At 45.7% G+C, this 138,779-nt stretch overlaps 5 protein-coding genes across 5 annotated transcripts; 3 read left to right on the plus strand and 2 right to left on the minus strand.

The window, feature by feature from the left end:
* Positions 1–32,040: 32,040 nt before the first annotated feature.
* NUDT3 (nudix hydrolase 3) lies at positions 32,041–71,970 on the minus strand. The gene is made up of 5 exons (XM_083173118.1): positions 71,476–71,970; positions 55,182–55,292; positions 42,927–42,971; positions 36,296–36,380; positions 32,041–36,199 (listed from the first exon to the last, which is right to left on the minus strand). The coding sequence occupies exons 1-5, from the start codon at positions 71,572–71,574 to the stop codon at positions 36,039–36,041; spliced, it is 501 nt and encodes a 166-aa protein (XP_083029244.1). The 5' UTR covers positions 71,575–71,970; the 3' UTR covers positions 32,041–36,038.
* LOC146058451 (uncharacterized) lies at positions 71,271–83,102 on the plus strand. The gene is made up of 5 exons (XM_083170733.1): positions 71,271–71,747; positions 81,690–81,731; positions 82,016–82,120; positions 82,516–82,602; positions 82,996–83,102. The coding sequence occupies exons 2-5, from the start codon at positions 81,701–81,703 to the stop codon at positions 83,100–83,102; spliced, it is 330 nt and encodes a 109-aa protein (XP_083026859.1). The 5' UTR covers positions 71,271–71,747; positions 81,690–81,700.
* A 1,827-nt stretch (positions 83,103–84,929) lies between these two features.
* LOC146058903 (uncharacterized) lies at positions 84,930–89,578 on the plus strand. Its single transcript, XM_083171109.1, has 9 exons — positions 84,930–85,011; positions 85,407–85,505; positions 85,596–85,655; positions 86,599–86,679; positions 87,061–87,138; positions 87,728–87,808; positions 88,185–88,262; positions 88,737–88,847; positions 89,435–89,578. Exons 5-9 carry the CDS (start codon positions 87,075–87,077, stop codon positions 89,521–89,523), a joined length of 423 nt encoding a protein of 140 aa, XP_083027235.1. The 5' UTR covers positions 84,930–85,011; positions 85,407–85,505; positions 85,596–85,655; positions 86,599–86,679; positions 87,061–87,074; the 3' UTR covers positions 89,524–89,578.
* Positions 89,579–96,878: 7,300 nt separating this feature from the next.
* On the plus strand, positions 96,879–100,477 carry LOC146060168 (uncharacterized). Its single transcript, XM_083173116.1, has 2 exons — positions 96,879–98,340; positions 99,193–100,477. The coding sequence occupies exons 1-2, from the start codon at positions 97,927–97,929 to the stop codon at positions 99,526–99,528; spliced, it is 750 nt and encodes a 249-aa protein (XP_083029242.1). The 5' UTR covers positions 96,879–97,926; the 3' UTR covers positions 99,529–100,477.
* Positions 100,478–111,170: 10,693 nt separating this feature from the next.
* On the minus strand, positions 111,171–118,995 carry RPS10 (ribosomal protein S10). Its single transcript, XM_083173117.1, has 6 exons — positions 118,865–118,995; positions 116,598–116,747; positions 116,133–116,304; positions 112,273–112,350; positions 112,116–112,171; positions 111,171–111,257 (listed from the first exon to the last, which is right to left on the minus strand). The coding sequence occupies exons 2-6, from the start codon at positions 116,745–116,747 to the stop codon at positions 111,213–111,215; spliced, it is 501 nt and encodes a 166-aa protein (XP_083029243.1). The 5' UTR covers positions 118,865–118,995; the 3' UTR covers positions 111,171–111,212.
* Positions 118,996–138,779: the final 19,784 nt, after the last annotated feature.

Genomic DNA, 138,779 nt, shown 5'->3' on the forward strand with positions numbered 1-138,779 from the left:
CCGTTCTTTCTATGGCAGCTATTTCCACGGCTATATGGGATACATACCACTCAGTGGCGTAACAATAAATGATGCGCCCCTCGCCGGGAACAGTTCGGCGCCACCCCCCCCCCCCCACACACCCCTGGGGTAATTTCGGTCCACCCCAGTAAAGACAGGCCCCCCGCCCCCCCTCCACACCTCTCCAAGGTGGCCTGCCGCTATATCTGGCAGGGAGTTGGGACCCGCAGATTCTAGCCTGGTCCCGGTGAAAATGTCCTTCACAAAATGGCCGCCCCCTAACAGCAGACCGTTTTTAAGGATGCCTTCTCTAGCATCCTCAAAACTATCTGATTAAATGGGGCAGCCATTTTGTAAGGGATATTTTTAATAAAGAACCAGCCAGGAGGAGCACTGGACCAGGCTAGTAAGTCTGCGGGTCCACTCCCGGGGCAGCAGATGCGGCGGCAGCATAGCAATAGAGTCCGCAGACCCCCGGCACTGGGTGCCCACACATGGCCAACACCTCCCTGCCATTGCGGGGTGTGCAGCGCTATTGTTATGCCACTCATACAATATGGAATTCTTGTATAGCATAGTGGAAAATAAGGCACTTTCCTGTACTGAAACATGAACCCCCTGTATAGCATATCATAAAGGCCCCACCCCTGACATTTGGCTTTTTTTTTTTTTTTTTTTTTTTTTTTCAAAACAATTTATTGAATTTTTTCAGAACATAAATTTCACATTGATTACGCAATAAGTTGTCTCTTGGTATACAGAAATCAGAATACACAAACCAGTGCTCACAGGCATTAGAAAACTTTCACATCGGGCCTATGTCAGATTTTTGTCTAATCTCAATCTTCCCTGCCTTTAACAAACTAAGAGTACTCAGCGCCGCATCCAGTGCGGACAGCCAAGATATCCTGTCCTAATTTTCCCGTACCCAGGGGACAAGTCTAAGAAACATTACAAAACTGAACATTATACACATAAGCATATAAACAAACAATCATTCATCTCATCACATGCATACGAAGAGGGTATCACATAAACACACAGAGGGGAGAGAAGGGGTGAGGGGAGGAGGGGGGGGGGGGTTACCCCAGATCTGTCACCATATATTGTGTACATATGACTATGAATGCATTTCTCCTTCGCATATTCGTCTCAGAGGACGTTGGCATACAAGTATTACACCATTTCCTAAACCATAACTAGAAATATATCACTCCTATACAGTTATACTATCAGATATTCTCCTATACAGATACCATGTTGTGTTATCAAACAGCTTCAGAATATGGTCTTTCGTACTTTCATCCAGTTGATCTATGTACAGGCCCCATTTTTTATAAAAACGAAGAACACCTTTCTCCACGTCTGGTAGTGTCGCTCTCCTTTCCATAAATATCATTTTAAGAATAACACTTTTGAGTTCCGTGATCGATGGGGCGGATTTTTTTATCCAGTGGTTCAATATCAATCTACTAGCAGTACATAGGATAACCGATAGGATTGGAGTGATCAATTTCTTTGAGCTTCCCAGATCCCATTCCTTGAAGTTTAACATTAGACAGGCTATTGGAGACTTTGACACTTTAATCTTAAAAACTAAATTCACAAAATTTACCACCTTATTCCAAAAATTCGCCACTCTACCACATTCCCATAGGTTATGAAACAGGGTTGCTTTTGTTCTGTTGCATTTTACGCATCTATCAGATGCGTCTGGTACTATGTGCGCCCTTTGTATCGGTGCCAAGTAAGCTCTAGAGATTATCTTAAAGAACACCTCTTGCAGTGAAGCTGAGAATAAATACTTAAACGTTGATAGGGGGTGGACCATGATGTCATCAACCTCTCTTATGTTGGGGATGTCTTTTTGCCAGTTGATGAGGGATTTCTCCCATAACTTATCTCTTGTCAAGTTAGTTAAGTGAGTATAGTATAGTTTAAGTCTATATGTGGAGGTGCGGGTGATTGTAAGAAGGGTGAGAATCGGGTCATTTACCATTTGTCCTTCTTTTGCCCTGGGTTGGGTCTGTATAAAGTGTCTCACTTGTAAGTACATATAGAAGTGGGTATGTAATAGCTGGTATTTTTCTTTCAGAGCCGAGAAAGAGAGCATCCCGCCACCAGGATCATACACATCCCTTATCGCCGAGATGCCCCTCTCCCGCCAGTTCAGATATGTGGCATTATCCAGCCCCGGGACAAACAATGGGTTGCCCCAGAACGTTGTGAATGTCGACACCTGAGGACACCTGGATAATTTTTTATTCGTGGTCACCCACGTTTTGTATGTGTCTTTAAATAAAACATTTTCCATAATATCTCTTGGAATCTTATTTTTGGGGGAATGTAGGAGAGCCCCTGGCGAGTAAGGATGCATAAGTGCGGTCTCTAAATCATAATTGGTAAACATGGAGCGCCCCCATAGCCAGTCTGTTATGTATCTAAAGCCCACAGCCTTACTAAACAACTCCCCATTAGGAATATTTAGGCCCCCTTCCTCTCTGGGTAATTGTAGTTTGGCACAAGAAATCCTGGCCTTTTTTCCTGCCCACAAGAAGGTGGAGAGAGTGGATTGAAGGGATCTGCTATCTGAATTTAACAGGGACAGTGGTAGCATCTGGAGAATGTATGCAATTTTAGGGAAAGCTATGCTTTTAATAACTGCAGCCCTGCCCATTAGTGACAGGGGAAGATTCATCCATCCTTTAAGCTGCTTTGAAATTTTCGCCAGGGTGGGTTTGAAGTTTAAATCATAAATTTGATCAATACGTTTTGGGATATGTATTCAGAGGTATTTGAATGAGGACGCCGCCAGCGGGAACTGGCTTATGTCTGGGTGGTTCCTGAACAGCTCCGGGTCGCCAGACAGCACCAACAGTTCAGATTTGGTATAATTTACTTTGTACCCTGCAAATGAGCTAAAATCATTTATTAGTTGGACTATAGCTGGAATGGATATTAAGGGATTTGAAGCAAACAGCAGCATATCATCTGCGAACATCGCAAGTTTGGTCTCCATAGAGCCCACCCTGATCCCCTCGTATTGGGTCGATGCTCTCAGGGCTATGGCCAGAGGTTCCAGTGCCAAGTCAAACAACAGTGGAGACAGCGGGCATCCCTGTCTTGTGCCTCTTTGAATATAAAAAGGTGGGGACATGTACCCATTGCCCAACACTTGGGTAGAGGGGGAGTGATAAAGGTTTTGTATACATTTGATGAACTGTTCTGGCAACCCAAATCTATCCAAAGATCCAAACAAATGGTCCCAACTCACCATGTCGAAAGCTTTTTCAGCATCTAGCGTGAGGATTACATTAGAACCATTTGTGGGATGACTTTTTATCCATTCCATTACTGCAAGCACTTTTCGAATATTCACCACCGACTGACGTCCCCACACAAACCCCGTCTGGTCCGGGTGTATCACAGAGGGCAAGACTTTTTTTAGTCTTTCTGCTAGGATCTTGGTTAGCATCTTATAGTCAGAGTTAAGTAGGGAAATTGGTCTATAGGATCCCGGTTGTTCTAGGTCCCTTCCTGGTTTTGGAAGAACTCTAAGGGTAGCCGAATTGAAATATAATGGTACTTGTGATCCTGACAGGATGGAGTTAAATACTTTGACTAAGGGGGAACTAATTTTTGGGGCTAAGATCTTGTAAAATTCATTAGTGAGCCCGTCAGGGCCTGGGGATTTTCCTGATTTAAGAGATTTTATGGACTCCATTATTTCCTCTATTGTTATTGGTAGGGATAAGGCTTCTGCCTGGTCTTTTGAGATTTTGGGGGTGTTCAATTTGGCCCAGAAGGACTCTTGTTTTTCCCTATTCACCTCCGGAGCGCGGTATAATTGCGAGTAGAAGTCGCTAAAGACTTGAGTTATTCCTGCCGCTTGTCTTATTAGTTTCTCATCAGGAGACCTAATTGACTGAATTACGGGAGTTGGTTTCTGGCCTTTCAATAAATTTGACAAAAGTCTACCCGGTTTATTTCCAAATCTGTGAATGGCTGCATCTCTGCGAAAGGAGTACTTAGCCTCCATGGTGGTCAGGATGTTGTCAAAAATCTGCTTGGCATTCAGGTATTCTACCTTATTTGTTTGGGATGGTACCTGTTTATAGGTCTGGAAGGCATTAGTCAGTGCTAGTTGGGCTTCTAAGTATTTCGAACTCAGGTTTTTTTCTCTTAGCTTACAGTAGGAGACAATGTGGCCCCTTACTACTGGTTTGAACGCCTGCCAAAATAGCATGGGGTTTTCCAGTTCCATTTCTGCATTGTTAGACACGTATTCAGACCACACTGTCTCCAACATGTTCCTGAAAGGAGGTAAGTTCGAGAGGTGGGAGGGAAACCTCCATTGCCTAATTGGGCCCTTATCTACCCTTGTGGCCAAAGTGACCCAGCATAGGGCGTGGTCCGAAATACATATAGGTTCTATGTTTGCGTCAATGACCCTTGAGAACAGACCCGTCGTGGTCAGCACGTAGTCTATCCTAGATAGGGTACCGTGCGCCGCTGATAGGCACGAGTATTCACGTTCTGTCGGGTAACAAGCCCTCCAAGCATCAACCAGGTGTAATTGCTGCAGTAGTTGGGTAAAGACCGGGTTGACCACTGGACTCCTATCACCCGGTGTTACATTCCTGTCTAACAATGTTGAGGCAGCGATATTTAGATCCCCTCCCAGAATCAAATCTGCTGTGGAAAACTCCTGAATCTTATTTGATAAGATATCAAAAAATTCTCTAGATTTTGAGTTAGGCCCATATGCATTACACAGTGCTAGATTCTGCCCCTGAATCATTACCTCTAACAGCACATAACGCCCCTGCGGGTCTGCTTCCACCCTTTTGACCTCAACTTCTAATCCCTTTCTGGCTAATACCACAACACCTCTGGCTTTAGAATTGAAATGGGCAGACGCTAAAACCTTCCATTGTGTCCCGTTTAACTTCAAAATCTCAGGGGGGAGGAGGTGGGTTTCCTGTAAAAACATTAAATCCATTTTCAACCGATTCAGGTATATCAAAAAATTTTTCCTTTTAGCTGGCGTATTGATCCCACCCACATTTAGAGTGCCAACTTTTAAACTAGACATTTTTCAAACATTTGAGAAGTAGAAATTAGGAATTCAGATCTGGAATGGGGGGCGTGGGAGGAAACACAAGGATATACATGGACATACATGGGGACATACATACTGGACAAAGAAATGTCATAACCAAATCGTATGACGTTTTGAGTTAGAAACATAATAGAACTTCCGGGCCTACTATAGGAGGCCACCATACCAACCATAGAATTATCAGGTATTCTCAGGGTCGCGCCTAGCCGACACCTTTGCACCTGTACCTAAATGTACATATATAAACCTTGAAACATTTAGAACACGAGAGATAGTTATCACAGACTTTAAACAATGACGTCTTGAAACAATCATAGCAACTAATGGATCCAAACTGGATTGGACTCGGAGGGGGAGGGTGGCTGCGATCCATATCGAGAGCTGTGCCATGAAACCCACACCTCCTGACCCCCACCCCTATGGGCATCTCTTTCCGCTTTTGCTGCTGTAACCTCTTTTATGGAGAGGCGACGCTGGAACATGTCTATGCAGGGATAAGGGATTTAACATACTAAGTGCTCCCCGTCTCCCCCATCGACCATTGCGGATACTGTCTCTCTAGTTACAAAAGCCGAGCCCATTTTGATCAAATAAGCAGCAGTCCTGCATGAGTTCCTGGTATTAACTTGGGGGCTATAAACCAACAATGTCAATACTCAAGTAAGGGTACTCCCTGCGGGTCAGGGCTTGCGTTTTTCTCCGCCAAGTAACCTGCTGCGTCTGCAGCCGTCATAAAGTCCCTGAAGGAGTCTCCCTCATGGATCCTTAGCCTGGCCGGGTAGAGTAGAGCGAACTTTATATTTGCTGCGAATAGTTTTGCGCAAACCGGAGTGAACTCCCTACGGGCCCTTGTAACCTCCGCAGAGTAGTCCTGAAAAATAATGAACTTCGACCCTTTCCAATTAAGATCTTTTTGCCTCCTGGAGGCCGACCAAATCGCCTCCTTGTGCAAGAAATTCAGGCAGCGAAAAATCACTACCCTAGGTCTGCTGTCAGGAACCTTTCTGGGGGGGCCCAGGCGGTGGGCTCTCTCTATTACCATGCCCGTGCAATCAGATTTAATTTGGAGCATATCTGGTAGCGAGTCTGTCAGGAAGCTGAAAAGTTCAGGCCCCTTAAGAGATTCATCCAATCCCACTATTCGCAGATTGTTTCTTCTGGACCTGTTTTCCAACATGTCCAGTTTATTCTGAAGCTGATAAACATTCTGTTGCAGATCACTGTTAGTCACCTTCATGTCTGAAACGTCCTTAAACATTTCACCCACCCTACTGTCTGTTTCCCTCTGCCCTCTGGTTATATCCTTCAGCTGCTGTTTGATGTCCTGTATGGCTGCTGTAAACTTCTCAGCCTGAGCCTCCATCAGAGGAGCCATAGTAGCCTGAATGGCTTTGACCACAGTGGCATATAATTCTGGGGAATCATTGTCCTCTGCAGCGCTTTGCTGCTGGGGCAGCAGGGGTGTTAGTGAGGATTTTACCTGTGAGCCCTGCGTAGCCTCGAGTGCGGCGGCCATCTTGGATTCGGCTGCTTTCTTTTCAGCCTTTTGTTTGGCGGTTTTAGACGCCATCAGAGAGGGTCGCGAAGCGTGTCCACCTCCTGGAGTGCCTGGCAGGGCGTCTGGGTGGGTGATCTGTCCTGTCTCCCGTTTCTGGCTCCGTGTTGTTAGGTGCGGCAACGGAGCTCCCCTGGAGTGCGTCCGCTCACATCGGGGGGCGGAGCCGGAAGTCGACATTTGGCTTTTTAAATGGTTTCCTATTTACGAGATCTAAAATGTAGCTGTTGTTCTCTGCTCTGGGAAAAGTGGATTGTAATTTGGATCTAGCATTTGGGGTATTATTCACCACCGAGGCAGAATATATTCTGCTAGTTCGCTGATTTACATCCTAGCGGAAAGCATCCTGGCAGAGGATCAAAACAGGCATTCCGCCTTACAGCACCCTGCCCACCGACATGGGCAGGACCCGGCTCGTTGTGAATATTAATGAGTGGGTCCCAGCTCAAGCAGTGCTGGGGATAGCGGGGTTGACAGCTGCATAAGTAATAAGCGGGAGACCCACTCATTAATATTCACTGCGAGCCAGTCCCCGCTCCAGCGCTGCTGAGTATAGTGGCGCTGACAACCGCTAATTACTTATGAGGTTGTCAGCATCGCTATCTGCAGCAGCGCTGGAGCAGAGACCAGGGATGCATAGAGAGGGGGGGCGATGTGACGAGGGACAGTGTCCAGGGTGACTGCATCGAGGGACTGTGTGTCTCTCACAGTCTGGACTCTAGCAACACTACAAGGAGTTCAAGCCCTATAGGGGTGATATGCATTGCAGATATACTGTAGAACAGGCACTTCCAACGTTGGCCCACCAGATGTTTTGAAACTACATATCCCAGCATGCTTTGCAATAGTTTTAGCATTCTCTAATAGCAGAACTGTGGCAAAGCATGCTGGGATGTGTAGTTTCACAACATCTGGAGGGCCAACGTTGGACATGCCTGCTGTAGAACATACTGAGAAATACAAGAAGGACAACCGCACAAGGACTGATTTATTGGGTGACATTTAATGGGATGATATGTTTAGTCACTTTCCTAAATTGCCCATTATTGCACTTTTTAAATAGAGGCTGCTAGTGTTGTTGGCTCTATTTCCTCCAATCAGGGCTGAGCTATGCGTCTCCATGGAGACACATCGACAAACCAAGCTAGCAGCCTCTATAGCGCTGGAACAGCGCTATAGAAGCTGTGATCAGCGCCGGAGGAAGCTGGCTCACCCTGCTGCTGGAGGAGGGAGGGCAGTGCTGGACCCTGGTCCGGTAAGTATATTGGTGTAAAAGTGAGGTGTATGTGTGTGTGTGTGTGTGTGTGTGTGTAATAAAGTTTTACTTTTCTATGTGTGTGTGTTTTATTTTAACATTCTTTTTACAGATAGACTACAAGTCCCAGCGGGCCCATTAATGCCCCGCATGCTGGGACGTGTGGTTCGCCAAGTCCCAGCATGCAAAGGAAGGCCTGCTGGCACTTGTAGTTCACCTGTATAAAGCAATGTTATGTATAAATGATTTTACACTATCAGGCTGGCGTCCTATGGCCGTCCCAGGTCCCCCTTATTTTTGGAACCAGGTCCGGCTCAATGAGCCTGGGGCTGGTTATGCTCAGATGGGGGGACCCCCCGCCATTTTTAAAATAACATTTTACTTTTACACATTTTTTAAGACAGGACCATGCATAGAACTCAATGATCTGTGCATGGTTCTGGCAAAGTCGTCTGTCAGAACCTGGTCTGCATGTGTGGCGATTTTTAATAACATTTTCCCATCTCATTAAATATGCGAAAACCTCTGTATGCGAGTTCCGGCGTTACTAAAAATTGCACCTTTAGAATGTTATTTTGCTGCATTTTTTGCCGATTTTCAAATCTCATTAAATATGCAATTTCGGAAAAACGTGCAATATCAGACGTTTTTGCCGGAAAAACACACAAATCTAATTTTTGCATCTCATTAAATGTCACCCATTGTATTGTTCACGATTGGCCACTATTAATAGATTATTTCGGAATTATTTTTAAGGGGGTGCAACCTCAAACGGATAAACTGGAAGTAAGAAAAGGAAAAGAGGAAGAGTCTGTCTGTGGCACACTTTAGATAGAGGAAGCCACTCAGCCCTGACTGGCTAAAAGTGTCGCCATGGAGCCAACCAGGCCTGAGTGGATCCCTGCTGTCTTTAGAGCGGAGGAACCAGGCTCACCCCACAGTCAGTGCAGAATCAGAGAGACAAGGCCAGAGACTGGATTGGTATTTGTACGGATGTAAAATTAGTGTATGTATATTAAAGTTATACTTTTCTGTGTGTGTGTTTTTATTTGAACATTCTATTTACAGGTGAACCAAAAGTCCAAGGGGGCACATGTAGTACGACTGTAAAAAGCTTTTTTTTTTAAGAAATGTATCAGCCCGGCGTACACCGCCTAGGGACAGCAACAGGCTTCAGCCCTGGATGGGTGAAGCCTAGGGGGGGAGACACCCCTTTATTGAGGGGGCCCCCATTCCCCCAGGTACCTCGTCCAGGGCTGACCAGCCACGGTAATCATGGTATGGCCGGGGGACCTTACATAAAAAGTGTCCCCGGCTGGTTCCAAAATACATGGTGGGGATCCCAGTTTTTTTTGTCCCCCATATTTTTGGAACCAAGACCGGTCCAGGAGTCAAGGGCTGGTTTTAGAAATACGGGGTACCCCTACACTTTTTGTCTCCTGTATTTTTGGAACCAGGTCTGACTCATACTCAGCCATTTTTTTTTTTTTTTAACTTTTAAACATTTTTTAAGACAGAACCATGCACAGATCTCAATGGTCTGTGCATGGTTCTGTCAAATTCGCCAGTCAGAACCTGGTCTTTTTTTGGGGGTAATTTTTGGTACCACTTAAATTTGCAAGCTGTATACTTTATAATGGGAAAACATCTGGAAGCGAATTGAAGTGTGACCAAAAATCGCCAGGTCAAAATGTGCAAATTTCGCATCAAAAAGTGTGATTTTTACCGCAATTCACCCGATTCAATGTGTGATTTTCGGAAATCATGCAAATTCGGCTGTTTTTGACCAAAAATCGCACATGTCTAGAAAAAAAAATCGCACCTTATTACATCTCGCCCCTGGTGTGGTATATCAGATCTCGTATACAAACAGCCAGTGGCGTAACTATAGCTCCGCAGCCCCGCGGTGACGGGGAGGCGCAGAGCAAGTTTGGGCGCCGGGGGTCTGCGGGGCTATAGTTACCCGCTGCTGTCTGCCGTACCTGCCTGCCGTGACTGCCGTCACAGTCCCGTCTCTCCTAGCGCTGGCTCCTGCTTCTATAATGAAAACGGAAACTTAGAAAATGGCTGCCCCCATACTGCAGACAGTTTTCTGTCTGCAGTATGGGGGCAGCCATTTTCTAAGAGTCACGTTTCATTATTAGCAAGAGCCAGCGCTACGGGACCGTGACGGCACGGCAGGCACCGCAGACAGCAGCGGGTGGGCAGTTATGGGCATGGGGGGGCTGCCGAGGGGAGGGGAGCAAATTTTTTTTAGCGGCGGGGGGGGGGGGGGGGGGGCGCATTATAAGTAGCTACGCTACTGCAAACAGCAGATGCATATGAGCCAGGGAGGTGGGAGCCTGGACTGCACACCCTAGCTAATAATAATGGGGGTTGGGATCATTTGGCCTATTGCATTATGGTAGAAAGTCATTAGGTCGAATCCATTAGGTCGACATGCTAAAAGGTCGACATGACTCTAGGTCGACATGGGAAAAGGTCGACATGATTTTAGGTCGAAAGGTCATTAGTTCGACAAGGTCATTAGTTCGACAAGGTCATTAGTTCGACATTGTCTATGTCGACATTCACAAGGTCGACATGGGGTTTTTCACTGTTTTTTTACCTGAATGTCAACACAGTCGACATGGACACAGTTTAAAGTGCACTGCATCCCCTCGCATCGCTCGCTGCGCTCGCTATGCGTCGGGCACGGTGCCTCGCTACGCTCGGCACACTATTTTATTCTCCCACCACGCCCTAGTGGATGGTAGGGCATGAAATACCGCCTGTCGGCACATGTTGGCTCAAAAAACAGTGAAAAACTCCATGTCGACCTTGTGAATGTCGACATAGACAATGTCGAACTAATGACCTTGTCAAACTAATGACCTGTCGAACTAATGACCTTTCGAACTAGAATCATGTCGACCTTTTCCCATGTCGACCTAGAGTCATGTCGACCTTTTAGCATGTCGACCTAATGGATTCGACCTAATGACTGTCGACCATAATGCAGTAGACCAAATGACCGTATCCCAATCATGGGATGGTGCTACCTAGTTGAGACCTAGTATTACAACATAGGAACAGAGTGCACCACCATTTATTTGTAATATAGGAGGTTCTTGGCATAGTATTTGCCAATAGTATGAGCCTGCCCATACAGTCGTCAGATGACCTCGTCGGACAGGTCCCTAACATTATAGGGGTTCACCACTGAGGTGAAGGGCACCCCAAACCCCAGGGGTGTTTCCTTTCAACTTCCATGCCATCAGCGATAATGCTGCTGGATCTGGATATACCACATGCCCTTGAATCTGTAAGTCTGGAACTAGAGGGAGAGTCCAGGGCCCTTGTACTGCTACGGTGGCAAACCAAGCCCATTTGGGTAAAAATGGAAGGACTAAGATCACATCCACCTGATATTCTATCACCTTCTTTAGGACTCGTTAGAACAGAGGGAATGGAGGGACCACATAACCTAATCGGCAGTTCCAATGGATGGAAAAGGTCTCCACTGCTGAAGTCTGGGGAAGATAATACCTAGAGAAGAATTTCCCGACCTTTTTGTTGATGTGCATCACCATCAAATCTATATCTGGCTCTCCAAACTGCCTCACTATCTCTTTGAAGATCTTGCCATTCAGCTCCCACTCTCCAGGGTAAATTCTGTTCCAACTGAGAAAATTGGCCAAAGCATTTTCCTTCCCTCCAACGAAAACAGCTGTCAATGATATTACATTTTCTTCTGCCCAAGAGAGGACTTTGGAGATTACCAACATTTGTGATTTGCTCCCTTCTTCCCACGACACTCAGATTGACTAGCACTCTCCTGCCAACATCCTTCTTTATGTAAGGTAGAACGGCCCATTGAAATGTTCTCATCCTCCATTGGGCCCATGGAATGACACCTATAGTGGAGGACCTTGGCATTCTTGATTCTATATAAAGGTTGCTTTGTGGTATTTGTGTAGCCTTCGTGCACAATATTCTGTACCCATCTGTCCTGGACTGAGAGATCCCATTTGGTTGAAAACTGCATAAGACAAGCCCCTACAGATGGGAGACAGTGATGGTTATTTAATTGAACCTCTTCTGAAGTTCTGATAAAAGGACTGTCTGGAAGTGGTAAAGAATCCCCTTTGCTTATATGGCCTTCCTTCTCTATACTTCTGCCCAGGGCCGGATTAAGCCTTTGGGGGGCCTGGGTCACTTTAGACAGGTGGGCCCTCTCCCTCTGGTCATTACTGGCCATAAACTGCATGGAAGAATATTGTGACTAATATTAATGGTGCTCAGCACCATTAATTAATGTCACATCGGCAGTTAGGTGAAGCTGCAGCACTACCCTACGCTCATGCACAAAACCTTTAGCTAAAAAAAAGAATAATTTTTTTTTTTTTTTAACATTAGATTTTTATTGAGAAAATATTTCTTGTTTTAGTTGCACAAAATATCAACATATGATATAAGACAATTACAGTAATTGAGAAAATAGAAAGGGGGGTTGGGGGTACAGAAAAAAGAAACAGGGCGAGATTGGGAGGGGGAGTATGGGGAAGGGGGAAGTACATCAGGTACACAATGTCTCAACAACAACAAGTTGTAAATATCCTACTTAGCAATCAACGGGTCAATCACAAGTCAGGGCAGGGGCCCTTGGGCTTAAAGTAGGGGATCTGAGGGAAGACAAACCAATCGGGACGTTTTGCGTGGAGGGGCAGCCCGTTCTCTCCCTATATTTGGACCACTTAAGCCACTTTGTGCGTATAGATGGGGACACTGTGGAAAAACTGTGATCAACTGTCTCGAATATAAAATGTTTGTGTATCTTATTTATAATCACTGATATGTTAGGGATTTCGGGTGATTTCCACAGGTAGGCCAAGGAAGCTTTTGTGGCTATCAGGATATGTCCCAGGAGGTATTTGTCTTCTCCAATCGTGTCTTTGGGGAGATAGTGGAATAGCGCACTAGAGGATCCTTTGGGACAGTCACCCCCAGTACCTCTGAGATAAGTAGGAAAACCTCGCTCCAGAGTGTGTGAATTGCAGGGCAGCGCCAAAAGATGTGCAAGAGGTCTCCCGTCATTCCACAATTCCTCCAGCAGCTAGCTGAGACACCTGGCCAAATTGTATGTAACCGCACCGGGGTGAAGTACATTCTATGAATCAGTTTGTAAAACATTTCTGAGTGGTTTACACACCCAGAAATCTTAAAGCTCGATTTAAAAATAGCTTCCCAAATTTCTTCGTTAAAAGTGTTAGGGAGATCTCTCTCCCACTTAACTTGTGCTGGGAACTTCACTTTTTGCTGTACGCTGAGTAAATATTGATACCACCTAGAGATATTCCCTTTCGTAGACTGGGAAGTGAGGAGAAATGTTAAGATTTTAGGGAGACCACTCTGTACTGGGGATTTTGGCATGTGTTTCTGCACCCAATTCCGTACCTGCAGATATTTGTAAAAATCCTGCTTCGGGATGTTGTATTTAGATTGAAGGAAGGAGAAGGGGGCTACATTCCCATCAAGAAGGACATCCTGTATGGACTGAAGGCCTAAATCTCGCCAGGTATTTAGCTGTAGGTCCTGAATTGTGAGGGCTATGGAATGGAGGGATAACTGTGGGGTGGGCAGGGCCTTATCCTGAATGCTATGGATTAGACCGTGCCAAGCGGACAAGGTCGCCAGAATTGCTCTACAGTTCCTGGATTCTCGGGTAGCCAAGGCCCCCGGCATCCAGGGAAGATCTGATAGGGAGAAAGGTAAAACTGCATTCTGGCCCTTATTCTGTTCTGTGCGGCCAGATCAGAATATGCGGCCAGGGCCGTGCAGGCGAATCCCCGCCTTCCATACGGATCGCCACCTCCGTCCGTACGCGGATATGTGGCGGTCCGCATGAAAGTGGACGGGGATACGCCTCCTCCATCTTGGGAGCAGCCCCTGCATTCGATGGTCGCCGACCATCGAATGCAGGGCCGCACGCTCCACCAGCTCCCGCCACCCTAGACCACACGGACACTTGTCCGTATGAAATCATGTATGGGGGCGGGCAGCTGACATCCGGCGATGTCAGATGCCCGCCCCCTACACATGCGTCACGGCTTTATTACCATGCATACGCCCAGCGTTTGCATGGGAACGCCCATGAAACGCGGGGCGTATGCATAGGGTAATGAGGCTAAGTAGCCCCTCACGCCCCTCTCCGCCCCCTGTGCGGCGTCTAAAAAAAACGTACGGCGAAACCGCTTGCACATGCGCAGAGTGACCTCTGCACATGCGCAGACGAAAAACATCGGCGGTACGACCGCAAGCGGCAAACACCGCACCAACCAGAATAAGGGCCTCTGTTCTATGGATACCCACGGTTTGGGAGCATCTCTAGAGAACCAGTCCCTAATCTGGCCAAGCATACACGCCGAGTGGTATTTTTCCAAATCTGGGTATGCCACCCCCCCTACACTTTTGGCCAGAGTCAGAGTTGATCTAGCTATTCTCGGCCTTGCCCCGCCCCAGATGTATTTGGATAATAGGCGGTTAAATTTATTGCACAGAGCTTTAGGGAAGGGTCTAGGGATTGTACGAAAAAGGTACATTAGCTTGGGGAGTAAAACCATTTTTGCCGCTGCCACACGGCCGACCCAAGAAACTTCCTGCATCATCCACTCTTTTGTGATCTTTTCAAATGCCCTATATAGTGGGTGAGATTCTATGCTTTGCGCTAAATGCGCATGTTTAATTCGCACACCACATCGCCGCAAATCGCCTATTTTGAAATCGCATTTTTCAGCCTAAATGCGCATATTTAATGTGATGCGCATTGGAGGCTGAAAAGTGCGAATAGGGGCGATTTGCAGCGAAGTGGTGCGCTGTTTTTAGTCCTGAAAATGTGCGATTTTCATGTCTGAAAATCGCACATTTGCAGGACAGCGCAAGGTTGTAAAAAAAAGAACCGAGCGCGGGGTCCCCCGCCCGAGTGTAACCAGCCCCGGGCTCACTGAGCCGGTGCTGGTGACATAAAATCAGGGTCCCCGACAAATAGGGGTCCCCTTGATTTTATGAAACCAGCACCGGGCTCAAGGTCCGGCGCTGGTTCCCAAAATACGGGGGACAAAGTGACTAGGGGTCCCCCGTATTTTAAGAACCAGCACCGGACACAACCAGCCAGCAGGGTAATGCCACAGCCGGGGGGAGACTTTTTATACAAGTCCCCCCGGCCAAAGCATTAACCCCCTGGCTGGTCAGCATGGGCAGGGGTCCTGGGGAAGTGGGGACCCCCCAATGAAGGGGTCCCCCCCCTCCAGGACTTACCAGCCCATGCTGATAGTCCGGGGCTGTCCTCCATGCCCCTGGGCTGTGGGCATGGAGCTGATGCTTTGTGTAAAAAAAAAGAATGATAACTATTGTTTTACACTGGGGAACTATGAGTCCCAGCAAGCCTACCCCGCATGCTGGGACTTGGGGAACCACAAGTCCCAGCATGCGGGGCATTAAAGGGCCCGCTGGCACTTGTAGTTCTGCAGTGTAAAAAATAGTGCACAAAATCACACTGACACCCTGTAAAATAAAACTTTAATACACACAAAACACACACACACTGATACTTACCTACCTTGAGCCCGTAGGTCGGTCCCTGGATCCTGGATTCTTCCTACGGGGCTCCAGGGCAGAAGAGTCCGGTTCCGGGGCCTTGGTCCTGGTTCCGGGGCTGGTCCTGGGGTTCCGGGGCTCCTGGGGTGAAGAATCCGGGGTCCGGGATCCGTGGTAGTCCAGAGGGGTACCTAAGGAGGAAAATCCAACTCACCTGCTCCCCGGCGGCGACCTCCGGTGACAGCGCTGCTCCAGACTGGTACCCGGCTTGCAGGAGGTTGTCCGGCGCTGAGATGTTTCCTCCTCGCCGTCTCTGAACAGAATGATTTCTCGGCCAATCAGGAGCCGAGAAAGTCGGCTCCTGATTGGCCAGAAATCATTCTGAATATAGACGCCGAGGGAGTAACATCTCAGCTCATCCAGAGCTCCTGATTGGCCCAGAAATCATTCTGTTCAGAGACGGCGAGGAGGAAACATCTCAGCGCCGGACAACCTCCTGCAAGCCGGGTACCAGTCTGGAGCAGCGCTGTCACCGGAGGTCGCCGCCGGGGAGCAGGTGAGTTGGATATTCCTCCTTAGGTACCCCTCTGGACTACCACGGATCCCGGACCCCGGATTCTTCACGCCAGGAGCCCCGGAACCCCAGGACCAGCCCCGGAACCAGGACCAAGGCCCCGGAACCGGACTCTTCTGCCCTGGAGCCCCGGAGGAAGAATCCAGGATCCAGGGACCGACCTACGGGCTCAAGGTAGGTAAGTATCAGTGTGTGTGTGTTTTGTGTGTATTAAAGTTTTATTTTACAGGGTGTCAGTGTGATTTTGTGCACTATTTTTTACACTGCAGAACTACAAGTGCCAGCGGGCCCTTTAATGCCCCGCATGCTGGGACTTGTGGTTCCCCAAGTCCCAGCATGCGGGGTAGGCTTGCTGGGACTCATAGTTCCCCAGTGTAAAACAATAGTTATCATTCTTTTTTTTACACAAAGCATCAGCTCCATGCCCACAGCCCAGGGGCATGGAGGACAGCCCCGGACTATCAGCATGGGCTGGTAAGTCCTGGAGGGGGGGAATCCCCTTCATTGGGGGGGTCCCCACTTCCCCAGGACCCCTGCCCATGCTGACCAGCCAGGGGGTTAATGCTTTGGCCGGGGGGACTTGTATAAAAAGTCTCCCCCCGGCTGTGGCATTACCCTGCTGGCTGGTTGTGTCCGGTGCTGGTTCTTAAAATACGGGGGATCCCTAGTCACTTTGTCCCCCGTATTTTGGGAACCAGCGCCGAACCTTGAGCCCGGTGCTGGTTTCATAAAATCAAGGGGACCCCTATTTGTCGGGGACCCTGATTTTATGTCACCAGCACCGGCTCAGTGAGCCCGGGGCTGGTTACACTCGGGCGGGGGACCCCGCGCTCGTTTTTTTTTTAATTTAACCATTTGTTTTATTTTTTACAGCAGAACCCTGCACGGAACATTGCGATCTGTGCAGGGTTCTGGCTAATTCGCCTAACAGACCCAGGTCTGAAATTAGTGCGAAAATTAGTCACTTAAAAAATGCGATGTGCAAATGCGCATAGCATTAAATAAGTGACTTGTATACTTTTCTGTGCGCAAACATCTGGATGCGATAAAAATGCGAATTAATCTCGCATTTTTATTCACCAGACCTTAAATATGCGATTTCAGCCCCTATGCGCATCCCATTAAATCAACGATTTAATAGGAAAATGTGATATCGCCATTTTGTGGTCTAATTACCGCAAAATAACGAAAATCGCATAGCATAGAATGTCACCCAGTGGGTCAAAGTTACAGTTCATTAGATCCCCTTCTCTAGAAAGATTAACCCCCAGATATTTAATCGATTTTGATTGCCATGAGTATTTGTATTTTTCTTTTAGTCTACGTAGGACCTCCTCCGGCACATTTATAGGAAGGGCTTCTGTTTTTGTCGTATTTAATTTGTAGAAGGAGATGTCTGTATAGGAGTCTAGGATACTGTGTAGGTGTGAGAGAGAAGCCTCAGGTTGGAGTAGGCATAGTAAAATGTCATCAGCAAAGAGGCTGATTTTATGAGAAAGCCCGCCAATCTCAGGTCCAACGACAGATTGCCTAGATCTAATACATTGCGCTAGGGGTTCAATGGACAGGGCAAACATCAGGGGTGATAAGGGGCATCCTTGACGTGTCCCATTGGAAATATTGAATGGGGTGGAAGAACAGCCATTAGTGAATACCGAGGCCGATGGGGCGGAGTATAACGCTAACATGGATTGTAATATTCCTCCCTTGAACCCAAACCTAGTGAGAGTGGCCTTCATGTAGTCCCAGTTGAGCCTATCAAAGGCTTTTTCCGCGTCCAGGGAGAGAATTAGCATTGGGAGGCCCTGGAGTTGACAATACTCCATTAGGTTAATGACCCTCCGGGTGTTGTCGGACGCTTGCCTACCCAGCACAAAGCCCACCTGGTCCTGGTGAATGAGTTTGGGGAGTAATGGCGATATTCTGTTGGCTATCATCTTCGCAAATATTTTGATATCCGTGTTTAATAAAGCTATGGGGCGATAGTTTTGTACCGCAGTGGGCGGCTTGCCTGGCTTCGGTATAGTAACTATTCGGGCCCCCAACATCTCCTTAGGAAAGGAGGAGGAATGAGAGGCTTCGTTAAAGATCGACAGGAGCACAGGTGCAAGTGTAGTCTTAAATGCTTTGAAGAAATTAGAAGGGTAGCCGTCTGGGCCTGGGGCTTTATCTGAGGGGAATGAATCGATGGCCGCCTCTACTTCACTCAGCGTCCACGGGGAGCCAAGTGCTTTGCAAGCCACTGAGTCAAGAGAGGGGAGGTCTAGCCTATCAAGGAACTTATTTATTTTAGCTAAAGTTGGTTGGGGCGTGTTGGGATCATCTTTTAGATTATACAGTTGCGAGTAGTACTCCGCGAAGGTGTCGGCTATGGTAAAAGGGTCAACTACTTTGGTACCCCTGGGGGTGTAAATTGCATGTATGCGTTCTTTGGCTCTACGGCCTCTCAATTTGCAGGCCAATAGGCGGCCTGCCTTATTGCCCAGCGTATATCATCTTTGGTTAAGCCTTTGGATATTACGGTGGACTTCTATGAGGGAAAATGTGTTGACTGTATCCCGGGCGATTAGGAGTTGTCTAAAAAGGGCTTTATTATGAGGGTCTGCTTTATGGGCTCTTTCTAGTGTGGCTGATTTCCTTTCTGCCGAGGCTAGGCGTTGTTTGTACTGTCGCTTCATTCTAGATGCCACTTGTATTGCTGAGCCTCGGATCACCGCCTTCAGCGCACACCAATGCGTGAAGACAGACGTATCCGAGGGGGAGTTGGTTTTGATATATGAGTCCAGCGAATCTGACAGAGTCTGGCGAGCGTCTGGTTGTGCTATGAGATGTGTACCCAGTCTCCAGGAGCCCGGGGCGATTGTGCATCTACTAACCTCCCAGCTAAGCAAAAGTGGGGAATGATCTGACCAAGATATTGGGAGTATACTAATCTTGCTAATGGATGCTAGTGTCTCTCTATCAACCAGTGCCATGTCAATCCTAGAGTACGACCTGTGCACATGGGAGTAAAAGGTGTAGTCTCGCACTGAGGGGTGTTTGGATCTCCAGGCATCGAATAAGGCATATTCGGCGAGCAGTTGACGAAATTTAGAGGAGGGGTCAGTAGGTGGCCTCTGCTGCCGGCTTTGAGTTGGGTGTGAACGATCAATACCAGGGTCGAGGACCATATTGAAATCTCCTAGTATCATCAAGGCCCCTTTCAGGTGCTGTTGGAGAGTTCTACAAAAGTTTCTGCAAAATGCTATTTGTTTGGCATTTGGAGCATAGCACGAAACCAAAGTGGTTTCAACATTATTTAAATGGCCTACAAGAATCAGGAATCTCCCTTCCGGATCCTCATATTTAGATGACAGCTGAAATGTACAGTGTTGAGCTATAAGAATTGCTACACCAGCCTTTTTTGTGGACCATTGGCCGTAAAACAGTGAGGGTATCTGGAATCAGTGAAGAGGGGTGGGTTATTTTTTTGAAAATTAGTCTCTTGGAACGCTACTACCTGTGCTTTTAGTTTGTGAAAATAATTTAAAGCTACCTTTCTTTTAGAAGGGGAGTTTAAGCCCTTTGCATTGATAGATACTATGTTAACCATGACGGGCATAAAGGACAGCTGGTGTGGCGTTGAGGGAATCGAGAGTATAAGTTACTATACCTGATGTATAAGTAGGGGGTGTACAAGGCGACATAAAGGGGAGACATAGGGGAACTAAAAAAGAAAATAAATAAAAAGACTAAGTTGATCTCTCTTGAGATCCTAGCCAGTCGCCATAACGAGGCGGCTGTGTACATAGAGTAGGGGGGGTAGTGGCATACCCCCCACCTTCTACCATATCTCAGTAAATTAGCATAGCTCTAACGAGAGGGGGAGGCCTCAGCCTCACAAGACATATAACTATAAATACTTAATCCGAACATAACTGGAGTGCGAAGTAACATGCATAGGTAAATAGCAGGACCTTAAATTCTTGACTGAGGAAACTAAGAGATGACCCATAACGTGGTAAGTGCTTCAATATTAAGCAAGACATACAATCACACTATAAGTACTTAAACCAGTCCTAGCTGGAATACAAAATAACATATATAGGTAGGTAATAGGACCCTAAGTTCTTGGCTGAGAAAACTGAGAAAAGTCCCATAACGTGGTAACTGCTTCAATATTGAGCAAGACATACAATCAGACATTAATGCACATTTAGATAATGGGGAAAATAAGTGTATACCAAACAGGTAACAGTCAGAACAAGATAACTAGGAGAGCTTACTCCCTACTCAACCACAGACCAGTCCTGCTGAAGCCTGCGGTTGGGGGAGCCAGTGGAGATGGGGTCGGTAATGTTCCACGACTGTAGTAGCCTCAGGCCTTCTTCTACAGAGTTGATAGAGACAATGGACCTTCACGCGTCACTAACAATTTTGTGGGGAAACCCCATCTGTAGGGGGTACCAGCTTTCTGTAGAGCAACTGTAATAGGCTTCAGTGACCTGCGTTTCAGAAGCGTTGCGGCGGATAAGTCCCCGAAGAGCTGGATATCCCCAAGGGATGTAGCCGTGTCAGAGGTTGGTCTGGCAGCTTTAAGCAGAGCTTCCTTCGTTTGGAAGTAGTGCATCCGTAAAAGGACATCACGAGGGGCATTATCCGGAGCCGCCCTGGCCTTAGGCAAGCGATGTATTCGGTCGATAAGAAGGGTTGCAGTAGAAGACTGCGGTAAGAGCCCCTTAAAGAGGTTGATAGCATAGTCATGCAGGCTACTATTCAACACCGATTCAGGGATGCCACGCAGCTTTATGTTATTACGCCGCGATCTATCTTCCAAATCCGTTACTTTGACGCGTAGCGCTCGGACCTCCGCCTCAAGTTCATTATGAGAATCTAGTAGGCTGTTGTGTGACCCCACCACCTCCTCCATCTTAGTCTCCAGGTGGTTAGTGCGCCCGCCTAAGTCGTCAATCGAATGTTGGCAGGCTTGTAGAGTGGCGCGGAATTCCGCGGTGACGTCATCTTTAAATTGGGTTAGAAGACACTTCATCGTGCCCACCGTCAGGGCGTCTCCATCTCCCATGGGAACCACCGTGGAGCAAGGAGCTGGCGAGGCGACCGGAGTTGTCATGGGAGACGGGAGATGAGAGGTCGTGGGAGTAGCGGGAGGGATCACGTCTTTAGGTCTAGGTTGTTGAGAGGGCGGTTTGAAGAAGGAGATTTGGGAGTTTGGTTTTGGGGTCTTGGAGCGTTTGGCTGGCATGACAATTGTGCTGTTCAGCTATGGAAGGTATCCGTTCATGGAGAGTTACATAACAATGGGTTCCGTTTTCATAGGTGAGACTGAGGAATCCCCCTACTTTTGGCAGAAGGCGGGAGGAGTCATACGTGCTAAATTAGCATAGATAGGAGTTTTAGCACTTTGAGAAGTCCCATACTAGAGACCAAAATGTAGGGCCGTCTTTTCTTTTTCAAGCTGAACCTGCCATGGCTAGTGCCCCTAGTGGAGAATAAGGTGGACCCCGTAGCACCACCGCAGGGGTTCTGAGTGTCTAGGTATTGGTGTAACAGATCACACAGTGGTTAACCCCAGGAAGGTCAGTGGCGATGAAAAGCAGAGCTGTGCCTTTAAATATGTCCCAATATAAAGCGATATAGAGCAGTCACAGCATTGGGGACAGGAATGGCTGTATTCAGATAGTAAATGACCAGGGCCTGCCACAGGAGAGGAGGACCGGGCATGGAGCAGCCTGCAGCCCCCCAGGGTCAGGGAGTGAGATCCCTTTATCTCTCTGTATGGTCGCAGAGCCTAAGAAGCACTGACTGGGGAGAGTGAGGGGTGTCTGCCCCACTCAATATGGCCGCTCTCCCCTGCCTCCAGCGCCTGGTATGGGGTATGGAAGGGCGCTTCCCTCTGTGGGTGCCTGTGTAGGTAAGGGCTATGAGGTGCTGCCCTCCGTTGCCCGCTGTCTGGGGTGAGGTGTGTGGCTGGGGGAGCAACAGGAGGAGCGCAGCTGCAGCTGAGCTCAGCTCCCAAGATGGCCGCCGTGTCCCCAGTGAGAGGCCTGAGGCGGCCTCACAGGCTCTTCCTACCTTCTAGGTGGGGGGCTGAGCCCCTGGTGATGCCTGGCAGTATTGGGGGGCACCTCCGGACCTTCAATTTGCTGAAAACGGGCTGTCCCGTCGCGATCGCCGCTGCGGAGCTCCGGCGGCGGGTGCGGCTCAAAATCGAGGCCCCGGCTTGTAGGGGTACTAGGCCGCAATCCGCAGAGACCTCTATAAGGGGTCTCCCGATTCCGCAGCTGTTCCCACGCTGTCCCCCGCTGGTCTGGGGTGTTGCTGAGGTGGGTAGGGGTGCTGATGGTTCCCAATTAGTGGGTTTTAAAGAACTTTGCAGGAAGGGTAAGCAGGAGCTCTGGCTTCGTGCTTCCTCCTTCTTCCTCGTTCAGGCCACGCCCCCAAAAGAATAATTTTTTAAAATACATGCCAGCCAAAGGAGGGCCCTTGATAGAGGCAGTCCCAGGGGTACTGCCCCCCCCCCCACACCTTAATCCAGCCCTGCATCTGCATAGATGATACATAAAATCTTGCGGCAACCTAAGAGAATTTCCTCCTGTGAGCCTATAAATAAGTGCATCCAATTTAGGTCCAAAAAGGAATAAACCCTGAAAGGGCATGGATACTTATCTATTTTCAGAATGTGCATCAGCGGACAAGGACCTCAGTCATAGCGCCTTGCGAGTTAAAACCCCAGCCACCGACCTTGCTGCAAATGAAGTGACATCTAAAGATGCTTTACAAATGAATTCCACAGCTTCTGGATCCTCTCTAAATTATTTAGTATATAGTGTATTGTATCTTATTTTCTATGTCTGTATGTAACGTCATACTCCAGAGCCTTAAAGCCCAAGCCACAGAAGCAATCGAGACTCCTGCCTTTAAAGACACAGCAGCAGAAAAGTGTAATTTTCTAAGAGAGCTCTCCATTCTCCTGTCCATCGGGTCCTTGAATGAGGCTCCACCCTCTAGGGGTATTGAGGTACGAGAAGTTATCTCTGCGATGGCCACATCCCCCTTCAGCAAACTACATTAAGAAAGAGTTCATCTTTGACAGGGTACATATCATCAATCCGTAACAACTTCACTTGTTTCTTCTCTTAATTCGACAATTCTTTAGAAATGAAGTCTTTCATGACCTGATGTACAGGAAAGTATCAAATCTTTTTGGACCAATCCTCGAAAAGTATGTCCACACCTTCCACCAGTGTATCTGTCTCCTTATAGTTCATGGTCCTATATATATTTTTCAAAATACTTTCCATGGCTTCCTCTTTTAGTTCACCAGACTACTCAGAAGAAACATCCTCCACTTGAAGCACCTCATCAGAGGAAACAGCCTCCTCCTAACTAAATCTAGCCTGATCACTAGACCTTTTAAGGCCTTGTAACTACAGGAATTTTTCCTTTGAAACATTCAACTGCTTCATCCAGTTCATCAGATCAAGCAAAATTTTAGACTGATTTGATACAGCTGCCAGCTGTCACACTGTCTTTTCTTGTGATCCTGCTAAAACTCGGTCACAGGCCATGTGATTGAAATTAATATGCTTTTCTTTGCTGACTTAACAGGCACACTAAAAACAAGAAGAAAAAAGCCTATCACTAACTCTGAAAACAAAATCCTTATAGCTTACTTCACAGGAACACTATAAATCATGTGGTGGGGAAGACCGATCCATTTCACAGCAGAACAGGACACCTGCATAAGCAGAATTTCTTTAAGAAAAACATGCACTGGCCACAGTACAGTATAGAAGCTATGGGTTCCTACCGTTACCAGATCAAAACACCATCCACACTGCCAGAACCTTGAAACTTCAGCCTGTGTAGCCCCTTAATATATGAGCTGGCCGCCGAGTCCCCGCATTTCCTGCTTCCACCCGGCACCCAGCAATGATTTCACTCAGGGGACTGGCTGCAGCCAGAGCATGGAGTCCGGCAGCACAATTGCGGAACTGTGCACAGCCTTTTGGGATCCGTAGTCTCTCACTACGCAATCCCGGAAGTACGCACCCAGCCTGCAGTGCAATCCTGGAAGTGCGCACACGGCATTCTGGGACCCGTAGTCCTCCGATGGCAGCATGAACGCGGAAGTGCAGCACACACTTCTGCCATGGTCCTGGCTCAGCGCCATGACCTTTTGCAGAGCGATATTATAATGGAGACTTACAGAAACACAGGCTCGATCCCCAGCAGTATGCTTGAAGCAGCCCTGGGGAACATGGACAAACACCCTCAAAAGGGTCATGCGCCCATGCAACTTCCTCTCCAGAGGGAACCCTGCAAATGAGGTGAGCTCCTAAAACAAAAGTAACAGTACTTGTCCCATCTAACTAAACAGGAGAAAAAAAAAGACAACCAGGAAAGGGAGGAGCAGGGGAGGTCCCTGGGGGAAAAAAAGTAACCTAACTACTGTGAATGGGAAGAAATCCCTAGGTCGTGGTTGCCATGGGGATCGTAGAAGAAAACTTTTTTTTTTTTTTTTTTTTAATATACGTTCAAATTTAGCTATTGAGCTGAACACAACATATATGTATTAAAATTGTTCTATGTGGTCTTTTCCTCCTTATTTTAGATGTCTATTAAAAGTTCATTTTAAAATTAATTCAATATACATTAACAATTGTTAACCCCTTCCCGACATTTGACGTATATATACGTCATGGCCGGGAAGTACTTCCCGACACATGACGTATATATACGTCATGACTTCAAACTGTCACTGCGTCTAGAGACGCAGTGACAGAGGGACGATGTCTGCTGTCCCTGACAGCAGACATGTCCCTGCATGCCCAGGGGGGGCTGCGATGCCGCCCCCCCATCGGCGATCGCTGTGATTGGCTGTTCAGTGTGAACAGCCATTCACAGCGTTTTCTGTGTCACCGGCGAATAACGTTCGCCGGTGACACGGGATTGGAGGTGATTGGTGCTGTAAAGTACAGCACCAATCACCGCGGGGTGTAAGGGTGACACTGGTGTCACCCCACCTCACCCCGCCCGCCCCCAAAGGCCGTGATTGGTTCGTCGGACCGACGGACCAATCACAGCCATGGAGGGGGGTTTAAACTAACGGTGACTGCACTGCAGACGCCATTCCGGTCTGGAATAGCGTGCAGTGCGGTCACCGTGCCCAGCTGCCGCCATATACTGACCAGAACCTTGCTAAATACTTACCTGATCACTGCCTGGATCTTGCTTCTTATTGTGACATCCTGTGCTGTGTTGTGCTGCTGCGAGTTATTAGATAGAGAGATAGAGAGAGATAGAGAGAGATAGAGAGAGATAGAGAGAGAGATAGAGAGGCCTAGTGACAGAGAGTGCTATATTTTGTGCTGCTGCAGTGTAATAGAGTTATAGATAGAGAGATAGAGAGAGATAGAGAGAGATAGAGAGATAGTGACAGATTGTGCTATATATTTTTTATATAACTGACTGCTGCCCCCCCTTTTGTGCTGATCAGTATAAATTAACTGATCAGCAACTTTTTGGGGGCGCAGGTTTTTTTTTATATATATATATACCTGTCAGTGCTGCTGCTGCAGTGTCATAGAGTGATAGATAGTGAGAGATAGAGAGATAGAGAGAGATAGTGACAGAGAGTGATAGAGACTGCTATATTTTGTGTCTGCTGCCCCCATTTTGTGCACCCCCAGCAACTTTTTGGGGGTGCAGGGGTTATTTTTCATATATATAACTGTCAGTGCTGCTGCTGCAGTGTCATAGAGTGATAGATAGTGAGAGATAGAGAGAGATAGTGACAGAGAGTGCTAAATTTTGTGTCTGCTGCCCCCGCCTTTTGTGCTGATCACTATATCTGAGGTGATCAGCAACTTTTTGGGGGTGCAGAGGTTTTTTTTTTTTATATATACCTGCCAGTTGCACCAAAGGTTGTGCACCTGCTGCCCCTCACTGGTAATCAGTGTCGCATCACTGATCACCTTTTTTTTTTTTGTGGGTGCTGTGGGGTCTTTTTTAAATTTTTTTTTTACACACACTGTGATTTTGTGGGTGTCCTGTGGCCACTGTGCGCTGATCAGTGACGTACATCACTGATCATCTTTTTCGGCACAGGGTTGATCTATTTTTTTTTTTTTTGATCAAATTCCTGTTGCCTTTGAGCGCTGTTCAGTGACGGACGTTACTGACCAACATCTGTGCTCAATTTTTGGCGCAGGACCTTTTTTTTTTTTTTTTTTTAAACCCCTTCAATTTTTTTTTTAACCCCTTCAATTTTTTTTTTTTTTAACCCCTTCAATTTTTTTTTTTTGTATAAAGTATTTTTTTTTTCTGCACTACATACACACTACACACTACATACCCCCCGGGTTGAAATAAAGTTTGTACCCCCCCCTACACTATACACGTGTTGAAACATTTCACTACCAGTAACACAAAAATAAAAATGGCATCCCAAATGTCATCCCAGTCATCCAGAAGAATGTATTCAGCGGAGGAGGCATATGCCATGCTTGCCTCTGACTCTGACACAGCCAGTGATGCAAGCGGGGAATTTGAAGGATTCGTCTTAAGCTCCTCTTCCTCCTCTGGTGATGAGGGACCCCCTCAAAGACGCCCCCGTAGAGCAGCTGAGACCCACCCCCCAATAATTGATCTCGTATGGACCCCACCACCAGACAATTTTGAGCCCCAGGTTCCTGAGTTTTTGGCCATGCCAGGAATCCAATTTGATTCCACAGGTCTCAGAGAAATTGACTTTTTCAAATTATTTTTCTCTGATGATTTTATAAATTTAATGGTGGACCAAACTAATTTATATGCCCAGCAGTTTATTGCTCAAAACCCCACGTCATCATTTGCTAGGTGGACCCCTGTAGATGCAGTAGAGATGATGACGTTTTGGGGTCTGGTGTTTCATATGGGCATAGTAAAAAAGCCAGAAATTAGGCAATATTGGAGTACAGATGTTCTGTACAGCACCCCATTTTACCGTATGGCCATGCCCCGGGCTCGATTTGAGACGATCCTTAAATTTTTGCATTACAACGATAATGCACAGTGCCCACCCAGAGATGATCCCACCTTTGACCGGCTATTCAAAGTCAGGCCGGTCATTGATCATTTCAGTGCCAAATTTGAAGAGATGTACATCCCAGATAAATTCATTTGCATAGACGAGTCCCTTATACATTTTAAAGGAAGGGTTAAATTCCGCCAGTACCTTCCCAGTAAGAGGGCAAGGTATGGCATAAAAATGTATAAGCTGTGTGAAAGCACCTCAGGGTACACTCACAGGTTTAGGGTATATGAAGGGAAGGATTCAAGAATTGAACCGCCAGAATGCCCCCCCTCCCTCGTAGGTGTTAGTGGAAAAATTGTCTGGGATTTAGTGCACCCCTTCCTGGATAAAGGTTATCACCTCTATGTGGATAACTTTTACACTAGCATCCCCCTGTTTAAGGCCCTTGGTTCAAGAGGTACAGCAGCTTGCGGTACTGTGCGCAAGAACCAAAGAGGCCTCCCAAAAACGCACATTGCCCAAGTAATGAGAAGGGGTGAAAGCAGGGGAATATGCACCGAAAATATGTTGTTGGTCAAATATAAGGACAAGAGGGATGTCCTTATACTGACAACAATTCATGGAGACAGTACCACCTCCGTCCCTGTACGAGGTACCAGTACCCACACCTCAAAACCTAATTGTATCCTGGATTACAATAGGTACATGGGCGGAGTGGATCTTTCAGATCAGGTACTGAAGCCGTACAGTGCCCTGCGGAAAACAAAAATCTGGTACAAGAAGCTGGCCGTGTATATCATTCAGATGGCACTGTATAACGCTAACGTGCTATTCCGTTCTACCGGCCAGAGGGGGACATTTATGCACTTTCAAGAGGAAGTCATAAAGGGCCTAGTATTTGGGAACCAGCAGGCAGAGGGCCCCAGTACTTCTAGTACTGGCCCCCGTATTGTACCAGGGCAGCATTTTCCGAACGAAATCCCCTCCACTGCAAGAAAGGGCAGGACACAAAAAAGGTGCAAAGTTTGCTATAAAAAGGGAATAAGAAAGGAAACTATTTTCCACTGTGAAACTTGCCCCGACAAACCCGGCCTATGTATAAAGGAGTGTTTTAAAATATACCACACATCTATGGATTATTAGGTTCATCATTTCACCGTGCTTCGGGGGTCTTGCTAATGCCACATAGCACCCACCAACATTCCACCAGAATCTGAGCTGCAAAATCCAAAAATCACTCCTTCCTTTCTGAGTCCTGCCATGCACCCAACTGGTATTTTTTGGTCACATGTGAGGCATTGCCGTACTCGGGAGAAATTGGGGCACAGATTTTGGGGTGCTTTGTCTCCTTCATTCCTTGTGAAAATGAAAATTTTTGAGCCAGAACTGCATTTTTGTGTAAAAAATGTAATTTTGCATTTGCACAGCCCAGTTGTATCAAAATTGGTGAAACCCCTGGGGGTTTGAAATGTACACTATACCCCTAGATGAATTCCCTGAGGGGTGTAGTTTGCAAAATGGGGTCACTTGTGGGGGGGGTTCCACTGTATTGGTGCTTGGGGGGTCTTGCTAATGCGACATAGCACCCACCAACATTCCACCAGAATTTGTGCTGCAAAATCCAAATATCACTCCTTCCCTTCTGAGTCTTGCCACTTTTTGGTCACACATGAGGCATTGCCGTACTCGGGAGAAATTGGGGCACAGATTTTGGGGTGCTTTTTCTCCTTCATACCTTCTGAAAATGAAAAATTTTGAGCCAGAACTGCATTTTTGTGTAAAAAAATGTAATTTTTCATTTTCACTGCCCAGTTGTATCAAAATTGGTGAAACCCCTGGGGGTTTGAAATGTACACTATACCCCTAGATGAATTCCCTGAGGGGTGTAGTTTGCAAAATGGGGTCACTTGTGGGGGGGTTCCACTGTATTGGTGCTTTGGGGGTCTTGCTAATGCGACATAGCACCCACCAACATTCCACCACCAAAAATCACTCCTTCCCTTCTGAGTCCTGCCATGCACCCAACTGGTATTTTTTGGTCACATATGAGGCATTGCCATACTCGGGAGAAATTGGGGCACAGATTTTGGGGTGCTTTTTCTCCTTCATACCTTATGAAAATGAAAAATTTTGAGCCAGAACTGCATTTTTGTGTAAAAAAAATGTAATTTTTCATTTGCACAGCCCAGTTGTATCAAAATTGGTGAAACCCCTGGGGGTTTGAAATGTACACTATACCCCTAGATGAATTCCCTGAGGGGTGTAGTTTGCAAAATGGGGTCACTTGTGGGGGGGTTCCACTGTATTGGTGCTTGGGGGGTCTTGCTAATGCAACATAGCACCCACCAACATTCCACCAGAATCTGAGCTGCAAAATCCAAAAATCACTCCTTCCTTTCTGAGTCCTGCCATGCACCCAACTGGTATTTTTTGGTCACATGTGAGGCATTGCCGTACTCGGGAGAAATTGGGGCACAGATTTTGGGGTGCTTTGTCTCCTTCATTCCTTGTGAAAATGAAAAATTTTGAGCCAGAACTGCATTTTTGTGTAAAAAATGTAATTTTGCATTTGCACAGCCCAGTTGTATCAAAATTGGTGAAACCCCTGGGGGTTTGAAATGTACACTATACCCCTAGATGAATTCTCTGAGGGGTGTAGTTTGCAAAATGGGGTCACTTGTGGGGGGGTTCCACTGTATTGGTGCTTGGGGGGTCTTGCTAATGCGACATAGCACCCACCAAAATTCCACCAGAATCTGAGCTGCAAAATCCAAAAATCACTCCTTCCCTTCTGAGTCCTGCCATGCACCCAAATGGTATTTTTTGGTCACATGTGAGGCATTGCCGTACTCGGGAGAAATTGGGGCACAGATTTTGGGGTGCTTTTTCTCCTTCATACCTTCTGAAAATGAAAAATTTTGAGCCAGAACTGCATTTTTGTGTAAAAAAAATGTAATTTTTCATTTTCACTGCCCAGTTGTATCAAAATTGGTGAAACCCCTGGGGGTTTGAAATGTACACTATACCCCTAGATGAATTCCCTGAGGGGTTTAGTTTGCAAAATGGGGTCACTTGTGGGGGGGTTCCACTGTATTGGTGCTTTGGGGGTCTTGCTAATGCGACATAGCACCCACCAACATTCCACCACCAAAAATCACTCCTTCCCTTCTGAGTCCTGCCATGCACCCAACTGGTATTTTTTGGTCACATATGAGGCATTGCCATACTCGGGAGAAATTGGGGCACAGATTTTGGGGTGCTTTTTCTCCTTCATACCTTATGAAAAATTTTGAGCCAGAACTGCATTTTTGTGTAAAAAAATGTAATTTTTCATTTTCACTGCCCAGTTGTATCAAAATTGGTGAAACCCCTGGGGGTTTGAAATGTACACTATACCCCTAGATGAATTCCCTGAGGGGTGTAGTTTGCAAAATGGGGTCACTTGTGGGGGGGTTCCACTGTATTGGTGCTTGGGGGGTCTTGCTAATGCAACATAGCACCCACCAACATTCCACCAGAATCTGAGCTGCAAAATCCAAAAATCACTCCTTCCTTTCTGAGTCCTGCCATGCACCCAAATGGTACTTTTTGGTCACATGTGAGGCATTGCCGTACTCGGGAGAAATTGGGGCACAGATTTTGGGGTGCTTTTTCTACTTCATACCTTCTGAAAATGAAAAATTTTGAGCCAGAACTGCATTTTTGTGTAAAAAATTTAATTTTTAATTTTCACTGCCCAGTTGTACCACAATTGGTGAAACCCCTGGGGGTTTGAAATGTACACTATACCCCTAGATGAATTCCCTGAGGGGTGTAGTTTGCAAAATGGGGTCACTTGTGGGGGGGGGGGGGTTCCTAACTTTTAGCATCTTATGGTGCCTAGAAACCTACATGGTGCCTAAAAAATAATCTCATAAAAAGGAGGCTCCAAAATCAAGTAGGTGCTCCTTCTATTATGAAGCCTGTGGTTTGGTCAACGTGCACACTAGGGCCACATATAGGATATTTATGAAAACAAAAGAATTGGGGGAATCAATTTTTAGTCACATTTCTCTAGTAAAATGTACTGTGTTCCTTAGAAAAATGTATTAAAATTGCAAATCTGCAAAAAAAATGAAATTTTGAAATTTCACCTACACATTGTTTTAATTCCTGTGAAACACCTAAAGGGTTAACAAACTTCCAAAATGCTGTTTTGAATACTATGAGGGGTGCAGTTTTTGAAATGGTATCATTTATGGGGGTGTCTCACATACAAGTCCCTCAAAGTCACATCAGAACTGAACTGGTCCCTAAAAAAATCAGTGTTTGAAATTTTCTTGAAAATTTGAGAATTTGCTATTCATATTGTAAGCCTCCTAGTGTCCAAAAAAATTAAAAGGAAGTTGAAATAATGATGGAAACATAAAGTAGACATATGGTCTATGTTAGTTATTAACTATTTTGAGTGGTATGATTATTTGTCTCACAAGCAGAAAATTTAACATTTTGCAAATTGCTAAATTTTCCATTTTTTTACGACATTTTGGTATTTTTCACAAAAAAACACAGACTGTATCGACCCAAATTTACCATCAATTTGAAGTACAATGTGTCACGAAAAAACAATCTCAAAATCACTGGGATAAGTAAAAGCAAAAAAAAGTTATCCCCACTTAAGTGATACATGTCAGATTTGAAAAAAAGGGCTCTGTCAGGAACGCAAAAACTGGCTCTGTCAGGAAGGGGTTAAACAAAGAGTGCGCCCAAAAAGCACATTTGTCCCCATATACCAAATAATTAGTTTGTAAACCAAGCACCAAATATGAATCCCTACCTAGACAAGGAGTTGGTTTTGACTAAATGAGAAAAAAAAAACATAATGTAAATGTCCAATAGTACAGTAATGTAGCTGTTCTAATATTCAATTTTTACTGAAAAAGTGAAACAGAACATATACATGTGAGATTTAAGGCGTATTCGTTTAATTCAATTAGTATTCCATCACAAAAGTAGAACAAAACGTCCAGCCCTCAATTCTCACACTTTACCACAAAACATTAAAGGAATCTATACATTAAAATAGGAGGTTTGTTATGATATTCCTCCACCGTAAACTACAAAGATTTGTAACTCTACAGTACTCACAAGGCAGTAAGTAGCACACTTTTTCTTTTAAATCAATGCACATATTTACCCAATACTTCCTTTAATAAAGGGGGTTGTACACTTTTGGATAATGTTTAAAAAAAAAAAAAAAAACATTAGTCATGGTGCATTTCACTAAAAATACCTGGGTTATCTCTCCCACCCCTATTTGTAATAGTTTTTTTTTTTTTTAGAGACGTAATCCAAAAGTGCACAGCCTGTTTAAGACATGCAACACTAAATATCTTAACAGTGCCTTCGTTCCAAGAGGTAGTGGGTTATTTTGTTTGTTCTTTGTAACCAGTATGAATTAATAACCTCATGAGCAAATCAAGAGCATTCAGTAGATATCACATAACTTGAAACCATCACAGGTTCCAAAACAGTGTTTAAACATTGCATGATCACAGTTGTATGTTCCTGTCATTAGTTATATGACAATGAAGGAGACAGGCTAATTAAAGTCACAGTGTGTTATTGTTATAATTTGTGCACTGCAAAACAGCTTTGATAAGTGTATAAGAAATAAAGGTACTTGTTTCCTAGCACGGCCACAATCGCGGGCATCGCGGGTCATTTCTAATGGTATGCGATGCGACCGACGCGATGCCCGCGATTTGCCATTGAAATGCATTAAAAAGGTCAGAATTGCGTCGGTCGCATCGCATGCGGCCAAAAAAAGCATGCGATGCTACCGACGCGATGATTCAGAAGGAACCTTCCTTCTGAAGAAACCGCCGTTATCGTCTGCGGAGAAACGCGTCAAGGACTGTCACTTTGTGACCCATACCTATCCAGAGCCCTCACTCATCACATCTTGATTTCCCTGTGAACGACTGCATCCTCTATAACGCACAGCTGCCACCTACTCAAAGTGTCTGCAAGCCGTTTAACACTGGAGAAGAAGGTCCTGTCACAAACATCAACAGGTCAGTGAGGCTTGCTCCCCGCTCTACCCACAACAGAGGCTCGCCACATACAGCTAGAGCCTAAGCGGGTCGTAGCGAGCTCACCTATTGAAAACCTTTCTTCTGCGGCAAATAAGTATATTTCACATTCACATACAGAGGAACATTGCAGCCAATATATTGTACAGTCTGTACCTCATGGTGATTAGACACCTATCCAACTCTCAGGGTGTCCTGTTATTTTCACCAATCAAAGTTTTAAAGTTCTTTTGGCACTGACAAAAATTGCCATACACGTACCTTCTAAAAAGAAATTTGGAGGACTATTTTTTTCAATTAATACACACACCCTGGTGCGCACAGGGTTGTGTGTCTAAGAAAATTTGAAATCTCATTATATATTCCTAAATTGAGTGATTTAGAGCCGGATACTATTAATTATATCTTGGTCATTTATTGTGACTTTTTTATACAGTATGAGTTATTTCTAATTGTGTATTTTTATATTTATTTTTATATGTATTTTTTATAATAAACTGTAATCAATTTTTCAAAAATTGTGTGGCGCTCTCTAAACATCTTCTATTAATTTAAATCATTGTTATATTTACTAATTTAGATCATTTATTCTACCATTTAACATTGTTCCCTATGTTTAATTGGGTCAATTGAGGCATTTTACATTGTTCCCTATGTAAAATCGCGGGCATCGCGTCGGTCGCATCGCATGCGATTTTTTGCCCACATGCGATGCGACCGACGCGATTTTTTTACATGCGATGCCCGAGATCCAAATCGTTGTGGCCGTGCTAGGAAACAAGTACCGAAATAAATATCACACAAGTGAAAAGGTTTAAAAATGGATAAGTTGCACTTTGCAGAGTATTCTCCGAAGTAGCAAAACAAAAAAAGTGTGTGCATACAGTAAATGGCAACAATGCTATTAAAATTTGATACATTATGTATTTTTATATAGGTGTGTCTGCCATGGAGCACAAGACACCTGGGGCGAAATGTAATATGGTGCGATTTTTAGATATGTGTAATTTTTGGTCAAAAATGGGTGAATTCACACATTTTTCAAAAATCGCACATTTAATACTGTAGGTTGCGAATTGTGGTAAAAAAAAAAAATTGGCTCATTGAGCCGGACCTGGTTCCAAAAATACGAGGGACAAAAAGCGTAGGGGTCCCCCGTATTTCTGAAACCAGCCCAGACTCTTGGACCGGTCCTGGTTCCAAAAATATGGGGAACAAAAAAACTGGGGTCCCCCCATGTTTTTTGGAACCAGCTGGGGGACACTTTTTATGTAAGGTCCCCCGGCTGTACAATGCTCATTGTTGCTGGTCAGCCCTGGACGGGGTACCTGGGGGAGTGGCGACCACCTCAGGCTTCACCCACCATGGGCTGATACGTGTAAAATAAAATAAAAACATTGCTTTTTACAGTTGAACTACAAGTCCCAGCAGGCCTCCTCCGCATGCTTGGACTTGGCGAAAAACAAATCCCAGCATGTGGGGCATTAATGGGCCCCCTTGGACTTGGTTTGCCTGTAAAAAGAATGCTGCCGGGGACAGCTGGATGGGTGAAGCCTGGATATGACTAAAAATTGCGCCCTATTACATTTCGCCCCTGATGTGACTTACGTGCATCCCCTGCAAGTAGCGATTTTTATGCTTGAGTTTCCAAGTATTCAGGATTAGAATATTTTTTTGCATTGATATAAAGTACAGTAAGTAGGACAATGTGTGGTGACAGTAAGTCATAAGAACTCTTTCTCTTGCCTTTGTACCCAGCTTGCAAAGTTTTATGGGGAATTTTGCTTCTTAATTCACTAACAGTGTGCTAAGACTAAAGAATTAGTCGTTTTGTTGCAAAAGAATTGGTAAAAAATAGCAGATTGCGATGCATATTTTAAGAACATAGTTGCCTGGCACAGTTAGGTCACACATCCTGTGATTAGGGGGATCAGTGTATTTTACACAACTGTAAAAGATTGAGGAGGAATGGGTACAACCAAAAACACATATGGAATTGTTGTCTGAAATCAGAAGGAAAACAGGTAATATTAGCTGCTACTTTCATAAATGATCACCAAGTCCTTTTAAACAGTGAGGACAACATAACAGGTGTACATTATTAAATGTCATTTTCTCGATTTCAGAGTACTTTAAATTATTGAAAAACCCCTAAACAACTGTATGTATAGATTAGACCTAAATGTAAAACAAAACAAAAAAAGTTTAAATATCTTCTTTAAAATGTATGTAAATGTAAAATAAAATATGGATCTATTTGTTGATAAAGTCAGTGACTAATGTCTAATAAACCAAATCCTAACCATCAACGGCTAGTGTGATATATGCTTGCCTACTTATAAATGGATAATTTCTTATTATCATGGTGGTTTTTCGACAAAGTTCAAATAACTATTTAAACACAAATTTGTTTTATATTTTTTGTTATGCACTTTGGAGAATAACCCTATATTTGTGCAGGAATATTGGCTGCATCTTCATAGAAGTACCTGTTTATTAGTAAGATGAACATTCAGTACCTGTGAAAGATGGAACCGAAAACAGTATGGCTATGTGCAAATGCATTAGGGAGGAAAAACATTTCAGTGGCACCACATGGATAGTGGAATTGAAGCAAAGAATTTCCACTCTATGACTAAATTTAAGGGAAGATTCATGGCACAAATGAAGGTAACAGCAAACTAACTGAATGTTTCCAGGTCCTATGGGAAATTAAAGATCACAACATGCACAATCCATCTCTGCTGTACACAATGACAGATGCCCAATGGAGTGCAGCACTTTGAGTGAGGCTCTGTCTGGAATTTGCCTCTCTATACAGAAGAAAAGAGAGAAACGGCAATATTGAGTCCGTAGGGTAAGTAGGTCATCTGACATCAGGTAGAGCACTTTGGCTGGGCATGGGGATGGCTCCATTGTTAGGGTGGCAGGTCTGCTCCAGGCTTTGGAAGTAGGATGCCTGCACTGGTTTGTAACCCTGCAATGCACAGACCGCTTCCTCAATGCTGAACCAGCGCCGCTTCCGTCCTATGAGGGAATGACTGGAATTAGGTCACATTATGGCCGCAGTATTTCTATCATGCACATTCAGTATTAGGAGTTCTACACCAATGATCCACATACCAATACTGACTGAATCCTCCCAATCTTCCAGGATCTCTGTTACAGTCAAAACATAAACAAAGGTTCTGTGCTTGCGCTCAGAATTCTGCAGAAAAGAGAGTGTGAAAAAGCAATTCATGAATAAACCCAACACATTATACACATTCATCTATATCTTTACAAATTCACCAATAAAACAGAAACTTTGACATGTGTTAAAGTGTTATACATAACTTGTACTATTTTTCGTTGTAGAGAGGGTCTATTGCTCCCTTTCTCCCCTTTAAAGGAAGCAGGCTCCAGCATGAAAAACATTGCTATGTTGGAGATGATTGATGAACAGAAAAGCATTGATGTATAGAAGACATGTTCTTGCTGCCAATAGCCTACACTGGCCTGTCTGATAAAATATAGACTCATTGGATGAAATGTAATAGAGCAGCAATCATTTACAATGCAATAATCAAACTGGTTTTACAGTGTAAATGATTGCCGCTTTAAAAAAACCCTGGAGATTTCTTACCAAATCTTTCACTTTCTGAATCTCTCATCCTATTAAATTTCACCCATGGTGTTAACTACACTGTGGTTTTAATTTAGAAGCTGCTGAAAACCTCCATTAATTGGGGTAGTTTCTACTATATGTCTAATTAATAGCATTTACAAAGTAGCAGTTTTGCCATGTTCTATGTTGCAGTAGTTTTTAAACCAGGCTTTCCCAACCACGGTCCTCAGGGCACACCAACAGTGCAGGTTTTAGTGATATCCAGGCTTCAGCACAGATGGTTTAATCAGAATCACTCAGGTACTAATTAAGTCACCTGTGCTCAAGCCTGGATATCACTAAAACCTGCACTGTTGGTGTGCCTTGAGGACCGTGGTTAGGAATGCCTGAAAACCATGGAATATTAGAAGCTATTCTATTGATAATAATTGAATGGTGCAGTTACAAATAACATTGACATAACATTATAACATAACAATGAATTTACTAAAGCTATTCTATTCATAAACTTGTGTTACTCTGTTATAGAAAGCACCATTCAATTGATATAATAGAAACAGACCACAGCATACTGCCAACCCTCCCTTAATGTCAGGGAGACGCTCTGACTCTGAAGCATTGGTGTAACTCACCTCACAGTTACTGTGCGGACAGGGCTGACTGGTTTGGAGTCCACCCTGTTCGCAATGGTTCTGTATAGAAGGGAAGTCAGCCAATCAGCTGCCGCCTCTCTCCCCAGGACAAAACCAACCTGATCAGGGTGGATAACAGTTGGCATTAGTGGTCCAAGGTGGTAGCCATGAGTTTTGCATACAACTTATCTCTGTTTAATAGGAAAATCGGCCTGTAGCTGGATGGTAACGTCGAGTCTTTGCCATCTTTCAGGATAATGGTAATATGGGCTCCAAGGGACTGGCAAGAGAAAAGGTTCTCTGAGTAAACAGTGTTATAAGTGCAAAGCAAGAGAGGAAGAAGTTTGTCCGGAAAGATGTTAGAATATATTATGGAGAGCCATCAGGTCCTGGGCTCTTTCCTGTTGGTGATGCCTTAAGGGCATTCAGGAGTTCACCCTCTGTAAAGGGTTCCTCTAATGCTTGGGTCACCGGTTTAGGGAGAACAGAGAACGCAATCTCCTATAGCAGTGGTTCCCAAACTGTGTGCCGTGGCTCCCTGGGGTGCCTCGGGACACATGCAGGGGTGCCCTGGGTTGGTAGTCCAGGACCAACTCAAATTATTAATGGTTAATTATTTATGAGCAAAAGCAATGCTGATGGCTGCCATTAATAAAATGTGTACAAACAGAAAATCCTGTCCTTTACCACATACCTGACCCAAAGAATCACATATAAACCCAATCTAATAAATGTATTTTTGGCCTAGGGGTGCCGTGAAAATATTTTGATACTCTAGGGTGCCGTGATTCAAAAAAGATTGGGAACCCCTGTCCTATAGGAAGGTCCTTTACTGCACCCTCATGCACCTTCTGCTCAAAAAAGGGAACGCTGCAAAGTCAAATTATAGAGCTCCAAGTAGTAGAAGTGAAGTAGTAGGAGTAGTATGAGAGAAAAGTCTTGGCCATCACTTAATCAGAAGCATGAGTGGCACCAGTAGAGGCTTTTAGCAAATATCTATAGGTAAACAATATTTATGCTCCTAGGGCTTGTTCAAGGCTCCATTTTTAAGTAAGGTTTCTTAACTTTCTTCACTTACACTTTCAATTCACAATTCGCAATTTACACTTTCACTTTCAATTCGCAATTCACAACACACAAGCAAGCACTGAAAAGCATCAGTGTCTTTTCAAAACAAATAGAACTTAACTGCTTTGGGGCTCGTTTACATTTGGATATAAATTATTTTGACGCGCTGTTTCTCCAGGGGCATATTAAGAGAGGAAAGTACCCGTGTGCAGACTCCTCTCTGTGGGCCTCATCCTGTCAACGTGGTAGACTGGGCTTGCCAAGGTCTCCGGAAACATGGCACCCACCGTGCTCCCACAGACTACTCTTTAGTACGCATGCACTGGTCTCCAAAAATATTGCCATGTTCCTAGAGCCAAAACTGTATAACAAATTCCAGGGAAAATGGCCACCGTGCCATTTTCAAAGTGGAAAAGTTACTAGAAGTGGCACCAAATCAAGTGTAGGCTGAACCAACACCAAGATAGGTGGAATTAATACATCACTACAATGATTTGGAAGCCGTTGGTTTCAAAATGCTTGTCAGTCTAGTGGCCCCAGAAATTTAAAGTTGCTGTAACAAACCAGAAAACTCCACATTTAAAATAATACCTCCCCCCCGCGACCCCCAACACAGACCCCAAAACCTCCATCCCGAAGACAAACAATTTATTACCATAATCCCCCAAATATTCCCCGAAGTGCATCCCACAAACACACCCGAAATCTTTAGACCCCCAGATAGCACCTCAGTAGTAATGCGAAACGCGTTGGTGCTTGCCTTCTGGACCCAATTTGTTCCAAAGAAACATCCTTTCTACACCTAAGGACTTGTCCCACCTGCTTACTCATCTGATCGGATCTCCTCTACCCCTGGAAGTCTCTTGCCAGATATACTATGGACGCCTGATCACTCGCAGTAGTGAGGAATCCCGAGCCGGCTAATTCATTCGGTGCCATCGGTTGAGTCCACTCAAACATCTACAGGACACCATAAAGTGGCTAATAAGGACTCCATCACAATCACCCACCAGGATCAGAGCAGGCCAAATTACCTTTAAATTGGTGACTATAAAATTGGGTCCATATCAACTTATTTTTATTAATTTCTTGTTTTTTAGTGTATTGTATTTTAATATGTTTAATTGTCATTAAATAATTACTGATTAATTGTTAAGTCAGCGCTGCTTTTTCTTGTCCATTTTTATTTATTTTTACCTGTTTGGGAGCGGACTACTCCCATAAGCAGCTGCTTTTGATAAAACAACTCTGGGTAAGCGCTCTACACTAACCACAGGTTAGTTTTTTCACCCCCAGATAGCACCCACTCCTGTCCCTTTAACAGATGTCACAATGGATGTAGATGGGTGCCTGACTTATGAGTATTTGCAGTGTCGGGTACTCTTATCTGTGAAAAGGCAAATGTTGCTTATGTGGGAGACATGGCTGTACTGTATCTTTAAAGGTCTGTAATTAATGCAATATATATATATATATATATATATATATATATATATATATATATATATATATATATATATATATAAAGAGCACTCACCAGTCTTCCAACTTAGATGCAGATAAAATTTATTGATACATCACCATAATCTCATTGAAAAATGTCGACGTTTCGAGCCACTGCGGGCCCTTTGTCAAGACCAGAAAGATGGATGGGTCACAGCCCCAGAATATATATATATATATATATATATATATATATATATATATATATATATATATATATATACATATATATACATATCTCACACAGACATTATAGGGAAGATTCCTCTGTTAAAACTAGCTGAGCTAGATTCCCCATGAAAGTTTTTCTTAAAACCTTGCCATTTGTTTTGTTGACCATTCTTAGGTGTCAATTTACTAAAGCTTCTAAAAATGAAAGAGGCCATGTTGTCCATATCAACAGTGCCAAATTTCCTATTAGGCACGTGAGGCACGTGCCTAGGGGCGGCACATGTTTGGGGGCGGCACCTGGATGCATGTGATAGTACGGTCAGCCTGAAATGTACCAGTAACTGCAAAATATCCACTGTACTGTACCATATTCCATCCTGAATAGAGTGTAAATGAATAGGACATGCATGTACTGCCCCTGTAAGTGGTCCTACTTAGTAAATATGTATACATAATAAAAAAAAGTTACAGTTGTTGGCTTTTTTTATTATTATATTAAATTTGCAATTAAATGAGGGCTTATAACTAATCAATAAAAATAATACAATTAGGCAGGGGGGGCGGCCATTATTGTTGTGCCTACGGGCGCCCTCACCCCTAAATCCGCCCATGCATATCAACCAATCAGATTCTTGATAAAATAGATGAATTATAGACCGAATCAGAATCTCTTTATTTTTAGAAGCTTTAGTAAATGTAGCCCTTATTGTTTAACAGTTTACACACACACACACATATACATACATCTCAGGGGTTATAATGCCAGGCCAAGTTACAGTTACTAAAACTTAGCTTTTATTAATTTTTTATAAAATAACTCTATACAGTACATTACACACACACACATACATACATACATACATACATACATACATACATACATAAGGACACACAAAACATATAATATTTACACTTCTTAAACACACACATCGGTTGAGAAAGCCCTCCGGTGTGAAACGAACGTCCAGACCAAACCGCCGTGCGCGGCGGTGTCCACAGCACATGATAGAACAGACACATACCCGCACCTAATATAAGGGATTTCTCCATCTTCCCGCCTCTTACCTTCTCTCCCTGTCTGTAACAGCGCATGCAGCATAAGAGGGCAGAATCTTGGTGCTCACTATACTCGATGGTTGCACTACCCTGACCTGGTGCCGCTCACCATCCACCAATGTGGATTACCCGCACATGGATGGCAGCAGTGCAACAGGACCAACAGTAACACCATCCTGTCTAGCTTTCTTTTTTACTCGCTGCAAACTCTCATCTTTGGAGCAGAGGTTGGAGCAATCCCTACTCTGTTAAGCAGCATCAGGGTGCCCTCCTCACCCAGGAGACAGTAGACACCAGCCTATATCCCCGAATTATATCTTTCATTGATAAATTGACTTATCCATTGATGTTTGAATACTGCAGACTTAGAAACACTAAATGGTTATTTAACTCGACATTTACAATTATTCGATTAGTACGCTCGCAGGCTACCTATACCAATTAACATAATTGCGTGCTTATTAATTGTTGACACCTTTATTTTTGATAAGATTTATTGGATACAGAATTTTCTCACACCGAGATAGATTGTTTAAAAGGTTGATTAATTGGTGAACTTACCTTTAGTCAGCTCACAACTACAATTAACAAGTGCTAATTAGTACGAATCAACCATTGTAAACAATCTAAGTGACATCAGAGCAATGACAGGTACCAGCTGATAAAAAAGGTGCTGGCAACCTATGTATCTCTAATAGATCATTTGAATACATAGTATCATTTACCAAATTTGCTACATGTTTCTTTTTCTTTATTACTCTTAGGGCTGTTTCACACAGTACGGTTCCTGCCGCACGGTGAAATCCCGTACGGTCAGGGAGCCGCGCCGCACTCAGAATTTTATAATGGCAGGGATGGCCACAGCCCGGCAGCCGTCCCTTCCAGTGGGGGGATCCGGCTGCAGCCGTGCGGCCGGGCCGTGGCCGTCCCGTGTGAATGGACACAATAGTGTCCATTCACAACTGCTGAGTGCGGCACGGCTCCCTGGCCGTACGGGATTTCACCGTGCGGCAGGAACCGTACTGTGTGAAACAGCCCTAAGTGTCACAAATATTTGCAGTAGATTTTTCTACTGAACTCTATTCTGACGAATGAGCTTATACAATTTATCCTACCCAAGCAAGGGCACATACCCTGAAAGGTATTCTTTTAAGAAGTGTAAATCTTATATGTTTTGTGTGTCCTTATGTATGTGTGTGTGTGTGTGTGTGTGTGTAATGTATAGAGTTATTTTATAAAGAATTAATAAAAGCTAAGTTTACTAAAAAATCCACAGGGGAATTCCCCCTACTACACCCCAATAAACACTATATTACCACTCAGATTCCTAGGACTTATACAACCCTCTAATTGACTGAACGCCATCATAAAAATCATATTGTCTAACTAAAGAGTGCCCCAACAAAAACAGAGTATTTTTCTTTCTTTCTTCCTCTGGTAGTTTGCTCTCTAGGGAGCACCTCCACTTTTATTAATTATCTGATATTTCTATCATTGTATAACTAGCATCAGTGGATTCATAATTGAATAATCACCTACTTCTAGATTTCCTACACCAGTGCACTTGTCCCCCTCATACCCCTTTTCCCTATAAACAACTAGTTACACTTACCTCTACTGATGGCTGCTGTCATCAAGTCAAAGCATGTAATGCATTAACACTTTAAATACTGCATTAATGAAATTTAATTTAACAGTAAATCTAGGATTACTTTACCTCAAACACACCCAGAAGACGACCTAGCGTGCCTTTAACTCCAGCCTAATGGGAGATAATATAGTTTTATATAAAACAACGGTCATTAACATTTATTTATAAAGTATAACATACATAGTAACATACAATAAAGATAAAAACAAACTAATTACAACAGCAAAATACATCTGAGAAGGAGTCAATTCTAAGTAGAAATGTGGAAAATAAAACAAGAAGAATGCAAAAAATACTGATCCTCTACATAAGTTTTGGTAAATGGTAAAACCCGATAAACCTAATACAAGTTGAGTATACCTTATCCGAAATGCATTTACCTTATGACACACACAAAAAAAAAAAACTACGGTTCTCGGAGTATTTCACATAAGGGATGTACGGATACGGGATACTCAAAACTGTAATGTTAAAAGTAGTTAAACCTTGGTCCCATGAGCACTTTGAATGCTAGTCCTTTTCCAGATTGAAAAGCTATAGGCTTCACAGTAATCATTCACGCCGCTGCTGACAGATTAAATAAGGAAAGGGGACTACCACGGGAATTATTAGAACTCAGAGTATGCTGGATGCAACACTTTACATGCTTAATAGCTCTACTTTGACAGTGGAGAAGAATTCTTCTTTGACTTCAGTCAGTTACCAAGGGAGCAATTAAGCACTAGAGCTTTTTAGATGGAAAACTTCCAAATCATTCATACCCTTAATTGTTAATCATTTTCTACAAAAGATAATTATTTTTTTTAAATTATAACATTATGCGTTTAAGACATTTTACATATAGATACATAAAGTATGCTGCTGCCTTGTGCATGTTCTGTCTATAAGGTTGTTGTTTTTTTCCAAAATAGTTTTTTTTTTTTTTAATTGAGTTTTTATTTGTACAAATAGACAAACATTTTTAAAACATACACTTGCATACATGACAATTACATAAAAAAAAAAGAGTTTGCACTGTACGACTTAAGGACACTACCTTTTAAGAGATATTAAGTAAGAACAAGATAGAGAGAACGACAGTCAGACAATTTTCTTATTCCTGGCGGGTTAAACTATGGTATTTGTACTAGACTGTCTTGTTTAAAATCTAAATCTCCAAAATAGTTTTTATTAAAAGGTTTTGTTCTGTTAAGCACAGAAGGGGAGGAGGGTACAGAATAAAGATGGGGGGGGGGGATGGGGAAAAGGGTACAATTCAAGATACATTGATACTGTATATATGAGAAAAACAACAATAATAATAACGCAGGGGTCAACAATGGATATAGTAACAATAATATGATACATTTTCTAATATGTATAAGTATACTATGATGGTTCTCCAGTAAATAGACCATATCAAATAATTGGTTTGCCCCTTCAGTTGAGGTTATATAATCCTACTAGCAAGCCCATGGCATCTTTGTAGAAGAGGGTTTATTGGAAGAGGGTAGGCCCATCATTTCCATTTGGAATGAATGGTGAATTTTCCTGACAATTTTACAGAGTGGTGGGGGGGGGGGGGGGAGATAGGGGAGTGTTTTTTTCCAATCCTGGGCTATTGCAGCCCGGGTAGCTATGAAGAGGTGGCCTAATACATAACATATTAGGTGAGGAATATCTGATGGATAAACATGGAGTAGCGCCGGCAGAGGAGACTCTTGGACCAAAACCCCAAGGATTTTTGAGGCAAGGTTGAAGACTTCCCTCCAGAGTAATCTTATTTTCGGGCAGGCCCAGAAAATGTGGAAGGTGTCTCCTATCTTGTTACATTCTCCCCAGCATAGGTTGGAGATTGAGGGACAGATTCTGAGCAATTTAGCAGGGGTAAAGTAAAGGTCATGCAAGAGTTTAAAATGCATTTCTATGTGGTTGCTTCATTTAGAAATCTTATGTGATGTAAGATAGATTTTTTCCCCACTGTTGTTGGGAGAGAGAGAGAGAGAGAGAGCACCAGGCTCTCTTCCCATTTTGTTTGTATAGAGGATCTAACCTCTGGGGTATCAACTTGCAGCCCGGAATACCAAAAAACTTATCGAACCTTTAGAGTTACCTATAGCTAATTTTGATAATATATTTGGGAAGGGGAGCAATATCAGACCTGATAATCTTATAGCTCTTCTAATCCAATGTACAATTCCATTATAAGAAAATAGTTCCCTATCTGGGATGTTAAATTGGGATTGAATAGAGCCAAATGGGGTTATGGAGACACCGTCTACCAATGCTGCAATATAGTCAATGCCGCAGGCCGTCCAGTTGGATAGGTTTATATTAGACATTCATTTTGATAGGGCCTGTAGGGAAAGAGTGCGGGAAGGGAGGGAGACATATTTTGGGGATATTACCAGTGTGCCCTATGCGGAGAGAGAATCAGAGATAGAGCGTACTTTAGCAAATGAGGGGGGTCTTAGTTGGGAGGGGGTCCAGAGTACATCCATCAGTGATATGCGGGAGAACAGCTGGCTCTCCAAGTCCACCCATTGTTTTTTGCCTTTAGGTAGAGACCAGTCATTTATTTGGGCCACTAAGCAGGCTTGTTGGTATTTCCTTAAATCCGGGACTTCCAGGCGCCCCTGTCTACGCAATCTAGTTAAGCTCTTGTATGCTAAACGGGGAGGTGTTTTCTTCCAAATATATTTCAAGATTATTGAGTGAATTTGATTAATGGTTTTCTGTGGGACTTGATAAGGAATCGCACGGAAGAGATACATTAGTCTTGGCAGTACTGACATCTTAAAAGCGGCAATCCTACCGAGCCATGATATCTCCAAGCTAAACCAAGCATTTAACAATGTATCTATTTGGGATATTGAAGGGGAGTAGTTGATTTCTGTGGCGGTAGCTAAAGAGTTGGGGATGTTAATCCCAAAGTATACAATGTAATCTTTCTTCCAGTTATATTTGTGATTCTGTTTAAATGTGGAAAGTTTATCAGCACTCAAATTGAAAGGTAAGGCCTCGGTCGTATTAAGTTTATAGTATGATGCTGCGCTAAAACTATCAATTATGTCATGGAGGGCAGGTAGTGAGGCGTCAGGCTTTGTTGCTAAAAGAAAAACGTTGTCAGCAGATAAACTTATCTTATGGAGGGAAGAGCCCACTTTCTATATCGGGGAAGTCTAGAGATTGACGAATCGTCATTGCGAGGGGTTCTATTGCTAACACATACATGATGGGGACAGGGGGCAACCTTGTCTTGTTCCATTGGAGATCTTAAAATGGGGCGATGTGAAACAGTTATTGTGCACTACCGCATTTGGCGAACTATATAGAGCTAGTATAGAGGATAGGATTGGTCCCCGAAGGCCAAACCTTGTCAAGGTTTCGGTGAGAAAGCCCCAGTGTAGCCTGTCAAAGGCCTTCTCGGCATCTTCCTTTATAAGAAATGTATTCTGCCAGGTCAAAAACCCTTCTAGTATTATCAGTAGCCTGGCGGCCTTTAACAAAACCTACTTGCTCCGGATGAATCAGATTGGGTACCAGGGGGGCCAGTCTGTTTGCGATTAATATAGAGAAAATTTTTTAATCAGTGTTAAGCAAGGCTATTGGTCTATAATTTTGACAAAGTGAGGGGTCTTTTCCCTGTTTATGAATTGTAATAATACAGTCTTTTAGCATTTCATCTGGGAGGGTACCAGTGTCTGTAGCATACTTAAACAAGGAGGAAAGAGATGGGGCAAGCTCATTAATTTATTTTTTATAAAATGTGTTGGAAAAGCCATCCAGGCCTGGGGCCTTCACACAGGGGGAGGGATTTAACTACCTTTATAATTTCTTCCTCTGACCATTTTGCGTTAAGGGTTACTAAGTCTTCTGGGGAGACTTTGGGAAAACTTAGGATTTCTAGGAAGGAGGTTATTAGATTTGGGGTAGGTTGGGGGGTATCAGGGTCTGAGTTGAGGTTGTATAAATTCTTATAAAATTTAGCGAATGCTGCCGCAATATCAGAGGGGTTTAGGAGTTTCCTCCCGTCTTGCGTCTTGAAAAATTTAATTCTGTTTCTAGTTTGGCGAAGTCCAAGTTTAGGAGCTAAGAATTTACCTGATTTGTTACCCAAGGAGTAGAATTTCTGTTGGAGTTTGGAGTATGAATACTTCATGCGAAATTAGAAACAGTTTTCGAAGTTGATTGCGGATAGACACTATTTCCCGTTTCAAGGCCCTTGACGGGAGGGATCTGTTAAGGGACTCAGCCTGAAGTAGTTTCATCTCTAACTCCTCTAACTGGTTTTCTAATCGTTGCTTCTTTAACCTGGCTCCCGTTTGAATGATAACCCCTCTAAGGGTGTCAGATGTGGAGTTGAGTTCTAGATATGAGGAGAGAGTTTTTGAGATAGTTACCAGGGCCTCGGGGGAGTCTAAAATATAATCCGGGAGTCTCCATGGTTTAGGAAAAATTTGGGAAGGGTTAGGGCTCCATGACCAGGATACTGCAGCATGGTCCGACCATGTAATCAGCACAATATGTCATTTTACAGTGTGTTGTAATGCCCATTTATCTGCTAGGATTAGATCAATACGTGAGTACGAGTTGTGAACATGCGAGAAAAAGGTGTAATCCTTAGTTGAGGGGGATTGTGTTCGCCATACATCATAAAGGTCGAACTCATTAAGAAGGTGACTTAAAGTAAGAGATGTATGGACACCTGGGAGTGGCCTGGACGAGTTTTGGGATTTATCAAGTTTTTCATCTAGCACCAGGTTAAAATCGCCCATAACAACTACTCGGCCCTTCTGGATTATCTCAAAAAGTTTTCGTAAGAAGGCAATTTGATTAGTATTTGGGGCATAGAGTGAGACCAGGGTAATCTCCACGTCATCCAATTTCCCCACTAGAATCAGATATCTCCCATCTTTATCTGAATATTGGGACCCTACTACAAACTGTACAGAGTTATGAAAAAGGAGTGCAACACCGTTTCTCTTAGCAGGGCCATATGAGAAATAACCCGTGGGATAGCGAGTGAAACTTGGGAGGGGCAGAGGCCAGAAAGTGAGTTTCCTGGAGATCAATCATTTTGGCCTGTTCAGCATGGAAGGTTTCTAGGGCTTGGCATCTTTTACTTGGGGAGTTTAGGTCGTTTACGTTTAAAGAAAGAAATGTAACCATTGGGAAGGAGAGACCAGCTTAGTCTTGACCGAATGGTAGGTGAAATGAAGTTGTACCCCATATGAAGGAGGTGGCATGGGGAGGGGGAAATAGAAGGGGGGGGGGGGGGCAAAGGAAAGACCAAGAAAGAACGAGAAGACAGAATAAGCCCTGGAACCAAGGCCACATTGTTTGTCACAAGGAAAAGGTGGTGACAAAACAAAATCCATTGGGGGGGGGGGGACCTCCAATGGGTCTCACACACAACTTAATACAGTAAAATGGCAGATCGGGATATATATCAACTGTGATAAACGAATGGGTGTAAATTGTGGAACTATGGGAGCCTCGTTTAATGGCAAAGCTCTAAAACACCATAGAAATATTATGTACAGACTTCTTTTAACTGTGAGAATACACTTGCATAAACAAACTTGGAAAAGAAATAACGGTTAGAAGGCCTGGTGGGCGACTCCCACCCCCAGGCGCAGAAAACTGCCCAGCCGGGGGAAGGCAGTCGGCACCAGTAAAGAACACAAAAATGATGTATAGGGCCAAGTACCACCATAACGTTTAACATGTGATCGGTGGGGGTGTCTTACGTTCAGGTCGGTGACACTTGAGCTGGAGCTGGAGCTTTGGTTTGCGGGATCTGGATGTCCCATTCTTCAAGAAGTTTCACTCCGGCCTCAAATGAAGTGATTACGAATGTTGAAGAGTCATAGCGAACAATCAATTTCACCTGAAATCCCCACCTATACTGGATATCATGGTCTCTTAGAGCGGTGGTAATTGGGCGATATGAGTGTCTCTTATCCAGGGTGTATTGAGAGAAGTCGGGATATATATTTGTATGCCTCCCAAGGTGTCGGAGGCATCCATATTTCTAGCTGCCTTGAGAAAATCTTCTTTCACGTGAAAAAAGTGGACTCTTAGGAGAACGTCTCGGGGAAAGGTGGTAGAGTAGCCACTCCGGGGTTTAGGTAAGGGGTGGACACGATCTATGATTAGATCCTGTGAGGATGCTGAGGGGAGGAGCTTCTGGAAGAGTCCCCTTAAGACTCCCCTTATCTTGAGGTAGTTCCTCCTTGAGCTATCTTCAATATCCGCTATCTTTTCACGTAGGGAGGCTACTTCACTTTGGGTCTCTGAGTGCGATGATAGGAGATCATTGTGGGAAGTTACCAACTCCTGCATTTTGTCCTCCAGGTGTTCAGTGCAACTTGTGATGCTCACTATATCTGCTCAGAGGGACTGGATAGAGGAGTCCAAGCCTGAAAGGATATCTGTACGGAAAGCTGAAAACATTTTAAGCATCATGTGGGTCGTCAGAGGAGCTTGTGGGTCAATATCTCTGCCCAGGTCCGCTGATGGGGCGGAGGTCGGGGATGTAGTCATAGTTGTAGGAGTGGTGGAATGTGCAGGACCACTCGAGGAGGAATTTCGACTCGGGGTCTGGTTTTTGGGGAATTGTATAAGTGCTGGTATTTTAGAGGCCGCTTCCCTCTTTTTGATGGCATTATAATAGAGATAAGTAGACAAAAAGGTAAATCGTAGGGGTGTAGATCCTAGAAGGGGAGGGTTCTGAGGTCTGCCGGTGAAATTGAAGTGTTATAGAGGATCCAGAGAGAATTCTAAGTTTAGCCGCCCATGGAGTATGTGGCGTTGGTTATGGTGCGAGACCCATTTAGGCAGGTGGATCAGAGAGCCATTAGAGAAAAAAAAGACTACTCATCAACTTTCACTCCTGCAGAGTAGCAGCCCGGCCTGCGGTGCTGCCCAACCAGAAATTGCGGCCAGGTACACTGGTGGAGAAGATGCCAGGTTGTACGTACTCTGTGGGGAGGCACCGGTGGCGTTATGTGGGTTTTGGGGTAAAATATATCTGTGGGCAGCAGGAGGGTTCTCTCAGCCTGTCTGTCCCTGCTATCTGCTAGAGCACTTCTCTCTCTAGCTCTGGCACCCCCTATATACTGTATATGCGGTATCAGTCAGCAGGTATCAGGGTGGGTCTGTGGTCTCCCACCTAATCCCGAGGCACCCGGTGCCCAGGGCTAAATGCCTCCTTATAATGCTGTGGGTTGAGGCTCCTGTGTGCTGCTGGCCGATTCCAAGATGGGCGCCGCTGCAGGTAGAAGAGAGAGCCACCCAGAGCTCCACGCTCCCTACGGGCCACCACGGACTCCAGGTCAGGGGGGGATCACTGGGACGGGGAGGGGGGGTCACCGCTCACCTCACAGTGCCCAGCGTCACTCTCCAAAGTTCCAAATTCCGCCGCGATCGGGTCCCAGAGCTCAACCGCCGGGTGCGGGAATAAATTGAGTAGGCCGCAAACTGCAGGGCAGGATTTTTCCCACCCCCGGCTCCGCAGCGCTCTATGCCTCAGATCGGGGGGTCCTCTTCAAGCAAGTGAGTGTGCCTCCAAGCAGGAGGGGGTCCAGGGCAGGTACTGTAGCAATTTTAGGGGAATTTAGGCCGGAGCTCTGTATAAATACGTCCTGGCTCACTCAGCACTAGGCCACGCCCCCCCTGTCTATAAGGTTTATACCAGAAGAACAGCTGCATCAATAATATTCACAACTGAAGGCTTTGTGTGTCACCTTTAGGCTGCTTCTTAATTATGTAAAATGTCAGAGATTCATGCACTAACCAGAACACAAATGCACATTACACTGTTTTACCGCAAATTAATATGAACACAACAGGAAGATTATCAAGCTCAGGCTAGACCCCCAACTGCCTTGGGAAGGCACCCAACCAGCCAGATAGTACTGATCCCACTCTGTGCAGCTGCATCATTCAGTATAACAGCACTGGTCTTACAGGGCATGTCAGTGGTGTATTTATAATGGGTGCAATGTGCGCAGTGCATCCACACCGCACACATGACCCACACCGCACCCATTTTAATACTTACTTGTCTGGAGTCCTGCGATGAAGGCAGCAGCACTGCCAGAATTGACAAAAAATGGCCGCCCCACCATTTCTTCGAAGGTGTGCGTATGCGCAGAAGAGCCTGAGCGCTCTAGTGCTCAATCTCTACTGTGCTGCTTTCCGGGGAGCTGTGGGCAAAAGAGAGGAGGAGACCCAAGTGGAGGAGGCTGCACATGGGACTCCTCTCTTAAAGTGCCTCTGGGTCATATATTTATCTGTCAGTTTTATGCTCCATTTGTTTATCCGGTTTTGAATTTTTGCTGTTTACAACACAAGTGAAACTTGTGCTACCTTATAAATAAAAGCAATTAATAGGGGCTGCCCTGTTTTCAGACATAGGGGGTTATTCTAGTTCACTCGGGAAGGCACAATCACGTTCTAATGGACAAAACCATGTGCACTGCAGGTGGGGCAGATGTAACATTGGGTACTTATTTCCTAGCACGGCCACAATCGCGGGCATCGTGTACCTTAAAGTTAAGGTACACGATGCCCGAGATGGACCCGATTTCCTTTGAAATCAGGTCCATTTTGCCGGCAAAGGCGAAATCGCGGGCATCGCGACGGTCGCGACCATTAACATTGCCCCCGACGATACCGACGCGATGCCCGCGATTTTTCCATAGGCTTCAATGTTAAAATAATTTTTAACATTGAAATCGGGAGCATCGCGTCGGTCTTGTGCCATTATAATGGCACAAGATGAGATGGACTTGATTAAGTCCATCTCACATAGGAAACAATGTGAAATGGGCCAATATGACCCATTTCACATTATATATGGCCCCGTCGTCACCCCACGATTGACGCGAACCTGAAGCGTGGCGAGCGTAGCGAGCCCGCGAGGGGCAGCGGTGCGCGTCCTCCGACCTTTTCATTCCCCTACTACCCACGTCGGCGTGGAGTTAAGAATATAAAGTGTGGCGAGCGCAGCGAGCCACCGAGCTGAAGTTATACGTGTCCCCTCGCGGGGCTCGCCGACGTGGATAGTAGGGGAATGAAAAGGTCGGAGGACGCGCACCGCCGCTGCTCGCCACGCTTCGGGTTCACGTCAATCGTGTCGTGCGGTTCAGGGTGTAAAATTGGGGGTCAAGGGAATATTTTACATTGAATCCAATGTAAAATCGGGTCCCAGAATTCACAGAATTCTTACCTTCTAATGCCTGAGCTGTGCCACCATAAATGCCCTTTTTTTAAGTAAAGACCCGGGAGCTATAGAAAATCCAAAGGGCAGCATCTGAAATTGATAATGCTGATGAAGGACAGCAAATCTAAAGTATTGTTGATGATTGTGAGTGATAGGCAAATGCAGGTAAGCATCTTGAATGTCCACTGGCATACTCAAATGCCAGGACAATAGAGTGGAGGGTTTCCATGCGAAACCTGGGTACATGGCTAACCCTATTGAGTGTCATTAGGCTAATGGACTTTGAAAAGGGTAGAGTAGAAAGCTGTCTAGATGAACTAGTATATTTACCCTGGATTGTAACAAATATTGAATATCTCCATGGAGAACCACGGCCTTGATTGGATCTGATGGAAGACCCATGCAAAAGAAACGTTGAGGAGAACACCTCAGATAGGTGAGAGGGGACCTGTGTGAGACCACTTCTCATACCTAGGCATCAATGATGGTCTGACGCCAAGACGCTGCATACTGAAGAAGCCACCCTGGGATACCCCAGAGTAGCACACCCCCTCCCCCCCCCCCCCACTTATGTGGCAGGTTCGTTATGAGGCTTTGCACCTGGATGTCTGGCAGCCTAGGCTTGTTTAAACACATGGTTTGGCAGATCTTGTCCAATGCTGTGGCAATCATGTCACCTGCAAAGGGGTGAGATTCTAGCACCTTTTTGGAATCCAAGTCCACCCTTCAGAAGGATAGCCACATGATCCTCTGGATCACCACATAGGTTACAGACACTTTGGAAGCAAGGACACCAGTATTCAAAGCTGAATCTACCATCTCTAATATGGCAGATCTGAGACAATTGTTCCTTGGTAGCATCTGAATGTTTGAGCGCATTTGCCCAGCCCTCAATAACCTTATAGAGGCCGAAGCCATATATGTTCCTGTAATAGCATCAGCATAAGAGTAAATAGTACACTCTGCAGCTAGAAGGTAAAAAGACATTTTGGAAGCTGGCACAGATTGCTAGATTTAATCCAGATCTCATGCATGAGTTCGGTAAACTGAGGGAATTCTGCTTTAACAACCTTTTGGCATTTAAACACCAGAGTCTTAAGGTGCCCATACACAGTGCGATGATCACACCCATTATGGGCTGGATCGCAACACAACGCATGCGATTTGCGTGCAGTGCGATCTGGGGGCAGAACAAAAAGTATGTGTTGAACATACTTTTTATACTGTGCAATGAGATGCCAGAAGGAGCGCACATCGCATCGCACGGTGTATGATCACCTTATGGCATAGGTTCCTTATCCTCCAATTGTAGGACTATCTTGACTGCCTGCACCAGTTTGGGAATGTCATTCCTTTTTCACCAAGGAATACTCAGGGAGATATCATCTGACGCCTCAGAATTGTCAGAGGCAGAGTGAAAGCGGACAATCAAACAAACATAACATAGTCATAAGATGCGATAAGGAAGACACCCAAGGTGGTTCCTGGTGCAAGCTGGTGTGGTGGTGTGCAACACTTAGCACACAGACCGTCCTGAAGAGGTTGTGAAAGGCATAGGGCGGTATTCAATGTCCTGAATCGCTGGTTACAGTGATTCAGATTTAACATTCGCCTGCCAATCGCCGGTTTTTAGCAGTGAATCGCCATGCATGGGGATTCGTGGGGAGTCGCCAAGTCACCCTATTCAACGTGGCTGAGAATCGCCGGCCCTAACGGCGATTCTCAGCCATACCGGCGTTTCCCTACACAGCCTCATTAATGTAGTCAGTTGTTTAAAAAATCGCAGATAAATGCTAGAAACAAGCAAATTACCCTGGACAAACGCTTCCCATACAGCAGACGGCAAACGCTGGGAAATCTGGTCAAAGGGCAAACGAAGGAGTGAGGTGGGGAGGAGAATCATGGGTAAGTGAGGTGCACCATGGGTAAGAACAGTGCTTTGTGGGAGAAAAAAAAAATACCTGAAAAAATTAAATATATATTTGTATAGCACTTCTACGACCATGACATCACACAAGGGCAGCAAATAATAATACATTAGACTTGCATAGTTAAATAGAGCACTTAAAACCAATTATTTGACATGTTCCTATAAAAGTTCACCATAAAAAGATGACGAGGGGCACTCGGAGAGGAACGGCGATATGAAAGAAGAAAAAGGAATCGCCAACTTCACATTGAATACACTTTTGGCGATTCCCCTCAACTACCGTCGATTCCCCATGAAAAATCCTATACACAAAAAACGGCGATTTGTACAGGAAAACATTTGGCGATTGCAGCTTCATTCACCGGTCGTCAACGGCGATTCTAGCTCATTGAATACGGTGATTCGCATTTGGAGCTCCAAAAATCACCGTCAGCCACGAAAAAACCCCGGAATCGCCATAAAACTTGGCGATTCCGGCTCATTGAATACCGCCCATAAGCTTTCTAAACAAGATCTGAATGTAATTGGTACAAGAGCTCCAGCGTCCTTAACGATTACTGTCTAATTTGTCAGGTTTAGCATTTTGAATTTTAGTGAAAGAGTCTGGAAAATATATTGTGTGTCATTTTTTATCTTGCAGTACACGGAACCTCAATTAGTGTACCGCATCCCCTCGCATGGCTTTCCTCACTCAGCAGAGATTATGGTTTCCAGTCATAGCCCACATGGATTGAAAAGTATGATTTTTTTTTTAAATGTATCAAAAAATTTGAAAAACTCAGGTCGATCATATGCTGTGTCACTAAGGCCCTTATTCTAGTTCACTCTTTCTGACAAAATCCTTCTTAGATGGACAAAACCATGTGCACTGCAGGGGGGCAAATGTAACTTGTGCAGAGAGAGAATTAGATTTGGGTGGGGTTTTACTTCAAAGTGAGATCTATATTGCAGTGTAAAAATAAAGCAGCCAGTATTTACCCTGCACAGAAACAAAATAACTTCCCCAAATCTAATTCTCTCTGCACATGTTACATCTGCCCCCCTGCAGTGCACATGGTTTTGTCCATCTAAGAAGGATTTTTTTCAGAAAGAGTGAACTAGAATAAGGCCCTAAGTCTCTGGATTCCCAATATTCCATCATCATTATTAAGTCTTTTGGAATAATTATAGAACTCCCTACCTCTTCACAAACTTCACGAACAGCTGCTGCACTGGGTTCCTCTTCCGGCTCCAGGCCACCACCTGGAACAATCCAACGGTCTGGATAACGACTGCTGCTTACTAACAGCACCTGTAGGGGGGAAAAAAGACAGTATTTGCAGACTATAACATGTACATTTATGTATAAGCATGTCAGGCTACTGTTTTAACATTCTAAGTCCCTGTACACACTGGGTGATTTTTCAGCTGAAAGCTGCTCAATTTACTTGTCTTGCCCAGTGTGTACGGGGCAGTGGTGAGCACGGATGCACACTCCCGCATCATGTCCAGCGGCCGCTCATCTTACCAGCAGATGAGCAGCAGAGTGGATGGCTTTCCATAGCATCCTGCTATGGAAAGTTGTCCACCCCAGGGAAAATAGTGGTAGAAGGGCAAAAAACGCTCAATGTGTATGCACTGACCGTTTTTCAGCCCAGCCATTTTCCCCATCATCGTTATCCATACACACTGGGCATAATCGCCCAGTGTGTATGGACCTTAAGTTAATCAGTTTTAGAGCACTTTTCCTTTTATACATTTCATGTTTGCCTCAAAAACTTTATATAAAATAAAAACAACTGCTTTAATATCTGCAGATAACCTCCAATAATGGGTGTTTTCATGGAATAGCCTGCAAACATGCCCCTAAATTTTTAATCTCCTGGAAGTCTGATGAGATGTTAACAAACCCCTCGTATGTGCTCTGAGATCAATGGACAGTTTGTATGGGCCACTTAAGTGATTACAAGTTGGAGTTGGCTACACAGTTCCAGAAGATACAATCATACAACTTTCTCTATGCTAAATGTTCCCTCTCCATATGTAATAAGAAGATTCCCTAAGCATGTATTACTTCACCCAATATATTATATCTAAATAGTTAAAAAATGACTTACACAGTTGACCACAATTTTCTTTGCAGGCCTTTCATTATTAAAAGTAAAATATAAAAGCGATCATCTATGCTAGATTGCTAGATTTAATCATTTAACTATTTTAAAAAAAAAGTTCTGGGGCACCTCCAACATGCATGCCGAGTGGGAGCAGGAACAAGAGACACCCTCAATTAGCTCCCACTGCTAGAGCAAAGGGACAGATCCAAACCCAGCTATGGAGAGAAGAGGACCCCCGTTGGGAACAGGTAAGTGTGCAGTTGAGGGATGGGAAGAGATGCAGAACAGAAGGGGGGTCAATCCTCTGCCAACCAAATGAAATTGTGTTCACCTTTTTGTTGCCATTCATTTAATGTACACCTTATCACCTGATCTTAACCTATCCCTAACTGCTCCAGTCTCCTGAAAGTGGTTCACCACAATGGATAAAAAGCACAGTGCTTTGATTAAATTTGAATAAAGGGGGTAGGCACCCCGACTTTCCTCATATTCAGGATCCTGTTCCTATGGTGGGACTGTGATGATAAATAATTGGGCAGTTTTTTATGATTTTGTACCACTCACGATTTTGAGTATCAAGTCCTGCAGATTTCTTTTGAAACCCTTTTGGAGTAGTGCTGACGGCTCTTTATCCTGGAACAGTTCCGGTGACGTAGCAACGTCGGCCACACTCCTGTAGCATCGACTCACACTGTTGTCGGCCATATTGGCCCTAGGTATAAATAGAGCCAAGGGGACATTATCTTTGTAAAAGCTGGGAACCCACCTAGCGAAATGCATCAGGCACTGACACCCCTATCCTCAAAGAATCCAAGTGAATTAACAACCAAGGATTCCTGAACCAGGGCTGATTTTTACATATAAGGAGCAGAACCTGCACAGCAGGATAAAGAGCCGTCGGCACCACTCCAAAAGGGTTTTCTTTCAAAATTGTAAGTGGTAGAAAACAATAAAAAAAACTGCCCACTTATTCATCAACAGTCCCACTATAGCAGTGGTAGCCAACCCTAGCCCTCGAGAGCTACCAACAGTTCACATTTTCCAGACAACCTAGCTGCTGCACAGCTGCACTCATTAATCACTGACACATTTTAAAAGATCCACAGATGGAGCTAATTAGCTCACTTGTGATTCTGTGAGGAGACCTGCAAAACATGCACTGTTGGTAGCTCTCGAGGACTAGGGTTGGCTACCCCAGCACTATAGGAACAGGATCCTGAATATGAGGAAAGAAGGGGTGCCTACCCCCTTTATTCAAATTTAATCAAAGCACAAACTGTGCATTTGATCCATTTTATGTTGTTTGTATGTGTTTTTTAAGATTATTATCAATTTGTATTAAATATATTAATTAGACACGCTTTGTGTTATTAATAATCCACTTAGCGCAGATACTCTTTGCTACTTTTTTCTCTTTAAGGGACTGACTATGCTTATATTTATCTGTGGATTTTTTGATAAATAGCCCTGAGTTAGCGCCCGTTAAAAACTGTCCTTGTTACAGTGACCACCATTGAAATTGGTTCACCCCCTGGGAAAATCAGGTATGGGCCATTGGGTCAACAGGGTTGAAAGGTCGACATGAGTTTTTCACAAATTTTTGCCCCTTGTTTTCTGCACTTGCCATGCTTCGGGCATGGGCCTTGCTGTGCTCGGCACACTATTTTATTCTCCCATTACGCTGTATTGGATAGTAGGGTATGAAATACTGCCTGTTGGCATGGCGCAAAAAAAGTGTGAAAAACTCATTTTGACCTTTGCAGTTTCTGACCTTCCAACTCTGTCAACCTTCGCCAAGTCAACATGTTTCAGTGGTCAACCCAATGCATGTTGACCTAAATAGGGTCGACATCCCGTGAAAATCTATGAACTGGGTCAAAATCGCTTAGTGTGTATGCACAAAGTGATTTTCCAGCCAGCAATTTTTACATGATCACCCAGCATACACATAGGGCAAAAACACCCAGTGTGTATGCATCTTTAGTGCCAGCTAATAAATCTCTTACCAGCAAATTTGAACCAGTATGGCCTAAGTCACTGCCACGGGTGTGGTATCGGATCCCGACAGTCATTAGACCGACATCGGGATCCCGACTGCCTGGACTGCCAGACAGCGCGCGGGGGGAGCTCAACAAAGCTCGGTGGCCGTCGGGATCCTGAGTGTCTGTGTTTTAACAGTCGAATTCAGAAGTCTGTGTAATGACTGTCGGAATCCCGACTGTCAGCCATCCGGCAACCACTGCCACATGTTTTTGGTCTAATGGCCAATAAAACACAGCATTATCCAAAATCAGAGTTAACCATAAGTAAGATGAAACTGCCATCTTTGCTTACTTGTCATATACCCAGATAATCTAAGCAGAGATTGAAGGCCCCCCATACACTGGGTCCGACTTATCCTTAGGACAAGTTGGACCAGATTGCCCGGCAGCTCCCCAGGAGGCTGCTTATGGTTTGGCATGCAATTTCTTGCATGTATATCCCTGGGGAGCTGGTGGTGGGCGGGCAGCAGGGTCCCTCTGCGGCACTGGTCAGCGGGAGTGAGTAGCACTATTCTTCTGCAATATCTTCCCTTCTAGTGATCGATCATGCTCAGTGAAAAAAATGGGTCCCGGGCACCCCTCACTTTAAAAAGTTGGGGTCCCACACCACTGTTTCATTACAGATTATGTTTTTTGATCTCCCCATATAGCAACAGACCACCTACACATGTACCATAGATTGATTGGAAAGGGGATATATATGTGTAAATATCAGTTAGGGCAGTACAGGGGCCAAGTAGAGGTCTAGGTGCAGGCAATGCTGGGGTTAGGGAAGGGATAAGGTTAGTTAGTATCTGAGGATGGGTAGCCAGGAGAGTGTTAGGTGCAAGCAGTGCTGGGAGTAGGGAGGGATGAGGGTAGAAGGCAGCTTTGGCAGTACTGGGTGGGCAAAGAGGGGATTAGGGACATTCAGTGCTGGGGGTAGGGAGTTCTGACTGAAGAATAATATTTTAAATGACAGTATCTGCACTGACTGTCTGCAGTGTCACTGTATGCTGTGTCATGCAGATATACATGTCATGGTGACATACTCTATTTTGGGGTCATGCAGATAGAGCATTTTGGTACAGAACTGCGAGTACATAGGGGCCCGTGCACAGGTTCTACAGAGGCACAGAGCATGCACAGGGTTTATAAGGGCAGGGCACAACTGGACATATAGTGCAGAGTATACACTGGGTACACATGTACAGATATACATAGGGCATAGCACTGGGCAGCACAGTGTGCACAAGATACATTGGGGCCGAGTACACCGACCATATAGTGCAGTGGTTCCCAACCTTTTTTCTCTCCCGTACCCCTTGATTACGCTTTTCATTGATAAGTACCCCCTCCTCACATTTTTAAATATGGACAGTACTTAGCGGTATGCGGATCCTTATATTAAGGAGGAGTAGTATACAGCAAGGAATCGTGCCCTTCTGTGTCTAGACACTGGTTGTGTATTATCTCCAGGATTTCCGCTAACACCAGTAGGATTAATGCCGCTGCTTCCTCCACCTTTGTCAGTGCTGGGCAGATGACTGCTGATGTCTGAGGGCAGCATGGGAAGCTCCCAGTGGATTGCTGGTCAGGCATATGACACAACATGGTTTGTCTCCATGGCAATGGGTCTTCGCCAGCCATCAAAAGACCTTTTCATTGTCCGCCATTACCAATATTATTTTCAATTACCCCCAACTGGTCTGCAGAGTACCTCCAGGGGTACTAGTACCCCAGGTTGGGAACCACTGATATAGTGGAACAGAAGTGTACACAGGAGCAGAGCACATGGTATAGGGGCACAGAATGTATAAGGGGTACATAGGGTCATTTTGAACATATGAGCTGTAGAGCCCTTTTTTACATATTTGGAGGGACTGCCTAAAACTCAAATAACTATGTATAATAGTTAATTAACTATGTAGAATATTAGCTAAAATGTCAAAAAATAAATAAATCTTATCATCTATCATCTGGAAATTTCTGATGGTCGGAAAAAGGCCAATTTCACAGATCAAAGGCAGCATTGAATAGGTGTGCGCCAATATTTCTGCTTGTCCGGAATAACGGCGCACACACAGAATAACCCCCTTAAGGTACATGCTCTCAGGAACATTTGTAAGATTTGGCATGTATGGCCTATTGACAACCTACAGTTGGCTGGTAATGTAATATATTATCACCTGCAGGAAGCCACTCACTATGAGCCCTAGCCAACTTTAATAGCCTACTGCCGATGCAGTCCATAGTAGCACATAGTAGAGTCTTGTGCACAGTCCCCACTGACAGTTTTTCTATTGAGCAGGTGCCTGGACCCAACTGGCAGCAGCTGTCAGTGCCCTTTCCGGGCACAACTAGTTGTAGCAGCAGCACCAATCATACAAGAAGATAGAAGCCACAGATGAGCCAGTCCTTTGTACCCATTTGAATATCCCCAGCATTTGCAGCTGTGCGCACAGTGTGAAATCCATCCGTAATCGCTCACCATCGAATGGATTTTCCGTTTGCAGCCGTCAAGGCTAGACTTGCCCATAGACATTACAATTATAGTATACAATATCATATCTTAGGTTTGCGATGAGATGAGATCTAGTACAAAAAGTATGTGCAACGTGTATGGGCACCTTAACTCCCCCACAAACGGCTGCACGCACTGTCTTTGTTCACAGGGGAACCCTGCGCATGCACAGTGGCTACAGTGTACATATGCAGCCGTTCGGTAATTGCTCAGGCTGCATGAATAAGGCCTTTATTTCCTTAAACATATTCTGAAAAAGGTGGTCACTTTCTTATTGTTTGACAAATGACATACTTTTATTTCAGTAATGTCAGTGACACATACTATTAGTCACAAGTCTCTGATCTTGTAACTTAAAAAATACATAAAAAAAAAAATATGAGTCTTATCATACAACTCTATTGCCTATAGTGCATCACTGCTTCAATGTTTATTCATTATACCAGTCTCCAAGACTTCTCCATCTCCTATAGAACTCAGTCCTTCATAAAGTCACTTCCCCCCAATCTACATATCTATATTGTGTGTGCGCGGATGTGCCTGTAATGGCATATGAAATGCTATGTTACAGTGTTTTCCTGGAAACACTGGCAGTCATAGGGCCTGATTCAGAGGCCAGCGCAGAACTGCGGAAATCACTAATTGTCGATTTCCACGCTTATGTGCAAGCCCTGAAATGCTTTCAAAATATGTCAATTCTTGGTCAAACTCCCACACATGGGGCCTGATTCAGACCTGTTAGTAGGGCTGCAATTTTTGCAGATAAACAAAACCATGCTGCACTGCAGGTGGGGCAAATGTAGTATGTGCAGAGAGAGTTGGATTTGGGTGGGGTGTGTTCAAACTGAACTGTAAATTACAGTGTGAGAATAAAGCAGCCAGTATTTATCCTGCACAGAAACAAAACAACTCCCCCAAATCTAAAGGGGCATACATATGGGGTGATTTGAACCCCATTCCTAAGCGATCTGACTAGATTGCTTAGAATTGAAGCACGGGATGTTCTGTGTGTATTGCTCCGGGGGACGGCGATGCACGGTCCCACATCTTGCCATCACCTGCAGAGATAGACTGTGCTTGCATGGTCTATCCTGCTACATGGCTAGGTTTTGCTTATAAACAATAGGCAAACCCCCCTCAGCACACATCAGGGGTGATTCAGATTGATGGGCTCCCATGTGAATTCGCATGGGAGCGCAATGTTTTTAATCTGCACAATGCGAGCGGCCACGGCGAGTGTTCGTCGGGCGCTCTCACAGAACAGTGCGGGCGGAGAAGCAAGCCTATGGGAATGGCCAGCATTTCATGGGCGTTCCCGTGAAAATGCTGCGCATTCTCATGCTAATGCCCCGATGACACGGGTGCTGGGGGCAGGCAGCTGACATCCAGTGATGCCAGCTGCCCACCCTGTCCTCTCACAGGACACACGCAAAACGAATACACCGGAGCGTGTCATAACCTCCGTACACACAATATATTGCTCAGTGTCCTGTTTTCATCAGCGACCAGAGATGGTCGCTGATGAAAGGAGACACTGCCTGGGGAAGCCACATGGGGAAAGAGCTGCTGCCGGGAGAAGCCAGACCAAAGGGCTGGTCATGGGACTGCGCTCTTGGCATCAGATGGGGATATGGTTGCTCAGCGACCATATCCCCGGCGATAATGGATAAAGTGCACCGTGTATGGGGTTTTGATTTTGCATGGACGACGACCATCAAATGATGTGGGTGTCACCCCATAGGCTGCAAATAAAGGTTTATGCAAAACATCCATTAAGGATGAGGGCAAAATCACCCTGCGAAGGGGGGCGGGAGGCAGAGCAAGCAGGCAGGTGGGCTAAATAAAGACACGCATCGCTGTGTGTCAACAAGAATAAGGTTCATCATGTGTGCCGCGATGTGTGCTGAGTGACCTGTGCTCAAGCCAGCTCAGCACAGCTCCCTGTCACCCGGTGTGTAAGCTCGTTCAGCACAGCTCCCTGTCACCCAGTGTGTAAGCTCGCTCAGCACAGCTCCCTGTCAACCGGTGTGTAAGCTCGCTCAGCATAGCTCCCCGTCACCCGGTGTGTAGTGTACAGGGCTTCTATGCACATGTTACATTATCCGCACCTGCAGTTCAGCATGGATTTGTGCTTCTGCTAAATTTGCAGCCTTGCTGAGAGGTTTAAAGCAGGCCCACCGTTACATTTACATCACTCCCATAACGCAAACTGGTAGAAAATTACCCCAAAAGACTTAAAGCTGTCCTTGCAACAAAAGCCAGGTACTCGTCTGCAGTCTATCAGTTTGCACTAAAAATATGGTATGCAATAATCTATGTAAAGCTGGGTACACATTCATCAACCATGAACGAGATCATTACCCATTTTTCTCTTGAACTCCCTGGACAAATGATACAGTACACACACACTGAATTATATTGTTCAGTAGCAACATCCAGGAGAATACGGTCAATGACAAGATAGTCAGAATAATATTTCCATTGCAAAAGATATGATTAACACCAATGCAAATAAGGAAACTTGAGCTCTAACACATATATTGTTCAGTAGAGCAGTAAATTATAGAGTAGATACACAGCCTGCCGCCGCTGCCCCACAGCCCACACCCACACTGCTAGGTGCGAACGGGACAGCGAACAAGCAGTGCGCCATGCCTGCTCGCACCAAGATGCTGCAAATGCACATAAATGCTTATGCCCATTCGCTTAACATCGATCCCACGTGCGAACGCGTGGGGAGCGAGCAAATCAGAATAACCTCCTAAATGTGCAAAAACATCTACATGTAGAGTTGTGTGCCCTATAGTTACACAAGGTTCGGTACTCATTATAATCAGTGTGCACTTGCACCAAAAGATATGCCTGTAAATGGGATACCGTCATTGGGTCACCAGCATGTTGGTCGACAGTCACTAGGTCGACTGTGACTGGTAGCCTAATGATCCATAGCCCTGTAAACTGCGTATAACACTTCTACTAACTGCACAGACTGCAGTTCTATCAACATTACCTCACTGCACATTGCACCCTTCAGATGCCATTACAATGCTTATGACTCTTCATTGTCCATACTTGCATATACTTTGTTTAAAAGTATACACAGCATAAAAAAAACCACACACGATGCACACTGCAAACCTCCATTTTTCCCTTAAGGCCCATACATACTTGCCGACTTTCAGCTGAAAATCGCCCAAAACAGCCGTTTTGAGCAATTTTCAGCTGAAAGTCACCCAGTGTGTATGCCACATAGACAGCCGACTAGCGATGATGTGTGGTACCGCATCATCGCCAGCAAAGTGCGCTGTCTGCTGGTTTTACAAGCACATCTAGCGATGATGGCTGGTTTTTCAGTTGTGTGGCCGCTGGGCTGAATGATGATAACCTTTTAGCCCAGCAGACCACTCCGCCCCAAATTACTCAACCCGGCTGTGCGTGTCACAGTCTCCAGCGCTGCACTCACTGATGACTGTCTTGCTCCCCCGCCTACCCGTATACCCCACCCTCGTCAGAAAGATCTGGCTGACTTCACGCCTAAACCCTGCTCCACTGTATGGAGCATACACTGGCCACCAATGTGATTTCTAATGCAGGAATATATACATTTCTGGCACATGCTAGCAATGTATATATTACTAGCACCACTGGCCACCAATGATATTTCTAATGCAGTAATATATACATTGCTGGCACATGCCAGCAATGTATACATTACTGCCACCACTGGCCACCAATGCATATTAATTATTTGATTATGGCGGTAACATATACATGGCTGGCAAAGGCCAGCCATGAATAGATTACCGCCACCACTGGCCACCAATGTATGTTTAATTAATGCTGCTTTCAGACCGCATAACTGGCTTTGACCCTGTATTTGAAAAGGTTTCCAAAAACGGGTCTGCCAGGTAAAACCCCTTTCACACCGCATCTCTTAAACGGTATATTACCGTTTAAATGCCGTTTTTTTTACCTGGCAGACCCGTTTTTGGAAACTTTCCAAATACAGGGTGAAAGCCAGTGTGGTCTTGGCAGCCCCGCCCCCCATACCTGGACAGCCAGCGGAGTATGGTCCTTGGTTTCTGTTCCCCCATTGTCTGGCTGTGTATTGTCCACTGTGTGCATGCGCTACTGCTGCTGTCTCCTCGCCATCCTCTGCTGCCAGCCAGGCTGTCACTATGCGCTCATAGAGTGCGGTCTGGGAAGGGAGGGGGGAGACTGTAGTATATCAGCACCGCAACAAGAGCAGCAGCAGGACAGCACTATGTGATTGCAATCCCTGCCTCTGAGCTGCAGCTCTGCGCTCGGAGGATGTGTGCGGGGTGGGTAGGGAGGAAGGGGAGAGAATGCCTCTCTCCCCCGTGCATTTCTAATGAGCAGGTCATTAAATATGCATGCAGCGGGACCACTATTGGCTGGGTCCTAAATACTGTTTCAGACCCGATTTTGGTGCCAAAATACTGGGTCTGAAACGGGTAGGACCCTCCATTTTAACAGTTTAGCAAAAACTGCTTTTTTTTAAAACGGTACATCGGTTCTGCACCTTTCAGACCGCACATATAACCGTTTTGAAACGGTTAATAAACTGCAAAATACCGGTTATAAAGTGCAGTCTGAAAGGGGCATTAGAGTTACCACCCTTCCGGGATTACTCTGGACACTCCGTTAATTATATCAGGAGTCTGGACGGTATTCTCGGACTTTAGAATGTCTAGGAACAGGCAGAGCCCAGCAGCGGCACCACACTCTCCACACCCGCTGAAGCAGAGATCTGCATTACAGTGTGTGGCATTATGTGTAATGGTCATTATGGTATGTGGCGTAATGGGCATCCCGATGTGTGGCATAATGGATTTCTCCCTACATGCACAGCTGCAAATAAAATCGTAGCCGTGCACATGGGCAGAATTTCCCCCGGGCGGTGCAGCGTTTACCTTATCGCTGGGCTCTGAATATACACAGCCCAGCAATCAGTTCTAAATCAGGCCCCCAGAACAGAAATGCCATGAATAAAATGTCCCCTGCTCCCACCATTGGAATTCAAAGCCAGCCCATTATGTAAATAGCATTTTATATGATTTTCAGCAGTCTTTTGCTCTTTGGGAAAAAAGCTCAGTGTGTGCGCACTACTTTGGTGACAGATATATCTATCAGAGATTTTGTCAGTCTTTTGAAATGAAAATCTCCTAGTGTGTATGGTCCTTAAGATGTTTGCTAAATCTGAATTAAAATACAGATGGGTCTTGTCCCATCTTTGCAGGGGATGGCGCTGGCGTCGCCAGCCGCCATCCCCCGCCAGCGCCATGGCGACGGTGAGAAGCGGACGCGCGCGCACGAGAGGCGCGCGCGTCCCCTTCCGACGGCGCTTCGATGCGTTCCCCCGGGTCCCCGCCGGCTTGCCGGCGGTAACCCGGGGTCCCCGCCGCCTGCCCGCACCCCCCACTAACCCCCCTAGCCCTGTCCGTCTCCCTGAGGCGGAGACGGACAGGGTTTCCGTCGCGCTAGCGACGGAGACTGAGACGCGCGTGCGCGTGAGACGCACGCGCGTCTCAGTCTCCTCGCTGGCGAGGCTGCTGGCGGGTCGCCAGCGCGTACGTTCTGGCGACCCGCCAGCAAGGATGGCAAAAGACCCATCTGTATGCTCCACACATGTAACGGTTTGTATAAAATAATTATAATATATTACCTATACTACAAATATATTTGGATATTAAACCGTAAAGTGTTTATATAGTCATAAATACAATTAAATTAATCACTTGATTTGCATAAACAATTTATTAAGCAACAAATCATCACCTAGTAATTATATACACACATGCCAGTTACTATTATCCTACTTGTGGAAGTGAAGAGCAGCAGTTCCTGAAACATGCTGGTTCTTATTTGACACAAGTATCAGCTGTTCATGCACATCACTCACAGCTACAGATGAATATTGCCAGTTAAAGTTCCCCTGACTGATATCAAAAATATTAAAATATTTTTTAAAGACCAATATTAGTTTTACACTTACAAATAGTTTTTTTTTATATGTATATTTTTGCTTTTAATGTTACTCTATAAACATCTTTATTTCCTCCAACTTTCATCAGTTCCTGATAATAAAAAAAAAAAACTTTTTTCCTTGAGGTGCTTACACATGGCGAGATAATGGCTATGAACAATTTTGACTATGCAATTTCCCCTTGAAAAGCATGGAGACAGTTTTGACAGTGTGCGATTTGGCCTATGGCCAAATACACTGCATGCGACATAGTATAAATTGCCTTCCCTGCACAGGCTATTTTTACCTGCATTACTGACCTCACAGGTCCACCCATCGGTATGCAGTACAAACACTGTGCAATTTTTCTTAAGATTTTGACTCTATAGTCAAAAATGTAGGACAATATCACACTGTGTGTATGCATCTTCAGGGGGTATCCAATTACATGCAAAGAAATATTGGAAGCAAAAAACTAGAGTTTCACGATAGATAGAGAATATATATATATATATATATATATATATATAATTTTTTTTTTTTCATTAGAGTCACACTCCTGAGGAAATCCTGCCTGATGGCAATTGGATGAAACGCGGGAGGGGACTCTGTACTTATTATCAGCAGAAATTGCATATCTGACCTAAATGTCCTGATGGTGCATATTTGGCATAGCGCGGTCGGTGCGGAGCGTTCACCCTCACTTCCTGACTTTTTTTTTCTTTATGTGAGGAAACGCCGCTGATAGGCTGACAGAATCGCCCATCAGAGGAATGGATTGAGCGGCCTGTCAGCGCGGCGGGGGGTGGGATGTGGGTGGAAGAGCTGATACGCCGCAGTGTGTACTGTAGGCTCTTCCAGCTACATCCCACACCCGCCGCGCTGACAGGCTGCCCGCCGCGCTGACAGGCTGTCCACCTCTGCTGACACGCGGGGAATCACTGCGCGCCACACGGGTGCTGGAGGCCCCGAACAGTGGTGCTTCTGGACAGAACACTGACCTCAACCAACGGATGGCAACGGTGAGTGTAACTTACAGCACAGTTTCTGCTGGGGCATTACAGTATGTGCGGTTTTGCTGGGGGCATTATGTGCACTTCTGCTGGGGGCATTATCTGTGTTATACTGCTGGGGGCATTATCTGTGTTATACTGCTGGGGGCATTATCTGTGTTATACTGCTGGGGGCATTATCTGTGTTATACTGCTGGGGGCATTATCTGTGTTATACTGCTGGGGGCATTATCTGTGTTATACTGCTGGGGGCATTATCTGTGTTATACTGCTGGGGGCATTATCTGTGTTATACTGCTGGGGGCATTATCTGTGTTATACTGCTGGGGGCATTATCTGTGTTATACTGCTGGGGGCATTATCTGTGTTATACTGCTGGGGGCATTATCTGTGTTATACTGCTGGGGGCATTATGTGTGTTATACTGCTGGGGGCATTATGTGTGTTATACTGCTGGGGGCATTATGTGTGTTATACTGCTGGGGGCATTATGTGTGTTATACTGCTGGGGGCATTATGTGTGTTATACTGCTGGGGGCATTATGTGTGTTATACTGCTGGGGGCATTATGTGTGTTATACTGCTGGGGGCATTATGTGGGGTATACTGCTGGGGGCATTATGTGGGGTATACTGCTGGGGGCATTATGTGGGGTATACTGCTGGGGGCATTATGTGTGTTATACTGCTGGGGGCATTATGTGTGTTATACTGCTGGGGGCATTATGTGGGGTATACTGCTGGGGGCATTATGTGGGGTATACTGCTGGGGGCATTATGTGGGGTATACTGCTGGGGGCATTATGTGGGGTATACTGCTGGGGGCATTATGTGGGGTATACTGCTGGGGGCATTATGTGGGGTATACTGCTGGGGGCATTATGTGGGGTATACTGCTGGGGGCATTATGTGGGGTATACTGCTGGGGGCATTATGTGGGGTATACTGCTGGGGGCATTATGTGGGGTATACTGCTGGGGGCATTATGTGGGGTATACTGCTGGGGGTCATTTACTACTTACTAATTGTATGCTGATTTAAATAAAAAACTATAAAATTTCACTTTATTTTGTATTTTTTATTTAGCATATTTTGACGCTTTTCATGCATATTTTAAGTATTTTTCATGCATATTTGCATGCATATTTCGAGCTTTTTATGTTGCATATAATCCTGTCTCTAGTGATGAATGACGGACTGCAGCTATTCACCAGATAAGCATATGTTTTTTTATACACTGTACGGGCAACTCTTGTCATTTTGAGCAGTATAATAAAATAGTTTTTAGCAATATTACACTAGTCTACTCTTATCTCTTCCCTGCATATATGGCTGTCTGAGGATAAGATCTTGGACAGAGGATCAAGGTTTCCTGATATCCAATGGCATTGTGTGAATGAGCTCATAATATAGTGGTTAAAAAACACCTAGAACGGTACATTGTAACTATTGGGGTGTTTCTTTTCACTGAAGGTGAAGGGATCTGTGATTTGAATATCAAAATACTGCACTAGGAGGCACCCATCTCATCCTTTTTTTCAGAGAAATGTTGTGTGTGTATAATATATATATATATATATATATATATATATATATATATATATATATATACATACATACATACATACACACATACACACACACACACACACACACACACATATACACACATATTTCAGTGATCTGCCAAGATCACTTTGAAATGAAGCATGGATTGCTCTGTGTGTATGCCCTCCAGTGATGCGCTGTCACAGGCATCGCCAGCAGGGAAAGACAGTACATGCACAGTCTTTCCTGCTAAGATCGTGGGGTTTTGCCTATAAGTTTAAATCACAATCAAAAACGATCTTGCTCTGTGTGTGTGTACAGCGCTTCATTTTGGAAGAAATACATTTGTAAAAGAGGCACAAAAAATTCCTAGTGTGCGCAAGCACACATGGCCAATCAAGTTGATTCTATTCTATGATGAATGTCTGAGATAGAGTCAGAAATTATGTGAGAAAAATATTTAGCTCATAATTTTTCACTTAATGAACAGACCCCTATATAATTTAAAAAGAGGACCATATGTAACTGGCCATACACCTAAGGATGTGTTGTCCAATCTGGCTGGTTGGAATAGAAATCTGGTAATTATGGGAGCAAATGTCAGAGTCATTCAGATATACCAGATTTTTTATTACAGCCAGCCAGATTGGACAGTGTATGGATGTTTTAGGGCAGGGATGGGGACCCTCGGCCCCCGTAGCCGGTCTGAGTGGCCCACCCACCCGGCTGCTTTGCCGGGAGTCAAGTACAGGGAAAAGCTCATGAGAATGTTGCGAGATTCCTCTTAATCAGCAGCAGCCAGAGACTTTGAAGATAGGGTTTTGTGTGGTTATACTCGAGTGCGCCCTTCCCAGCAGCCCAAATCCGGACTCCCCAGATGTGTGAATAAATTTTGTATTTTTTACCACCATAAGGGTAAAAACAATTATTCTTCCACCTAAGCGCCTTCTATAATAAAACTCCCAATACCTGTATTTTTCAGCAGCCGGAGACTGTTCGTCCTATTCAGTGGCAGCCACCGGAGCATGTGACGGCGGCAGCAAGACAATTTGTAAGAGACATTTTTACATATGGCCCCTGAAGGATTTTTTTCCCACACAAACGGCCCTTGGCACAAAAAAGGTTCCTCACCCCTGTTTTAGGGCAATACCCTGTCCACCTGATGGTCGTGTCTGGAAATCTGGCATATTAAGCATGTTAATAAAGCCTGACCCTGGTGGGGGATCTCAAAATGTTGACTTCAACGATGATTCATCGAATCATCGATCATGGCTGGTTAAATAGTGAATAGACCCCATGGGCACCTACAAGCCATTGTTGCAAAAAAAAAAAAAAGGTATTTCTTAAGGAGCCCATACACGCTCCGATCCCGCCGCTGCGATGTGTGCTTTGAGGTGCGCACTCCCACGGCACCTCATCACACAGTACAAAAAGTATGTGCTGCACATACTTTTTATACTTGCTTTTCATTACATCGCATGCACAAGGCATGCAATGCGATGTGATGGATGTTATTTCAGCCCAGAACGCACGCCGGGATCGGTGTATGGGCTCCTTTACACAATCACTTTACTTTCAGAAACAGATTTAACCCTTTGAGTGCCAAGCAAATGTCAACATTTTCCAAGGAAACATTTTTATTCATCGTAATGACCTGTTATCAAGGTTGGACTGGCACACAGCGTAAACCCCCAGTGGGCCCCGCTGCCTGAGGGCCCTGCTCTAGAGTTCAGTTTCCAGCCAGTGCAGTTGAATTATATATTATACATATAATCTCACAGTGCACATGACTAGGATATATTCTCTACAGTGTATTACCGTTATTCATCTGGTAAATTACACAGTACCCATATAAAGCTATCGACTGCTTCTGTAATCCTTAACAGGGTGAATAGAGCAGTTATCTTTGATGCTGAAAAAGGTGGCCCCGCTGACACCTGCTCACATTTGACACAAAGGTTTGCATAGTGCAATGTGCGGCATAGACCGGCCTCTATAGAAGACAATAGAGCTCGATGGGGAGGGCAAACAAATATCACAATTCATACGAATCACAGCAGACACATAGGACACAGGAGCCGGACACTTGGCCCACAGTCAAGTCAGCCGGTAGCACAGCGTCCACCGTGGTACCACAGACACATCCACGGAAATGCCGCACTCTTAACAATGCGCTAAGGGACTACACTAGCCTCTATAACCCGCAATAAAACGCATCTCTTCGCCCCCAATTGCACACGGCTCGTATACACCCGCTCCGCACACGCAGGGAAGAATGGAAAATACACACTTCATCCTCGGCTCCGCTCCGGAAGCACACACACGCAGCCCGCTTCTTGTACCCGTCCCGGTCATACGTCCGGGTCTGGCCACTCTTCAGCTTCATCATCCTAGTTCTTCTCCGTCACTTCCGCTCCCGGTACCGATAGCTGTGGCCGCTATCCCGGCGGCGGGGCTGGCTACGTAAGTGGCGCAGACTTTGTCTGTGAATACGGACGCGCGCGGATCATCCCTAACCCTACGCACGTTTATGTGTTACGCTGCTGCCTCCGCTGGAGTCGGGTACGGACTCACTTGAGTGATGGTGAGCGGCAGCGGCGGCTGCTAGGTAGTGTACGCGGGATATGTAATTGGACTGGACCCCGAATACCCCCTGCCTTTTAGGGCTGCCTAAAGGCACTATTCTGTGTCCCCGGCCGCTGCACCTACAAAAAAGCAGAACGTGTGTTATGCGGCTGCCATTGTGCCTAGGGGGTGAGCGGGAAGGCAATATGTATGGTTTTTGATGATTTGTGTGTAGAACAAGAAATAAGCCGGTATGTACTGTTACACCGCAGCCTGTGGCTGTCTCCCCCAATGATATAGGAGGGATCCATAGCCGCCCTGCTGCCTGCTTGCGCACACAGTCACACACACACTTACAAGACATGCGCCTTGTACGCTCTGCAAATCCCACAGCTCTGATCCTGCATGACAGGCGCCGGGTAGGGAAGTCTCAAGTCATCACAATACATAATAGCCGGCATCCTGTTATTCTGCTATATGCATTGCAAACCACCTGTGTGTGATGATTTCCTAATCTAAATAACGCTAAACTATCTTTGTATAAGTAGAATCAAAGCCAGAATCTGACAGACCCGGAATGCCGGACCGGATAGACTCCATGAATCTCTGTAATTCCAGAGTGTGAAAGCTATCACAGGCACCCCCCGGGATGGGACACTACAAGCGCCAGAATGCAGAGTTTGATGTCCGGTCCGGTGTATTGTCCAGTTCTAGTTTTTACTTATACCCCTTTTACACCAAGGAATAACCCAGGTTGGACCCAGGTCAGCATTGGTCTTAAAGGGGTCAACCCAGGTCCAGTAACACTGGTCTCCTACCCAGGTCCTGACCAGGGTTGAACACTGGTTGGACCTGGGTCGTGGGCGGTGTAAATGGTCCCAACCCAGGTTGGGACATCTGGGTAGTGCTGAAAGGATACCAGAAGTGCTGGACGCCTTTCCACAGTGCACTGCAGTGGCAAAAGACAGCAGTCAGGAAGGATACGGGCAGTGCACACAGAAATCATAATTGGATGCAGTATCATTTATATTATTTTATTTTATTTTTTTTGAGGGGGGGGCGGGAGCACATGGGAGATTCGGTCTGCGGCTGCAGGGGAAGGGGCTGGGGAGAGCACATGGGAGATGCTGCACTTTTATACCGCTATGTATGCTTGAGCAATGAATAAAACTTTTTGAAAAATATTTTGGTACTTGTGAGTTATCTGGACGCCCGATTTTTTGATTGTATGCCTTAAGTTAAGGCATACAATCAGATGCGATGCGATGCGATATCGCATCGCATCGCATGCGACCATCGGATGCGATGACCCGATTTTTCCATAGGAATCAATGTTAAAATGATTCCTATGGAAAAAGGGGTCCTTTTCATACCCCTACTATCCAAGTGGGCATGGAGTTGGATATAAACCTGTGGCGAGCGTAGCGAGCCACCGAGCCCGAAGCGTGGCGAGGGGACGGTATTCCGTGTCCCCTCGCGGGGCTCGCTACGCTCGCCACGCTTCGGGCTCGGTGGCTCGCTACGCTCGCCACAGGTTTATATCCAACTCCATGCCCACTTGGATAGTAGGGGTATGAAAAGGACCCCTTTTTCCCATTGAATTCCATGTTAAAATGGACTCAGTCCATTTTAACATTGATTCCTATGGAAAAATCGGGTCATCGCATCGCATCCGATGGTCGCATGCGATGCGATGCGATGTGCCCGATCCGACCCGATTTTGAAATCGGGCGTCCGGATAACTCACAAGTACCAATATTTTACTAAATAAACAAACCAACATTTTTCAAAGCTAACTTGTCATGTCTTTTAATTTTTATTTTAAATCATTGAGGGAAGATTTCTCAGGGTGTGCAGATTTATCTAGGGCAGTGAGAGTGACCTTATCCAATGAAGGGTTCTTACTGTCCTAGGCCCATGATACTGGTTGTGAACCCCTGCCATCACTCCTTCCAATAAGGTGATGGGTACTTATGTAATATCTGGGCTCCCGTTTTTTTTTATGAGACCGTGTCCGCTCGCCACACTATATAAAATCAACTCCATGCATAGTTGGATAGTAGGGGTATGAAAAAATGGGGTGCATTTAACATGGGAGTCCAGATAATACATAAGTACCAGGTGATGCTATCCTCTGCTCATTAGTTCTCTAATCAGCAGGGTTAAGGGTACATTTTCTAAGATGGAAGTTATATTGAAGATAGAATGTTGCCTATAGTGACAAATTAAATTCTTCTTGGACACAAAAAGATTTAGGATTGACCCAGCGCTTGAATGAATATTGATTGCAGGTGATCTAATGGACTGCACCCTTAAAGAGCCAGACACTTATTATTTCACCCACACGTACTCCTAGCAGTTTCTTTGGGCAGTATTCAATGACAAAGTTCTCCGTGCATGGAGAGCGTTTTATTTCGCTCTCCATGCACTCTCCGTGTTTTAGCGGAGATTCTCCCTGTTCCGGAGCCTCCTGCTCCCACTATTCAATGTATTTAAGACTCGCCGCGAGTCTTAACCCCTGCAGCGGACGAGCGTCCGCGGCAGGGAGCTTTCAGGGAGCCGGGGACGGAAGCAGCCAGAGAGATTAAAGTCTCCCTGGCTGCTCCAGAGGAATGTGGTGGGGAGGGGGGCTCCCCAGGACCCAGGCAGCACAGGCTGCCCCCCCCCTATAGCCAGCGGGGGACCCAGTATTCACTGCACCCGATCGTGCATATTAACGATCAGGTGCAGTGAATATATGAATATCTAATGAGCGGCTCGAGCGCTCCGGCCCCCTGCTGGCTGCACTGTGTAAAAAAAAAAATATATATATATTTTTTTTAAATTAAATATATATTCATGTGCTATAAGCACATGAATAAAAATAACATGCCCCTTAACAGAAAAAAAAAACCTGATTTTTTTACACCAAAATTAAAAAAAAAAAACCTTTTAGTTTAAAAGTTCACATTCCAGCTCCCCATCAAAAGATGGAGAATTGCTACACGGAGAGACACGGAGAAAATCACTTAGAAAGACGGAAAATATTTCACATTGAATAGGGTTGCTCGCTTTTGGAGAGCAAAATGCTCCGTCCAAGGCGAACAAAGCACAAATTCTCCATAAAACACGGAGAATTTTTCTCATTGAATACTGCCCTTTATATCAATATAATCAGGGCTATTTTTCAGCAGGCTCCAGCAGGAACTGAGGCCATTATTCTAGTTCACTCTTTCTGACAAAATATTTCTTAGATGGACAAAACCATGTGCACTGCAGGTGAGGCAGGTGTTACTTGCGCAGAGATAATTATATTTGGGTGGGGTTTTACACCTGCCTTACCTGCAGTGCACATGGTTTTGTCCATCTAAGAAATATTTTGTCAGAAAGAGTGAACTAGAATAAGGGCCTCAGTTCCTGCTGGAGCCTACTGAAAAATAGCCCTGCATATAATGTTAACTGGTCATCACATAAGAAAGAGACTTACTTAAGGATTCTGACCCGCGTTCATGTAAAGGTATCTTTTATTGTAGAATCACTCAATCGACATGATAAAACATGAGTCATAGAGACTTACTTTAGGTTTCTCACCCGCATGCACGTAATGGTTTCTTTAAAGCCCTGTACACACGGGAGAAAATATAGCTCAGTGTCCCGTTTGCATCAGCGACCAGAGATGATCGCTGATGAAAAAGAAACTGTCGGGGGAGCCCGGCATTTGAAATCAGCTGGTCGCAGCCAAAGCTTGAGAAAGGGGCTTGACCCCGAAACATTGCTGTATGTCTTATTAAACCACCAGTTAGTTTCACCTTTATACATGTCTCCGAATGCCACTTCCTGTGTCATATATATATATATATATATATATATATATATATATATATATTCAAATATGATATACTGTATACATGTTTCAAAAAGTTTCTGCATGCGGCAAAGTACTGTAGGCTCCACCTCTCTGCATTCAACATGATTGTAGAAGAAGAAAAAGATTTTATTCAGGCAACATCACATACACAACCAGTTATTTCTGATGATGTCTAAATAAAATGTTTGTGAGAAGAAACCACATACCAAGATTAAACCTACCTGGAATACGATAATATAACAAAGCCATAAAGCATGGGATCTAGATTTATCAGAAAAATGGTGTCAAAAATAATATAACTTATTTTCATAAATCATTGGAAAACACCAGAGTAATCAGTTAAATAACACAGACATGACCACACATGAATAAGAACAACAGCTTAAAGTCCAAACTAAAATCATACCAAGGTGTGGCCCCATATCGAAACGGTGAACATTGTTCTTTCTATAATTGCAGTCTAGTGTAAATCCCTCCTTATCATCTTTCTATTCTTATTACACATTTCTATAAATAATTGCAGATCAGGCACTTTAACCAGCAATGTAACTTTTCTAGTGTATATCCACAGTTTGCCCTGTATCTAGAACTAGTAGTAAACATCATCATAACAAATGATGACTTGAAACTTATGACTTGAAAGGAGAGGCCAAACAACAAAGACACTGGATACGGAGGTATTGGCATGAAAAGAAAAATTCACGATTTCACAAGCCTTTGTTCCTGATGATCAATGTCACCTCCCAATTGCTGTTGCCTACTATTAAGCATCTCCCCCTCTTTCTCTGCCTCACACACCCTTACCCCTATAATAAAAACGATAGTTCCCACACCATACTTGCCTACTGAGCCATGTGCTGCCTTCTGGAAGGTTAGCCATGTCTCCGACATCCTTGAAAGTGAGAGGTCCTGGGAAGCCGATAATGTTATGAAAACTTAGGAACTGGGGTATAGAAGAAGGGCAGCAGGTGCTCTGGAATGATGAGTGAATATTTGGCTGTAACCAAAGGAAGTTTGTTCGCAGAAGAGTTGGGGCCTTATTTTGGTTCATTCTTTCTGACAAAATCCTTCTTAGATGGACAAAACCATGTGCACTGCAGGGGGGGCAGATGTAACATGTGCAGAGAGAATTAGATTTGGGTGAGTAATTTTGTTTCTGTGCAGGGAAAATACTGAGTGCTTTATTTTTACACTGCAATATAGATCTCACTTTGAAGTAAAACCCTACCCAAATCTAATTCTCTCTGCACATGTTACATCTGCCCCACCTGCAGTGCACATGGTTTTGCCCATCTAAGAAGGATTTTGTCAGAAAGAATGAACCAAAATAAGGCCCTTGGAGAGGAGTCCAATAATGAATGTCTGCAGGCAGCAATGAAGTATGGTGGAGGGTTCTTGCAAGTTTTGGTGCTGCATTTCAGCAAATGGAGTTGGAGATTTGGACAAGATGAATGCTGTCCTCAATGCTGAGAAATACAGGCAGGTACTGTACTTATCCACGTGCAGTACCATCAAGGGGGCGTCTGATTGGTTCCAAATTTATTCTGCAGCAGGACAACAACCCCAAGCATATAGCCAATGTCATTACCAAGATCTTTAGCATAAAGAATAAGTAGGAGCCCAGCATTTCCTCCTACTTTATTTCTTAATCCTGTAAACCCCATGGACTGATGTGAGCCTGGTGTCATTTTAGTGGCCGGAAATGCTAAAGCTGGCCATACATCAGAAAGATCGATCTTAAGATCGATTGCACTCATGATTGTGTACAATTTCCCTTGAAATCCCCAGCAGTCCTTGGTGGTTTTTGGACACACAATCTACACACAATCCATCATACAATCAGTCATACAATCCATCTGCTGCATGATTTTGTACACAAGATGTGCACACAATCTGCATACAATCCATCATACAATCAGTCATACAATCCATCTTATGATTGATTGTATGATTGTGTACACAAGATGTGCACACAATCTGCATACAATCCATCTTACAATCAATTGAGATTGTATGATTGGGTACAATATCTTTCTGATGTATGGCCAGCTTTACAGTGGTGCGCCAAGAACGTGTGTATGGCCAGCTTTGCTTCCCTGTATTGAGACACTGAAGCATCCTGCTTCTGCCTGCTGGATGCTGCCTCATTATCTCTGGCAGCTATCTGCTACCTTGTACTAACTGCAATCCATTATGGGGAAGATTTTCACATTGCTGCTACAGCTAAGTTGTGACATTTTGCCTGCACTGCACCTCTAGCCTCAGTATGATGCCCTAGGTGAGATACTGGCCAGTGCCATTTGTGCACGCACACAAGAATATATTGTGGCCTCACCAAATTGGTGAGGACTAGTGACATTGAGCGACTGGCTCTCGATTATGCTGCATGCACAGATGTCTGAGGCTGTCGCTGATGATCCATGGGAGCGCATATCAACAGCAACATAGAGCATACACAATATGAACATTTTAATGTTCAGACCAGGCAGAATCATTCAAAATGCCGTCTAGTTAGTGTAAACCAGGCATTCCCAACCACGGTCCTAATGGCACACCAACAGTACAGGTTTTAGTGATATCCAGGCTTGAGCACAGGTGACTTAATTAGTACCTGAGTGATTCTGATTAATCCATCTGTGCTGAAGCCTGGATATCACTAAAACCTGCAATGTTGGTGTGCCTTGAGGACCGTGGTTGGGAATGCCTGGTGTATACTCAGCTTTCGTGTGCATTGAGGTCCAAGGTAGGGAATCCTTGGATGAGACCAGGGGTAGCCAACTCCTACCAACAGTTAACTTGTGATTCTGCAAGGAGACCTGGAAAATGTTAAGTAATAATCTCGACCTGTGGATCTTTTGTATTTTGCCAGTGAGTAAAGAGTGCACCTGCTAGGTGGTCTTGAAAACATTACAACTATTGGTAGCTCGAGGACCAGAGTTGGCTACCACTGGATTAGACACTATGGGTGAAAATTACTAAAATGGGAATAAGACAAACTTTATTCTTAATAGGGCGTGACCACGGAACGTAGGGAGTAGGACGTGCGCGTTGCTCTCTCCCGCTCTATGATGTAAAGCAGGCATCCTGAGTACTTCTCCCTACCCCTGATATTGGCGAATACATGCCTGGAAAGTGAAGGCGGCAGGAGTTAATTCCCCGAAAGATCGAGCCGGTTCATAGCGACGCCGCTTGGAGACTGCAGCAAAGCCCCACGAGACTAGAGAGCCCGGCGCAGCCTGGTGACGCACGTGTGGACGAGTCAGGCGGGCGCGGCGTGCAGGCAGCCACGCCAGCCGGCAGAAAGCATACTCCGGAGAAAGGGAGGCTGGGGCGCGAAATACCCTCCGGTGGGTAAGCCGGACTACATCAGTGCCGTAGAGGGAGACCCTGAGTGCCTGAATGGAGCTCCCGGCGCAGAGTGCAGACGCCTGAGCAGTCGAGCTGAGGAGACGAGGGGTGCAGGAAGCCTTTGTGACCTGAATTGCGGACCCGGCAGGCGGGACCTCGACCAGCAGAAGTTGGAGAAGAGAGCTAAGGGGGTCGTGAGAGGACCCAGAGACGGAGACCAAGTGCCCGGCGGGGAAAGGAGGTGACAGAGTCCAGTGGCGAGGCTCCGGAACATTGGAGGAGAGGCAGCTATCGGGTAATCAAGCGGGTGAGCCTGCAAACGAAGGTACAGATGGCGCGGGTCTTATTATTGCCGCCTATGGCGATGTTTCCGACACACGCCATGGCGCATACATGTAGCGAATCGCCGTGGCGCTTCACGACGAGTGCAATATCACAGACCAACCACCAGATGTCACTTTTAAAAACCTCATTTGCGCATGCGTAAGATTTGTGCTTCAGCGCGTGCATGATGCGCAGGAATTACATGAACTTTATTATACGATGAGCACCTCTCTAATGCCGCTGGCACGAGCGTGATCCAGTCTCTTCAGCCGAGAGTGCATCATGCTGATGCGGACAGAGAGTGTCGTACATGTACGTCATGGCCGGGAGGTACTTCCCGACACATGACGTACATGTACGTCATGGCTTCTAACTGTCACTGCGTCTATAGACGCAGTGACAGTTAGGAGATGTAGCCGCACAGACGCTAATGCGTAACATCAAACACCGTACTGTAGTTCTAAAGGTTGTACGACACGGACGCTATGCGTCTCAGCATACAGTACAGTATTGTTCTAAAGGCGGTCACAATATTGGAAACTTGGTCACAATATGGTTTTGCAGCATTACATTCACAGTATTGTGCGGTAAGTTACTGATGGGTAGATTTACAGTATGAAGCGGTGATAAGGGAGGAGAAGTGGAAAATGCCGTCCAATCAGCTCCTGACTGTTAAGCTACAGGCTGGGTGTAGAATCAGTCATGGTAGTATAGTAGTCATTACACTGTACAGTTCTTGGCTGTAGTGTAGTGGTTATCTGCATGGTGTTTCACGCCGGAGACCCGTGTTCGATTACGGCGTTAAACCTTTAATATTATAGTATCAAATTTTACAGTTTTAACTAAGATATAATTATTGACAATATACTGTGTGATTAAAATATAATTATTTATATTTACAGTATAGTATTACATTTTACAGTATATTGTATAAGTAATGTATTACAGTATATAAAAACTACTGATAAACTACTGATAAACTACTGTACCCACTACTCAGCGGCGGGCGCACAGAATGGGACGCTGTTCCGCACAGGACGCACGGCGCATAGGACGCACGGCGCATAGGACGCACGGCGCACACGCTATTGCAGTATACTGTAGGCGCCATTATCAGTATCGCTAGTACTGTACCTGGACCTGTTCAGTATGTCGGACACTGGCAGAGTCAGGAGGGCAAGGCCCTTTGGCAGAGGGGAGCTCCTCACCCTGGTGGCTTGGCGGGACAGGCTCCTGGTCTCTAATCGGGAGATTGTGGAGGCCTACCAGGGGGCCCGTCAAGCCATCAGGGTGAGGTTCCATAGAGACAGGCCAGTTAGGAGCCTCCAGAGGAGATGGTCCGACCTGGTCCGTCGGGACCCTCAACTGCTGGACTCCCTCAGGCAAAGTAAGTACTGTACATACCTGTACAATGTTGAGTGCTATTGTATACAGTATTTTTTTACTTGTTGCCATGGGGGATTTTACAGTATACTGTACCTGTATTTTTTTTTAATGTGCTGATTGCTGTACAACTGTTCAGGTAGATTTTACAGAACTTGCTATTAGAATTAGAATTTAGAATTAGGGGGTGCGTCATTCTCCACCTGAAGGGTGTGTCTACAGTACTTCCATACAGTACACTACTGTACTGTACATGGAGATACTGTATTGTGTGTGGGGGGGGCGCTGACCTGGACAGAGAGGTTTTTTGGACCGGGTCTGAGAGCGCCAGAGTCAGCTGTTCAGCAGTGGTATTGATACAGATTTGGGGGGAGCAGTATTAGACAGGTCCTTCTGAGCATTGTTCCGCTCTCCAACTCCAGGGCCTGGACCCCACTTCTTACATTCCCATTCCTGCAGCCACCAGACCTGGTTTCCAGCCCATGGTTGGGGTGATGTCAACATGTTAACCCCCGGAATCCATGGCAGATCATGTACTGTACAGTAAATTCTTTGCAATGAGCATGTTAATCCCTTCCAGAGTGTGCAACACCTGGAAGACCAGGTTCATCCCATGGCAACGAGCATGTTAACCCCCTAATATGCAATGAGCATTATAGTGTGTGTAGTAATGGGTAATGGACATTATGGAATGTGGTAAAATACTGTACATACTGTACTGTAATACAGTAGGTACTGTACAGTATTTTGGTGTACAGTATGGCATAATGTGTAGGACTAATGAGAGAGAGATGGAGATTGCTGCTACAGTACTGTGCAGTATTTCAGGGAGTCTCCTGCTGAAGAGGGAAGGCAACTACTGTACAGTACATGCTTGTTGCCATGGGTGATTTCCTACAGCATTGGTTTTCATGACATACTGTACAGTACTGTACAGTAAATTGTGGGCCCTTACAAACTTTTGATATGGGGCCTACAAATACTGTATCTGCAGTAATTACAGTATGCCTTACGCACTGTATTTCTTATTTTTCCAGGTATCAGCAGGATGACGCTGCGGGAGAGACAGCACCGCCACTGTAAGTACAGTACAGTATACTGTATACAGTACAGAGCGGAACATTGCATATTGACTTTCAAACATGTGGGATACTGTACAGGACCACAGCATTTCATCCCTCCTGGAATGGGTCATTTTGGCAGGTACTGTACTGTACTGTACTGTTATGTACTGCACAGTACAGTATGTACTGTAGTGTTGATACAGTACCTTAACACATTGTACTTTATAGTACAGTATGTTCGTGTTAGAGAATATACAGTACTGTACAGCACAGTAGTTTTTTTGTGTGCTTTTCCGCAGTCCCAGTGGATGTCGCAGCTCCAGAAGGCCTCCCTGCCGCCACCCAGGAGGAGAGGGCCACCTCTGCCCCCACCCAGCTGGAGGAGGAGTCTCTGAGCGCGGTGGGTAAGTATTGTACAGTATAACACCAGGGCTCTCACCATCTGTACCGGAAAAGTATTTTTGAACAGGCTCCAGCATGTACTGAGGCCCTTGTTCTTCTTCACTCTCTGACAAAATCCTTCTTGGATGGACAAACCCATGTGCACTGCAGGTGAGGCAGGTGTTACTGGACTTGCGCAGAGAGAATTACAGTATGTACTGTACAGTAGATTTGGGTGTGTCATTTTGCACTGCCTCGCCTGCTGTGCACATGGGTTTGTCCATCTACTGTGGGGAGGATTTTGTCAGAGAGTGAAGCAGAGTAAGGGCATCAGTTCCTGCTGGAGCCTGTTCAAAAATACCCCTGCTTGCACGATACAGCCTCTTTATTTTGTCCTTTTTTTTTTTGACATTTGCAGCTCCAGAAAGCCTCCCTGCCGCCACCCAGGAGGAGAGGGCCACCTCTGCCCCCACCCAGCTGGAGGAGGAGTCTCTGAGCGCGGTTGGTAAGTATTGTACAGTATAACACCAGGGCTCTCACCATCTGTACCGGAAAAGTATTTTTGAACAGGCTCCAGCATGTACTGAGGCCCTTGTTCTTCTTCACTCTCTGACAAAATCCTTCTTGGATGGACAAACCCATGTGCACTGCAGGTGAGGCAGGTGTTACTAGACTTGCGCAGAGAGAATTACAGTATGTACTGTACAGTAGATTTGGGTGTGTCATTTTGCACTGCCTCGCCTGCTGTGCACATGGGTTTGTCCATCTACTGTGGGGAGGATTTTGTCAGAGAGTGAAGCAGAGTAAGGGCATCAGTTCCTGCTGGAGCCTGTTCAAAAATACCCCTGCTTGCACGATACAGCCTCTTTATTTTGTCCTTTTTTTTTTACATTTGCAGCTCCAGAAAGCCTCCCTGCCGCCACCCAGGAGGAGAGGGCCACCTCTGCCCCCACCCAGCTGGAGGAGGAGTCTCTGAGCGCGGTTGGTAAGTATTGTACAGTATAACACCAGGGCTCTCACCATCTGTACCGGAAAAGTATTTTTGAACAGGCTCCAGCATGTACTGAGGCCCTTGTTCTTCTTCACTCTCTGACAAAATCCTTCTTGGATGGACAAACCCATGTGCACTGCAGGTGAGGCAGGTGTTACTGGACTTGCGCAGAGAGAATTACAGTATGTACTGTACAGTAGATTTGGGTGTGTCATTTTGCACTGCCTCGCCTGCTGTGCACATGGGTTTGTCCATCTACTGTGGGGAGGATTTTGTCAGAGAGTGAAGCAGAGTAAGGGCATCAGTTCCTGCTGGAGCCTGTTCAAAAATACCCCTGCTTGCACGATACAGCCTCTTTATTTTGTCCTTTTTTTTTTTTACATTTGCAGCTCCAGAAAGCCTCCCTGCCGCCACCCAGGAGGAGAGGGCCACCTCTGCCCCCACCCAGCTGGAGGAGGAGTCTCTGAGCGCGGTTGGTAAGTATTGTACAGTATAACACCAGGGCTCTCACCATCTGTACCGGAAAAGTATTTTTGAACAGGCTCCAGCATGTACTGAGGCCCTTGTTCTTCTTCACTCTCTGACAAAATCCTTCTTGGATGGACAAACCCATGTGCACTGCAGGTGAGGCAGGTGTTACTGGACTTGCGCAGAGAGAATTACAGTATGTACTGTACAGTAGATTTGGGTGTGTCATTTTGCACTGCCTCGCCTGCTGTGCACATGGGTTTGTCCATCTACTGTGGGGAGGATTTTGTCAGAGAGTGAAGCAGAGTAAGGGCATCAGTTCCTGCTGGAGCCTGTTCAAAAATACCCCTGCTTGCACGATACAGCCTCTTTATTTTGTCCTTTTTTTTTTTTACATTTGCAGCTCCAGAAAGCCTCCCTGCCGCCACCCAGGAGGAGAGGGCCACCTCTGCCCCCACCCAGCTGGAGGAGGAGTCTCTGAGCGCGGTTGGTAAGTATTGTACAGTATAACACCAGGGCTCTCACCATCTGTACCGGAAAAGTATTTTTGAACAGGCTCCAGCATGTACTGAGGCCCTTGTTCTTCTTCACTCTCTGACAAAATCCTTCTTGGATGGACAAACCCATGTGCACTGCAGGTGAGGCAGGTGTTACTGGACTTGCGCAGAGAGAATTACAGTATGTACTGTACAGTCGATTTGGGTGTGTCATTTTGCACTGCCTCGCCTGCTGTGCACATGGGTTTGTCCATCTACTGTGGGGAGGATTTTGTCAGAGAGTGAAGCAGAGTAAGGGCATCAGTTCCTGCTGGAGCCTGTTCAAAAATACCCCTGCTTGCACGATACAGCCTCTTTATTTTGTCCTTTTTTTTTTTGACATTTGCAGCTCCAGAAAGCCTCCCTGCCGCCACCCAGGAGGAGAGGGCCACCTCTGCCCCCACCCAGCTGGAGGAGGAGTCTCTGAGCGCGGTTGGTAAGTATTGTACAGTATAACACCAGGGCTCTCACCATCTGTACCGGAAAAGTATTTTTGAACAGGCTCCAGCATGTACTGAGGCCCTTGTTCTTCTTCACTCTCTGACAAAATCCTTCTTGGATGGACAAACCCATGTGCACTGCAGGTGAGGCAGGTGTTACTGGACTTGCGCAGAGAGAATTACAGTATGTACTGTACAGTAGATTTGGGTGTGTCATTTTGCACTGCCTCGCCTGCTGTGCACATGGGTTTGTCCATCTACTGTGGGGAGGATTTTGTCAGAGAGTGAAGCAGAGTAAGGGCATCAGTTCCTGCTGGAGCCTGTTCAAAAATACCCCTGCTTGCACGATACAGCCTCTTTATTTTGTCCTTTTTTTTTTTTGACATTTGCAGCTCCAGAAAGCCTCCCTGCCGCCACCCAGGAGGAGAGGGCCACCTCTGCCCCCACCCAGCTGGAGGAGGAGTCTCTGAGCGCGGTTGGTAAGTATTGTACAGTATAACACCAGGGCTCTCACCATCTGTACCGGAAAAGTATTTTTGAACAGGCTCCAGCATGTACTGAGGCCCTTGTTCTTCTTCACTCTCTGACAAAATCCTTCTTGGATGGACAAACCCATGTGCACTGCAGGTGAGGCAGGTGTTACTGGACTTGCGCAGAGAGAATTACAGTATGTACTGTACAGTAGATTTGGGTGTGTCATTTTGCACTGCCTCGCCTGCTGTGCACATGGGTTTGTCCATCTACTGTGGGGAGGATTTTGTCAGAGAGTGAAGCAGAGTAAGGGCATCAGTTCCTGCTGGAGCCTGTTCAAAAATACCCCTGCTTGCACGATACAGCCTCTTTATTTTGTCCTTTTTTTTTTTGACATTTGCAGCTCCAGAAAGCCTCCCTGCCGCCACCCAGGAGGAGAGGGCCACCTCTGCCCCCACCCAGCTGGAGGAGTCGCAGCAGAGCCCAGACAGCTCTGATAGTGGTAATCATTGTTATGGTCACTATTTTCTACTATTATTTAACTGTATACTGTATGACGATACTTGATACGTACTCCATCTTTTACACACAGGACGCCTGGTGATTGATACCAGTGAGGAGGAGGAGGAGCAGGAGTTGCCCAGTGCAGATGGTAAGTACAGTATTGTACTGTACAACAGCACACCGCATGTACCGGATATTACAGTAATTGTGGGCCCAACATGTGTACTTAATCACATCTGTGGGCCCACCATGTGAACCCTCTAATACTGTACATACTGTACAGCAGGGGTGGCCAAACCTTTCCTCAAGATCTACAGTACCAACAGTTCATGTTTTTCAGGCAACCCGTGGATCTGTATAGTAGGAATGAATGCAGCAGGTTTGAAAATGTGACAGTTACTGTACTGTAGTAATGACTGCAGCTGTGCTCCAGCTTGGTGATATGGAAAACCTGGACCGTTGGTAGATCTTGAGGACCGGTTTGTCCGCCCCTGCTGTACAGCAAAGTACAGTACAGTACTTGTGGTGCCCACATGTGTGCCATATACTGCACAGTACTGTAACTGTGGGTCCACCTTGTGCAACGGAAAATACTGTATAGTACAGTACAGTATCTGTGGGACCGACATGTGTACTGTGTAACACCTGCTTCACTCTCTGGCAAAATCCTTCTTACTGTAGATGGACAAACCCATGTGCTCATCAGGGGCCAGATTCTATAAGCTTCAAAAGAGATAAGTTTCACAGTGATAAACAGCCAGCCAATCAGCTCCTGCCTGTTATTTTTCAAACACAGTCTGTGACATGGCAGGTAGGAGCTGATTGGCTGGCTGTTTATCACTGTGAAACTTATCACTTTTAAAGCTTATAGAATCTGGCCCCTGGTGAGGCAGTGTTACTATACAGTACTTGTGCAGTTAGATTTGGGTGTGTCATTTTGCACTGCCTCCCCTGCAGTGCACATGGGTTTGTCCATCTACTGTAGGAGGCAGAATAAGGGCATCAGTTCCTGCTGGAGCCTGTTGAAAAACACCCCTGCTTGAGATTATACTGTACAGTGTCTTTATTTCGTCTTTTTTGTACATTTGCAGCATCTGAAAGCTTCCCCCCCCACCTCGAGGAGAGGGCCACCCTCGCCGCCACCCTGCCGGAGCCTAGTCCAAGCGCGGTCGGTAAGTACAGTATTGTAGGTACTGTACAGTACTGGTGTAATGCTGTATCTGCACGCCCGATATTATTGTAGGATTGTACTGTATGCCTTAATTTAAGGCATACAGTACAATCCGATTCAATGTGATTATCGCATCGCATCACATGCGCCCAAATTGTATGCGATGCGATTTTCCATACGATTCAACATACAGTAGAATTGTATGGGAAAAAGGGTCCATGTCATTGTGTGTACCTTATACGGTACCTACTGTACTGTATCTGGGGTCCAACCATGTGGCACATCTGGATGCCTCAGCCAAAATAGATTTTGGTGACCATAACACTGTACAGTAAATTACAATATGTTGCAAACTAACCTCTTTTTCTGTTCTTTTCTGCAGTCCCACCCATCCACATGACCCTCCGCCCCCGCCCCCGCAGACCAACCGAACCATCCCACCCCAGGCCAGTGGCAGCTGGTAAGTACTGTACAGTACTGTACATTACTCTGATTTCATCTGGGACAGAGACAGCATGGAGTCACTGAAAAAGGGGCTACTGTACATGGATTATACTGTCCATACGACTTCCCCTCTCCTCCCAGCATGGCGACTAGGGTGGCCAATCCCGGGGCATTTTTTCAATCCCATGATTCGGGATTGAAAAATGCCAGATCCCGGGATTCCCGGGATTGGCTCCCCATTAAAAAAAAAAAAAAAACTCCCCGGCCGCCCCGCATATCTACTGTACTTACAGTACTTTTTCAAACACAGTCTGTGACATGGCAGGTAGGAGCTGATTGGCTGGCTGTTTATCACTGTGAAACTTATCACTTTTAAAGCTTATAGAATCTGGCCCCTGGTGAGGCAGTGTTACTATACAGTACTTGTGCAGTTAGATTTGGGTGTGTCATTTTGCACTGCCTCCCCTGCAGTGCACATGGGTTTGTCCATCTACTGTAGGAGGCAGAATAAGGGCATCAGTTCCTGCTGGAGCCTGTTGAAAAACACCCCTGCTTGAGATTATACTGTACAGTGTCTTTATTTCGTCTTTTTTGTACATTTGCAGCATCTGAAAGCTTCCCCCCCCACCTCGAGGAGAGGGCCACCCTCGCCGCCACCCTGCCGGAGCCTAGTCCAAGCGCGGTCGGTAAGTACAGTATTGTAGGTACTGTACAGTACTGGTGTAATGCTGCATCTGCACGCCCGATATTATTGTACGATTGTACTGTATGCCTTAATTTAAGGCATACAGTACAATCCGATTCAATGTGATTATCGCATCGCATGCGCCCAAATTGTATGCGATGCGATTTTCCATACGATTCAACATACAGTAGAATTGTATGGGAAAAAGGGTCCATGTCATTGTGTGTACCTTATACGGTACCTACTGTACTGTATCTGGGGTCCAACCATGTGGCACATCTGGATGCCTCAGCCAAAATAGATTTTGGTGACCATAACACTGTACAGTAAATTACAATATGTTGCAAACTAACCTCTTTTTCTGTTCTTTTCTGCAGTCCCACCCATACACATGACCCTCCGCCCCCGCCCCCGCAGACCAACCGAACCATCCCACCCCAGGCCAGTGGCAGCTGGTAAGTACTGTACAGTACTGTACATTACTCTGATTTCATCTGGGACAGAGACAGCATGGAGTTACTGAAAAAGGGGCTACTGTACATGGATTATACTGTCCATACGACTTCCCCTCTCCTCCCAGCATGGCGACTAGGGTGGCCAATCCCGGGGCATTTTTTCAATCCCATGATTCGGGATTGAAAAATGCCAGATCCCGGGATTCCCGGGATCCCGGGATTGGCTCCCCATTAAAAAAAAAAAAAAACTCCCCGGCCGCCCCGCATATCTACTGTACTTACTGTACTGTACATTGCGGTGCGGCCGGGGAGCCTGTCGGGGGGGGCGGGCGGGCTGTGGCGGTGAGCGGTGGGCGTCGGGAGGGATGTCCGGCGTCCTGCGGGGGGCGGGGGCGGCGTCCTTGGCTCTGCGCAGCGTGACCTCTGCAAACAAACCTACAGTTTTTCACTGTACTGTACTTTGCATTTTCACAGACAACCGTGAGAGGCTGCGGCTTCTCTGGCCACTTTTCCATAGGATGATTCGGTTTGTCTGCAGAGCTGTGGCAAACAGCCATCCTCTCCCCGAGGACCCAGTATCCAGAGGTAAATCATATTGCACTGTACTGTAGGTACAGTAGTAACTGGAATGCTGATTTTTGTGACCTCTAGATTTTAGTGACCTTAAATTTAGGCAGACACGATAATCTCGTCGATCACATCACATCCGACCAAATCGCATGTGATGCAACCAACGCGATCGTCCCTATTTTTACATAGGATGCAATGTTAAAATGGACTGAGTCCATTTTAACATACAGTACGTAGAATTTTATTGGAAAAAAGGGACCTGTTCATTTCCCTACTATCGAACTACGCACGGAGTTGGATATACTGTACTGTAAACCTGGCCAAGCCCGAAGCGTGGCGCCCCACGATAGAGCGTGGAATACTGTACTTTTTAACGAATCCGCGTGTGCTCGCCACGCTTCGGGTTTACAGTACAGTATATCCAACTCCATGTGTACTGTAATTGGATAGTAGGGAAATGAAAAGGTCCCTTTTTCCCCTATGTTTCTATACTGTACTGTAGTTACAGTACAGTACTGTACTGTATGTTTCTTAAAGTACAGTAGTTTTTTGCTTACTGTATCGTACAGTAATACTACAGTATCCTTTTTATTCCCCAACAGAAAACTTCCATCGCACCATGGCCAACGTAGAAGCCACCATGCACCAGCTCGTGGACCATGCTTTTACGGTGACCTTCCAACGGCTGTAATTTTTTATTTTTTATTTACAGTATGCTGTACATAAAAGGGTTTACTGTATGTTCACTACTGTAGTATTGTCTCTTTATTGACAGCACATGTGCGACAAGGGATATACAGATGGGTCACGGTCCATCTTTGCTGGGGATGGCGCTGGCGTCGCCAGCCGCCATCCCCCGCCAGCGCCATGGCGATCGTGAGAAGGGGGCGCGCGCGCACGAGAGGCGCGCGCGCCCCCTTCCGACGGCGCTTCCAAACGTTTCCCCGGGTCCCCGCCGGCTTGCCGGCGGTAACCCGGGGTCCCCGCCGCCTGCCCGCATCCCCCCTAACCCCCCCCTAACCCCGTCCGTCTCCCTGAGGCGGAGACGGACAGGGTTTCCGCCACGCTAGCGACGGAGACTGAGACGCGCGTGCGCGTGAGACGCACGCGCGTCTCAGTCTCCTCGCTGGCGAGGCTGCTGGCGGGTCGCCAGCGCGTACGTTCTGGCGACCCGCCAGCAAGGATGTACAATGACCCATCTGTACTGTACAGTACAGTAGTCCAATCAGTGGGGAAAAGGTTACAAGGTGAGGAAGACACAAATTTTTTTTTTTGGAATTTTTTATTTTTTTGGGTTGGAGGGATGGAGGGGGTTACCATTACTTTGGAACACTGACACACACAGAGGTACTGTACAGTAAGCCTGCTGAAGGAAAATATTGGATGCAGTGGGGAAAAAGGTAACCACGACACAGAACAAGAAAAACCATGTTAACAAAACACACAACTTTTTTTTTGCTTTTTGGAATTTTGTATTTTTTGGGTTTTTTTTCCCTTTTTTGGAGGGATGGAGGGGGTTACCATTACTTTGGAACACTGACACACACCGAGGTAAGCCTGCTGAAGGAAAATATTGGATGCAGTGGGGAAAAAGGTAACCACGACACAGAACAAGAAAAACCATGTTAACAAAACACACAACTTTTTTTTTGCTTTTTGGAATTTTGTATTTTTTTGGTTTTTTTTCCCTTTTTTGGAGGGATGGAGGGGGTTACCATTACTTTGGAACACTGGCACACACCGAGGTACTATACAGTAAGCCTGCTGAAGGAAAATATCGGACGCAGTGGGGAAAAAGGTAACCACGACACAGAACGATGAAAACCATGATAACAAAACACACAACTTTTTTTTTTGCTTTTTGGAATTTTGTATTTTTTTTGGGTTTTTTTTTCCTTTTTTTGGAGGGATGGAGGGGGTTACCATTACTTTGGAACACTGACACACACAGAGGTACTGTACAGTAAGCCTGCTGAAGGAAAATATTGGATGCAGTGGGGAAAAAGGTAACCACGACACAGAACAAGAAAAACCATGTTAACAAAACACACAACTTTTTTTTTGCTTTTTGGAATTTTGTATTTTTTGGGTTTTTTTTCCCTTTTTTGGAGGGATGGAGGGGATTACCATTACTTTGGAACACTGACACACACCGAGGTAAGCCTGCTGAAGGAAAATATTGGATGCAGTGGGGAAAAAGGTAACCACGACACAGAACAAGAAAAACCATGTTAACAAAACACACAACTTTTTTTTTGCTTTTTGGAATTTTGTATTTTTTTTTTTTTTTCCCTTTTTTGGAGGGATGGAGGGGGTTACCATTACTTTGGAACACTGACACACACAGAGGTACTATACAGTAAGCCTGCTGAAGGAAAATATCGGACGCAGTGGGGAAAAAGGTAACCACGACACAGAACGATGAAAACCATGATAACAAAACACACAACTATTTTTTTTGCTTTTTGGAATTTTGTATTTTTTTTGGTTTTTTTTTTTCCTTTTTTTGGAGGGATGGAGGGGGTTACCATTACTTTGGAACACTGACACACACAGAGGTACTGTACAGTAAGCCTGCTGAAGGAAAATATTGGATGCAGTGGGGAAAAAGGTAACCACGACACAGAACAAGAAAAACCATGTTAACAAAACACACAACTTTTTTTTTGCTTTTTGGAATTTTGTATTTTTTGGGTTTTTTTTCCCTTTTTTGGAGGGATGGAGGGGGTTACCATTACTTTGGAACACTGACACACACCGAGGTAAGCCTGCTGAAGGAAAATATTGGATGCAGTGGGGAAAAAGGTAACCACGACACAGAACAAGAAAAACCATGTTAACAAAACACACAACTTTTTTTTTGCTTTTTGGAATTTTGTATTTTTTGGTTTTTTTTTCCCTTTTTTGGAGGGATGGAGGGGGTTACCATTACTTTGGAACACTGACACACACCGAGGTAAGCCTGCTGAAGGAAAATATTGGATGCAGTGGGGAAAAAGGTAACCACGACACAGAACAAGAAAAACCATGTTAACAAAACACACAACTTTTTTTTTGCTTTTTGGAATTTTGTATTTTTTTGTTTTTTTTTCCCTTTTTTGGAGGGATGGAGGGGGTTACCATTACTTTGGAACACTGACACACACCGAGGTACTATACAGTAAGCCTGCTGAAGTAAATTTGGATGCAGTGGGGAAAAAGGTAACCACGACACAGAACAAGAAAAACCATGTTAACAAAACACACAACTTTTTTTTTGCTTTTTGGAATTTTGTACAGGTATTTTTTTTTATTTTTTTATTATTATTATTAATTTTTGTTTTGGGTAATTTTTTTTTTTAGATTTACTGTCTTTGGGGTGGGGTGTAGGAACAGCAGCACACACACTCGGAAAACCGACCGGTGAAGAGAAACACTTTGCAACTTTTTTATTATTATTATTATTATTATTATTTTTTTATTTATTTTTTAATGATATCATGTTTTGTTGTTATTCCTGTATACAGTAGTAATGTATATTTGTACTGTACAGTATGTTTTGTTTTACTGTAGGTTTACTTTTGAAGGAACTGAGACAAACTCACGGAAAATTCAGTATTCGGTTAAAAGTACAGTACAGTAACACCACTGCTTCATCACCGAGTTGTGCACAAGGGAGGGCAAACTGTTGGCAACGGTGGTAACGGTTGCCTTACATGATCGAGGCGTCTCCATGCTGTTCTCCTCTTCATTCGTAGTAGTCCGTTGATGGTATTGATGATGGAAGTTCTATGGTGCTTCTGAAGTACAATCCGTTTGCCACATCTTCTCATGATGTCTTTTCTTACATTTTTTGGCAGTGCAGATTTCCCATTCTTCCCATTGTAATTCACATGGTTTGCCCATGACAAATAAAGGTCATGTGGCACATGTTCTTGAAAAATAAATTGTGCATATCTGTTCAGTTGTTCATGTGCCTTTCCATAAAGCAGGTCGTCCGTTGCATCTGTGATGTCGCACAGTGGAATATTGGGCAGAACAGGTCCACAGTCTGTCTCGTTGTCTGGCTCTGCAGGGGTGCTGCACTGAGTGGGTGCTCGAGGAAGCTGCAGAGTCACTTCACCAAAGTCCAGCACTTGGTGTGCTGTAGAAGGCAGTTCTACGTGTCTATTCACGACTATTGTGGTGTCCACTTCACTGGGTGCATTCACTTCACCGCCAAAATCCACTTCACAGAGTGCACCCAGTTCGCTGAATGTAGACACTTCGCCCGGGCCATCCAATCCACCGAGTGCACCCAGTTCGCCAAATGAATTCACTTCACCCGGTTCATCCAATTCGCAGAGTGCATCTATTCTGCCAGGTCCATCTTCAATTCGACACATCTGCACAGCTACTTCATGGGTTTGTGGTGTTGCTTTTTTCACTGTGTTAACGATGATGTCTTCCATTGCGCAGATCCGGTCATTCACTGATGTTGTGATGGTGTGAGTCGCTGATTCGATGAGGGTATTGACTGATGTCATGATGGTATTACTTACCGATTTGATGAGGTCTTCTTTCACTGATTCAATGAGGACCTCCTTCATTGATTCAACGGTGTTCTTCAATGTATCTTTTAATACAGCATTTTCGATCTCCAGCCGATGTACCTTTTCTTGAAGCTCCTGTGCACCATGGTCGTCTTGCAGGTTGTCCATCAATTCTTTTGTTCCTGAAAGATTTCCAAAATCCAGCTTTCTTCTTGGTGAAGAATGTCCTTGTAGACCTGGGGTCGAAACAAAATCCAAAACAACAAACTCCTCATTTGGATCAATACTTACTGCCTGTACCAGTGTTTGATCAATGCTGACCACTGGTACAGGTACATCTTTAGCCAACACAGTCTCCTTGTATGAAGGACCAGCTTCAATATCTGTAATAGAGAAAGGGACTTTGTTATCGTTACCTACAATCTGCTCTAAAACACCATTCTTTGCCTTGGCATTTTTCCTTGGCTTTACTGTGACTGGAATGTTCTCTTTTTTGGCAGTAGTCTTCTTTGCCTTTTTGGGTGCACACTGTGGAACCAATGCAGCCAAGGCCAATTGTCTCTTGTTGGAACGTGCACTGCGTTTTCCATAGAATGTTGCACTTGATACATTCATTGTTGTTTGTCTACAAAAAAATAATTACACATGAAATTGTGTTCCACTGTCCAGTAAAGCAGTTTTACAGTAGCACAATAATGTCCAGTAGATTACAGTACAGTACATGACTGTACAGTACTGTATGTACTGTACTGTCATGGCCGTAACTACTGTACCATACAGTAGGTGCAAGGGGTGCAGCTGCTATGGGGCCCAGAGCTGCAGGGGGCCCATCTTTACTGTTTAAGTAATATGTTAATAGAGTTACACAAAATGGCCGCCAAATGTCTAGGGGCCTCGTGGAAGCGGGGGGGAGGGAACACTGGGAGAGGTTTGGGAAAAGTTGGAAGCACGGCTGCACGTAGAAAAGACGGGGAAAGCAGGACCGAGCAACGGGGAGCGGATACCGTCGTTGCTGCTCGAGTGTCTCATTAGCTCGAGCGTCTCATTAGCTCGAGCGTCCCATTAGCTCGAGCGTCCCAGGCTCCGGGGAGGAGGGGTCGGTGTGCTATACGGGCAAGCGTCGGTCGCTCGATATGCCGCCAAACGCCTAGGGGCCTCGTGGAAGCGGGGGGGAGGGAACACTGGGAGAGGTTTGGGAAAGGTTGGAAGCACAGAGAAAGGACGGGGAAACCAGGGCCGTGCGACGGGGAGCGGGCATACAGTAGCCCCGGGGAGGAGGGGCAGCGTCGCTCGAGAGCGCTCGAGGCAGTTTCGCTCGGAGGCAGGGTTACACAAAATGGCCGCCAAATGTCTACGGGCCTCGTGGAAGCGGGGGGGAGGGAACACTGGGAGAGGTTTGGGAAAGGTTGGAAGCACAGAGAAAGGACGGGGAAACCAGGGCCGTGCGACGGGGAGCGGGCATACAGTAGCCCCGGGGAGGAGGGGCAGCGTCGCTCGAGAGCGCTCGAGGCAGTTTCGCTCGGAGGCAGGGTTACACAAAATGGCCGCCAAATGTCTACGGACCTCGTGGAAGCGGGGGGGGAGGGAACACTGGGAGAGGTTGGAAGCATGACTGCACGGAGAAAAGACGGGGAAAGCAGGGCAGAGCGACGTGGAGCGGATACCGTCGTTGCTGCTCGAGCGTCTCATTAGCTCGAGCGTCTCATTAGCTCGAGCGTCCCATTAGCTCGAGCGTCCCATTAGCTCGAGCGTCCCAGGCTCCGGGGAGGAGGGGTCGGTGTGCTATACGGGCAAGCGTCGGTCGCTCGATATGCCGCCAAACGCCTAGGGGCCTCGTGGAAGCGGGGGGGAGGGAACACTGGGAGAGGTTTGGGAAAGGTTGGAAGCACAGAGAAAGGACGGGGAAACCAGGGCCGTGCGACGGGGAGCGGGCATACAGTAGCCCCGGGGAGGAGGGGCAGCGTCGCTCGAGAGCGCTCGAGGCAGTTTCGCTCGGAGGCAGGGTTACACAAAATGGCCGCCAAACGCCTAGGGGCCTCGTGGAAGCGGGGGGGGAGGGAACACTGGGAGAGGTTGGAAGCATGGCTGCACGGAGAAAAGACGGGGAAAGCAGTGCCGAGCGACGTGGAGCGGATACCGTCGTTGCTGCTCGAGCGTCTCATTAGCTCGAGCGTCCCATTAGCTCGAGCGTCCCAGGCTCCGGGGAGGAGGGGTCGGTGTGCTATACGGGCAAGCGTCGGTCGCTCGATATACCGCCAAACGCCTAGGGGCCTCGTGGAAGCGGGGGGGGGGAGGGAACACTGGGAGAGGTTTGGGAAAGGTTGGAAGCACAGAGAAAGGACGGGGAAACCAGGGCCGTGCGACGGGGAGCGGGCATACAGTAGCCCCGGGGAGGAGGGGCAGCGTCGCTCGAGAGCGCTCGAGGCAGTTTCGCTCGGAGGCAGGGTTACACAAAATGGCCGCCAAACGCCTAGGGGCCTCGTGGAAGCGGGGGGGAGGGAACACTGGGAGAGGTTTGGGAAAGGTTGGAAGCACAGAGAAAGGACGGGGAAACCAGGGCCGTGCGACGGGGAGCGGGCATACAGTAGCCCCGGGGAGGAGGGGCAGCGTCGCTCGAGAGCGCTCGAGGCAGTTTCGCTCGGAGGCAGGGTTACACAAAATGGCCGCCAAACGCCTAGGGGCCTCGTGGAAGCGGGGGGGGAGGGAACACTGGGAGAGGTTGGAAGCATGGCTGCACGGAGAAAAGACGGGGAAAGCAGGGCCGAGCGACGTGGAGCGGATACCGTCGTTGCTGCTCGAGCGTCTCATTAGCTCGAGCGTCCCATTAGCTCGAGCGTCCCAGGCTCCGGGGAGGAGGGGTCGGTGTGCTATACGGGCAAGCGTCGGTCGCTCGATATACCGCCAAACGCCTAGGGGCCTCGTGGAAGCGGGGGGGAGGGAACACTGGGAGAGGTTTGGGAAAGGTTGGAAGCACAGAGAAAGGACGGGGAAACCAGGGCCGTGCGACGGGGAGCGGGCATACAGTAGCCCCGGGGAGGAGGGGCAGCGTCGCTCGAGAGCGCTCGAGGCAGTTTCGCTCGGAGGCAGGGTTACACAAAATGGCCGCCAAACGCCTAGGGGCCTCGTGGAAGCGGGGGGGGAGGGAACACTGGGAGAGGTTGGAAGCATGGCTGCACGGAGAAAAGACGGGAAAAGCAGGGCCGAGCGACGTGGAGCGGATACCGTCGTTGCTGCTCGAGCGTCTCATTAGCTCGAGCGTCCCATTAGCTCGAGCGTCCCAGGCTCCGGGGAGGAGGGGTCGGTGTGCTATACGGGCAAGCGTCGGTCGCTCGATATACCGCCAAACGCCTAGGGGCCTCGTGGAAGCGGGGGGGGGGAGGGAACACTGGGAGAGGTTTGGGAAAGGTTGGAAGCACAGAGAAAGGACGGGGAAACCAGGGCCGTGCGACGGGGAGCGGGCATACAGTAGCCCCGGGGAGGAGGGGCAGCGTCGCTCGAGAGCGCTCGAGGCAGTTTCGCTCGGAGGCAGGGTTACACAAAATGGCCGCCAAATGTCTACGGGCCTCGTGGAAGCGGGGGGGAGGGAACACTGGGAGAGGTTGGAAGCATGGCTGCACGGAGAAAAGACGGGGAAAGCAGGGCAGAGCGACGTGGAGCGGATACCGTCGTTGCTGCTCGAGCGTCTCATTAGCGACTCCTGACGAAGTCCGACGAGTGACGAAACGCGTAGAGGCGTGGTTTACTTCACGGCATCATCGTGCACAGACCTTCCTGGTCTCTCCTGGTCCGAGATTAGAGACGCCGACGATGGGAAACTGAGTCCCGGTTTCTGCTGACTCCAGGCTATCTCTGAAGGATCATTATTCATTGGGCAAGCTGTTTGCTGTTTTTTACCATGTATATGATCTATTTATTATGCCAAGTAAAATCTTTTTTATACTGACGTTATTGCGCCATTTCCTCCTTCTTCACATATATATATATATATATATATATATATATATATAACCATTGCAGTATTCCATGCACTCCTCTCTGCTAGGCCCCATTCACCTGTGTGTGTGTGTGTGTGTGTTTGTTTGTGTATATATACATATAACCATTGTCCACCATTGCAGTATTCCATGCACTCCTCTCTGCTAGGCCCCATTCACCTGTGTGTGTGTGTGTGTGTGTGTTTGTGTATATATATAGATATATATATATACATAAACCATTGTCCACCATTGCAGTATTCCATGCACTCCTCTCTGCTAGGCCCCATTCACCTGTTTGTGTATATATAGATATATACATATAACCATTGTCCACCATTGCAGTATTCCATGCACTCCTCTCTGCTAGGCCCCATTCACCTGTGTGTGTGTGAATAGCAATCTGCACAATAAAATGTATAGTGGTTTTCATAAAAGTTTATTAACATTTTAAATACTTAAAACATAAGAACTTGGTAAACTGGTAACTATAACTATAAAAATTTAAATCAGAAACAAAACATGGATATAACTATAAAAATTTAAATATGAAACAAAACATGGATATAACTATAACAACTAAAATGGTTTTATCTTTTTACAGTCCAAATGTCCAACGCAAAGGAACAAGAGTTTTTAGAAGGGTTTATAGAAAAATATCGTTCACACGAATGCCTGTGGCGAACAAAATCCAAAGAATATTCAAACAAAATGAAAAGAAACCAAGCCTTGGAGGACTTGGCTCGCTACAGTCTCCCATTTCACCCAGAGGCCAATGTTGAATGGGTGAGGAAACGCATCCAGAATCTGCGCACGGTGTTCTTAAAGGAACACAAGAAGGTGGAGGCTGCAAAGAAGTCTGGTGCTGGAGTCGACGAGATGTATCAAACATCGCTCTGGTACTATGATAGGTTGACGTTCACCCTCAGCCAGGAGTCGATGAGGACAGGAGTAGTCCTGATGGTCGAACAGGAAAACCAAGAAGTCACGGCGCAGGAGGAGGAGAATTCGCAGTCTGCATCGGTGAGTCTATTTTTTTGGCTATCTAATTGATTCCTCCTGCCAATCCACAGCACCCTCCCCATTAAAGTAGGCCATGTACTCTTCCCTCACCTGTTTGGCTCATGCACTCCCTGTGTAGTGTTGTGTTGGGGTTTGCAAGGAGGATATCTGCACTACCTCCTCTGGCAGTTCTTGGTCTTCTTGGAGTGCTGTGCCTGTAGCCCTTTGCTGTGTGGCTTTTCTGCGGAGCAAATTGTGCAGGACACAGCACGCCGTGACAACCCAGTCAATTTTGTCCACCCTCAGGTTAATGGCAGTGTGGAAAATGCGAAACCGGCTAGCCAGGATGCCAAAAGCATTTTCCACAACACGCCGTGCCCTGGATAGCCTGTAGTTGAAGATCCTTTTGTCATGGTTCAGGCCCCTTTGCGCATATGGCTTCATGACATGCTCGTGCAGGCCAAAAGCCTCGTCTGCCACAAAAACAAAGTTAAGCCCCTGTTTAGTTTCCTGGACAGACGGCAAGTAAAGGGTGTTCGCTATGAGTCTTTCGTAGAACTTTGTGTCCTTGAAAGTGCCACCATCCGATGCACGGCCATTCCTTCCTACATCCAGGAAGATAAACTCATAGTTCGCATTCACCACAGCCATTAGTACAATGCTAAAATACCCCTTGTAATTAAAGTAGTAGGAACCACTATTGATAGGCTGGGCTATGCGGACATGTTTGCCATCAATGGCTCCACCGCAATTTGGAAAGTTCCATCGCTGTTCAAACTCCTCTGCGATGACTTTCCATTCATTCACGCTGGTAGGGAACTGAAATTAGAAGTAAATAGAATTGATTAGTAAACATGTTCAATTTTTTTACAGCTTGGTGACTACCCACCTGCAACCCCAGACCTATCTGTCCTATCTGATAATGCATGCACATCGAGCGAAGCTCCTACTCCGGCACGCACTCCGCCACCCACCCTGGAACCCACTCCACCACTCCCCCGTGCCCAAAAAATGCGTGGCAAAGGAAAAAAAGGAGAAGCAGCAGCACATGAAGAATTTATGATGCGGGCACAGCGAGTCCTGCAAAGAAACCCGGACAAACATGACAACTACTTCACTTATGTGGCAGAGTGTGTTCGCAACATGGCTCCGGACCAGCAACTTACTTTTGAAAAGTTATGCATGAGTTGGTGTATAATGGCAGTTTAGGGTATCTCAACAGTGGCACTAAAATAGTTGGCATGGGTAGTGCACCAGACACACCACTGTCATTAGAATCACCAGTGCCTACTCCGCCTGCCACCGTAGCAGGCCAGTCGAGCACAATTCCAACACATACCCAGTCAACACCTACACAGCCTTCTCAACCCCCCCAGTACCGTCAATTCTACAGTTCTTTACTGATAGAAGATCCAGTCTCCTGTTTTTGAGGATCTGTCTTAAAAAATAGGCTATTTTATCATTTACCATCGACATGGTTTCAGCTGCAGGTATGTGATGGCCACTGCTCACATGGCGTATGGCGCACATCAATGGGGCCGGGACCATTGCATCTGCGCCATGCGCCATGTGGGCCGCAGCCTTTACATATCTGCAGCAGACATCCTCTGCCACACAGTACCTTATCCCTACTGTTGTAAGGGCCTGTTTCAGAAGTTACCAGAGTGTTTTTTTCTTGGTTTTCTACGTATATGCTGCTACCTGTACCTGCATTACCAGAGGGAGAACAGGATTCTCCTCAATCTGGAGAGCAAACTCCATTTATTGCCCTTTTGTCTTTGCCAATAGTATGGGGTACTGTGCGGTAGACATGGTCTCAGCTGCAGGTATGTGATGGTCACTGCTCACATGGCGTATGGCGCACATCAATGGGGCCGGGGCCATTGCATCTGCGCCATGTGGGCCGCAGCCTTTACATATCTGCAGCAGACATCCTCTGCCACACAGTACCTTATCCCTACTGTTGTAAGGGCCTGTTCCAAAAGTTACCAGAGTGTGTTTTTTTTATTTTTATATGCTGCTACTTGTACCTGCATTACCAGAGGGAGAACAGGATTCTCCTCAATCTGGATAGCAAACTCCATTTATTGCCCTTTTGTCTTTACCAATAGTATGGGGTACTGTGCGGCAGACATAGGGGTTTATTCTAGTTCATTCTTTCTGACAAAATCCTTCTTAGATGGACAAAACCATGTGCACTGCAGGGGGGGCAGATGTAACATGTGCAGAGAGAATTAGATTTGGGTGAGTTATTTTGTTTCTGTGCAGGGAAAATACTGACTGCATGATTTTACACTTCAATATAGATCTCACTTTGAAGAAAAACCCCACCCAAATCTAATTCTCTCTGCACAAGTTACATCTGCCCCACCCGCAGTGCACATGGTTTTGTCCATCTAAGAAGGATTTTGTCAGAAAGAATGGACTAGAATAACCCCCATGGTCTCAGCTGCAGGTATGTGATGGCCACTGCTCACATGTCGTATGGCGCACATCAATGGGGCCGGGGCCATTGCATCTGCGCCATGTGGGCCGCAGCCTTTACATATCTGCAGCAGACATCCTCTGCCACACAGTACCTTATCACTACTGTTGTAAGGGCCTGTTCCAGAAGTTACCAGAGTGTGTTTTTTTTATTTTTATATGCTGCTACTTGTACCTGCATTACCAGAGGGAGAACAGGATTCTCCTCAATCTGGATAGCAAACTCCATTTATTGCCCTTTTGTCTTTACCAATAGTATGGGGTACTGTGCTGCAGACATGGTCTCAGCTGCAGGTATGTGATGGCCACTGCTCACATGTCGTATGGCGCACATCAATGGGGCCGGGGCCATTGCATCTGCGCCATGCGGGCCGCAGCCTTTACATATCTGCAGCAGACATCCTCTGCCACACAGTACCTTATCCTTACTGTTGTAAGGGCCTGTTCCAGAAGTTACCAGAGTGTGTTTTTTTTATTTTTATATGCTGCTACCTGTACCTGCATTACCAGAGGGAGAACAGGATTCTCCTCAATCTGGATAGCAAACTCCATTTATTGCCCTTTTGTCTTTACCAATAGTATGGGGTACTGTGCGGCAGACATGGGGGTTTATTCTAGTTCATTCTTTCTGACAAAATCCTTCTTAGATGGACAAAACCATGTGCACTGCAGGGGGGGCAGATGTAACATGTGCAGAGAGAATTAGATTTGGGTGAGTTATTTTGTTTCTGTGCAGGGAAAATACTGACTGCATGATTTTACACTTCAATATAGATCTCACTTTGAAGAAAAACCCCACCCAAATCTAATTCTCTCTGCACAAGTTACATCTGCCCCACCCGCAGTGCACATGGTTTTGTCCATCTAAGAAGGATTTTGTCCGAAAGAATGGACTAGAATAACCCCCATGGTCTCAGCTGCAGGTATGTGATGGCCACTGCTCACATGTCGTATGGCGCACATCAATGGGGCCGGGGCCATTGCATCTGCGCCATGTGGGCCGCAGCCTTTACATATCTGCAGCAGACATCCTCTGCCACACAGTACCTTATCCCTACTGTTGTAAGGGCCTGTTCCAGAAGTTACCAGAGTGTGTTTTTTTTTATTTTTATATGCTGCTACTTGTACCTGCATTACCAGAGGGAGAACAGGATTCTCCTCAATCTGGATAGCAAACTCCATTTATTGCCCTTTTGTCTTTACCAATAGTATGGGGTACTGTGCGGCAGACATGGTCTCAGCTGCAGGTATGTGATGGCCACTGCTCACATGTCGTATGGCGCACATCAATGGGGCCGGGGCCATTGCATCTGCGCCATGCGGGCCGCAGCCTTTACATATCTGCAGCAGACATCCTCTGCCACACAGTACCTTATCCTTACTGTTGTAAGGGCCTGTTCCAGAAGTTACCAGAGTGTGTTTTTTTATTTTTATATGCTGCTACCTGTACCTGCATTACCAGAGGGAGAACAGGATTCTCCTCAATCTGGATAGCAAACTCCATTTATTGCCCTTTTGTCTTTACCAATAGTATGGGGTACTGTGCGGCAGACATGGTCTCAGCTGCAGGTATGTGATGGCCACTGCTCACATGTCGTATGGCGCACATCAATGGGGCCGGGGCCATTGCATCTGCGCCATGTGGGCCGCAGCCTTTACATATCTGCAGCAGACATCCTCTGCCACACAGTACCTTATCCCTACTGTTGTAAGGGCCTGTTCCAGAAGTTACCAGAGTGTGTTTTTTTTATATGCTGCTACTTGTACCTGCATTACCAGAGGGAGAACAGGATTCTCCTCAATCTGGATAGCAAACTCCATTTATTGCCCTTTTGTCTTTACCAATAGTATGGGGTACTGTGCGGCAGACATGGTCTCAGCTGCAGGTATGTGATGGCCACTGCTCACATGTCGTATGGCGCACATCAATGGGGCCGGGGCCATTGCATCTGCGCCATGTGGGCCGCAGCCTTTACATATCTGCAGCAGACATCCTCTGCCACACAGTACCTTATCCCTACTGTTGTAAGGGCCTGTTCCAGAAGTTACCAGAGTGTGTTTTTTTTATATGCTGCTACTTGTACCTGCATTACCAGAGGGAGAACAGGATTCTCCTCAATCTGGATAGCAAACTCCATTTATTGCCCTTTTGTCTTTACCAATAGTATGGGGTACTGTGCGGCAGACATGGTCTCAGCTGCAGGTATGTGATGGCCACTGCTCACATGTCGTATGGCGCACATCAATGGGGCCGGGGCCATTGCATCTGCGCCATGCGGGCCGCAGCCTTTACATATCTGCAGCAGACATCCTCTGCCACACAGTACCTTATCCCTACTGTTGTAAGGGCCTGTTCCAGAAGTTACCAGAGTGTGTTTTTTTTATTTTTATATGCTGCTACCTGTACCTGCATTACCAGAGGGAGAACAGGATTCTCCTCAATCTGGATAGCAAACTCCATTTATTGCCCTTTTGTCTTTACCAATAGTATGGGGTACTGTGCGTCAGACATGGTCTCAGCTGCAGGTATGTGATGGCCACTGCTCACATGTCGTATGGCGCACATCAATGGGGCCGGGGCCATTGCATCTGCGCCATGCGCCATGTGGGCCGCAGCCTTTACTTGTCTGCGGCAGACATCCTCTGCCACACAGTAGCCCGTACTTATTGGGAAAGTTTAAACTGGGTCATACATACTTAAATCTTTATATATAGTGTGTGTTTTTGTACAATATCTTTTATATATGGTATTATAATATATTTGTGTTGACACAATCTATTTACTATTTTACATGTTTTACCTATAAAAGGCCTAAAAAACCTGTTTCTGTCCTAGGCCTAAATTATAAATAAAAATATTTTGGGTACTTGTTTCCTAGCACGGCCACAATCGTGTGGATCGTGTACCTTTAAGTTAAGGTACACGATCCACACGATGGACCCGATTTCCTTTGAAATCAGGTCCATTTTGCCGGCAAAGGTACAAAATCGGGGGCATCGCGTCGGTCGGGACCATTAACATTGGTCCCGACGCGACCGACGCGATGCCCCCGATTTTGCCATAGGCTTCAATGTTAAAATATTTTTTAACATTGAAATCGTGAGGATCGCGTCGGTCTTGTGCCATTATAATGGCACAAGATGAGATGGACTTGATTAAGTCCATCTCACCTTTAAAAAAATGTGAAAAATGTGAAATGGGCCAATATGACCCATTTCACATTATAGATGTCCCCGTCGTCACCCCACGATAGACGCCAACCCGAAGCGTGGCGAGCGCAGCGGTGCGCGTCCTCCGACCTTTTCATTCCCCTACTATCCACGTCGGCGTGGAGTTGAGAATAGAATAGTGTGGCGAGCGCAGCGAGCCCCCGAGCCCGAAGCGTGGCGAGCGCAGCGAGCCCCGCAAGGGGATGCGTATAACTTCACAGGTATACGCTTCCCCACACGGGGCTCGCCACACTACTCTATTCTCAACTCCACGCCGACGTGGATAGTAGGGGACTGAAAAGGTCGGAGGACGCGCACCGCCGCCGCTCGCCACGCTTCGGGTTGGCGTCTATCGTGGGGTGGGGTTTACGTCGTTAAATTTGGGGGTCTAGGGAATATTTTACATTGAATCCAATGTAAAATCGGTTCCCAGGGACCCGATTTACATTTCATTCAATCAAAAAAATCGGGTCGGTCGCGTCGATTTTTCCGACACGACCACCCCGATGTAAATCGGTGTGGCCGTGCTAGGAAACAAGTACCATATTTTGTTTGCACAATAAAGTGTACGGTGTATATTTCATCCTTACCTTGCAATACTGGTACTGCAGCACCTTCACAATGGCTTTGCAGGTCTCCGGGATGATGAGACCCAAAGCTTGCGGGGAGATGAGGGATCCAAACTTTAGGTCAGCAAGAGACTGTCCTGTCGCCAGAAACCTCAGGGTCACCACCAGCCGTTCCTCAGCAGGGATAGCCATGCGATACTTGGTATCCTGCTTCTCGATGTGGGGAGTCACCAGACGCAGCAATTCCTGGAATGTGGCATCATCCATCCTCAAGAAGTTACGAAAATCGTCTGGGTTATTTTCCCTGATGTCCCTGAGCAGTGGCATGTGCGAACGAGTCTGACGCTGAAGTAGCCACTGCTTTGTCCAGCATGATCTTTCTCTCCTGCGCTGGGCTCTCTGACGCCTGAGCTTCAACACTGCATAATAGAGCAGGTACTGTTGCTGGTGACTACCCATCACTGCATTCTCCATAGTGCAGGGTTAAAAGACACTTTGTAATGGCAGGCAAAACAAAGTAATGTGTAAATAGCTATGTCCAGCGTTCAGCAGGTATAACCAAGCCTCACTAGTAACAAAGCAGAAATACACTGGTTTAAAATGGCTGCTGCTAGTCCTATCCCCCTCATTCAAATTTCAAAGGCCAATCTGACGACGGTCGCATGTGTGCTTGCAAAAAAACAAAAACCAGCGATCCGACCGTCTTAACGACCATCGCGGGCACATCGGGATCGGATCTAGATCGTTCCGCAAAAAAAAACACACTTTTTGCTAATCGTTTGCTGTGGACTGCCTGGGAGCTCCCGGGAAGTCCAAGGGAAATCGTTCCATGGTCGTCTATCGGTCGTATACGACGGTGGTCGTCCTGGTGTGTACCCTACATTACTTGTGCAGATATAATTAGATTTGGGTGGGGTTTTACTTCTAAGTGAGATCTATATTGCAGTGTAAAAATAAAGCAGCCAGTATTTACCCTGCACAGAAACAAAATAACTCACCCAAATCTAATTCTCTCTGCACATTTTACATCTGCCCCCCTGCAGTGCACATGGTTTTGTCCATCTAAGAAGGATTTTGTCAGAAAGAGTGAACTAGAATAAGGCCCATAGTATCATGTTTTCCACATGTCCTCAACCTGGGACTATCGGTTCTTATAAAAAAAAAAAAAATCCTGTAGAGAGCAAGCCTGAGATTTTCTTTGATTGGCTCTGCACGCCTAACAGGTCTCTGGGTACTTGTGTAGTTTCACGGCGTCGATATATCGGCCAATATATCAGTGTTATTTTTCACTTGTTCATAACCGAGCGAGGGGAAGCAGATTACTGCGCTCGCCAAACTATATAAAAAAATCAAGGTACTAGTTTCCTAGCACGGCCACAATCTTGTCCATCATGTACCTTAAAGTTAAGGTACACGATGGACGCGATTTCCTTTGAAATCAGGTCCATTTTGCAGGCAAAGGCAAAATCGGGGGCATCGCGTCGGTCGCGTGCATTAACATGGCCCCCCGACGCGATTTTGCCATAGGCTTCAATGTTAAAATATTTTTAACATTGAAAATCGGGAGCATCGCGCCGGTCTTGTGCCATTATAATGGCACAAGATGAGATGGACTTGATTAAGTCCATTTTACATAGGAAACAATGTGAAATGGGCCAATATGACCCATTTCACATTGTATATGGCCCCGTCACGGTAAAAAAGTTACGCAAGGCCATTGTGAGCGTCACCCCACGATTGACGCCAACCCGAAGCATGGCGAGCACAGCGAGCCTGCGAGGGGCGGCAGTGCGCATCCTCTGACCCTTTCATACCCCTACTATCCACGTGGGCGTGGAGTTGAGAATATAAAGTGTGGCGAGCGCAATGAGCCACCGAGCCCCGCGAATACCTGTGAAGTTATACGCGTCCCCTCGCTGCGCTCCCCACACTTTATATTCTCCACTCCACGCTGATGTGGATAGTAGGGGTATGAAAAGGTCGTAGGACGCGCACCGCTGCGCTAGCCACGCTTCGGGTTGGCGTCAATCGTGGGGTGCTGTTAAGGGGGTAAAATTGGGGGTCTGGGGAATAATTTACATTGAATACAATGTAAAATAGGGTCCCAGGGAGACTATTCACATTTGATTCAATGTAAAAATCGGGTCGATCGATGCGACCGCCGCGATTTTTTCGACACAATCACCCCGATACAAATCGGTGTGGCCGTGCTAGGAAACAAGTACCAAAATCAACTCCATGCGTAGTGGATAGTGGGGTTATGAACAGGTATATGAAAAAAAAAAACCCGCTTTGGATCGCAAGTATCGTCTTCTGAGTTTGTTGCAATGTCTCCCGACACTCCTGTACTATGCCTGAGGATTTCAATATTTTGAATCAGTTGATACATGTGTGAATCCCATGGTGCAGGGAGGGAGGTGGTAGATTTGCAAATTTTGTTTCTCCTAGGTGTACATGTAAAAAGCATGGCAAGCAATCAGCTGCTATGTATAATTTTATTGTATGCAAATTATCAATGTTAATGCAATGCTGATTGGTTGCCATGGTCAACTAATCCATTAGCACACTTCTCCACTCATATCACTGGTTCATTCATTTACCCCTTAAACTTATCACTCTTTTTCCAGAATTAAGCTAGCCAAAATTCCTAAAGTACATGCTGATGAATACAAACCACATAGTATTACAGACCCTCCACACTTATACTAGATCTAGACGGATTCGGTATGAAATCCCGACGGTCAAAATCCCGACGGTCATAATACCGACAGCAATTGACAGAAAGTCAAAATCCCGACATGGTCAAAATCCCGACATTTAAAATCCCGACATGGTCAAAATACCGACAAGGTCAAAATACCGACATTTAAAATCCCGACAAGTTCAAAATACCGACATATAGAATGTAGACAGGTGAAAAAGTCAACATGACTTTCGGGCGACAGCTCGCGAGGTCGATATGGGCTTTTCACAGTTTTTTTACCTGAATGTCGACACAGTCGACATGGACACAGTTGGAAGTCAACCGCAGCCCCTCGCATAGCTCGCTGCGCTCGCAATGCTTCGGGCACGGTGCCTCGCTACGCTCCGCACACTATTTTATTCTCCCACCACGCCCTAGTGGATGGTAGGGCATGAAATACCGCCTGTCGGCACATGTCGGGTCAAGAAACAGTGAAAAACCCATGTCGACCTCGCGACCTGTCGCCCGAAAGTCATGTTGACTTTTTCACCTGTCTACATTCTATATGTCGGTATTTTGAACTTGTCGGGATTTTAAATGTCGGTATTTTGACCTTGTCGGTATTTTGACCATGTCGGGATTTTAAATGTCGGGATTTTGACCATGTCGGGATTTTGACTGTCTGTCAATTGCTGTCGGTATTTTGACCGTCGGGATTTTGACCGTCGGGATTTTGACTGCATCCCGATCTAGACCAGTGGTTCCCAACCTCGGTCTTCAAGAACCCATAACAGTTCAAGTTTTGCAGGTCTCCACACAGAAAATGGCTGGGCAGGGGGAAAACCGCTCAGTGTGTGTATGCACTGGGCGTTTTTAAGCTCAAGTATTTGTAGGTGGGTTGTACCTGCGCACTGAATCTCGGGGCTAGCTGCCGCACTTACGGATGAATGGTCCGGAGGTTTTAATAATAGATACATTTTTGTTTAGTGCTGCGCTCTGCCCTTTTTATGGTTGTAGATTGTTTTAAGAAATAAAGTGATGAATAAATTGTGGGTATAAAATAATGCTGTATTTGCAAATTTTAATTATACTTCAAATGACTCATACTTTGTAAAAATTGTTAACAATGAAATAAAGAAAACAACATGAGAAAATCAAAGAAAAGTCTTCCTAATTCCACTCTCCGTGGTATGCAAAATATAGGATAACACTGTGTGCTCTCAGCACCAACAAAAACCAAAAAATGCAAACGAAGTGTTAAACACTTAATTGGAGCGTGCATGCATGTTAAACGTTGGTGTTAAGGTGAGCTAAGCCAATCCTGGCTTGGCTCTATATCCATAAAGTAATGTCAATGTGCTTTTGTCACAGAACGGCGTCCCGTTAAGTGACAGATGGGTTTTAAGTCCTGCAACAGATCAGATCTTCAGGTACCTCTTTGCATTGGTGGCCAGTGGCAGGTTGTTTTCGGGGGAAAGTACTTGCCTGCTGGTGTGGGTCGCCCAGACTCTGGAGACTCGCAGTAGGTCCGCTCACACTCGGGGCTGTGTTGTACACACCGCTCCCTGTGCTGCGGTGTGCCGTCTGCTACCGTCTTCTTGTCTATGAGGGTTTGCAGCGCACCGCTGCGGGTACCGGGTCGGTCCGCAGCTGTGCCTGCTTCACCTCTTTACGGGAGCCCGTAGTGCGAGAAGCCCGTAGAGAAGTCAAGCAGGCACAGCTGCGGACCGACCCGGTACCCGCAGCGGTGCGTACAACACAGCCCCGAGTGCGAGCGGACCTACTGCGAGTCTCCAGAGTCCGGGCGACCCGCACCAGCAGGCAAGTACTTTCCCCCGAAAACAACCTGCCACTGGCCACCAATGCAAAGAGGTACCTGAAGATCTGATCTGTTGCAGGACTTAAAACCCATCTGTCACTTAACGGGACGCCGTTCTGTGACAAAAGCACATTGACATTACTTTATGGACATAGAGCCAAGCCAGGATTGGCTTAGCTCACCTTTAACACCAACGTTTAACATGCATGCATGCTTCAATTAAGTGTTTAACACTTCGTTTGCATTTTTTCGTTTTGTTTTTTGTTTGTGCTGAGAGCACACAGCGTTATCCTATATTTTGCATACCACGGAGAATGGAATTAGGAAGACTTTTCTTTGATTTTCTCATTTTATTTTCTTTATTTCATTGTTAACAATTTTTACAAAGTATGAGTCATTTGAAGTATAATTAAAATTTGCAAATACAGCATTATTTTATATCCACAATCTATTCATCACTTTATTTCTTAAAACAATCTACAACCATAAAAAGGGCAGAGCGCAGCACTAAACAAAAACGTTTTTAAGCTCAGTTATTTTACCCATCATCGTGCACCATACCACCCAGTGTGTATGGACCTTAAGTTATCAAGATGTAGCCCAAGATCTTTTAATATAGTACTAAGAGGAGCTGTACCAGTTACTTATCCAATCTATGCCTCTCAATGTAACACAAAATAAACTAAGGCAGTGGGTGCAATGAAGTTAAACAAAACACATTCCCCCAAACTCTATCGGTTACCCACATTTGCAAATATAAGCCACAGGAGCATATTTATAGTTAGGACAACTCTTTGCAGTTGCCCCTTCATGGAGCTTTTTCTGACGGGTTATTCCTTATTGAGAGAAATATTGTATGTTAAAGACTAATTCCATATTATAATCTATACTCCTATCAAGAGTGGTACATATGGGCATCATATCATGTCGACACTGATTAAAAGCATTGGCCCTGATAGTCAAGTGCCATTACATAAGAGTCAATTTCTTCCCAGTCCAGTGGCGTGAGCAGGAGTAGCGAACTCCAGTCCAGTGGCGTGAGCAGGAGTAGCGAACTCCAGTCCTGGAGAGCTACCAACAGTTAATGTTTTCCATGTCTCCTCACAGAATCACAAGAGGAGGACTGGAGTTGGCTACCCCTGCACTAGCGTATCATTTGTTTTCATGTACAGGTTGTGCTCCTAATTGTCTACATATTTTAAGATGTCAGCTACCAGTACTGGTTTTGCATATCCTATCCCTTTGAAAACCGGTATTTTGTACTTACTGTAAATCCTTTTCTCAGAGTTCACGGGTGTCACTGAAGTTACAGCGGGGAATAGATAGTTGGCTACAGGGAGCATGGGCTCTTTAAAATTTAAAGTGTGGATAACTCCTCCCCTTCTACTTCCACTCCCAGGCAGTCATAAGAATTGTACCCAGAGAGAGCTGGAAGATCAAAACACTTCTGAGGAGGATAGATACACACACACACACACACGGGAAGTGAAGAAACCGTGAGAAACACTGATTAACATACAAACACATCAGAACGCAAGAAAGTTCCAACAGATAACCAAAACTAATGCCCGGAAAGAAGCAGATAGTGAGCGGATCGTACCACCTGCTCACTATCTACATGTGGACAATGGTAACAGCGCTGATGTGGGCGCCCAGTGACAGTATTTACGGCAAGTACAAAATACAGGCAGGCAGTGGCAGAACTACTTGCCTATCCTCATTACTGTAACTTACCACTTTTCCTAACTAATTGCCCTAAGGAGCAAGCCCAAGTGTGACCAGCTCCCACAGGGCACAAGCCCCGGACCACTAACCTGAGGCACCCCTGCAAGAGTGTCATATATGCCTGGGCTATACAAGCTCATGAATATCGGTTCTGGATAATTCTACTTTGTGTAGATGACCAAACAGGACAGACGGGATGCAGCTAGAACCAAAAGTGTTTTTAGATTATACACATAACAGAGTGTGCGTGTGTGGTGTTGGGAATTAAAAAAATAAATAAACACCCTGGCTTTTGAGGCATTATAGAACCCTTCTAGTGCCATATAGATAATTTAATAAAAATACCAAAAAGATACAGTGGTTCACCAAAAAGAGTTTATTCACAAAGGAAAGATAACCCGAATCACTGGGGAGGTTGCTGTCCACGACCGCGTCCAAAGCCTCCTCTCTGAAAACAAGATAAAGAGGATAAGCAGCATATATTGGAGCATTTCACTAACCAATGCTATGTGCTAGTCAGGATTCTATGCTTTGTTGTTTGTATACTCCAAAATAAACGCTTGAAAAATGTACCCAAAAGTCAGACAATGCTTCCTGATGTGTCTCAAAGCAGAACAGCTGGTAGCCACAGTGATCACAATTTAGATTGACATAGGTAATCCACAATGAACAAAAGTTACGGAACATTTGACGGTTGACGAATTTGCCAATAGATTTATAATGTAATGCATCATTTGACCAACATACATATTTTTCAATCGGTAAGGCTAATTTTATATTAGAAACAAATTATATTATTTATTAGCAGTTTCTTCTATAGCGCATACATATTACGCAGCGCTTTACAGAGAATATTTGAACATTCACATCAGTATCTGCCCCAGTGGAGCTTACAATCTATATAATTGCACACTGCACTAGGATTAAGCCCATTAAATGTATTTATTTATTTACAGTTATATAGCGCAGCATATTCCTTTGCGCTTTACATAGGGGTAAATATCACCATACTCTATATACCTATTACTTATTCTGTTGTAATGACAATTACACAGTATGGCACACTAATGCAACACACCATAATGGGCATTACACATGATGGCACACACCGAACGGTCTCAGCGCGGTGGGGGCCAGCATAAGGACACAGTGCCACACAAAAAGGGTAGGGTGCGGTACCCTGCAAAAGTAGCTTAGAGGGAACACTAAGGGCCACCAATCAGAAACCACTGTGTAGCTAGGTACAGTCTGGGCATATAACTTCAATGTAGCATCATCTCACTTTAAGGATATACGATTTACTTACGAACTGGAATTCTGTTGCTGCGCCAGCACCAGCCTCTGCCTTCTTGTCTGCACCAGCTGTAAAGAAAGGGAAAAAAAATTGTAATGTATTGCATCTATATTTCAGTAGAACAAATACAACTTCATCACCAACTCTCCTGCACCCACAAGGAACTTACGTGGAGCAGCACTTCGTCTGTAGGTATCTCTGTCTGTCTCTCCACGGGATAAACGGGCAGGACGCTCACCCTCCAAACCTACAAAGTAAACATTAAATATATATATATTTAAAAGATCACAAATGCATTTGTGTGATAAAACTACAACGGTTTCAACACAATTGCACACTGGTAATAGATTGTTATAGCAGTTTTAGTAGTAGCTCTCTAAGCTTATTATCATTATCAACACTTTAGCACTTTACAGAGAATATTTCAATATTCACAGAGGAGCCCCAGTGGAGCTTACAATCTATATTCCCTACCACATGTACGCGCACACAGACATTCTAGGGTTCATTTTGTTGCACGCTGAGAATATACAAACACCGCACAGTTAAAGCCACGGTGGGGAATGAACCCATGACCTCAGCGCTGTGATGCTAACCATTACACCATCCGTACTGCCCCAAGATGCCTCACGTAAGGTAATGTCCTAGCCATACGCAACTTACATCCTTATCTTTCTAACAGTTCAAATCTATGGCCAGTATTCAATGCCTCAGATTCGCCGTTTTTTTTCAGTGAATCTGGCAATTCGCTGGGTTAACGGCGAATTTTCTGTCACAAAAAACAATTCGCCATATTCAATGGAGGCAATTCGCCACAAATGAACAGCGAATGTCTGCCGATTCGCCGTAAATGATTCTCCACAATTCGCCTGTGATTTTCAATGGGGTTTTTAGTGGAATTCGCCGACAGTGTATTCAATGCTCAAATGGAGAACTGCTTTCTCCATTGATTTTCGCCATGATTCTCCGTTTAGCATTCGGCAGCTTTTTTAGGTGAACTGTAATGTGATCTTTTAAATTAAAGCGTTTTTAATTTTTTTTTTTGTGTTCAAAAATCAGAATATTTTTCCTATGAAAGGGCATGCTATTTTTATTCATATACGTGCAGCACATGAATATATTTTTAATATTTTTTTTTTTTTTTTTTTTAAACAATATTTTTTTTTTTTTTTTTTTTACACATTCGCCAGCAGGGGGCCGGGAGCCGGAGCCGCTCATTAATATTCATATATTCACTGCACTGATCGGGACCAGTGAGTGCAGCGGCTCCGATCCCAGCACCCTGCCAGCCCTTCTTCACCCCCACAAAGTGACTGGACACCCCCACAGGTGGGACACGTGTGTTGCTGCGCTGATTGTGGTGGTGGGGGGGGAGGGGATGCGGGGGACATGAGCTGACAGGCAAGAGGAGGGGACATGAGCTGACAGGCAGCGGAGGGGAAAGGGGTGAAGATACTGCTCATCAGTACACCCCGCCTGCTCTGTTCCCCGACCCCACAGACCTGCCTCAGCTGACGTAGAGACAGATCCAGCAGCAGTAGCAGACCTCCGTCTCAGGCAGCCCCAGCGCGGTGATAGCAGATGTCAGCGCTGGGACTGCTGGAGCCGGAGGTCTGCCACTGCTGCTTGAGCCGTCCCCATCCTCATGCTGTGTGGGGGCTCCTGGCAGTATCAGCGCGCTCCCCCGCCGGGACTCTGCTCAATCCCCTGCAGTGGCAGTGTAGCCGCAGCAGCAGGGGAGAGAGCCCTGCACTATTCGCCCCAGAGAGTGATTATCGCCGTCAGGGGCAAAGAGCCCCTGACGCGTTGAATAGGGAGGACGGGAGGCTGCTGGGCGAATCTCTCTGAAGGGAGAATTGTGGCGAAAGTGCAGCGAATCCTACACAGGATTCGCTGCCAGCCGCCAGCCCGGCCATTGAATACTGGCCTATATGGAAAAACAATTTGTCCTTGCTTAGTGGAGTGACCCACCAAACACACAAATGTGTCCCTTGTGAGAAGATGGTCACACTGCCCAGCAGGTGCAGCCACTGAGGGTATTAGAGAAGTCAATAGCATATGGTATAAAGGGGTGTGGGCTGACATGCACATGGTGGACACAAATACCATGTGCTTCAATGTGGACCCTCAGTTTGTGCACCCCATTGCTTACAATGCTTTGGGCTTTCCCAATCAGGGTCCACGGGGACAGCAAAGTGTTCAAGCCCAAGCAAAAAAAATAAAAATACTCATGCAGACATCTTCATGTGTCGATAAATACTGGGGCTACCATATGTAATGTCTGAATAAAATAAATGATCTGTAAAGACCACCATTTAAATTTGGACAGGTTTAATTTTTTTATATTTTAATAAAAGCAGTGTTATGGCACTTGATTAATGGCAAAAATTGGGAGCTTTCAAAAAATAAATAAATAAAAAAAGGGGAGCAAAATAGATATATTTTTGCACGTCTAATAGATTAAAACAATTGTTCTCAAACTGGGTTGCGACTCCATGTTGCTGACTGTCAAGCCGATGATTAATATCTCAGTCGCTGATCCAAGGGGGTTTATTTACTTAAATGCGAGTTCTATTGAAGAGGCGTTGTTGCTAAGGGCACCAATTAGAATAGACTGGTTTATTTAGCACTGGGGTAGCCAACCCTAGTCCTCGAGAGCTACCAACAGTGCATGTTTTGCAGGTCTCCTCACAGAATCACGTGTATCTTTTAAAATGTGTTAGTAATACCCCTTTCAGACAGAAAAAAAGACCCAGGAATTTCCCTGCTCTTGCCGTGTCGACCCGGGTTTTTCTTCTGTCTGAAAGGGTCAACACGGGTCTAAAGTTCCGGGACTTCGACCCAGGTATTTACCTGGGTTTTTCCCGTGTCAGACACGTGTTTGCGGCTGTGTGAAAGGGTCCGACCTGTGTTTTTCTCCCGACTACTGAAAAATCATGCTGATTGGCTGAGCGGGCGTGGCAGTGGCGTGCAGCGCAGCACTAAATGGCCATGGCACATTGGAAAGATGAGGAGATCCGTTTAATGCAATGCAGTGAGCAGACACCTCCCACTTTTCATGATCTCATCTCTGTGTGCCTTTAAAACTGTCCTTTTCTTATGACACAGAGTTTTGCAGGAAAAATCCGGCTTCTGTGTGAAAGGGGTCGACACGGGAAATACCCGGGTTTTTGCTCCTGTGTGAAAGGGGGTCAGCCCCTTGCTGCCTAGTTCTACCCGGGATTTTGTATCTCGGAAATACCTGGGTTTTTGGGATTTTTCTGTCTGAAAGGGGTATTAGTAATGAGTGCAGCAGCTAGGTTGTCTGGAAAATGTGAACTGTTGGTAGGTCTGAAACTATGGCGTTTGATCATTAATGGTCTAGGAAACATCACTGTGGCTCTTCTCAACCAATGCGGCCCTTTAGTTCGCTCATAATAGAACATTCTACAACATTATCAGATATTAGTTTCTCGCATTTGCTGCCACCGTCCATACAGGTTGCAGGAATACTTGATTTGCAATGTAAAAGTGTAAGCTTGTTTCAAGGGGCAGATTCAATTCAATGCGATGTGCACAGTGATCCCAGTGGCATATATCACCCATTTACAGCAATATCCACATTACAAGTAAGCTCCTTGCACATCAGGAGCACCATAACACCCAGTTACGCCTCAATTCTCTCCATTATTCAAGATAAGCCAACAAAAATATGTCATCAGGTGAATAATGCAGAGACAAGATATATATAGCCAGACAAAAAAAACCTAATATATCACAAGCCAATCAGCGGGTGGGTACACTTGATGCACAGACATACCGCATTTGCAGTGCGGCTGGTATACCAGTGCATCCGTCTGTGTTCAGGCAGTCATACAATCGCCCTTACACTTGTTGCATGGGATAATGTCACAGCTAGATACAGAAGCCTGCCCAGCTGGTGTCCCAACACAGAGCAGCCGATTGGTGTGTATACTGCTATGTCCACAGTCATTGCTACCTGGTGTGTACCCAGCTTTATAGTGCCACAGAACAGGGTGGAATGCTTACCTTTAGGTCGTGGTCTGCCTGTCTCAGGGCGACTCCTCCTAAGTGTTGCAGGAACGATCTCTGGAGGCAGATGCAAGAAATCTCGCAGATACTGGATGCCCTCATTTGTCAGATACCAGTAAAAGTGACGCCAAGCAAACTGCTCCTTCACATATCCACGAGACTTCAAAGACTGTGGAAAACATTTAACATCATTAATATGAAGACTACATGCATTTGTCATTGCAGCTTTGATACAGGTGCATCAAGCAAATATTAAAAAGGACATTACTTATATCCCCCCAAAAAAACTTCTTGCTATTTCTCCTCACAATTATAAGATTAGTAACTGACTTTGTAGAGGGCATTTACATGGTAATGTGGCTACACCATATTCCAACAGCTAGTAGTTTCCATTCATTGTAAAGTAGGGTCTCCTTTTACCAACCACTTGGCCATTTTATTACATGGGATTTGCTTATATACCTGCATAGCCTTCATGACATGAAGGTTGGGAACATTCTTGTCTGCCAGCTCTGGATGCTTTGGCATGTGCACGTCTTTCTTGGCCACCATAACTCCCTCCTTAAAAAGGAGCTCGTAGATAGCAATGCGATCTTTCTTGGGCATCAACATCTAAAGAGGAAAACAGATCATAACAAATAGAACCAATCTGTAGAAATATACAAATTGGATAAATAAAAGGGCAAGGTGGAATTACATCTATTGATCACAACAGGAAGATCTCCCAAACCATTAGCAGCAATAGTTTAAGCATATTGGTTCCCCAGCCCTACGTTATAAGCTTATGTGCAAACCAAATATACACTAGAGCAGGGGTTCCCAATCTTTTTTGATTCACGGCACCCTAGAGAATCAGAATTTTTTTCACGGCACCCCTAGGTCCCAAAAAAATTAAGTAGATTGGGTTTATATGCGATACTTAGCGGCAGTTATGTGGTAAAGGGCAGGATTTGCTTCTGTTTGTACTCATTATATGATTGGCAGCCACCAGCACTGGTTTTGCTCATAAATAATTAACCATTAATAATTTGAGTTGGTCCTTGACCACCAACCCGTGGCACCCCTGCATGTATCCCGAGGCACCCCAGGGAGCCGCGGCACACAGTTTGGGAACCACTGCACTAGAGAATATAGTCAAAGATCATACTTAAGAAAAAAAAAAAAGAAAAAAAAAAAAAGGGGGGACCTTGAGCAATACCTTACTATATCTATGTGCAATGCATTAATGCCCCTGCAGGTCAATTTGGCTATATGGCCAAAGACCTACATGTTGAACGGGTCCCAGTGACATAATTAAACAATATAATTTACGGATATCATTCCATATGTACACACTACAGGCTGCTATTAACTATATTGGCCACCATCACAGTGCTTAATGGGCTTTACTGGGAGGATCCAGCCTAAAACATACCTCTTGGGAAAAGTGTCAACATACATCATCTTTGCGGCCACCTCTTACACCAGCTATGTTAGCCGCTACGTGGATTGCGATTGTCCCCTCACAGGCCTGGTGGTCTGCTTCACTCATCTCAACTTTACTTAAAGGGAATGGTACTTATATGTTAGTTGGGCGCCCACTAAGCTATTTACTTAGTTTTCCGCGTCCGCTCGCCACGCTTCGGGCTAGCCACACTATATAAAGTCAACTCCATGGCGACATGGATAGTGGGGGTATGAGTGTACTAACTATAGTGGGCACCCAACTAACATAAGTACCAAGGGAATAGATGGTTGCATGGACCTCGAAAACAACCCTCGCGGCTCACCATACACTAAGCAAGTTCCTTAGTGTAAGCGGTGGCCGCAAAGATGAGGAAATACCAAAACAATCTGTCTTATCACTGGACAGATAAAGGGCCAGGTCAAGCATCAAAAGTGATCAAATTGAGAATAAACCTCTCAAACAACCTGTAACATTGCAGGCAGGAGCGGATTGGCTGGCTGTTTTTTCACTCTCCATTTTATAATTTTTTTTTAAGCTTGATACATCTGGCCCATATTATGTACAGCCCTGCATAACAAGCACACACAAGCAGGGCCCTCAGAACCCCCTTTCTCACTTCTGCACACTGCCCTGCCTTTGGGTCATCTCCGTTCAGATAGCACATATAAAAATAGGCTTTGACGATGGGATTATCCATTGCCACTACGGATGGATGCATGTATTACACAGCTCTGCACAGAGACAATCGTATTCGTTACTGCACCTTCTGACTTTATGTTGACCACTACACAGCAGCATCTCTTCAAGCAGCCAATAACCTACCAGTAGGTTTATGGAATTAGGAAGAATTGTACCCAAACATTGCCCAGGACCTTGCGCTGAGCAGTCACCCACGCCATACACACAGGAGGCATGACACCACTGCAGGAAGTAGCCGGCCAGTCGATGCCGGGACACAGCGGAGAGCGCACACCGACATCACACGAACCCAAACGCGGATCATCAAGAACACACAATACCCTGTTCAGGCACACTCTCAGCAGTCGCCCACAATCCTGCGGCCCGGAAGCTCATAGCTATCCACAGGCACTGCCGCCATGGCTACACCGGGGAGAGCAAACAGGCCGTGGCAAACACCGTGTCGGCGCCAGTTAAAATCACATTATATCCTGTATATGCTCTCCCTCCTCAACTAGGGTAACAGTATCCCAGGCTCTGAGAGCCGGGTGAGGGCGGATGGCCGGGATACAGAGCGGATTGTGCGGCAGTAGCTGAATCTCACCTTCGCAGCTTTCTCGGCGGCCTGAGCAGGAAAGGAAAGAGCATGCGCAGAGCTGGCTACTTCCTTGCATTCTCAGGACCCCAGATGAGGCGTCCCTATCAATGCCTGCAACTGCCGATGTTTGTTTCCTGTTACTTTTTTTTTACAATAATAGTGTATTGTGTGGTGTTTATTTTATGTATGTTGCATTGTTACAGTTTGATATGTAGCAAACATAAATTTTTTATTTTCTTACTTGGGGGGGGGGGGGGGGAATCATCGATGGCAACATAATGTCTAGTGAATGACCATCAATGTTTTTGACTATCAATGGTCATCTATGTTATGGTCGATGGTCATCTTTATTTGACTGGGCCTATAGGCCAATCAGAACATGGAGGCATGACTTCATTGGTGTCATAGTCTTTGAGCCTTCAGGACAATAAGAAAACATTTTGGTTATGTTGTGCTATTGATGGTCATGTTTCATCGATGGTCGATGATAATCCCTAACTTTTACAGGGAATGGGAAAAAACTGGAATGGGGTGGACTGGCTCCATGCAGTAATCTCTTGAACATGTAGAACACCTTCTGTCCATCCCTATCAGGTGGAGACTCTTGTGACAGCTGTCACCATGGAGGGAAAGATTACGGTCTCCCTGTGTGGTACAGGGATTTAGTAAAAACATACCTACCATCCTGGAATGGTAGGCTCCCATATATTGGGTCCCCCTCCAGCCCCCTGGGATGGTGGGCAAGCCAGGCCCAGATTTCTCACAAGGCAAACTAGTAATCCACCTAGGGCCCTGTGGACAGTAGAAAGAGTGGGTATACCAATTTCAAACAGCGCCCAAAAAGCCCAGGGTGAGTGGGTCTAATACAAAGTGCAGTGGGGGGAATCAGAAGATAATACTTCCATATAAATAGTGTTCCACCTGCATCCAGTAAAATGGCGCAGAACCCTTAAGTTTTACTCCACAAAGAAATGCTACCTGTCCGAAATGTTCCCAAAGTAACACTGCTTATTTAAGAGATGGGACACTGTGGGGAGGGTGGGAGGCAGCAGGAGCTATGCCTCCCACTGACAATTGTAAACTGTCAGCAGCAGGGGGAGGGGCTAAGCCGCGGGGAGCAAAGAGGCTGAAAAGCCCATTGAAAATTAATGGGGAAGCAGCACATACACTTCTGGCTCAGTGACAGAGATGTGCCTTCAGCCCACATCAAAGCACACCCCTGTCACTGAGTCAAATGTGATAGGACAGTGGATCAGGCTGTCACACACTGACAGCCTGTATCCGCTGCCTGTCACTGCTGCTCAGTGTCAGTCTGCAGGGACCTGCACATTAACACTAATTTTAATTTTATTTTAAATTTGATTTTACCAGCCTGCTCATCATTACAAGTGATGAGCAGGCAGCGGTGGTGGCGGTAGCAGACAACAGAAGTGAGTACCACTACTACCGTTGCCCATTACTGGTTGCAGTGGTAGCAGGCATGGCAAAAAATAAAATAAATACATTTAAAAATGTCCGTGGCCAGTCAATAACGGTTTGCAGAGACATCACTCTTGAGCTGGCTATACTAGCCAGTGCAAGACAGGGGGCAGACAGGCTGATGCAGAGAAGAGTTCCTGAAGATGCCAAAGTCCTGGGAGGCAGCAGCCATGCAAAAGAGCTTAGAAGGCCACCACCATCAGGAGAAGAACACAGTGGAAGATGTAGAAGCCCTGGGAGGCAGCAGCCATGCAAAAGAGCTTAAAATGCTGCCGTCCCCAGGTGAAGACACCGCAGAAGCCCATGGGGAAGAAAGAGGCAGTTTAATAAAAAAAATATATTTTTTTTAAAAATCACCCCAGTTTTATTAGCCAGGAACCCAGTACTTGCTGTGTGAAAATACAAATGAAAGCCCTGTGCTAGGCAGCCCGGTAGAGGTTAGCCAACATTGTCTGTGATGATGTCTCAACATCATCATCATCATTGTTATATGTCATACTACTGTGCATATACCCTAAGCCACCTTACTCCACCACACCACCAGCTCTTTGTGGTCCACACCACAGCCTTCACTGCTGATGCCACCTTATAGTGACCTTCTAATCTCTAGTACTCTTTCAAATCAGAGAGTCCTTCTTTTTACAGTACTAATTAGGGTTAATATGGGGGTTTTGGTCCAGACATTATGGATAGGCTATTAGAACTGGTGTAGTGGTTTAGTTTAAGATATAAGGGATAGAATATTAGGGTATGTAGAGTTTCACAGTTTGTGTTAGGGCAGTGGTTCCCAACCCTGGTCCTCAAGTACCCCCAACAGTGCATGTTTTCCAGGTCACCCAGCAGGTGCACAGATTATTCAGGCACATTTTAAAAGATCCACAGGTGGAGCTAATTATTTCACTGATTCTGTGTAGAGACCTGCAAAACGTGCACTGTTGGGGGTACTTGAGGACCAGGGTTGGGAACCACTGTGTTAGGGAACTAGGGTTAGGTGTTATGGTTAGGGTGACATTTGGGGTTAGGTTTTGTTTGTGTGCAGGGTAAATACTGGCTGTATTATTTTTACACTGCAATTTAGATTTCAGTTTCAACATACCCCACCCAAATGTAACACTCTCTTCACATGTTACATCTGCCTAACCTGAAGTGCACATGGTTTTGCCCATGTTGAGAACAAATTTGTACTGCAATCAGATCTGAATAATGCCCATGGTCTCCAGAACTGAACACAGTACTCTAGATGAGGTCGTACAAATGACCTATACAGTGGCATTATTACTTCTTTCTTTCCACTGCTGATACCTCTCCCTATGCAACCAAGCATCTGACTTGCCTTCTTCATTGCTTTGTTACATTACCTACATGCCTTTAAGTCCCCTGAAATAGTGACACCTAGACACCTCTCCTCCTCAGTAGTTTCCATTATAGCATACCTCCCAACATTGGTAGCTCAGCAGGCGTGACGCTGCTGCGCCGACATTTTCGGGGGGCGTGGCCTAATTTGGGCATGGTCTATACTCGCGGCTCTCCCACGAGGCCACGCCCCCATTTTGCCGCTATGGGGGCATGACCCAGAGGCTCTGTGAGCCTCTAGCCATGCCCCCAGCCCCCTGGCTGCGGGAATAGACGCTGTGCGCATGCGCACAGCGTTTATTCCCCGCTGCTTAGCAGCTGACAGGGGGGACTCCCAACAGCCCCCCCACACCGCGGGACACTGCCGCCCGCGGGTGGGACAGCGGGACAGGCCCTGACAATCGGGACTGTCCCGATAAAATCGGGACTGTCCCGATAAAATCGGGACTGTTGGGAGGTATGTTATAGTGCCATTTGTACTATAGCCCTTATTCAGATCTGATCGCAGTACAAATTTGTTCTCAAAATGGGCAAAACCATGTGCACTGCAGGTGGGGCAGATGTAACATGTGCAGAGATTTGAGTTAGATTTGGGTGGGGTGTGTTGAAACTGAAATCTAAATTGCAGTGTAAAAATAATGCAGCCTGTATTTACCCTGCACAGAAACAAAATAAACATACACAAATTAAACTCTCTCTATACATGTTACATCTGCCCCACCTGCAGTGGGCATGGTTTTGCCCATTTTAAGAACAAATTTGTACTGTGATCAGATCTGAATAAGTGCCAATATCTAGTCTTTGGAAATGTGAGACCCAAGTGCATGATTTTGCATTTTTTGGCATTAAACTAGTCACCATGCTCTTGACCATTCCTCTAATCTACAGTACCTAGATCATCAATAATTTGTTTTACCCCTCCTGGTGTGTCTACCCTGTTGACTACCTTTGTGTCATCTGCAAAAGGGCATTTTTTTCCATTTGCAATATAATCAATAAAGATATGAAAAAGCACTGGTCCAAGTACAGATCTCTTGGGTACTCCACTGGTAACCTTTCCCTAATAACACCCATAGAAAGTCCAGAACCCAGTTCTCCTAGTTGCTACTCACTTCCTGGGGTACAGGAGTAGGGATCTGTTGTTCTGGTGACTGTTCCCAGAGTCCAGGAAAACTCTGTATCGGAAGGGAGGTTACTTCTCTGTTTGTTCCAGCAACACAGGACCATGTTTCCTCCCAGGCAGTTGGGGCCCTCATACAAACTATGAGGACCAACACACCTTGCCTATTTCACTCCATTTAATTAGTATGATTAAGACAGTCCCATTGGTTGTGTACCACTTCTCCACACACATAACAGAAAGTGGGTTCAGTTTTTATTGGTACTTTAGCAGGTACCTTGGTGCTACTGGTTTGGGTCCTTTGTCTGAAGGTTTCACAATTTTACTTAGGGTCAAATATCTTTCATGGGCCGCCCTAAGCCATAACTCTGTTCACTGTTGCAGGCCTCCTTCAAAGCTCCATAGTAATTATTTCCGTGACCTACAAAGCTGTGTTTATTTTGGGCTGCAACTATGATGGTACTAACTCGGCCAACTGTGTTTGTACAGACACTGCGGCCGGCCCTGGGAAAATAAAGGGGGTGTGACCTCTGGTGGGTGCATGGTCTCCAGGTTAGCACAAAACACATAAAAAAACCCCTGTACTTTGGGAGAGATGACAGGCTGCCACTGCAGCTGTATTTGTCCCCAGCTCAGCACCCAGCACTGAACTGCTGAACTGGGGAGAGAGGCTGTGCTGCAGCCTGTCACCTCTCTTCACTGCCTGGCTCCCTGCAACAAGGGAAGGTGAAGCGGGCCCCTCCAGCAGTCCCGGGCCCAGGTAAAAAGTACCAGTTCCCCCCCTTCTCGATGCCACTGCGTATAGAGGCATCAGAGTCAAAATTCTAGTCATGAAATCCATGAGGCTTTGCTGTCCCAGTCACCCTACATCTGGCTAGAATAGCGGCTTCCAAGTGGGCATATGATTTTGCCAGCTGCTCCGAAAACTACATATTAGCCTTTTGTGGTTCTCCTGTTAAATACAGGGCCAGTCTCTCAGCCCATTCCTCTGCTGGCCATTTCCAGTGGGTGGCACTTCTCACAAATGTAAGCAAATAAAATTACACATCAACAGCTGACATCTTCTTCTGGAAAGGGGCTATCCCTGTCCTGCTTTGTTTCCACTCTGTTATCTCTGTCTTAAGGTGTGTACACACATACAGATTTTCTGTCTGATCTATCTGGTGGGAACAAAAACCTGGAAATGTATGGGAGCATATGACAATCAAAAATTTCCACCCAAATGCAGGAAAACAGAAAAAAAATACATGCTTTGATAAATTTGTTATATCAGAATGATTTAAACAATTTGTCTGACTGATCACTGTCTGTTTTCAAGAGTTTGGGACCAAATTTTTGATTGTCAGTTGCTCCCATACAATTCCAGGTTTTTGTTCCCACCAGATAAATCAGACAGAAAATCTGTACTGTGAACTGTGTATGCATCTTTAATATGATGGTTACATTCCAGCTGAGCCTGTGCCAGACCACACAAATTAATTATATGAATCTCCACCTGGGCCTGTTGCAAATGCGGATCCACAGCTAAATTAGTAAGCATTTGCAGAATTTTCTTCATGTTTTTGTGAGAACTGCTTGTAAATGTAAACTTAAGCTGGATACACACAGACATATATATATAATCAATTAGAAATACCACTCGGGTACATGACCCACTCCAGGGAGGACACAATACTGTTTCTGGACATCCCTCTTAATGTATAATTGCCATCACCTGTTTTAAACAGGAGGAGTGATGCCAAAGCTGCTTCAATACAGGTGATGATAATCATTAAATAAGAGGGATGTCCAGAAACAGAGCATTGTGTCTCTCATGGAGAGGGTCATGTTTTGAGGTATGGTTTATTGAATGTACCCATACCTCCAGTGGTGTAAGTTTGTCCCAGGGGCCCGGAGGCAAGATGAATGCTGGTGCCCCCCCATCTCCCAACACATATTCTTATACATATATGTATGGGGCTTGGAGCATTCACCTTGCCAGCGGACGCCCTGCGAGAGGATCCAGTGCAGCAGGAGCAGGGGGACAGCCGGTGGTAGCAGACGAGAGCCGGGCGTAGTATATGTAGACGCCCGGTGAGGGGGGGAGACCAGACCAGACATGAGCAGGGGAAAGCCGGGCGCACAAAATGTGGATGCCCGGCAAGGGGGGAGCCAGCGGGGACATGGCAGAAGGGAAGAGCCTCTGTGGATGCCTGGTGAAGGGGGGGGGGGGGGGGGAGGGGGCAGCGGTGACCCGGCAGGTGAGAGACGCTATATAAAATATGTCGCTCCCTGTGAGGTTACAGGCTGCCACTGCAGCGTCTCTTACCCGGCTTCCAGGTCCTGGCTCACTGCTGCTTCAGTGATAGGCTCGCTCACCCGGTCCTGCGCTGGCTGTGGGCTGCCTCCCGCCCGACTCCAGGTGACAGGGAGGACTCGGAGCAGGGGAGGGGGCGCGGCCATTCCATACAATAAGGGTAGAGGGGGGGGGGGGACACATTAGGAGGCAATGGAGCCATTGCCCCCTTTGAGGCTGGCGCATTTGACACCATTGCCTCCGGGAGTTCCGCCACTGCATACCTCCCAACAAGACCCGTGCCGGGAGGGATACAATGCTCTGCTCCTGGACTTTCCTCTTAAGGTATGATTTGCATCACCTGGTTTTGAACAGGTTAACTAGTAAGAAAGGTGTTTCACCACAGGTGATGGTAATCATAAATTAAGATGGAAGTCCCGGAGGAGAGCATTGTGTCCCTTCTGGAGAGGGTCATGTTGGGAGGTATGGTAATACTGGGTAGGAAAAAATATATTTTTTTCCCTCCAGCACAGTGGTCAGGGAACTCGGTCCTCAATATGTCCTCCACACAGTGCATGTTTTGCAGGTCTCACAGAATCACAAGTGAAATAATTAACTCCACCTGCGGACCTTATAAAATGTGTCTGTGAGTAATTAGTACACCTGTACACCTCCTGGGTTACCAGCAAAACATGCACTGTGTGGGGTAATTAAGACCGAGTTCCCTGACCACTGCTCCAGCACACTATATGGCATTAGTAACCAGTTTTAAACACTACATGAAAATATAACATACCTCATAACATGACCCTCTCCAGGAGGGACAGAATGCTCTGGTCCTGGACTTCCTTGTTAATGTGTGATTGCCATCACCTGTTTTGAACAGGTTAAGAGCTAAGAAAGGTGCTCCAACAAAGGTGCGGGGGGTAATGCAATATATTACTGAGCAATATATTGCTCAGTGTCTCCTTTTCATCAGCGACCAGAGATGGTCGCTGATGAAAAGGAACCTGCTCTGCTGGGGGAGCCGCAGAGGTAATTAGCGATTGTAGTAAACCAGCGATTACAATGGGGCAGAAAACGGGAGCGCGCACCCGGCGATTTATCGCCGGGGCACACTTCCATCACAGGCAATATGGTCGCCTGCGACCATATTCCCAGCGATTATAGCCCCTATCGCCCCCATGTGTACACAGCAATAGAGACGGTCATGTTGGGAGATATGATATAATTCAGATATTGGTTACATATATTTGTGCAAATGTATGATTTAAGCCTCCCAACCCAAGCCATCGTCAAGACTTCTCTGTATATTGGGGTTCCCTATTGCAGCACCCCAAAAAAAATCAGTATAATCCAGAAAGCCAAGAGCAACACACCAGTGATAAAATTATTTAAGTGTTTTTACGCAATCAGTGTTTATTATAGATTAAGATAACAAACATACATTGTAGTATAAACATTTTCATTTGGACTACAAAGAGTACAAAGAGTGTCAGATTAAAAATAGCATGCAGTCCATATTTTAGTTGTTGACGATTACATGTATTAACGTTTTAAACTGAAGAAAATAACACATTTTAGTGTAAAAGAATTAAACAGGAAAATAATGTAGTGATAGAAGAAAGTAGAGAGAGAAAGAGAAGATAGGGAAGCGGGAATAGCAAAGAGAGGTAGATTCCAACCAGCGCCGTTTCATGGTGGTGGGGCAGACATCAGTGAAGGATCACTAGCATATAATGCATAATCATGGCTATCCTTAAAGTTTAGCCAGGGAAACCAGGTGGTGGTAAATGTATTAGAGGGACGCTTGGAGGAAGAGGAAGATGTGAGGTCTTCCATAAGCATATAGCGATCTAACCTTAGGAACCAGTGAGAGATGGGGGGCCGTGTTTGGGTTCTCCAGAAACAGGGGATAGTTGCTCTTGCAGCATTCATTAAGTGTCGGAGAAGGGATTTCTTAAACATTATATAGATAGGGATCTCCATGTAGTTGAGCAACCAAAATTCAGGGGTGTGTGGTAAGGGAGTACCAGTAATCTGTATGGATAGTCTCCTAATTGTCGTCCAAAAATCAGTTAGTTCGGGGCACTGCCACCAGATGTGTAATGGGGAGCCTTGGGATCGTTGACATCGCCAACATGTGTCAGGAATAGTAGGAAACATCCGATGTACATGTACCGGACATCTGGACCACCTTGAGAGGATCTTATATTGGGTCTCAAGGATCTGAGTCGAGGATGAGCTGGCAAACGTATATTGGAATATAGTAGGCCATTGGACAGTAAATGGAGACGCGGGAGATTCCAGCTACGGACCAGGTCGCCAGGGAAGGGGAGGCGAGGCCAGTAGGGAAGTCCGGATTACCGAAAAGGGGCGTGGGAAGGGAGAGTCCAGGACTAAATAGTGTATGGGTTTTAAGCTTTTGCCAGCACTTCAAGGTGGGGCTCAATTTGGGGTGTGGCGGTCGGGATATGGTGGCGGTCCAGGGTATATGTGATGGTAGCACAGTTGCATGGTTTAAGATGTGGATCCACTGTTTAGTAGAGGGGGTTCTAGATATCTCTACTATTCTTGCACCGTGTATTGCATAGTAGTAATTTAAGAACTGAGGGCGTTGTAGTCCTCCTCTAGTTCTGCTATTATTTAAGTGTTAATAAGTGTATTATCATGTGGCTCCTTGCTAATTAATTATAGACCCATATTGGGCTAACTTGGATGTGGGGTGTGGTTAGAGTGACCAACTCATCCCTTTAATCCGGGGCACATATTAATTACACAGGTTCTGTGGCAGTTTAAAACCAGGTGAAATTGAGTCTTGAGGTGTGGCAGTTTAAAACCAGGTGAAAGCCAGCCACAGAACCTATGTAATTAATATGTGTCCCGGATTAAAGGGATGAGTTTGTCACCCTAGGTGTGGTGCCCCAGGATTGGTGTGGCTGGATGGCTCTGAGGTAGCACACTATTACATTCTGAAAACCACTAACACAATCTCTTTATTTTAATTACATTCATTATTTTATTTTAGCATCACTTATTGTATATAGCGCTGGCTTCCTATCATTATACACTTATTAACACTTTACATTTTCACTGGTGTGCTGCTCTGTGTTTTCTGGCTTATGCTGATTTATTTGGGTGCTGCACCCCCATATAGCAATAGAGAACCCCAATAAAGAGAAGTGCCGCATCTATATATATATAAATAGCAATACGGATCCCCAATATAGAGAAGCTTTGACTACAGTTTGGTGGCTTAAATCATACATATGCGCAAATATATGTAATCAATATCTCTGAATTCTATTATCATGTAGTGTTTACTAATGCTGCTTTCACATTGCCTAAACGTTTAAGACCCGGTATTTTGAAACGGTATTTAAAACGGGTCTGAACCACTAAAACCCCTTTCACACTGCATGTTGTAAATGGTATATTACTGGTTAATGACTATTTTTGTACCCGTTGTGAAAGGTACAAAAACGGTAAACGGTAATTCACCCCTAATATACCACCCGTTCCCTGGTACCTGGCCTATGCCCCCCCGGTACTAGGCAGTGGGTACCATACCCCTGCTCCCCCTCTCATGGTACCTGGCACCCCTGCTCTCCCCCCTCCCCTGGTACCTGGCAGTGTGCGTGGATCCGGCCAGCGCAGTCCACACTGTCCTCATCTTCACTGCAATACAGTGTGTGGGCACAGGGCTAGGTAGGCATAGTAGTCCAGCAGGCATGCCAGGGCTGCTAGTCGCAATGTGCCCGGCTGATGCATGGTAGGAGGAGGCTGCAGCAGATGCAGGCTGTCTGTGCAGTTTGTAGCAGGGGCACTGTTGCCGCACTGGGGATCTGGGCAGCACAGTCCATGCTCAGGAGACAGTAAGGTCCGTTAGGAGAATGTGGGATCCCTGCCGGGATCGGCTGCTGGAAGGCTGATATCTTTGGTTCTGGGCCTGATAGAGACAAGCTGCTAGTGTCCACAGAAGGTGGAGAGTGTCAACTTTTGGCGTGTACTCTCAGAAAAACTCTAAGTCAGACAGATCCTGAGAAATCCGACTAGGAAATGCATTTAACAGGTCAGATGTGGACTGCTGCTTTGAAGTTGGATATCTCCAGTTCCCCAGGGCCGATTTTCAAAATTCTGGTATCACTGGAAAAAGGGGATCCTCAGCTATCAGTATTGGGCCCTTATACACTTAAGGGCCCCTGGGCAAGTGCCCATTAAGCCCATACCAAAAGACTGCCTTGAGTATACCTGTTCAGACCCATTCACACTGCACATATTAGGTCTGAGCCGTGTAGGATCCTTCTTTTTACCTGTTTTGTATTACCAGTTTTCTTTAACCGGTAATTTAAAACTGGTGCTTTCACACTGCAGCTCTACCCACATTTTCTCCTACTGGAAAATGGACAAAAATGATTGTTCAGATAAGTTTGTTAAATCAAACTGATTAACCAATTTGTCTGAATGACCATTGCCTATTTTCCAGTGTTTGGGAGCAAATGCTTGACTATCATTTGCTCACATACACTGTCAAATGTTTGTTCCCACCTGACAGATTGGACAGGTAAATCATTGGTCATTGAATCCCGCCTGCCGAGATGCAGGTGACTGGGCCGAGAACAGGACTAGATCACGACTTTCGGGCCGACCCAGCAGTCGTGACCCGGGATTGAATACCGACCAATAGGTTGAGTACTATTGGTCATCAAGCAATAAGTCGTCACATGAAAATGTTGACATGTTTTTCATGTTATTTTTGTAAAACCGACTTGTCCTTACTTCACAATCTATGTGGGCATACAGGGAGAATATAATGGTATGCCGAGTGCAGTATGGCACCGTGTTCAAAGCATGGCAAGCACAGCGAGTAATGGATGTGTGCTCACACAAGGCTCTGTGGGAATGCATCCATTACATCCATTGAGAGGTTAATACTATTGGACCTTATCTGGGCCTGTATTGAATTTACCCTCTAAAATTGTCCTGACAGGGATCCACTTGTGAAATCAAGCACCCAGTAGGGCGAAAAACTTTCCATTTCGTTAAAACTTAACACCAACACACAAGGGCCCTTATTCTGTTTCACTGAATTTTAACTTGAAAAAAGAGACTCTTAATAAAAACTTTTTTTTATGGACTTACACATGTCATTTGGATTTAGAAGTTGGTTAAAGTTAGACGTTGGTTAAAGTTGGATTTAGAAGTTGGTTAAATCATTTGGATTTAGAAGTTGGGAGACCACACTCTATGTAAAGGCGCCATCCCACAATTGTCGGGTGTGGTATAACACACTGTCAGTCGGGATTCCACAGTCATTATCCTGACTGCGGGGACTCAGAAGCGGGGTGAGCACAACAAAGCCCCTTGCAGGCTCGCTGCACTTGCCACAATATGGGCACAGTGGCTCCCTATGCTTGCCACCTGTTCTATGCTCCCTCTATGGGGTTCGTGGACCCCCACGAGAGAGAATAGCCACTGCCTGTCTTTCGGGCTTTTAGCAGTCTGGATTCTGACTTGGTCGGAATCCTGACCCCAATTGTCTGTATCCTTTCTTGCCAACTCTTGGTACTGTGGGCGTTATCTATAAGTAAGCAGCGCTACTACTGTTGGCCACTGTGGGCTTGATGTAGAAGCAGCGCTACTACTGTGGCATATGCAGGAGTACTCGGGGCATTAAGTGTAGAATAATCTGTGTCATAATGTCATATTGTGTGTGGGTCATATTGTGTAAGGCGCATCACAATCTGGTGCTGTGTAAGGTGAATAAGATTGTGCTACTATGTGGTGTAATTTGAAATGAGAGTACTATTGTGTGGCCATGCCCTTTTCTTTTGAGACCACAGGTGACATTTAATGAGATGTGAAAATGTTATTTTTGCGATGTTTTTCACCAAAAACTTCCAAAATCGCACCTTTTCCTGAATTCGCATATTTAGTGAGATGTGAAAAACTGCAAAAAAACTATGATTTTCCCGCGAAATCTCACATTCTGAAAGTGCGATTTTTAGTCGCGCCAGAACTCGCATCCAGATGTTTTTCCCATTGAAAAGTATACAATTCGCAAATTTAATGAGATTTTGGGAATTTGGGATAATGGGGGACATTTACCAAAATGGATTCGTAGAAAAAAGGTGTATTCGTAGGCAGAAATACACCTTTTTTTTACGAATTTGTATTTTCGGGATTTACAATCCCGAAAATACAACAATTCGTATTCCTAAAGATGGAACATTCCTATTTGTTTTTACAAATACGAATGTCTACACCATCGATAGAATACGACAGAAATCACCATTCAAAAGAATGGTGGTTCCTGATGTACTAAGCAGCCGTACTGATAATACGGCTGCTAAGTGGTGTAAAACACCCACGCAAATACAACAGGAAAATACACCTTGCTTTCCCTGTCGTATTTGCTTTAAGCCTGCACGGATCAGTCAGATCCGTGCAGGCTTTAGTGTAAAAAAAATAGAAAAAATAAATAAATAAAAAAAAAACCGGCGTGTAACCAGCACCAGGCTAACAGAGCCGGGGCCGGTAATTAAAAATCAGGGAACCCGACAAATAGGGGTTCCCCGATTTTTAACAACCAGGCTCCAGGTCCGGGGCTGGTTCCCAAAATACGGGGGACAAAATGACTAGGGGTCCCCCGTATTTTAAGAACCAGCCCCAGGCCAAACCAGCCAGCAGGGTAATGTCACAGCCGGGGGACACTTATTATATAAGGTCCCGCGGCCAAAACATTAACCCTACCGACCAGTCAGCCTGGCCAGGGGCCCTGGGGGAGTGGGGACCCCCCCAATGAAGGGGTCCCCCCCCTCCAGGACTTACCTGACCAGGCTGAAGCCTGGTGCTGTCCTCGATGCCCCTGGGCGGTGGGCATCGAGCTGATAGCGGTGTAAAAAAAAGATTAAACTATTGTCTAATACTGGGGCACTATGAGTCCCAGCAAGCCTCCCCCGCAAGCTGGGACTTGGAGAACCACAAGTCCCAGCCTGCGGGGCATTAAAGGGCCCGCTGGGTCTTGTAGTGCCACAGTATTAAAAATAGTAAAATAAAACACACTGACACACACTTAAAATAAAACTTTAATACATACAAAGCCCACACATACTAATACTTACCTATCTTCTTTCCGTAGGTAGCCCTGGTCCTGTGTCGTCTTCTGGTCCTGTGTCGGCGGTCTTCTGGATCCATGTCGACGTCCTTCTTCAAGTCGACGTCGCTGTCGGCGATGGCGTCCGGATCCGACGAAATCCATGGAGGAAGCTGTGAAAGGAAACCATACTCACCAGTCCCGGGGCAACGTAGTCCAGGTAAGGGTCTTGGCAAAAAAACAAACCGACACCCGAAACCAGACGGACAGTAGGAGCCGCACGGTGTTTGTGTACATCGTGCGGCTCCGCCCCCGAATGCCGCTATTGGCCGCCTTGCGGCCTAGCGGCCAATCGGGAGCCGCTAGGCCGCAAGGCGGCCAATAGCGGCATTCGGGAGGTGGAGCCGCACGATGTACACCAACACCGTGCGGCTCCTACTGTCCGGCTGGTTTCGGGCGTCGGTTTGTTTTTTTTGCTAAGACCCTTACCTGGACTACGTCGCCCCGGGACAGGTGAGTATGGTTTCCTTCCACAGCTTCCACATGGATTTCGTCGGATCCGGACGCCATCGCCGACAGCGACGTCGACTTGAAGAAGGACGTCGACATGGATCCAGAAGACCGCCGACACAGGACCAGAAGAAGACACAGGACCAGGGCTACCTACGGAAAGAAGATAGGTAAGTATTAGTATGTGTGGGCTTTGTATGTATTAAAGTTTTATTGTAAGTGTGTGTCAGTGTGTTTTATTGTACTATTTTTAATACTGTGGCACTACAAGACACAGCGGGCCCTTTAATGCCCCGCAGGCTGGGACTTGTGGTTCTCCAAGTCCCAGAGGCTGGGACTTGTGGTTCTCCAAGTCCCAGCTTGCGGGGGAGGCTTGCTGGGACTCATAGTGCCCCAGTATTAGACAATAGTTTAATCTTTTTTTTACACCGCTATCAGCTCGATGCCCACCGCCCAGGGGCATCGAGGACAGCACCAGGCTTCAGCCTGGTCAGGTAAGTCCTGGAGGGGGGGGACCCCTTCATTGGGGGGGTCCCCACTCCCCCAGGGCCCCTGGCCAGGCTGACTGGTCGGTAGGGTTAATGTTTTGGCCGCGGGACCTTATATAATAAGTGTCCCCCGGCTGTGACATTACCCTGCTGGCTGGTTTGGCCTGGGGCTGGTTCTTAAAATACGGGGGACCCCTAGTCATTTTGTCCCCCGTATTTTGGGAACCAGCCCCTGAGGCTGGTTGTTAAAAATCGGGGAACCCCTATTTGTCGGGTTCCCTGATTTTTAATTACCAGCCCCGGCTCCGTCAGCCTGGTGCTGGTTACAGCTGTGGGGGGGACCCCACGCCGTTTTTTTATTTATTTAATTTTTCTATTTTTTTTACACACTGCAGCCTGCACGGATCTGACTGATCCGTGCAGACTGCCTGTACGAATTTGTATTAGCGGCCGTATATATGTGCCGCTAATACGAATTGTTACACCATCGGAGGGTTACAAAGCAGTCGTATCTGACTGCTTTGTAATTTCCCCTCCGGAACACGACTTTGCATACGACTAAAACAGTCGCATGCAGCCGTAGGGGAAATACCAATACCAAAAACTAGGTTTTTCATATTGGTAAATTTCCCCCAATGTGTCTAAAAATCGCTGAACATGCAGACAAGGTTCTTATATGTGAATTGGCCAGAACCCTGCACAGATCATTGATATCTGTGCATTGTCCTGTGTAAAAACATGTGTGAAAGTTTTTGTTTTTAATAAAAAAACGGCGTGAGTTCCCCCTCCCTGAGCATAACCATTGAGCTGGACCTGGTTCCAAAAATACGGGGGGACAAAAAGCATAGGGGTCCCCCATATTTTGAAACCAGCACCGGGCTCCAACAGCCCACGGTGTCATGCCACAGCCTGGGGACACTTATTATATAAGGTCCCCGGCCGAAACATGAGCACCGTGGCTGGTCAGCCTTGGACGGGGTACCTGGAGGAGTGGGGACCCCCCTCAATAAAGGGGTCCCCCCCACCCCTGGATGGGTGAAGCCTGGGGCTGTCACCGGCATCCGTGGCCAGTGGACGCCGGCCTGATAGGGTTAAATCTCACCTACCTAACATTGCTTTATGCAGGGGAACTACAAGTGCCAGCAGGCCTCCCCCGCAAGCTGGGACTTGGAGAACCACAAGTCCCAGCATGCGGGACATTAATGGGCCCGCTGGGACTTGTAGTCTACTTGTAAAAAGAATGTTAAAATAAAACACACACACACACACACACACACACACACACAGAAAAGTATAACTTTATTTCACACACAAACACACACCAACATACTTACCAATCCAGGATCCTGCATAGCCAGCTCACCCCACACTGACACCCCGGCGGGGTCAGCCGGCTTTCTCCTGCGCAGCAAGCACCTGTCCCAGCGCTACAGAGGCTGATAGGGTGATTGGCTGATGCGTCTCCATGGAGACGCATAAGCCGAAGACGCTATCAACCTCTGTAGCACTGGGACAGCGCTACAGAAGGTGTTAGCTGTGCAGGAGAAAGCCGGCTTACCCCGCTGTCAGTGTGGGGTGAGCTGGCTATGCAGGAGACAGACCAGCGCTGGATCCTGGATTGGTAAGTATGTTGGTGTAAAAGTGAGGTGTTTGTGTGTGAAATAAAGTTATACTTTTCTGTGTGTGTGTTTTATTTTAACATTCTGTTTACAGGTGGACTACAAGTCCCAGCTGGCCCATTAATGCCCCGCATGCTGGGACTTGTGGTTCTCCAAGTCCCAGCTTGTGGGGGAGGTCTGCTGGCACTGGTAGTTCTCCTGCATAAAGCAATGTTAGGTAGGTGAGATCTAACCTTATCAGGCCGTTGTCCACTGGCCACGGATGCTAGTGACAGCCCCGGGTTTCAGCCCTGGACGGGTGAAGCCTGGGGGGGTCCTCACTCCTCCAGCTACCCCGTCCAAGGCTGACCAGCTACGGTGCTCATGTTTCGGCCGGGGGACCTTATATAAAAAGTGTACCCCGGGTGTGGCATGACACCGTGGGCTGTTGGAGCCCGGTGCTGGTTTCAAAATACGAGGGACCCCTATGCTTTTTGTCCCCCGTTTTTTAGAACCAGGTCTGGCTCAATGAGCCCGGGGCTGGTTATGTTCAGGGGGGACCTCACGCAGTTTTTTTTTTTTTATAAACACAAATTCGCACATTACCTCAAATTCGCACATTTTCATGCCTAAAATTCGCACATTATCGCACTTAATCACACTTTTTTTTCCAGAATATGCACCTCACTAAATATGCAAATTCGCTGCAAAAAATTGCGATTTTAAAAAGTGCGATAATGGGCGAATTTGAAAGTGCAAAAAAAATCGCATTCTATTAAATGTCACCCCACACGTCTTTGTTTTGGTATGCAGTCCCCTTGTAAAGTATGAGGGTGCAGCCAACGGCATGTTTTATCAAAGAGGGGTAATGTACACGGGATGCAGTTTAAATCCCGGCGGTCGGAATCCCGGCGTTCAGAATCCCGACCGCTGAAATTCCGACAGTTTCTCTCTCTGTGGGTGTCCACGACACCCCTGGAGGGAGAATAAATTAGCGTGCCGAGCGTAGCGAGGCACCGGGCCCGCTGCGTGGCGAGCGCAGCGAGCCCGCAAGGGGGGGCGATCCACGTCCCACCCTTGTCGGGATTTCAGCGGTCGGAATTCCGGCATCGGGATTTTGAACGCCGGGATCCCGACCGCCGGGATTTCATACTGAATCCATGTACACATCCTACTGCAATCGTACAATCTCAACTGGTTGTATGACAGATTTTGAGTACATTGTGTGTTGTACACAATCGTGATTGTAAGACAGGTCTTTCTGATGTATTCCCACCTTAATGCTGCCCATACACTTGTGCGATCTGATTCGATTCAACATCGCAGTGTGATGTCCATCGAACCCGATTGCATCTTGTGGTGCTAAAGTGCCCTCTTTGCAGCACCCAATGCCGCATGCCATATTGAGTTGGCACATCGGGTGCTGAAAGAGGGCGGGCAGAGGGCGGCGTTATGTAGCGCAAGAAGCATTAACGGCCGGAGGGGTTCTGGCACGGGGGCGGCAGAATTGTTTAAACACTGGGCAGCCCTGATTGGCAGAGCTATCTCAGCTTATCAGAGGGTTGCCCAGTGTTTTAAACACTTCTGCCGCCACTGCTGACTGACCCGTGCCTCCCGCTAGTGCTACTTTTTGCGCTACATAATGCCGCCCTCTTCCTGCCATCTCCCACGCCACCAACGGTCCCCTCTCCCCATCCCCACGCCGATGAAAAAGCGTTCCCTCCATCCCCCACCTGCGGATTTCATTCGAGCATCGCATGTGGTTAGTTAAAAACCACATGCGATTGCTCCTGCAATTCTATAAATATTATGTGCAACACAAAAGATCATGAGACCCGACATTTGACCGGCGTGCCCGCGCATCACGTTGAATGTCCCCTTAATAATGCATACAATCATTCAATTTATCGGCCAAGTGTATGGGCAGCATTACTCTTTTGATTGTTTGTATTTTCCCCATTTGATTACATGAGCCATTTGTGGTTGCTTTTACAGGGCACAATTACCTTTACATCTTTATAAATGTGTTTTGTGTATTATCTGTAAATGAGGCCGTTATGAATGGTCATTTATATTTGCACATATGGGGACATCTATCCCACATGCCTTAGAACACATTTCCGTCTTCTAAGAAATCAGGTTGAGGATCACAGGGAATGCGTGGGGTATTCTTACTATGCGCTGCAATACTGCAACAAGGAGGTGCCTCCGTTTGCACTTCACTGGGAGACGACACCTCTATTATTCTGGTATCCCATACATGTGCATCACTCTCTCACTCCTTGTCCTGTACTTGACAACAAGACGAGTGAGCAGCAGAAGTTGTGCACCCTACATGGGTTCCAACTTTTACCTCTACTTTACGTTAACTGAGATAATCAGCCATGATATCTATTAGATGCACCACCAGTAATGATATCAAATCTAGGTGCAGCTTACACTTATCAGGTCACAGTGACAACTACTGAGAATTCTAGCACCATTTGGGCCTTCACAGATTACCCAGTTTCCCCGATACACCCTTTGATAGTAGGTAGCAATATCCAGCTTCATACAGCCGATATAAAATGAACCAAGGTACTATACAGATGACCAATGATTAAATCTTTGACATAAAACTCAGATGGAGTGATATATGGCACATATCAATTGGGAATCGTCACAGAGGATATATGATGGTCATTTTTCTCTTTCTCTGACTGGATAAGAGACCGGAGTATTTCTACCCAGTCACCTTTATTTGTATAATTATTGCTCCATATTTTTACAGGGTACCTATACCCACACAGGGCATTCAATTTTGCATAAGGTTATAAATAATACAATATTTTATAAAACGATAATAAAGTTTATTTTAACATGATTAACAGCATGTAATCAGATCTCATGGGATTAAGAGTGCTCCCCAAAAGAGTTTATTTCCTTTTCCCCATATGCCTTGTACACACAACTGGGCAGTGCACCACTGACCATCACATCAAACCCACCTTTAGGGATTCTAACATCCCATAAGGTAGTTAGTGACTTTTTTTTTTTTTTAAATTACGTTTTTATTTAATTTTCAATATAAAACAATACAAAACACACAGTTACATTTAGTACCAACGTAGTACTCACTTTACACAATTCATTACTTAAAAAACAGTACCTCATGTAACATAACACAAAATACACATAGACACGTTCACAGCAGAACTCCCCAAAAAAAAAAGAAAAAAAAACCATAAAAAGATATTTCCCACCTTAAGGACCACTCAGCTTTATCTATAACAAGGTCCCCTGGCCCATTGCACACAGCCCCCTTGCCATCCCCCCGTCCATTCTCCTCTCCAAGAAGCCCAACCCAGGCCCCCACGGCCTATTTATTAAGCCTCTCCACTTGTTCATAGACCGTACTCCACCATTGACAGTAAAAAAAAAAAAAAAAAAACCTACTAGCTATAATCCCGGCCCTATCCCTTGGGTAGTATACCGTATTAAACCCAAAGAGTCACTCAATCCAGAGAGTATATATCCTAAATATCGAATTATATATATCCACACAAAATCAGCCAAAAAAGAGGAAAATGAAAAAAAAAGGAAGAAAAAGGAAAAAAAAAAAAAAAAAAAAAAAAGAAATAAGAAATAAAACACCCATTTTGCTGAGCTATCAATTAAATTGTACTCCAAAATTACTAAATGTATCTTAGAGTGTCAAAGACATCTCCGTGTATATATACTATCTACATCAATTTTCACTAGAGTCACCTCTAGCGCTTAAATGTGGACCTATTTCAAATCACGTGCCTACTGTAGAAATATCTTGTGAAATAACAGTGAAAACAAGTAAATTCCTTCCCTTTATCTCTCCTTTTTCTTCCCTACCCCGCTCGCCCCCACCTTCCCCCCACCCCTCTACCCTCCCCTTCTATTCTTTCCCCTATTACTAGTGAGTTTATTATACCTTATTCTGTGTAAGAGAGGAAATCTCCTCATATGTACATCTGCAACTATAATATTACA

Source organism: Crinia signifera, chromosome 2, assembly GCF_055691185.1.
Source record: "Crinia signifera chromosome 2, ASM5569118v1, whole genome shotgun sequence".
Lineage (NCBI taxonomy): Eukaryota > Metazoa > Chordata > Amphibia > Anura > Myobatrachidae > Crinia > Crinia signifera.

What these genes read in the sequence shown, in the direction of transcription:
- NUDT3 (XM_083173118.1), bottom strand. Translation starts at nt 71,574, where the DNA reads ATGATGAAGCTGAAGAGTGGCCAGACCCGGACGTATGACCGGGACGGG. An exon ending in GTCTTCTGGGTGTGTTTGAG is followed by an intron (nt 36,381 to 42,926) that starts GTAAAGTAATCC and finishes TCTTTTCTGCAG; the next exon opens with AATTCTGAGCGCAAGCACAG. An exon ending in GGAGGATTCAGTCAGTATTG is followed by an intron (nt 36,200 to 36,295) that starts GTATGTGGATCA and finishes ATTCCCTCATAG; the next exon opens with GACGGAAGCGGCGCTGGTTC.
- LOC146058451 (XM_083170733.1), top strand. Translation starts at nt 81,701, where the DNA reads ATGACGCTGCGGGAGAGACAGCACCGCCACT. An exon ending in GGAGAGACAGCACCGCCACT is followed by an intron (nt 81,732 to 82,015) that starts GTAAGTACAGTA and finishes GCTTTTCCGCAG; the next exon opens with TCCCAGTGGATGTCGCAGCT. An exon ending in GGAGTCTCTGAGCGCGGTGG is followed by an intron (nt 82,121 to 82,515) that starts GTAAGTATTGTA and finishes TGACATTTGCAG; the next exon opens with CTCCAGAAAGCCTCCCTGCC.
- RPS10 (XM_083173117.1), bottom strand. Translation starts at nt 116,747, where the DNA reads ATGTTGATGCCCAAGAAAGATCGCATTGCTATCTACGAGCTCCTTTTT. An exon ending in ATGTCATGAAGGCTATGCAG is followed by an intron (nt 116,305 to 116,597) that starts GTATATAAGCAA and finishes TGTTTTCCACAG; the next exon opens with TCTTTGAAGTCTCGTGGATA. An exon ending in AGGCAGACCACGACCTAAAG is followed by an intron (nt 112,351 to 116,132) that starts GTAAGCATTCCA and finishes TTTACTTTGTAG; the next exon opens with GTTTGGAGGGTGAGCGTCCT.
- LOC146060168 (XM_083173116.1), top strand. Translation starts at nt 97,927, where the DNA reads ATGTCCAACGCAAAGGAACAAGAGTTTTTAGAAGGGTTTATAGAAAAA. An exon ending in AGAATTCGCAGTCTGCATCG is followed by an intron (nt 98,341 to 99,192) that starts GTGAGTCTATTT and finishes ATTTTTTTACAG; the next exon opens with CTTGGTGACTACCCACCTGC.
- LOC146058903 (XM_083171109.1), top strand. Translation starts at nt 87,075, where the DNA reads ATGACCCTCCGCCCCCGCCCCCGCAGACCAACCGAACCATCCCACCCC. An exon ending in GCCTAGTCCAAGCGCGGTCG is followed by an intron (nt 87,809 to 88,184) that starts GTAAGTACAGTA and finishes TCTTTTCTGCAG; the next exon opens with TCCCACCCATACACATGACC. An exon ending in CGAGGACCCAGTATCCAGAG is followed by an intron (nt 88,848 to 89,434) that starts GTAAATCATATT and finishes ATTCCCCAACAG; the next exon opens with AAAACTTCCATCGCACCATG.